This window comes from Rhododendron vialii, chromosome 8a (genome assembly GCF_030253575.1).
Source record: "Rhododendron vialii isolate Sample 1 chromosome 8a, ASM3025357v1".
NCBI lineage: Eukaryota > Viridiplantae > Streptophyta > Magnoliopsida > Ericales > Ericaceae > Rhododendron > Rhododendron vialii.
In genome coordinates, this window is record NC_080564.1 from 2311338 (window position 1) to 2449513 (window position 138176).

At 37.7% G+C, this 138176-nt stretch overlaps 13 protein-coding genes and 1 non-coding gene across 28 annotated transcripts; 6 read left to right on the top strand and 8 right to left on the bottom strand.

The window, feature by feature from the left end:
- Window positions 1–2558: 2558 nt before the first annotated feature.
- TRNAS-AGA (transfer RNA serine (anticodon AGA)) lies at window positions 2559–2640 on the top strand. Its single transcript has one exon. It is a non-coding gene; the product is annotated as a tRNA-Ser (tRNA).
- A 1780-nt stretch (window positions 2641–4420) lies between these two features.
- LOC131298336 (uncharacterized) lies at window positions 4421–12069 on the bottom strand. Of its 3 annotated transcripts, XM_058323735.1 has the most exons (10): window positions 11578–12049; window positions 9625–10185; window positions 8674–8955; window positions 7477–8631; window positions 6823–7147; window positions 6427–6688; window positions 5887–6103; window positions 5051–5412; window positions 4816–4959; window positions 4421–4734 (listed from the first exon to the last, which is right to left on the bottom strand). In XM_058323735.1, exons 1-10 carry the CDS (start codon window positions 11683–11685, stop codon window positions 4671–4673), a joined length of 3480 nt encoding a protein of 1159 aa, XP_058179718.1. In that variant the 5' UTR covers window positions 11686–12049; the 3' UTR covers window positions 4421–4670. The 3 variants fall into 3 exon arrangements, with proteins under 3 accessions (XP_058179718.1, XP_058179716.1, XP_058179717.1); XM_058323733.1 differs by having other exon boundaries at window positions 7477–8955; window positions 11578–12069; XM_058323734.1 differs by having other exon boundaries at window positions 4421–4725; window positions 7477–8955.
- Window positions 12070–13692: 1623 nt separating this feature from the next.
- On the bottom strand, window positions 13693–38050 carry LOC131298335 (uncharacterized). Of its 3 annotated transcripts, none has more exons than XM_058323731.1 (10): window positions 37862–38050; window positions 37610–37779; window positions 34557–35105; window positions 18038–19483; window positions 17100–17424; window positions 16720–16981; window positions 16171–16387; window positions 15361–15728; window positions 14154–14297; window positions 13693–14063 (listed from the first exon to the last, which is right to left on the bottom strand). In XM_058323731.1, the coding sequence occupies exons 2-10, from the start codon at window positions 37718–37720 to the stop codon at window positions 13961–13963; spliced, it is 3525 nt and encodes a 1174-aa protein (XP_058179714.1). In that variant the 5' UTR covers window positions 37721–37779; window positions 37862–38050; the 3' UTR covers window positions 13693–13960. The 3 variants fall into 3 exon arrangements, with proteins under 3 accessions (XP_058179714.1, XP_058179713.1, XP_058179715.1); XM_058323732.1 differs by lacking the exons at window positions 13693–14063; window positions 14154–14297; window positions 15361–15728; ... (2 more) ...; window positions 17100–17424; window positions 18038–19483 and adding exons at window positions 24685–25211; window positions 25302–25445; window positions 26527–26894; ... (2 more) ...; window positions 31694–32018; window positions 32455–33855; XM_058323730.1 differs by lacking the exons at window positions 34557–35105; window positions 37610–37779; window positions 37862–38050 and adding exons at window positions 20214–20768; window positions 21827–22323.
- A 4831-nt stretch (window positions 38051–42881) lies between these two features.
- LOC131298338 (helicase sen1-like) lies at window positions 42882–49749 on the bottom strand. Its single transcript, XM_058323736.1, has 7 exons — window positions 49701–49749; window positions 49332–49468; window positions 46525–47085; window positions 44455–45843; window positions 43891–44212; window positions 43517–43778; window positions 42882–43114 (listed from the first exon to the last, which is right to left on the bottom strand). Exons 2-7 carry the CDS (start codon window positions 49446–49448, stop codon window positions 42883–42885), a joined length of 2883 nt encoding a protein of 960 aa, XP_058179719.1. The 5' UTR covers window positions 49449–49468; window positions 49701–49749; the 3' UTR covers window position 42882.
- Window positions 49750–52563: 2814 nt separating this feature from the next.
- Window positions 52564–64888, bottom strand: LOC131298334 (uncharacterized). 5 transcript variants are annotated; one of them, XM_058323726.1, is made up of 14 exons: window positions 64600–64888; window positions 64214–64410; window positions 61798–62358; window positions 60198–61574; window positions 59455–59779; window positions 59084–59345; window positions 58481–58694; window positions 57175–57372; window positions 56590–56687; window positions 55910–55997; window positions 55486–55833; window positions 55118–55360; window positions 53843–53905; window positions 52564–53149 (listed from the first exon to the last, which is right to left on the bottom strand). In XM_058323726.1, the coding sequence occupies exons 2-14, from the start codon at window positions 64316–64318 to the stop codon at window positions 52847–52849; spliced, it is 4185 nt and encodes a 1394-aa protein (XP_058179709.1). In that variant the 5' UTR covers window positions 64319–64410; window positions 64600–64888; the 3' UTR covers window positions 52564–52846. The 5 variants fall into 5 exon arrangements, with proteins under 5 accessions (XP_058179709.1, XP_058179708.1, XP_058179710.1 ...); XM_058323725.1 differs by having other exon boundaries at window positions 64507–64713; XM_058323727.1 differs by lacking the exon at window positions 53843–53905.
- An 8799-nt stretch (window positions 64889–73687) lies between these two features.
- On the bottom strand, window positions 73688–81179 carry LOC131298339 (helicase SEN1-like). Of its 5 annotated transcripts, XM_058323737.1 has the most exons (11): window positions 80718–81179; window positions 79979–80300; window positions 79608–79869; window positions 79005–79221; window positions 78179–78379; window positions 77690–77787; window positions 77003–77087; window positions 76579–76926; window positions 76212–76454; window positions 74843–74905; window positions 73688–74284 (listed from the first exon to the last, which is right to left on the bottom strand). In XM_058323737.1, exons 1-11 carry the CDS (start codon window positions 81177–81179, stop codon window positions 74126–74128), a joined length of 2460 nt encoding a protein of 819 aa, XP_058179720.1. In that variant the 3' UTR covers window positions 73688–74125. The 5 variants fall into 5 exon arrangements, with proteins under 5 accessions (XP_058179720.1, XP_058179723.1, XP_058179722.1 ...); XM_058323740.1 differs by lacking the exon at window positions 74843–74905 and having other exon boundaries at window positions 73688–74281; XM_058323739.1 differs by lacking the exon at window positions 74843–74905.
- On the bottom strand, window positions 81027–86578 carry LOC131298340 (uncharacterized). The gene is made up of 3 exons (XM_058323743.1): window positions 86375–86578; window positions 82304–82864; window positions 81027–82123 (listed from the first exon to the last, which is right to left on the bottom strand). The coding sequence occupies exons 1-3, from the start codon at window positions 86486–86488 to the stop codon at window positions 81260–81262; spliced, it is 1539 nt and encodes a 512-aa protein (XP_058179726.1). The 5' UTR covers window positions 86489–86578; the 3' UTR covers window positions 81027–81259.
- Window positions 86579–94390: 7812 nt separating this feature from the next.
- On the bottom strand, window positions 94391–102617 carry LOC131336460 (uncharacterized). 2 transcript variants are annotated; one of them, XR_009202831.1, is made up of 9 exons: window positions 102292–102616; window positions 100312–100869; window positions 98769–100115; window positions 98356–98680; window positions 97803–98064; window positions 97477–97693; window positions 96114–96478; window positions 95456–95604; window positions 94391–94905 (listed from the first exon to the last, which is right to left on the bottom strand). XR_009202831.1 is itself a non-coding variant. In XM_058372317.1 (8 exons), the coding sequence occupies exons 1-8, from the start codon at window positions 102415–102417 to the stop codon at window positions 95511–95513; spliced, it is 3294 nt and encodes a 1097-aa protein (XP_058228300.1). In that variant the 5' UTR covers window positions 102418–102617; the 3' UTR covers window positions 94847–95510. The 2 variants fall into 2 exon arrangements, 1 of the variants encoding a protein (XP_058228300.1); XM_058372317.1 differs by having other exon boundaries at window positions 94847–95604; window positions 102292–102617.
- A 7739-nt stretch (window positions 102618–110356) lies between these two features.
- Window positions 110357–111614, top strand: LOC131336413 (uncharacterized). The gene is made up of 4 exons (XM_058372244.1): window positions 110357–110666; window positions 110913–110988; window positions 111093–111265; window positions 111392–111614. The coding sequence occupies exons 1-4, from the start codon at window positions 110554–110556 to the stop codon at window positions 111465–111467; spliced, it is 438 nt and encodes a 145-aa protein (XP_058228227.1). The 5' UTR covers window positions 110357–110553; the 3' UTR covers window positions 111468–111614.
- A 2329-nt stretch (window positions 111615–113943) lies between these two features.
- LOC131299026 (uncharacterized) lies at window positions 113944–116681 on the top strand. Its single transcript, XM_058324562.1, has 4 exons — window positions 113944–114538; window positions 115275–115350; window positions 115468–115640; window positions 116405–116681. Exons 1-4 carry the CDS (start codon window positions 114423–114425, stop codon window positions 116493–116495), a joined length of 456 nt encoding a protein of 151 aa, XP_058180545.1. The 5' UTR covers window positions 113944–114422; the 3' UTR covers window positions 116496–116681.
- A 753-nt stretch (window positions 116682–117434) lies between these two features.
- Window positions 117435–119964, top strand: LOC131299027 (uncharacterized). The gene is made up of 4 exons (XM_058324563.1): window positions 117435–117697; window positions 118539–118614; window positions 118734–118906; window positions 119666–119964. Exons 1-4 carry the CDS (start codon window positions 117582–117584, stop codon window positions 119778–119780), a joined length of 480 nt encoding a protein of 159 aa, XP_058180546.1. The 5' UTR covers window positions 117435–117581; the 3' UTR covers window positions 119781–119964.
- Window positions 119965–121826: 1862 nt separating this feature from the next.
- Window positions 121827–125148, top strand: LOC131299028 (sm-like protein LSM8). 2 transcript variants are annotated; one of them, XM_058324564.1, is made up of 7 exons: window positions 121827–121977; window positions 122096–122238; window positions 123485–123589; window positions 123785–123825; window positions 123907–123981; window positions 124765–124817; window positions 124920–125148. In XM_058324564.1, exons 3-7 carry the CDS (start codon window positions 123553–123555, stop codon window positions 125008–125010), a joined length of 297 nt encoding a protein of 98 aa, XP_058180547.1. In that variant the 5' UTR covers window positions 121827–121977; window positions 122096–122238; window positions 123485–123552; the 3' UTR covers window positions 125011–125148. The 2 variants fall into 2 exon arrangements, with proteins under 2 accessions (XP_058180547.1, XP_058180548.1); XM_058324565.1 differs by lacking the exon at window positions 122096–122238 and having other exon boundaries at window positions 121833–121977.
- A 2348-nt stretch (window positions 125149–127496) lies between these two features.
- On the top strand, window positions 127497–128066 carry LOC131336241 (uncharacterized). The gene has a single exon (XM_058372024.1). The coding sequence runs from the start codon at window positions 127497–127499 to the stop codon at window positions 128064–128066; it is 570 nt and encodes a 189-aa protein (XP_058228007.1).
- Window positions 128067–130048: 1982 nt separating this feature from the next.
- Window positions 130049–131965, bottom strand: LOC131299029 (pentatricopeptide repeat-containing protein At5g66520-like). The gene has a single exon (XM_058324566.1). The coding sequence runs from the start codon at window positions 131839–131841 to the stop codon at window positions 130222–130224; it is 1620 nt and encodes a 539-aa protein (XP_058180549.1). The 5' UTR covers window positions 131842–131965; the 3' UTR covers window positions 130049–130221.
- Between the last annotated feature and the right edge of the window lie 6211 nt (window positions 131966–138176).

Genomic DNA, 138176 nt, shown 5'->3' on the forward strand with positions numbered 1-138176 from the left:
TTCTCTCTCAAGCTTTCCCTCCAAAAACCAACCAATCCAACCAGCCATTACTTGGCTGGTTACACCCCTCTCTCCTCTATATATACTCCCCCCTCACACTCTTGCAAAGGGTTACCAAGTTCACAAAAGGGTTGGCCTCATTAAGAAGAAAAGTTCTCTCTTCTTCCTCCTTTCTTGCTTTCTCTCTTCTTCTTCCATTGAAAGAGAAAGGAAAGAAGCCCACTTCCACATACCTCCACTGATATCCAGTCACCATACAACATCCATCTTCAACCTCTAGGCTCTAAACCACCTTCAAACTTCAACACCCAAAAGGTATACCACCTTTGCATTCCTTTCTGTTTTCGGCCCCTGAGGGGAACCAGCAAGGCCCAGGCTGGTAAACAATACTAGTCCTGGCCTTGAACTGGTAAAAATACAACAATCGTATGCGACGATACTTGGCGCACGCCAGTTCCTACATGCCGTACGCCAGTCATGGCAGTATGAGCACAACTGGCGTGGGGATCATGGATCGTCATTCCTTTTGTTTTATCTTTCTGTCGATCACCTTAGCATGCTAATAACCGGTTTACTGCTTTCCATATTTAGAACTGTTTAGTGGTACTATCCTATCTTTTTCATCTCTGTCATGTAAAGGCCTCTGGGATCCTTCTGGTCATGTTCCAGAACCCAGATGATGCAAAGCCAAACACTGGAATCAAAAGCAAAGTGGCGTACGGCAGTAATATACTGGCGTACGGCAGTAGGCTTCTGGGTCCAGTGACTGGCCCTTGCATCTGAAGCGAAAGCTAGGCCTATCTTTTGTCCCACACTGTTTTGGGGTGTTCTGCTTTCTTTCATGGCCTAAAGCCATTCGTTTTGCCTGTGACTGTGTATATTCTGCTATATTAAACTGCGTGGTTTGCCCTGGGTGTGCGCTGGTCCTTTTCCAGAGCCCAGAGGGTTGCAAACAAAGACTGAGAGATCCAACAAGTGGAGTACGCCAGTTTATATGTGGCGTGCGCAGGTTGTATCACCATGCAGTGGCTCGACCAGTGCATGCTGGCAGAATCTGCTCACGTCACCTTGTGACAGCGTACTGCAGTTTGCTCGGGATGCTCAGTGCTTGTTCTCAATCTATACTTAGCATCGCAATCAAATCATTCATAAGCATTTTGTCACATAAACTGCAATTTGTTACCGCTTTCGTCCCCATTAACTGTTCCCCCGCCCTAACTGGCTAAAAAAATGATAAAATGAGAGAAAAATGCAAAGGTTTTCATGAAATGCCCGAGTAGAGACCGATCTCCGGATTGGGCGAGAGGGGGTGCCATAAAACCCTTCCCCTCTCGTAACCTGACTCCCGAACCTCAGATATCGAAGGTGACGACGGACCGGTCTACGCCTTTTCAAAATCAAACAAACGTGGCAAAAACGTTTTCGAGTTCGGTTCCTTGGGTGTTCCTACCGCTAAAACCCGAGTGGCGACTCTGAATCGAGGCGTTTCGCCGCGCTTTTTCCAAAATGGGCCGCGCTCAGTCTTTAAAAAGAGAACCCAAAGATCGAGCGATTTTCGGGGCGCGTGCCCACAAGGATGTTTCAACAGATTTTGGTGACGTACTGTCGTTATGCGTTCCATTAGTTTTCAGCTAACTAAACATCAGAATGAGCGTCCGGCTCCCCTCGGTGCAAAATTTTAGCACCGTCATTGCCTCCAACAAACCAAGACAAAAAACCACCATTACTCAAGTAAAATTCCCCAGAACAAAATATCTTCTTACATATGTGATGAACCACCGAGTTGCAATTATCGAATCAACTTAAAAAGTTCTATACAAACTAATCTTCACTCCTTAATCTGCGACACAAACGAAAATGAAGCGAGTCCTCAAAGTGAGTCATGTGGTGGGCCTTTTTAGCTAAATTCTACCCAATCTAACTAGAAAGCATTCATGCCTAACAAAGGCTTTTATGTGCTGACCGCTACCTACTTAATACACAATCATTCTCCTTTATCCGGATTTGGAACCATCTATAAAAAAAAAGCTAAGACTCTACGCATGGCACATGCGGAGTTTACTAAAGAGCTATGAAATCTGAAAATAATATATATTATTAAAAAAGGGAGTCCTAACAAACTTAACCATATAATGGTGTCTACGGCAATAGAAGATTTCTTGTTTGGTAACGCGACTATCACCGATATACTCATCAATATTTAATTGGACCTGGGATGTTGTACTGTACCCCGACACTATAGCATGTAGTCTGGTCGATCCGGCCACCTTTATTTCGGCACAAAAGTCTCAGATTTAATCTGAGCTTCTATTTATTGCTCGGATTAAAATTCGAGCCATCTAATACCGAAATGGGTGGTCAGATCAGCTGCACTACACGCTGGAGGGCGGGGTGTGCAATTGCATCCCTAAATTCTTTTATATATATATATATATATATATATATATATATATATATATATATAACGTTTACATTTCATCCAATCAAGCAATTTCATTTAGTCTTGTGGACCCGGTGGTTAGGTTGAAGAATTTCATTTACAGAAAACTGCACGATAGGTGGACGTGCCGGAGTGGTTATCGGGCATGACTAGAAATCATGTGGGCTCTGCCCGCGCAGGTTCGAATCCTGCCGTCCACGTTTTGACTGAATGGAGTTCTTCAGTTTGTTTTAAGGTATAATTGATTTTCACTCTCTTTTTAGCCACCCACACTCCTTTTTTGTTTGTATCCACTTGAATTTACTATCTTGCTTTTTAGTCAATATATATATTTTTCACACATTCAAGGACAATATTGTAAATTCATGTGAATAAAAACAAAAAAAAAGTGTGAGTTGCTAAAAAAGGAATGTGAAAATCATTTTCCTTATTTTAATTCCCTAATACTGCAGAGAAAACATGAGATTAACTTTTTTCTTGTTATTCCACTTTTAGGAAAGTAAGAATGAATTGGCTTGACTATCAAAAACCCAAAGGAAAGATGAAAAAGAGTGAAAATCTTCGATGCAATTTGATAAAACTGAAAGCGAAAAACAGGAAATTAATTACTGAATGCAGGATTTGTTAAGCTGAAAAAAAGTCAATGCTACAAACATTACAATACGTTAATGTGGCATTACTTTTATTGGGTATTGAACAAGTATCAACCAACCGAGATACCAATGAAACAATGCCGCGCTATCATGTTGAGTACAATACTACTCCGTACAATGTTGTACAAGGTTTTTAGACTTTCCCGTTGAAAAATTATTTAATAAAAAAACGAGAGCTGAATTGATATACTCCTATTTGATTCCATACAATGATTCAAAGCTAAATAAATCTTAATAATATTTTTTTCAATAATTTTCTTTTAATTTTACTAAGTCACCGAGGGGTTGTGGTGGCAGCTGTGGAATGGTGGTGGAGGAGAGTTGGCGGCAGTGGGGGTGGTGCTAGTAACGAGTCATTACCAGCTAGGTTGGGTATATTTTTTAGTGGATGAGTTTGGGTTTAATTTGCCACCCCTAGTAATGACTATGGCGAGTGGTGGTGTAGTCATGTAAATGAAGAGCCGTGGGGTTATAGGAGTGGAAGGTGGAGAAGAGATCAAGACATGGTGTTGGTGGGGTGGCACCAATCAAGATGGCAACAGTTGAGCGGTGGTGGTGGTAGCAATGGTAGAGTAATTGTAGTCGTAGAGCAGTAGTGGTGGCGGCGAATGGCGGTGGAGTACTTGTAGTGGAGTGGTGGCGGCAGCAACGAGGGCGATGAAGTGATGGTGGTGGTGGTACAAGCGACAGCAACAATGGAGTGGTAATAGCGGCAACAGTGGTGAAGTAGTTATGATGGTGGGGATGGTGGTAGACTACTGGTGTCGGCGGCGACAACGACGACAACAATAGAGTGACAGTGGTGAAAAATGGTGCTATTAAAATTTAGAGAGATGCTACATACACTACATAGTTACATTACACGTTACACTACATTTTATGTGGAGCTCATTTCAGGTTTCAAAAAAATCCAGAAAAATATTCACAGATTCTAAAATATTATTTTATGGGGCTCTGTAAAAAATTAGTTTCAACGGATATTGGTAAGTATTATTTATAAATTCATAGTGGCGAAACTGCATAATTAAGCAATTTCACACCTATAAATCCAAAAGTAGTACTTACCGACATTCATTGGAAGGAGTAATTTTTTATAGAACCCCATAAAACAATATTTTAAAATTTATCGGTATTTTTTTGAATTTTTTTGAGACTCAAAATAGGTTCCATATAAGATGTAGTGTAACTATGTAGTGTAAAAAGGTAATGTACCTATCTTTAGTGTAAAATTTATTAAGCGCCACGCTACTTCATTTCTACAAATTTCTTAGCTTACATTTTTTTTTTTTGAGGCACCTAAAATTTAAGTAAATATGACAAAACATGATTTAACAAACCTACTTACCACTTGATAAATCCAATTTTAAGTGCTGAACCAGATCATCCAACACCACCTTACTAAATCTCTTTTTCCCTTCAATATTTCTTTCCCTTCCAGTTTACTTTAAAAAAAAACAAGAAAACTAGTACCATGAACCAAACACGTTAACATCACAAATCCATACTTCAAACAGATTTCCTTGAGCCAAATGTTGTTCTGTTCTCTCTCTACTGCTTCACGAATTGCCAACTCTTCTTCATCCCCTTGGCTTCTGTCTTCTCTGATTGTTCCTTTTGGACTTCACTTGGTTTCTGGAGTCCCTTCACACAGCAGTGGAACAAACAAGTGAAAGTTATAGTATAAAAACTCGGTCCAAATAGCAGTTCGAAACAAATACTCACTTGGTAATCGACGATCCTGGCTCATCCTTCATGGTTAATGAAGCTAATTGGCTTTCTAAGAACCGTACATAATCTGCATTAGCGTGAGAAACCTCCGTACGAGCACTTGAGTTGGTTGGCCATGTCACTGGAACTACTATATTCCTGCCGTAATGAAAAAAACAAACAAACAGAAGAATAAAAGAAAAGTTTTTACTTCTTTCATGAGCAACATTGCAACACTTCTAGAGCATACCCTTCGAAGCTTCTGCATAAGCAGCGGTTCATCTTATTAACTGTATAGTCCCCAAACACGGTGTCTAGATGGTTTGCTAGAACTGGTATCTCAGCCGTAGGCAAAATATCCCAGACCTTTAGAACCTGAATGTCTTTTGAACTTTCGTTGACAACGTCCACACTCCATATAAGATTCAGCAATTCATTGACTGTGTCCAGCTCCAACAGTTGAGAAGAAGCCCCACCCCTATTTGCAACGGTAACCTTTCGGTGCTGATCCCAGCCACTTGAAAGCCTTTGTAAGATGGAAAGCACTTCCTTACGGACACCTATATTCTTGATTCTAGATATGGATTTCCTAAAGTAGTCACTGAAACAAACCTACAAAAAGAAAAGAAAAGAAGATGATCCCTTCCTTATCGTTCCATATAAGAAACGAACCTAGCGCAAAGGGAAAAGGGTTAAACCACTTGGCGTGTCACTATTTAGGAACCAAGTTTTTTGATGTTACCAACCTATGATTTCTAGTTAATTCCATGAATCAGAGACAGCTTTAGTTAGTGAAACACAAAGTGCAGTTTATTTACAAACATGGACTGTCGCCAACAAGGAATGACTACCTACTCGGAAAACATAAATAGTTATAAGCTTTCTCGTAATCTTCCATTTTTATCAGATTTTACAAAGAAACTGATATTCAGTGCTTCTATTTCAGAACCTAGATAAAAAATCTCGGAGAAAATCACTCGCACACAAAATTGTAAATAGTAATACGAGGATGAATGTTAATGTGGAAATCATATAAACAAAATGGTAAACAAACTCCTCTCTGTTTTATGAATAAGGGAAGCATACCTTCCACCTCGTATTACGGAACAACAGTGAATCAGTTCTGAGTACTGTGTCAAGTTGGTTAAGCTCAACTAAGGCGCCTGCAACAGCTTGGGCCAAGTTCTTTTCATCAGTAGCATCATAAAAGCAACTTCGAGCCTTGGCATCGACGACTAGTTTCTTCCAAACAGAGCCGCTGTTAATCAAAGTAGCACCATTGCCCAGTATCCAGAGACAATGCCTATACCATGAAAGCAGAAAAGCACATTACAACCCACTTAGGGCGGAGCCAGGATTTCTAGACAGTATGGTCAAATACCTAGAGTCACTTTTGGCAATGATAGAAGTGAAACTTTTGTTATTTTAATGGGGTCTTTGGGACAATATTTTATTTCCTTGGGCGAAAAGGTGGGAGATAATTGCCGAGCAGAAAAAAAAAAGCGGGAGATAATCAATAAAATTTTAAGTCAGTATGCTTGACTCAACATCGGCATGGTAAAGCTAGTTAGCACAATGTTTTTATCCAAGGACAATGTCCTATGCTCAGATATACAGAAACAATACCTAGCGCGAGTGAGAGCCACATTTGTCCTCTGACGATTGGAAAGAAAGCCCACAGATCCACGCCCATTACACCGCACAGTAGAAATGATTATGAGATCCTCCTCACCACCTTGAAACCCATCAACTGATCTAACATTTACAGAGAAGTCACCGTTTGAATCTGTATTGTATGTTTTCCCAAGTTTTTCTTGGAGTGCAAATACTTGAGCTTTGTATGGCGATATGCAACCAACCCTGACCTTTTGTTTTGATGCCACAGATTCTGCAGTTAGAAGAAAATGCTTTCTTGTTTACCACAATTTAGGCAACAAATCAAACACTTGTAACTTAGAATACCGTATCAGTAGTGTAGAATACTATATCTAGCAAATTTTTTGATGAAAATAGAAAGAGTACCTTTAAAGAGGCTTGCAACAATATCGGAAACCACGGCCACCTCTACCATGTTTTTCCTGCTATGCCTGCTATCAAATTCCTCTTTTCCATGGGTTACGTTGATGAAAGAATAGGATCCGTACATACCTCCTTGAAGAAAACGCCTCTCGTAGGTTCTTTCTTTTACATTAGGACCATCCAAAATCTTGCTGTCGTAGAACTCCCTATTTGGAAACAAGCTTATTGATGGATGCATTCGGTACTGGATGTTAAGAAGGTGCCTCGTATGTCCTAATATTACCAGCCTCTCGAACAAGCTTCTTCCAAATTCAGCCAGCTCGCATAGCTATTATTAATAGATTCACGAAGTCAACTAAAAGAGATGCACCTTACTTCAAATCAAAGAGTAGGCTCCATTTGCTTAGACATTGATTTAAAACGAAAGGGTGAGGTATCAGAAGTAGAGTACCCAAAACATGAAGGAATAAAAACACGACAAGTAAAATACCCAGCCATTTCAAACCCATCACTATAAATAGTTAGAACTCAATATAGAAAGGCCACACGAAAATGATCAAATCTACACTTTAGCTAATTCTCATTGCACAATCATGTCAAGTCCATAATTCCAAATAGAAGGTTTGGTGAGCAGAAAGAATAACGAAAATAACAGACCTTGCTTTGGACCATTGCAGGCAGTTGCCGTTCATCCCCAATGAGTATAGCATGACAGAGGCCAGAGAGCTGCAATGGAATAGTGGATTCACATTCTTTGAGTTGAGCAGCTTCATCGATAACCAACAATTCCAGTGGTCTCATTCCTTCAGTATGCAATTTAGCCGAGCTTGAGGCCGTGCAAAATATCAAGTATGCGTTTTCCAAGCAAAAACTCTGAATTTTATAGCGTTCAGTAAAATTAGGCAGACATAATGCTTCAGAGAGGAACTTTAGTATTTGGAGGCACTCTGTTTTGGAAGAACTCAACTTTCCATAGTGTTTAATCATGTTATCGATGTTGTCAACTCCACTCATGACTTCTATCAAACCCTTATTTACAACAGCACGGGTACACATAGTTCCAATGGATTTTAGCAAATCGAGAGCCTTAATCATCTTCTTTACCACTTCCACCGAAATGAAAGAAGTTGGCATATGTGTGTACAGATTTGTAATACAAAAGATGAGCTGATTTTCGAAAAGTTTAAATCTCTTCATGAAAAATTCCTCAAATGTCATCGGATCTTCATCCTTCTCCACCTTTTCTCCTTTTTCTTTGTTACTTCTAGTTGAGTTGTAGTATTTCCCTTCTCTCTTTGAAGACTCCTTCTTCTTCTTTTCCGTTTTCTTGTTTTCCTTCAAGGTCTGAACAATTTCCCTCCTCCAAATTTCCCTCTTATCCCCATCATTCAAGTCCTTATCGCTATCTTCCTCTTTGTCTTCATTGTTATTTGCCATCTGATTTCCAAAACTTGCCTCTTCCTCCTCCTCCGCCTCCTCATCCTCCTCCTCCTCCTCCTCCTCCTCCTCCTCCTCCTCATCATCATCATCATCCTTATTCTTGTTCTTTTCTTCTCGTTCCAAATACATGCGGTACATCTCTTCAGGGTCTTCGAGTAAACATATCATCGATTCAACATTATGTTTCCACCCAGACCTCGGAGCAAGACAACGGCCAAGAGCATAAACACGGTAATCAAGAAACACATTGAAGAGGTCTTCATGATCGTCAATCTTCATTCTCTCCCCATTACCAAATAAAACTATGTCGCCCAATCCATAAGTATCATACTCAAGTGCACCACTCACCAAACTCATAAGCCGTGAATCATACTCAAGTGCACCACTCACCAAACTCATAAGCCGTGAAGCAACTCCTAAGACTGCAATGTTGGTTGGAGCACATGTCAGTGTTCTGCATTTTATCCTCAATAGAACAAATAGTAATGAAGCCACTGTCTTTGTTTTCCCAGTGCCGGGAGGGCCCCAGATTAGTTTGACAGTATTCTGATGACGACATTGTCTTGTGGCAACACAACTTAACACAGCATCCTGTTGGGAAGCGTCCAATTTAAAGGAGCTGATAGTATTCTTGATGATGGATATGACAGCTAGGTTGCTCTCTTCAGACAAGCACTTGGTACAGCAGTTCTCGATCTGTGAAGGGTTATGACGAGTGAAATGATGCATGTATATCTGTATATGTATCACAATCACAAACCAGACGAAACAATGGCAGTATGTTTTCGAATGGTTACAACAGAAAAAGTAAAATAAAATTGCTGGCAACAAACTTAAAAAAGGTTATAAAAAAAAAAGGGACAAGAAGTCGGAGCCAAAGGAAAACACAACTAAAAAAAGAAGTGAGGAAAAAACTCTACCTATGAATCATAAAAAACAACGAAATCCTTTCAAAATTATGTGAAACCAATCCCCAAGCAAAAGATAAGTCCACATCGTATACCTCAGAGTTTTAATATCAACCGTACAATCAAATTTGTTGTTTACAGAGACAAGTCCGATGGGAGATTTATTGTTAAGAAAGATAAATGAAAACAATACCTATTTGTAACACTTTGTTGTCCATTTGCTCAATAAAACATGGATCGCAATTTCTTGGTGCAAACATTTTCCTTATACTATAATGTGTCACGCAAAGTTGGAAACTATATTTTCTACTAACTCTCTCTTGCAAATCAAACAAGTAGAGAGGGAGTTCGATAGTTATATGCTCTTGTTTTCTTTCTTTTCCTATATTCGTGAGATATTCCTGATAACAAAATTCATATTGTAACAATAAAACAAGTGAAAAGACTGAATTCTTACAGTGGAATCAGTTTGCAGCACTCTTTTAATGATGTTCATGTTTCCCCCTTCCAGCTCTGACTTCAATGCAGTCCATATTCTCAGATTAGTTATCATATTTGTAAGGTGAACAACAAAAAGTCTTCTGTTCTGCTTATTCCCTTGTGTACCTCCATATTCACCGGGCACGATAGGCTTGGAAGCCCGTATTTCAATTTTTCCAGAACCATAATCGTTCACCCTTTGGACTAAAGCAATAAGATAAGGACTTTTAGGCCTGTCTAGATCATCAATACATCTTGGTCTCACCTCTGTAAAGGCGATGAGATCTCCAAACTCAGGCTCGTACATTCCTTCATCATTCGCGGTATCTCTCTTCCTATCCAATGAAATGTTGTAGTACAAGTCCTTGGGAGGTTTGAAGTCTTTGGATATTTTAACTGTCCATATTTCACGGGTTGGAGCACGATTCGCTGTCTCCACGCTTGAGGACAAATCAGCGTGCGTTTCTTCAATGAGGGGGTAGATAAATGAGTTCATATACTCATTGGTTGATGAAAAGGTCTTTGGAATTAGCTGAACCTGTTAAAAGCATAAAGCTGTGAAGATTGAAACTACTTCCAGATATAATCAAACAAAAAGGGTGAATATCCATTAAAGATCTAATGCGAACTACTCAATGAATTCAACAAGGTTTTCCCTCATTTAGAGATGGCATAAAAGGAATATGCATGTGGTGGGGGACTCACCGTTTTCCATTCTATTCTTACCTAATAATGCTAAAGGGTTCCCGTATCGTGTGACGTGTCACATAACAGTAACCGTATTCAATAGACGTGCATGCATATTGGGCCACGTAGTAACGATAGATTTTCTTTAGTATGAATATATTGCTGTGTAACCATAGCAAGTCGTAAAAACACGAACATGTAACACCTCATAATTAAAATTTTAGCATCCTTAATCCGTTTATGAATGTTAATTTTCACAAACAATGTGCATGTTTACAGAGTAAGGCTTCTCTCTCATCCCACCAAATTTTTTTGTGGGCTCATTTTTGGACATTGCTCTTAACCATGCAAAAAAACAATTTGATCGAACATTCTAATCCATATAAGCTAGACAATTTTTTTCGGCTTATTACTTATTAGTCCCAAACAAGTGTCATTCACATCCCCAAACTATCAACTACTCGAACTTGGTACCCACAACTTAAAAAGTGTGACAATGTTGTCCCTCCAACTAACGTAGTTCAAACCTTCCGTCAAATGATGGGCAATGGCATTCATGATAATTTTACGCCTAGAATAATTATGAGCTTATGTCCTGTTTATGTGCATATAGGGTTTTGTGTTTTTCTTTGTGACCAAAAAAAAAAAAAAAAAGAAAAATCACGAAGAAACACAGGTACATAAATAAAGAACTAAAATTCACTACTGTTTTGTGAAAAAAAAAAAATTTACTCGGCAAAAAAGAAGAAGGAATATTTATAACAAGGTAACTAAGGGGCGTTTCCACTAAAAACTTTGGACTATATTTTGTTATATTATTCACACTAGCCCACAACTCCATCCTCTTCATATTTTTCTCTATTTTTTCCCTTTCACTCCTCATATACCAGAAAACAGGGTGCATATGTGTGTTGGGCCGAATCGGCCCTTCATGCTCGGCGATGAATGGATTAGATAAATCTCGGCTGGACATCTGAGATGAGATCAGTTCGAACGGATGAAATCTGAGCTATCTATTGCTCAACATGGACAGATGGATCCCCCCTTTTCCCATCTACGATTTATAGATAAGTGGAAACAACTTGATTTATAGCTAAATAAAAACAATTTGACATTTTTCGGACAACAAGAATTGTTCATAACTTATTGGCCAGTAAGAATTGTTCATAACTTATTGGCCAGTAGATACACCCCTTGTCTATAAGAGAATAGGTAAGGAGAGTATATAGATAGCAAGCCAAACCTTGGCCTTGTAAAGATGTCTGTTGAGCACATCAGAAAGAGACCAGGAGAAGACCAAGTCAATCAACCCTTCACCCTTGGATTCTCCCTTCTTCACATTTGTTCCCATCTTCACCACAAAACTATCGATTCAAATCAAGAAACCCACTTACAAAAATATGATCATTTAGAATACACAGACACACACTATGAGAGAGAGAGAGAGAGAGAGAGAGAGAGAGAGAGAGAGAGGATACATCAATATGTAGCTCCCCATTTCCTAGTTTTCAAAGTTTCAGAAAAGAAAAAGGGAAATGCCGTACAAGTTCGATGTACAAGTTTACCAGCAATAGAAGAAAAGAAAAAGCAAGGGGACTTGCGCAAACATAATTAAAGGAGGAGTAAATTTCTTTTGATGTGGAGCCTTGGCACCGGGCAGCACCAGCCTGCAACGAAAAGGTTGAGAGAGAGAGAGAGAGAGAGAGAGAGAGAGAGAGAACTGTTGCCTGAGAATACAGAAGGGCCGTACGCGGTGGAAGGTCATGAACATGTACGATGACGAGGGGGAGAGAATCTCCAAAGTTGTGGCAACCTATTTTTGCGTTTTCATTTTCGATTTTTTGACTTTTTGAATTATCGCCATAATATATTTTGAATCTAAAAGAGTGTTTGAATAATATACGCAGAATGCATTTTGCAACATGAAAAGTATTTGAAAAATATGTAATGAAAATGAATTATGAGTTAATTTTTTACCCTGTTGTCATTGATTATTCAGTATGAGATATAAATCATATATAATGGGTATAAATAATGGTTCAATCAATTTTGTAAAAATTATATTATGAAAATGTATTATTCTTAGTTAATTAAAAATCTCCAACTAAATTTTAGTTTTTTTGATAATTAAGAAATAATTATAAGTTAAATCCAAGTTATTGCAAAAGAGCATGAACACTTCCCATCATCATTAATCCAAAAAAAAGAAAAATGAACTGTTGTTTTAGCATTATATATATATCACCATTAGGACGGTTGTAGCTTTTGTCAAAGTAAAGCACTGGTGAGGTAGTAGTTCGTAGTCAGTGACAAGGAAATATGAAAAGGTGCTCATGAAAATGTGAAAGGGCGATGAGAGACGACCCAGCGGGGTTTGGTTTTCCAAGGCAGGAAGTTAGCCGCGTAGGGGCAGTGGCATTGGATAGCAGGGCCGACATTGCAGGACGGAGTGGGGGAGCCTGCTATGAGCGTGGGACAGCATTAATGGAGCCGGCCAAGATGGGACCTGTTTAGTCGTACGCGATCCCAACCTTAAAAGTATCATACGATCCTGACCGGGTAATTCATGGGGTTTTTTTTTGTAAATAATACCACAAAAATGATAAACCACACAACAAAAATTCGTAAATAATACCACAAAAACTCTTAACGTTGAGCCGTCTTTTTTTTCAGGTTGTGACATCTTTTTACCACAAAATTCGTAAACACCACCACAAAATTGGTGAAAGTTACCAAAGAAATTCGTAAAAGTTCAATATGAATTAGACCACAAAAATTTATAAAAGGAGATACATAAGTTCGTGGAATAAACTATCACAGACTTTATATCTCGGGCCACAAAAATTCGTAAATGATGTATCATGTATGGTACACACAAAAAAGGGGTGTCTATAGGAGATTTTTCCAAATAATTATGCTTCAATCGAACTTTTGGTGGTGTTTGAGCAAGGAAATGGGAGTTGATGAGCTTACTGCAATAGAAATTTTTTGGTTGATTAATACCACAACTCTCACCGATATTTTCTCTCGCCATTAATTTCATCTGAAAGTAGTATTCTCGACTTGGTAAATTTCTCGAGCAAAAGCCACATAAAATAAGAGCTTTAATGGTTGGTTTGGCTTATTTTTTCGCTTTTATTCAAAAAAGTTCACATTTGCTAGTCTTGCGTCTATTTTTTTTTTTTGGACTATTTGTTCATCTCAACGATATAAATCTTGAAAATGAAAAATTATGATCAAAACTTGAAAAAAGAAATTTTGAAGATAAAAATAAACCTGCAAAACATACAATTTTTTTGAATGATTTTTATCTTTATTGTTTTTTAATATTATTCATATCTTCAAATTTTATGATTCCTCTTGTAGAGATGAAACAATAATATAACTAAAATTGACGCAAAAGTAACAAATGCCAAAAAAATAAAAAAAATCATCCATTGTTAAGACAAACCACTCCTTAAGTTTAACCAATAGATTAACAACAGGTGGACGTGCCTGAGTCGGTATCGAGCATGACTAAAATATCATGTGCGCTCTGCCCGCGTAGGATCAAATCCAAAATAAAGCATCTTCTGTACCCAAAAAACAACAGAAAAGCTAAACTATCTTCCAAATTTCCTCAAAGCTTAAGTCTTGTTCTGTTTTTCCTCCTGTTTCACCACTCGCCAACTCTTATTCATCCCCTTGTCTTTTGCCTCTTTAATCTTCACTTTGGCATTCACATGGTATCTGGTGTCCATTGGTAAAGCATTAAGACGAACACATGAAAACTACATAGAAAAACTCTGTCGAAGTAGCCATTTAAATCCAAGTACTCACCTATTACTTGGCGATCCCGGCTCATCCATTATACTTAATTTAGCTAATCGGCTTTCTAACGGCTGCACATAATCAGAATCAGCCGTAGAAGTCTTCTTACAAGCACCCGAGCCGGCTGGCCATGTCACCGGGACTACTAAATTCCTGCAGCAATCGAAGTAACATGAAAAAAGAAACAAGTAAAGGAAAACTCCTTTTATGAGCAACATATCTAGAGCATTGGTGGTATTTTTTCCTTTCAAGCCTTATGAAGTTACTCTTTTTCTCCACTTATCCTCACCTCTTGGTCCGAAGTAAACCTGATGCACAGAATTACCTCTCAGGAGGCAGGTTGCTTGGAAGAAAAATTCGAAAAACTAACTTTGACAAAAAAAGTTTACTCACTGATGTATCATATAGTAACGGCACTTTGAAACGGGAAACTTGAAATGGATTCTTCTTGAATTTAATGATAAAGCCACCTCAGGTGAGTAGGAGAGATTTTTCACATCTGTTAGTTTGTGTAGCACTACTCTACTTGTAAATGACTGTCTAGAAGCATTGGAAGAAAGAGTTTGTATATCAGCTGATAAGCAACGGGATTTTGGATCTCTTATACCAATACTTAAAACACTGGTTGGAAGCCCAGTGAGTATCAGCTGATATTCAAAACCCAAGGACGGACGGTGAAGTTTGGTTGTCCCAAGGAATTTCTGGTCCGAGGGATAGAGTGTAGTCACACAATGGGAAGAAAGGTTGTAGAGATAATAATAATAATAATGTGTTGGTGACGAAAGAGATCATATGGTTGAGGTAATGGAGATGAATGCAGATAGAAAAACATCGATCTCATTTCATATGCAAGGAGGGGTTGGGTGACAGCTTGGTCTTCCCACCTTAACTCGTCTTCTGTTCATGCTACTCGGTTTTTCCAAGTCATTTCAATTCCTCTTCAAGGTCATATTATCAAGGTAAAGAAAATAGATGTTCAAAAGTATGAATACGTTTTCGTGTCCCCGTGTCTTAGAAGATAGGAATATTTTTCTGTCCCCAATTCAATGCTACATAGCTATATGTCTTCCAATCAATAGGTGTGAAACATTTTTGTATCATTGCTTAATCCAAGAAAGCATCTGATCGGCATTTCATACTTCAAAAAGTATCCTAGATTTGTACGTCAAAATAGACTAGGAGGAAATTATGTCAAAACAAGAAATAGCATGCATACCCTTCAAAGCGTCTGCATTTGCAGCTGTTCATCTTATCAAGCGTATAGTTCCCAAACAAACTGTCTAGATGCTTTGCCAGTTTTGGTATCTTGGCCATAGGCAAAATATCCCAGAACTTTAGAACCTGAAAGTCTTTTGAACCTTCCCTGACAACGTCCACACTCCAAATGAGGCTCAGCCATCCATTGACTGTGTACAGCTCCAACAGCTGAGGAGAAGTCCCACCCTGTTTTTCGAGAATGTTAGCCTTTCGATGCTGATGCCAGCAGCCACTTGAAAGCCTTTGTATGATGCAAAGCACTTGCTTTCGGTCATCTACGTTCTTAATTCTAGAATTGGACTCCACAAAATTGTCACTGAAGCAAGCCTACGAGAGAAGAAAAGAAGATGATCCAGTCATTATCGTTTGGAAAACAATGACCCTTCTGAAGAAAGGAAGTTAGTGTGAATGAAAAAATCGTGAAATCACTTGTCACTGTCACTTTTTAAGGAGCCAAGTTTTTTGGATGTCACACACGGTTGAGTTTGTCAACAACCGTGGATTTCCACCATCAAGGAATCACTACCTACTTGTAAAACATAAATAGTTATCTGGGTTATCATAATCTTCCAAATAAGATTATAATACTTTCTTGGTTTTCACAAAGAAAGTGATATTCGATGTTTCTTATTAAGAATTTAGTAACACGATTCTCAGAGAAAATTACTTGGACAATTCCAAATTGGAATAAAAGGTTTTAACGTAAGCATGGAAATCATTGACACAAAATGGTATTATTAATGCTGTTTTACAAATAAAGGAAGCATACCTTCCACCTTGTATTGCGAAACAGCAGCGAATCAGTTGTGAGTAACGCATCAAGTTGGTTAAGCTCCACCAAGGCACCTGCAACAGCTTGAGCCAAGTTCTTGTCCTCAGTGGCATTGTAAAAGCAACTCCGAGCCTTGGCATCGACAACTAGTTTCTTCCAAACAGAGCCGCTGTTTATCAATGTAGCACCATTGCCCAGTATCCAGAGGCAATGCCTATACCAAGAAAGCATAAATGCACATTACGAAACACACCAGGGCGGAACCAGGATTTCTAGACTGTGTGGACTCACTGTGTTCAAATACCGAGACTCACTCTTGGCAATGGTAAAGGGAAATTTCTGTTATTTTAGTGGGATCTTTGGGACAATTTTTTTATGTCTAGGACGGCAAATGAGGGAGATAATCAACAAAAAGTTGACCTATTATATGATATTTTTTCACTCAGCTTGACTCCACAACGACATTATGACATGGGGTAAAGCTAGCTATCACAATGCTCAGTTATGCAAGGACAATGACCTGTGTTCAGGTATACAGAACAGTACCTTGCACGGGTGAGGGCCACATTTGTTCTCTGACGATTGGAAAGAAAGCCCACAGATCCACTCCCATTACACCTCACAGTAGAAATTATTATGAGATCCTCCTCACCACCTTGAAACCCATCAACAGATCGAACGTTCACAGAGAAGTCACTGTTTGAATCTGTATTGTATGTTTTCCCAAATTTTTCTTGGAGTGCAAATACTTGAGCTTTGTATGGCGATATGCAACCCACCCTAACCTTTTGTTTTGATGCCACAGATTCTGTTGCGAGGAAAATGCTTTCTTATTTACCAATATTGAAGCAGTAAATCAAACACTTGTAAGTTAGAACACTACTCATATTTTACCACATTTTTCATTGAAAAAGGAGAAAAAGTACCTTTAAAGAGCCTTGCAACAATCTCAGAAACCACAGCCACCTCCACCATGTTTTTCCTGCTATGTCTGCTATCAAATTCCTCTTTTCCATGGCTTACGTTGATGAATGAATAGGATCCGTACATACTTCCTCGAAGAAAACACCTATTGTAGGCTTGTTCTTTGACGTTGGGACCATCCAAAATCTTACTCTCATAGAACTCCCTATTTGGAAACAAGCTTATTGATGGATGCATTCTGTACTGGACACTAAGAAGATGTTTCTCATGTCCTAATATTACCAGCCTCTCAAATAAGCTTCTTCCAAATTCAACCCGCTGGCATATCTATTAGTAATAGATTGGCAAAGTCAACAAAAGAGATGTGTTTTACTTCAAATCAAAGAGTACGCTCCATTTGCATAGACATGGATTTCAAACAGAAGGGTTGGGTTTAAGGTTCACTTCAATGGCAAGTGGAGAGGTAGCCAAGTGGTAGGCGATCCCTTGCACTTGACAGGGGTTCAAACCTCACTAACTACAACTAACAATGCTGACTTTCGCCGATTAAAAAAAAGGTTTCACTTTCAATGAAATAAGAAATAGAGCCATAAGTGACTACAAAAATAAAGTGGAAGATGCATCAAAACTTAAAAGTAGGAGAGATGTATATTTTTGATGCCTTGTAATTGTATAACTAAAACATGAAGCAATCAAATCACTAATAGCACGCAGTCATTTCAAACCCACGATGATAAATAAAGCTTTTGAACTCTACATAGAAATCGGATTCAGACAAAAAAGAAAAAAAAACTCTACATAGAAAGGATTTACGAAAACTGTCAAATCTACATTTTAGCTAATTCTCATTGCATAATAATTTCAAGCCCTTCATTTGAAACCTACATTTATCCTAAAATGAAAGCCTCAGTGAATAGAAAGAAAATTGAAAATAACAGACCTTGCTTTGGACCATTGCAGGCAGTTGCCGTTCATCCCCAATGAGTATAGCATGACGGAGACCAGAGAGCTGCAATGGAATAGCGGATTCGCATTCTTTGAGCTGAGCAGCTTCGTCAATGACCAACAGTTCCAGTGGTCTCATTCCCTCTGTATGCAATTTAGCGGAGCTTTTTTTTGGAATGAAATTTTCTTTTGAAACAGGCAATTTAGCGGAGCTTGAAGCAGTGCAAAATATCAAGGACGCGTTTTGCAAGCAAAAACTCCAAATTTGACAGAATCCTGTAAATTCTGGCAAATCTAATGTTTCAGAAACGAATTTGAGTATTTGAATGCACTCTGTCTTGCAACTCAGCTTCCTATAGTGTTTAATCATGTAACCAACCTCGTCAACTCCATTCAAGACTTCTTTCAAACCCTTGTTTGCAACAGCACGGGTATACATAGTTTCAATGGTTTTTAGCAAATCGAGAGCCTTAATCATATTCTTTACCACTTCCAATGAAATGAAAGATGTTGGCATATGTGTGTACAAATTTCTAATACAAAAGCTGAGCTGATTTCCTATACGTTTAAATCTCTTCAGGAAAAACTCCTCAAACGTCATCGGATCTCCATCATTCTTCACATTTCTTTCTTTCTTACTTGGAGTTGAGTTGCCCTTTTCATCTCTTTCATCACCCTTCAATTTCCCTCTTCTCTTCGAAGGCTCCTTTTTCTTCTTCTTTTCTGTTTTCTTGTTTTCCTTCAAGGTTTGAACAATCTCCCTCCTCCAAATTCCCTTTTTATCCACATCATTCAAGTCTTGACCGTAAATATGTGCCCCTTTGTCTTGATTGTTAATAACCATTCTTTTTCCAAAACCAGTCTCCTCCTCCTCCTCCTCCTCTTTCTTCTTCTTTTTCTCTTCTTTCAAATACAAACGGTACATCTTTTCAGCGTTTTTAAGTAAACACATCATCGACTCTACATTATGTTTCCACCCAGAATCTGGAGCAAGACAACTTGAAAGAGCAGCAACACGGTAATCAAGAAACACATCAAAGAGATCTTCATGATCGTCAATCTTCATTCGCTCCCCATTACCAAACAATACTATGTCTCCCAATCCATAAGTATCATACTTGAGTTCACGACTCACCAAACTCATCAGCCGTGAAGTAACTCCCAACACTGCAATGTTGGTTGGGGCACATGTCAGTGTTCTGCATTTTATCCTAAATAGAACAAGCAACAATGAAGCTACTGTCTTTGTTTTCCCAGTTCCGGGAGGGCCCCATATTAGTTTGACAGTATTTTGATGACGACATTGTCTTGTGGCAACACAACTTAACACAGCATCCTGTTGGGAGTTGTCTAACTTAAAGGAGCTTATGGCATTCTTGACAATGGACAAGACAGCTTGGTTACTCTCTTCAGACAAGCACTTGGTACAACTTTCCTCAATCTGTAAAGGGTTACAAAAGGTGAGATGATGCATGAATATGTTTATCTTCACAAACCTTACAAAGCAATGGGTGATTGATGAGGAGTGAAATATGTATTCAAATGGTTACCAATGTACCAATCATAAAAATTGTATAAATTGATTGTCAACATGCGAATATTCAATCGAAAGCCGGAGAAAATGTGCAAAAATAGAAGGGGTACAAGAAGTCCGCCAATGGAAAATAGAACTCATAAAATAAGTAAGGAAGAAATTCTACATATGGATCACACACTGTCTTCCAATCCTAGAGATAAGAACACAATATTAATCCATTTAGATGGATGTGAAACCAATCCCAAACAAAAGATAAATACCACACAGTATTTCTCAGAGAGTTGATATCATTACCAGCAAAATCCCATTTGTTGATTACATTGACAAGCCGGACATGTGAGATTTGTGGACAAGGAAAGGTGAATGAAGATGATACCTGCTTATTTTCCATTTACCTCAAGAAAACACGGATCCCAATTTGTTGGAGGGAACATTTGCCTTATACTACTATGTGGCACGCGAAAGTTGGAAACTAAACTTTCAAAAAACTTTTTCTTGCAAATCATACAAGTCATGGAGGTTTAATACTTGCACGTTTTCGTTTCCTTTCTTTTCCTATACTCGTTGATCTTCCTAATTACAGAATGCATATTGCAACAGTAAACAAGTAAAAAGACGCAACTGTGATTCTTACAGTGGAATCCGGTTGCAGCACTCTTCTAATGATTTTCATGTTCTCCCCTTCTGGATCCGACTTCAAAGCCGTCCATATTCTTAGATTAGTAACCATGTTTGTAAGGTAAACAACAAAGAATCTTTTCTTATTCTCATCACCTCGTCTATCTCCATCTTCACCCAACATGATCGGCTTGGACGCCCGTATATAAATTCTTTCAGAAACATATTCGCCGCTTTGAACCAAAGCAATAAGATAAGGACTTTTAGGCCTGTCTAGATCATCAATACGTTTCGGCCTGACCTCTGTCAATGCGATAAGATCTCCAAACTCGGGCTCATACACTTCACCGTTTGCAGTGTCTCTGTTTCTATTCAATGAAATTTTGTAGTACAATTTCTTGGGAGGTTTGAAGCCTTTGGATATATTAACGGTCCATGTTTCACGGGTAGGAGCACGAGCCACTGTCTCCATGCTTGAGAACAAATCGGCGTGTGTTTCTTCGATGAGGGGGTAGATGAATGAGTTCAGATACTCATTGGTTGATGAAAATGTCTTTGGAATCAGCTTAACCTGTTAAAATGTTCACAGTTGTGAAGATTAAAAGTACTTGGAATTATCATCAAGCAAAGAGCTAATATTCACTAAAGATGCATGACCAAAGTACTCAACGAATTAAACAAAAAGTGTCATGATTTCTTGCAGATGAGATTTTCCCCGTACAATTGGTTTTTAAAAGCAGAGCAAGAAAGAAAATAAAAAGAGTGATTCTTGAATTCCATAGCTCTTATATTTCGAAAAATTTAATCGTGGGTCACTAGAGTCCTCATGCAAATATGTATTTTATCAGAGAGACAGACTAATTAAATTTACACAATTGGCCCCCATGTTCTCATAATGCAATTGCACAATTCATTTGTCATTTTTAATTATTTACCTTGAGAAATAGTTTTGTCTGCAAATTTTAGTTTTAAATAGTATTAATTTTTTGTAGGATAAAATTTTAAAAAATGAGCACGTAAACTTTAAAAATATCATATTGCGGAACTAAGTAAAAAAATTTCTCAAATCCCGGCAATCTTGACTCGGTCCCAATCGGAACTGTTTAAATTTTATATCTAGTTGAGACAGTCGACTATCAAAACTTATACATTGATAAATAGATCCAACGAGTAAAATAATTAATAATACAAAAAAGTATTCATGTTGAGAAAAAACTCTGCTACACTAGATCAAACTCATTTATTTAATAACAAATCTGTAAATTATGCGTTTACCGATATTCGATCAACAAAAAAATAGCACAATCAATATAAGTTTTAAAAAAAAGAAGAGAAAATGACGGCCAATGACGTGTTTTGATAACTAATAGTTGCCAAGGACATGCTGAGAACATTTGTTAATGCTGAAAATATGCTTAGCGGATATTAATTATTAAAACACGTTATTGGCTGCCATTTTTCCAAAAAATAAACTATTCTGATCATTTTAGAGAAAAAAATACTCTCTCTCTGCATGTGGGAACGTACGCACATTAGTTATACGCCACTGTATTGTGGAAGTTATACTAAAGCGTAGTAAAAAGGTGAAGAGAAGGAAGGAGAATGTATTAGCTAGATTGTAATCCAAACCTTGGCCTTGTAAAGATTTTTGTTGAGCACATCAGAGAGAGACCATGAGAATACCAAATCTATCAAGCCTTGTTCATCCTTTGATCCTCCCTTCTTCGCACGAGTGCCTGTGCTTCCCATACTTACTATCTATCTATATATCCCTCAAAATTATCGAAACCCAGTACTTCAGTTTTCAACTGATCAGATGTTCACATGAACAACTTGAAAAATTAACGCTCAGAAATGTTTGAGCTCGATCGATGATTTACCACAAGTCAGTCGCTCCATCCCATTACCTAGCTAGATATAGTTTTTAAGGTTCCAAATGCGCTTTAAGACGTCAAAAAAAGGGAAATGCCGTACAATTTCCACCGGCAACAAAAGAAGAAGAAAAAGCAAAGGCATTAATCTACGCAAACATGATAAGAAAAGAATATCTATGTGGAGCCTGGGCAGGTAGAGAGAGAGAGAGAGAGAGAGAGAGAGAGAGAAGAGTTTTAATTGTGTAGGAAGACAAAAGGACCCTCGTAGAAATAGGTGATGAGAGAATTAAGTGGGAACTGGGAAGGTCGGCCATGAACATGAATGATAACTAGAGTCCAGCTGAGAGACATGTATGTTCCCTCCATTTCCAATAATTATAGTACTAGTAGTACTAGAATTTGGAAAGTAAAAGCAGAGAAACTTTTTTATATCTCAGGTATACAAAGGCTCTTGGTATCCCTTTTCGGTCCGTTTTCAATTTTTAGGTCACTTTCCGAGCACAACTTGATAATCGGCTTCGTTCATTTTGTAGGGCTTGACGAGAACATTAATCATGTCAAAAATTATGATTATCGAACTTTAGTAGATATATGATCGGCAAATGTGAAAAATGCCATAAAACAAAATTTGGGTTCTGACCTAGTGTGTTTTTGGATCCAATTTTTATTTTTTTGCATTTTTTACATGTGCCGATCATGTATCTACTAAAGTCCGATAATCATAATTTTTTGCAAGATTAATGTTCTCGTCGAACTCTACAAAATGAACGAAATCAATTAACAAAGTGTGCTCGGGAAGTGAACTAAAAATTGAAAACGGACCGGAAAGGGATACTAAAGAGCCCTTGTATACCTGGGATATACAAAAGTCAGCAAGGAGGGGTCAAGTGTGAGAAGAATAAGGTAATCATGGAACGAGAATGTGAAAGGACGTGAGACGACCCAAGTGGAAGGGATGGATATTGTTATCATTAACGAACGGGTTTGGTTTTCCAAGAGAGTAAGTTACCCCCGCGCGCGCTGTACAAAGCCAGAGAATCAGAAATGCCTTGCTTGGCCCCTTGCCATGAGATATTCTGGCTAGGGGTTTGTTTTCTTTTAAAGGTCTCATGTTCTCTTTTAGAAGTCTTCGATTCTTCTTATTAATTGTCGGGACAACTCACTCCATGCGTAAGTGTGTAAAACGGCTAGGGATTGTAGAGCTCATCCCATGCGTAAGTGTGTAAAACAGCTGGAGGCCGTAGAGTTCAGTCTAAAGTGCCTGCAGGGTGAACCGAAACATCTTGCATTACGAAAAAAGGAAAAAAGAAAGAAAAAAAAAGGCTGTGCTCACGCCATGGTTCATGAGTCACACCTAGGCCTGTGCAAAAAAACCGCTCACCCGACCCGACCTGAAGGATTTCGGGTGGAGCCGAACATGTAGTTCGGACGGGTACGGGTTCAATTTCTGTTAAAAATCAGATTTCGGTTCAGGGATGGGGGTGCTGTGTTTCTTACCCGACCCGACAAAACTCAACCAATTCACAAAGAGCAACTCGTTTTTTGGTCGGACCTGACCTGACCCGACTAATTGGGTTCGCGGACAGTTTCTACCCCTATTCAGTTCGGTTTACAGATCTAAAACATTTGTTACCTGACATGTCGGGTCGGGTTTGGGGTCAAGCCCGACCCGCCCAACCCGTGCACACCCTTAGTCACAAAGAAATCTAAAGCTTTTTTATTCCAAAAGTGCTACACACACAACGGTTGTGTAAAACACACAACCAATCTCTAGCCGTCCATTGTTGTAATAAATGGTCAGGATTCACTCAAACTCCTTCTCATAAAAATTAATCTTTTCCTTTGAAGAGTTTTTATAAAATCTAGACCGTCCAAATACATCTGAACGGTCTGAATTACATACACAACCAACACAACGGTTGTGCAAGTAGCATTTTTGTTTTTATTCACTATATTTCTCCATTATTTAGTCAGTATCAACGTAGAAGATAGATTGCCCGCCCAACAACTTAAAATGTAAGGAAACTTTAACGACTAGTTAATTATGATTCCCACTTCTGTTCTATTCCTAGTCAAAAATACAGAAGCTGGGACTTTATTCCAACAATGAAAAGTAACGAGTGTCCCAATCAGGGCCCTGGTCCAAAAATTATAGAGAGAAAAATATAGGTCTCTGCATAAAACACTCTCTCAATATAGAAAAATTGTTCCCCCCCCCTCCCAGCGCTATTCAATAGAAAAATCGTTCTTTTCACAAAATTTCTTTGAAATTTGGTTTAGAGTCATTCTTGGGCAGTTTCGGGATTTAAAAGAAGATCGAGTGTTTTGATGGATTGTTAAACCGTTTTCGTTCTATACGAGGAATGATTAAATTATGAAAATGCGTAAATTTTTTTATATATATTTTTGAATGGCAAAAAATTTCATTAATCTTGAAATTGTGAGCTTGCTTCTTCATGCTTTTCCTTCGGATAAAATGCTCAAATGAAAAATCTATGCTTTATTATCTTGTGTTGGGAAGGCCACATGTTAATATATCCTTCTGAATGTGAATGGTACACAATTTTACCATTGCCTTTGATTCCAGGCTAACCAAAGTAACAAATAACTTGCTGCAATTTTGCAAACCATGTGCAAGGCCAAATCATTTAAATGGATTTAAAAATAGTGTACATTACCCAAATATCCAAAGTAACTCCATATTTAAACATAACAAGTACGAACAACAACATATTAACAACACAGAGGCCTACAGGCAGGATTAGTTGAGCATCAACATACATTACCAACAATTACAAAATAATGCCAAAAGTACCACTCTCTTATTCGAAGAGGACGAGCTTCATCCAAACGTATCACTCTGATTCATTTCATAGGGATCATCTGCCTGCATACGACTTCACAAGTCCTCCTCCATTTCTTTCTTGAGCCGTGATGTTTCCCTTTCAATTTCTAGGTCGACAGTTTCATTGCACTCATTGATCAAATCTAAGTGAGGATAACGCTGCAGAGTTCTATAATAATTTCCTCAAAGTCTTTTTTTTTTCCCTGTTTTTTCCTCCTGTTTCATCACTCGCCAACTCTTCTTCATCCCCTAGTCTTATGCCTCTTTAATCGTCACGTTGGCATTCACATGGTATCTGGTGTCCATTGGTAAAGCATTAAGATGAACACATGAAAACTACATAGAAAAACTCTGTCGAAGTAGCCATTTAAATCCAAGTACTCACCTATTACTTGGCGATCCCGGCTCATCCATTATACTTAAGTTAGTTAATCGGCTTTCTAACTGCCGCACATAATCAGAATCAGCTGTAGAAGTCTTCTTAGAAGCACCTGAGCCCGCTGGCCATGTCACCGGGACTACTAAATTCCTGCAGTAATCGAAGGAACACAAAAAAAGAAACAAGTAAAGGAAAACTCCTTTTATGAGCAACATATCTAGAGCATTGGTGGTATTTTTTCCTTTCAAGCCTTATGAAGTTACTCTTTTTCTCCACTTATCCTCACCTCTTGGTCCGAAGTAAACCTGATGCACAGAATTGCCTCTCAGGAGGCAGGTTGCTTGTAAGAAAAATTCGAAAAACTAACAACTTTGACAAAAAAAAGTTTAGTCACTGATGTATCATTAGTAATGGCACTTTGAAACAGGAAACTTGAAATGGATTCTTCTTGAATTTAATGATAAAGCCACCTCAGGTGAGTAGGAGAGATTTTTCACATTTGTTAGTTTGTGTAGCACTACTCTACTTGTAAATGACTGTCTAGAAGCATTGGAAGAAAGATTTTGTATATCAGCTGATAATCAACGGGATTTTGGATCTCTTATACCAATACTTAAAACACTGGTAATTAGAAGCCTAGTGAGTATCAGCTGATATTCAAAACCCAAGGACGGACGGTGACAGTTTGGTTGTCCCAAGGAATTTCTGGTCCGAGGGATAGAGTGTAGTCACACAGTGGGAAGAAGGGTTGTAGAGATAACAATAATAATAATAATGTGTTGGCGACGAAAGAGATCATATGGTTGAGGTAATGGAGATGAATACAGAAAGAGAGGGTCCAACATCGATCTCATTTCATACGCAAGGAGGGGTTGGGTGACAGCTTGGTCTTCCCACCTTAACTCGTCTTTTGTTCATGCTACTCGGTTTTTCCCAGTCATTTCAATTCCTTTTCAAGGTCATATTATCTAGGTAAAAAAAATAGATGTGGAAAACTAGGAATATCTTATTATGTCCCCGGGTCTTAGAAGATAGGAATATTCTTCTGTGTCCCCAATTCAATGGTACATAGCTATATGTCTTCCAATCAATAGGTGTGAAATATTTTTGTATCATTGCTTAATCCAAGAAAACATATGATCGGCATTGCATACTTCAAAAAGTATCCTAGATTCGTACGGCAAAATAGACTAGGAGGAAATTTTGTGAAAACAAGAAATAGCATGCATACCCTTCAAAGCGTCTGCATTTGCAGCGGGTCATCTTATCAACCGTATAGTTCCCAAACAAACTGTCTAGATGCTTTGCCAGTTTTGGTATCTCAGCCTTAGGCAAAATATCCCAGAACTTTAGAACCTGAAAGTCTTTTGAACCTTCCCTGACAACGTCCACACTCCAAATGAGGTTCAGCCATCCATTGACTGTGTACATCTCCAACAGCTGGGAAGAAGTCCCACCCTGTTTTTCCAGAATGTTAGCCTTTTGACGCTGATGCCAGCAGCCACTTGAAAGCCTTTGTATGATGCAAAGCACTTGCTTTCGGACATCTACGTTCTTAATTCTTGAATTGGACTTCACAAAATTGTCACTGAAGCAAGCCTACGAGAGAAGAAATGAAGATGATCCCGTCATTATAGTTTGAAAAGAAACAATGACCCTTCTGAAGAAACGAATTTAGTCGAATGGGAAAAAGGTTAATCACTTGTCAGTGTCACTATTTAGGATCCAAAGATATATATATATATATATTAGTCCGGTTCCCTTGAGGGATCCCGCACGGGCTTACCGTGCGGGACTTCCATTTCCCGATCGAATTGGGACGATCCAAGCCGCTCAAAGTGATTAGAACATGATTTTAAAGGTAGCAGCAAGAAATCAGCAAAAAAAATGAACGGGAAGGGCTTGATCCGAGCAGTTTTTTATTGAACGGTTCAGTAAAAAACTGCTCGGATCAAGCCCTTCCCGATCATTTTTTTTGCTGATTTCTCGCGGGTACCCTTAAAATCACGTTCTGCACACTTTGAGCTGCTCGGATCGTCGCAATTCGATCGGGAAAGGAGAGGTCCGCGCGAGAAATCAGCAAAAAAAATGACCGGGAAGGGCTTCATCCGAGCAGTTTTCATTGAACGGTTCAAAAAAAACTGCTCGGATGAAGCCCTTCCCGGTCATTTTTTTTGCTGATTTCTCGCGGGGACCCTTAAAATCACGTTCTGCACACATTGAACGGTTCGGATTTTCAAATTTTGATCGGGAAATGAAAGTCCCTCATTTTAAAAAAATGAGGGATCCCTCACTTGATAATTTGTGTGTATATATATATATATATATATATATATATATATATATATATATATATATATATATATATGTTACCAACCTAAGACGTTAATTTCTACAATGAAGCAGAGACAGGTTTAGTTTGTGAAACACACGCGGCTCAGTTTGTGAACAGTAGTTGATTTCCACCATCAAGGAATCACTAACTACTTGTAAACACAAATAGTTAAGAGCATCATCCTATTCTTCCAATTTTATCAGACAATAATATTTTCTTAGTTTTCACAATGAAAGTACCATTCAGTGTTTCTAATCAAGAATTTAGTAGCATGATTCTCAAAGACAATTCCAAATGGGAAATTTTCAAAATACCCTTCAAATTCTGACCTCAATGTCTAATAGACACCTAAATTATTGCTCTGTCATTAAATTAACCACCTCCTGTCTCAATCTGTCAAATTACTAACGGATTGAGATGAGTTGGACTAACTTCTCCGTTTCATAACTGAGTGGGATCAGGGTAATTTCATATCTCTCCCTCTCCACACCCTCTTTTCTTCTTCTTCCTCTAATCGCCCCCTCCCCCCTCCCCAAAGCCTAACTCAAATTTAGTGGCAGTGGTGATTGATTGGTCGTTGGGTTGTGATGTTGGTGGAAGGAATGGTTATGAATTGATGGAGTTTTAGTGGTGGATAAAGACAATTCTCTGGAAACTGGTTCCTATCTAATTGGTTATCTCCTTAAGTGAACAAGACCCGTCAAATTTTGTAACGGATTCCACGGAAAAGCACCCTTCATTCTAGAGGTACCCTGTTCACCATATAATGCAACTTACGAGCCAAAACTCGTAAAACTCTTCACCTCCTCATGTTTTCTAAACAGAGCCGTACACTTGCACCCTTGAGATGCACTCATTTTGGAAAACAGGGAGGAATTAGAAGATTTCTCTGTTGTGTTCTTTGTTTCTTCTCACCTGGGTATTTGGAAACCCTTTTGGGAGACTGATCTCGCTCCTCTGCGCACAGAATTGGACTATGAGAGAGATGGGTTTCTCTCTCATGCTCTGTTCTCTTATGTGTGTTTTCGATTGGAGGTTCACTCTCTTCCTCTCTCCTGCTCTGTTCTCTTAAGTCTTAATTAGAAGTGACAAATTGAATCCAAACCCATTAATACATTCATACCCATTAATTAAAAAAATAGACCCAATTCAACTCATTTATTAGTTGGATAAGAATGAGTCCAAACCCAGCTAACCCATTACTAATTGGGTCTTAATTTGACATCAATTTGGTCAACTTAAATGACCTAATGGGTAATAAAAGTAACCCACCAAATTCCGGCCTCTTTACCAATTACCAGGTTTCCCGTCTCTTTTGCAATTGGGAAGCCGAGGAATATGGCCTGCTCCCTCTCTCTTTTATTTAATTGTTCTGTGCTAAATCACACACATCCAAAAATATTTTGGATGGTCCGGATTAAAAATCAATTGTGACCGGTAATAATTATTTTGATCAGTCAAAATTGAAAACACATCTCATCCATTGATTGCGCGAATGGACTGGTGAAATTGTGCTCCACTGTGAATAAATTTCTCTCATGGTAGTCCCGCATAGGATTTGGATTAAAAAATTGACTTGTTTTTTTGTCCTTGTTCAAATTTTTTTTGCATTTTTTTTGTTTTGTGTCAAACTTTTGTGACTTATTGAGTTGTTTCGTTGAGAGGAATCAGAAAAGTAAAAAATTTGATCGAAACTTATAACTTTTTGAATAAAGACAAAAATAAATCAATAAGACAAAAAATTTTACTTATTCTTGTCTTTTTGAAAAAAATTATGAGTTTCGATCATAATTTTTTTTTACCTTTCTGATTTTTCGATCATAAATTTTAGTATATATGTAATTGGATTAATGGGCAGGTCGGGTTTGCTTTAAAATAAATGGATCGGGTTGTGTATGGATAATTAAACTCATAGTTAATAGGTCAATGACCTATTAAAGACTCAACTTACCCAATTTAGCCCAAACCTGCCCGTTTGCCACCCCTAGTCTTAATCACAATTGAAGGGAGTAAGGGAGAGATGAGAGGAAATTAAGGGAGGGAAGGGGAGTTGAGACATGTGTCATATTTCAAATAGGATGTGATTCCACGTTAGCATATTTAATAGAGCTCTACGTCTGACTCAACAAAAACCGTTGGCAATTTGACGGATTGAGACGGCAGGTGGTTAATTGAATGACGGGCAATAGTTTAGGTTGAAAATTGAAGTTCACGAAAATTTGGGTGTCTATTAGCATTGAGGTCTTTGGGGGTATTTTGAAATTTTCGCATTCCAAATTGGAATACAAGGTTTTACGTGTAAACATGGAAATCATTGTCACGAAATGGTAAACAAAAATGAGTAGGGAATTAATTTTCATACTACTTTTTTGGATATTCACACTCTTTTTTGTTTTTTTTTTTTGTTTTTTAGTGTTGAAAGTGTGTATATTTTTTTGCTAAAAGACAAAAAATAAAATGTGTATATGAAAAATGGGAGTGTAAAAATCAATTCCCTAATTAATACTTTATTGTTTACAAATAAAGGAAGCATACCTTCCACCTTGTATTGCAAAACAGCAGCGAATCAATTGCGAGTAACACATCAGGTTGGTTAAGCTCCACCAAGGCACCTGCAACAGCTTGAGCCAAGTTCTTGTCATCACTAGCATCAAAAAAGCAACTCCGAGCCTGGGCATCGACGACTAGTTTCTTCCAGACGGAGCCGCTGTTTATCAAAGTAGCACCGTTGCCCAGTATCCAGAGGCAATGCCTATACCAAGAAAGTAGAAATGCACTTTATGAAACATACCAGGGCGGAACCAGGATTTCTAGAAGGTGTGGGCTCGCTGATGTAGGACGGTTTTAGGACACTCAAAATATTGCCGCCAACAATAAGAATCGTGGTGGTTTTGGGTGGGGAAATAAGAATATTGCTTGAATAAGTGCGCAAAGTAGAAGAAATGAGAGAATAGAAGAAGTCGAGAGAGAAAGAGAGATAGAGGTACTTTACCCTTGCAAGGATTAGGTGATTTCTGCAAGGAAGGACCACAGGCCAAACCCAATTACAATGGCCTTAGCCTTGTAAAACTCAATTCATTAATCAACTCTATTCCAAATGAAAGATTACATCTAAATTTATAATCCATGGGAAAGACTCTTCTAATTCCTACAACTCCAAAAGAAATGAACCTAATTAATAAATACATCCAGAAAGATATGTGAATGAACCTAGATATCAATGCATACATTGTACGTGTTTAATGCATCCAGATGAATATTAATGCAAGCACTAAATTAATGATGACCCTTTAACTACCAAACTACTATGAATGACCCTTGATCTACCAATCCTTGTTCGAACCATGCAGCTCTTGATTAGAGTCTCTGCAACTACCAAAATACCCTCATCTAGTAATTTATTAGTTTTTGTTGTCCTCATCACTCGCTGTGTTCAAATACCGAGGGTAACTTTTGGCAATGGCGAAGGGAAATTTTTGTTATCTTAGCGGGGTCTTTGGGACAATTTTTTATGTCTATGGTGGCGAATGTGGGAGATAATCAATAAATTGACCTATTATAAGGTTTTTTATTTTTTTTCCCACTCAGTTCGACTCCACAACGACATTGCAACATATGGTAGAGCTAGCTATCACTTTGTTCAATCATGCAAGGACAATGTCCTATGTTCAGCTATGCAGAAACAATACCTTGCGCGAGTGAGAGCCACATTAGTTCTTTGCCGATTGGAAAGGAAACCCACAGAGCCACGCCCATTACATCGAACAGTGGAGATAATTATGAGATCCTCCTCACCACCTTGAAACCCATCAACAGAACGAACGTTCACCGAGAAGCCACTGTTTGAATCTGTATTGTATGTTTTCCCAAGTTTTTGTTGGATTGCAAATACTTGAGCTTTATATGGCGATATGCAACCAATCCTGACCTTTTGTTTTGATGCCACTGATTCTGTAACAAGGAAAATGCATGCTTATTTACCACAATTTAGGCAGCAAATCAAATACTTGTAATTTATAATACTAAATCTTACCACATTTTTCTTTGAAAATAGAAGAAGTACCTTTAAAGAGTCTTGCAACAATCTCGGAAACCACAGCCACCTCCACCATGTTTTTCGTGCTATATCTGCTATCGAATTCCTCTTTTCCATGGCTTACATTAATGAAAGAGTAGGATCCATACATACTTCCTCGAAGAAAATGCCTCTCGTAGGTTTGTTCTTTGACATTAGGACCATCCAAAATCTTACTTTCGTAGAACTCCTTATTTGGAAACAAGCTTATCGATGGATGCATTCTGAACTGGACGTTTAGAAGGAGCCTCTTATGTCCTAATATTACCAGCCTCTCAAATAAGCTTCTTCCAAATTCAGCCGGCTGGCATATCTATTAGTAATAGATTCACAAAGTCAGCAAAAACGGAGGTGTTTTACTTCAAATCAAGAATAGGCTCTGTATCCATAGGCGCGGATTTCAATCGATAGGTTGGGGTTTAAGGTTTGCTTTCGATGGAATAATAAGAGGAATAGCCGGTAGCCCTAATTAGCTAGTACAACTAGAGTGGAATACGCATCAGAAGTAGAAGAGATATCAAACTCATCACGATAAAGCTTGCGAACTCAATATTGAAAGCCATATGAAAACTATCATATATCTATATTTTAGCTGATTCTAAATAGTCAATACCAAACCAAACCATGCCTTGAGTCCCAATCATTTGCTAATTCTCATTGCAAGATAACTTCAAGTCCCTTCATTTCAAATCCACATTTATCCTAAAATGAAACCTTGGTGAATAGAAAGTAGAAAGAAAACAACAAACCTTGCTCTGGACCATTGCAGGCAGCTGCCGCTCATCCCCGATGAGTATAGCATGACGGAGACCCGGCAGCTTCAATGGAATAGTGGATTCACATTCTTTGAGCTGAGCAGCTTCGTCGATGACCAACAGTTCCAGTGGTCTCATTTCTTCTGTATCCAATTTAACCGAGCTTGAGGCCGTGCAAAATATCAAGCATGCATTTTGCAAGCAAAAATCTTTAATTGCAATGCGTCCAGTTATACAAGGCACATGTACGGATTCGGATTCAGAGAGGAACTTTAGTATTTGAACGCACTCTGTCTTGGAGGAACTCAAGTTTCTAAAGTGTTTAATCATGTTACCAACCTCGTCAACTCCACTCAAGACTTCTTTCAGAACCTTATTTGCAACAGCTCGGGTATACATAGTTCCAATGGATTCTAGCAAATCGAGAGCCTTAACCATCTTCTTTACTGCATCCAATGAAACAAAAGAAGTTGGCATATGTGTGTACAAATCTGTAGTACACATGATGAGCTGCTTTCCAATAAATTTGAATCTCTTCATGAAAAATTCCTCAAATGTCATCGGATCTTCATCCTTCTCCACCTTTTCTCCTTTTCCTTTGTTACTTTGAGTTGAATTGTCCTTTTCCACTCTTTCATCACACTTCAGTTTCCCTTTTCTCTTCTTCGTCTTTTCCATTTTCCTGTTTTCCTTCAAGGTTTGAACAATTTTCCTCCTCCAAATTCCCTTTTTGTTCACATCATTTACGGCTTGATCATAAATATCTGCCTCTTTTTCTTTGTTGTTAATAACCACCTCATTTCCGAAACCAGTCTCCTCCTGCTGCTGCTCCTCATTATCCTCATTCTTCTTTTCTTGTTCTAAATACAAACGGTACATCTCTTCAGGGTCTTCAAGTAAACATATCATCGATGCTACGTTATGTTTCCACCCAGACTTTGGAGCAAGACAACTAGAAAGAGCTTCAACACGGTGATCCATAAATACATCAAAAAGATCTTCGTGATCATCAATCTTCATCCTCTCCCCATTACCAAACAATACTATATCTCCCAATCCATAAGTATCATACTCAAGTGCATGACTCACCAAACTCATAAGCCGTGAAGTAACTTCTAACACCGCAATGTTGGTTGGGGCACATGTCAATGTTCTGCATTTTATCCTCAATAGAACAAATAGTAAGGAAGCGACTGTCTTTGTTTTCCCAGTTCCGGGAGGACCCCATATTAGTTTGACAGTATTCTGATGACAACATTGTCTTGTGGCAACACAACTTAACACAGCATCCAGTTGGGAAGTGTCCAACTTAAAGGAGCTGATAGCATTCTTGACAATGGATACGACAGCTCGGTTGCTCTCCTCAGACAAGCACTGGGTACAACTTTCCTCAATCTGTAAAGGATTACGACAATTGAAAAGATGCATGTAAATATGCTCATGTTCGCAAGCCGTACAAACAGTGGGATGATTGACAAGGAGTGAAATAGGTATTCGAATGGTTAGGATAGTGAAAAGAAAGCGAAATTGCTCGGCGAGAAGCTAAAATTGCAATAGAAACCGGAGAAAAGGTATAACAAAGGGGGACAAGAAGACAGCCACTGGAAGATACAACTCAGAAAACAAGCAAAGAAGAAACTCCACCTATGAATCACACGCTGCCTTCCAATCCCCAGAGATAAAAGACAACCTTGTCATTTTAAAAGGAGGAGAAACCGACCCCCAAACAATACCACACCATATCCCTGAAGGAGTCAATGTCATCAACCGTAAAATCCATCATGTTGTTTACATGTACAAGCACAACAGGTGAGATTTACAGTCAAGGAAAGGAAATGGGAAGACGACACCTGTTTGTTTTTCATTTAGCTCAACAAAACATGGATCCCAATTTCTTGGAGGAAACATTTTCCTTATACTACAATGTGTCATGCGAAGTTGGAAACTAAATTTTCTAATTTTTTTTTTCTTGCAAATCAAATTAGTAATTGATATCTAATACATGTTTTTGTTTCCTTTCTTTCCCTATACTCGTATGATCTTCCTAATAACAGAATGAATATTGTAACAATAAAATGAGTAAACTGGGATCTTACAGTGGAATCCGGTTGCAGCACTCTTTTAATGATGTTCATGTTCAGCTGAGAGTTCAACGCCGTCCATATTCTTAGATTAGTTACCATGTTTGTCAGGTAAACAGCCAAAAGACTTGGCTTCCTCTTATCCCCTCGTCCATCTCCATCTTCACCCAACACGATGGGCTTGGACGCCAGTATTACAATATTTTCAGGATATTCTTCGTCCACCCATTTGACTAAAGCAATAAGATACGGACTTTTAGGCCTGTCTAGATCATCAATACATTTCGGTCTCACCTCTGTCAAGGCCATAAGATCTCCAAACTCGGGCTCATACACTTCACCATTTGCATTGTATGTGTTTTCATTCAATAAAATGTCGTAGTACAAGTCCTTGGGAGGTTTGAAGTGTCTGGACTTTGTAACGCTCCATATTTCGCGGGAGGGAGCACGAGGCACTGTCTCCATGCTTGAGAACAAATCGGCATGTGTTTCTTCGATAAGGGGGTAAATAAATGAGTTCAAATACTCACTGGTTGATGAAAATGTCTTTGGAATTAGCTTAACCTGTTAAAAAGTTCGCAATTGTGAAGATTGAAAGTACGTGCAATTATAATCAAACAAAGAGTTTCTGATATATCCACTAAACATGAAATCATGAAATGCAAGCTACTCAACGAATAAAACAAGCATTTTTTTTTTCCCTCCGTTGGTTGATTTTGTTCAAAGATGGCAGGTAAGAGATAATTGCGCGGAAACAAAAATCAAGTGTCATGACGTCTTACAGATGGGATTTACCCCTTACAATTAGTTTTTAAAAACCAAACAAGAAAGAAAATAAAAGAGTGATTCTTGAATTCCATGGCTCCTATAGTGCCAAAAATTTAATCATGGGTCACTAGAGTCCTCATGCTAATATGTATTTTATCTCAAAACTCTTAAAATTTACATGACTGGCCTCCCTGGTTCAGGCCCGGCCCTTGAGACTTTAGAGGCCCCAAGCGAGACATGAAAATGGGGCCTCTCATATTTTTCTATCTAAGTTAGTTGTTCAATATGAGAAGCAAAATTGCCTTGTGTCTTAGTGGCATGCTACTTTGAGCATGTTTTTGGTATCTTAGATCGCGAGTTCGATTCTCGCTGCCATCAATTTGAATGATTTTTTTTGCACAATTTTAAAAAATATGCAAAAAAAAATAGGACTCGATGGATTGAAAACGCAACCTCAAAGTTGCAGGACAAAGATCTTACTGCCACATAATTCTCCCTCAATTCTAAAATATTTGACATACATAATATTTAACAAATTCTGCTATTTTGGGTCCGATTGGAGGCCCTAGGCAGTCACTTGGTGGACCCATGCCTAGGGCGGGCCAGTTTTATACATAGTTAAAGTTTCCCGAATTATATGGAGTACGTTGAGACAGTAGACACGTCAAAAGTAATTATATTTTGATCGATTAATTAATGAGTAATATATTTGCTGAAAGTATTTTTGTTGAGAAAAAACTCTGCCACACTAGATCAAACTCATTTATTTATTTATTAAAAATAAATCTGTAAATTATGTGTTGATCGATAATTAGCACAATTAATAGTAGTTTCAAAAACATAAACGATTGGCACACCAGAGAAATCTAGAGAAAATCTCTCTCTCACAGAGAAATCTAGAGAAAATCTCTCTCTCTCTCTCTCTCTCTCTCTCTCTCTCTCTCTCTCTCTCTCTCTCTCTCTCTCTCTCTCTCTCTCTCTCTATGTGTGTGTGCATGTGGGAACGTACATATGTATATTATTCATCAATAATGCTACATACACGATAATTCAAACACAACACCATTCACAACCTCTCGCATACTTGTGGGGTCCACACGCACCACATACATGTGAGGGGTTGTGAATGGTGACGGTCCCACATATATATGAGGGGTTGTGGATGTTGTTGTGTTTGGTGCGTGTGGGCCGGGGCCCACATGTACGTGTGGGATTGTCGATGGTGTTGTTGTGTTTGGGTTGCGTGGGGACCCCACATTTAAGTGTGGGGTTGTGGATGGTATTGTATTTAGTTTGTTGTGGGCCCCACATATATGTAAGGAATTGTAGATAGTGTTGTGTTTGAATTATTGTGTAGCTAGACTTTTTGATTATTTATACACAGTGGCGGAGCCACTTGAGGACGAGCAGGGGCACGCGCCCCCACTGAATACTCTTTTTTCTTTTTTCTTTTTTCTTTTTTTCAGATTTTGTATTTTTTTTTGTAATTGGCTTCTTAAATTGTTCTTTGTTTAATCACTTTAATATATTTTGTATATATTTCATTCTCAACTTTTTGTTTCCAATATTACAACAATTCCACTACACTTGCAAAGTGAGATTTTTAATGAATAAAAAGAGAGTCATCACTCATCATTTGAAACTCCTCAATACATAATGTCCAAATTTGTAAGTGGCTAAACCATGGGTTATATGCATTATTCTTCATTAATTATTCACAATTTTAAAAGTAATCTTGTTATTGTCGATAGAACTCACAACGCGTGACGAAATAGAGGTTTAAGCATAAAATTTGAAAAGAAAAGCAAATTTTTCTGACTGGATCAAGATTGCTGAATATTAACATTTTAATTATTGTGTATCTAACTGTTATTAGATTTGGTCCATTGAGACAATTCAGACAATTGATTTGTTTTGATAGTTTATGAAATTACTACATTCCTTAGTAAATGTGTTAGCTTTTTTTTAAAATTATTTTTATCATAAGCATTCTTTTATTATTTTGGTGTTGCTAATTTGATATTTTTTTTTGAAGTATGTTTAAAAAGTGCCCCCACTATCGGTAATTCTTGGCTACGCCACTGTTTATACAGCAATAAAGTATAGTAACATGCAAGGTAAACAGAAGGGAGCTGATCAAAAATAAGAAATAATAAAATGAAAAAAGGGAAAGAGAAGGGAAGGAGAATATATATATATATATATATATATATATATATATATATATATATATATATATATATAGAGAGAGAGAGAGAGAGAGAGAGAGAGAGAGAGAGAGAGATTGTAATATTTTAAACCTTGGCCTTGTAAAGATCTTTGTTGAACACATCAGAAAGAGACCAAGAGAATACCAAATCTAGCAAGCCTTGTTCTTCCTTTGATCCTCCCTTCTTTACATCACTTCCCATGCTTAATACTTATGAAACCCACTTCTTCGATCAGTTTCAACTCAGATGTTCACAATAACCTGAAAAAAAAAAAAACACAGAGAGAAATGAGCTCATGATCATTTACACAAGGAAGATACGTATATATGTTGCTCCCATTACCTAGCTAGCTTTTAAAGGGAAATGCCGTACGATTCCAAGCAGCAAACAAAAGAAGAAAGAAGAAGAAGAAAAGCAAAGGCATTTATGCAAACACGAAAAGAAAAGAATTTCTGCGTGGAGCCTGGGCAGGAAGAGAGAGAGAGAGAGAGAGAGAGAGAGAGAGAGAAGAGTTTAGTTGTGTAGGAAGACAAAAGGACCGTGTAGACTCGTAGAAAGAAATATAGGTGATGAGTGAAGTGGGGAGGTCGGCCATGAACATGAATGATGGATGACTAGAGACTAGAGAGATTATTTCCAATTATCTGCGTTATTGTAAACTTATACTAGTATATAATTTTTTGTTTAGTTTTTTATCGTATTTTTTTGATTAATCGTTTATCTCGACATAACAAATAAAAAAAGTATAAAAATATGGTCCGATTTTGAATAAATTTAAATAAGACGGTACTTTAGAAAAATAAAATATTCGTTTAATACTTTTTTCGTCCCGTGAACTTTTTTTTTTTTTCAATCATACTCCCTCCGTCCCTTTTTTAGAGTCCAGTATTTCATTTTGGACTGTCCCTCAATAAGTGTCTATTTTGTAAAGTTAGTGGGTAAAAATTTGTAAAATTTTCATTTTGTCTCTAAAAGTAGATTCCTTTTTGAAAAGTTAGTGAGTAAAAATGTAATGATGATGTCTCCATAGATGGTAAAGAGGGAAAGTGAAGGTAAAAGTTGATGTGAAATGTGTAATGATGATGTCTTTTTAATAAGTTGGAGTTACGAAGCGGGACACTTAAAAAGGGACGGAGGGAGTAAATTTTTACTCCCCCATCCCATTTTCATTGTCTATTTTTGAATTGCGAGTCATTTTTTAATTATTTATATCTTTTAATCTATAATATTTTCCATAATTTTGAAAAGTTTGTATTATAGAACTAATCGAGATCTATCAAATAAGATTCATACTAAAAAGGATATAAACAAAAGACATAAAAAAGACAAATAGAATAATGGACAATGAAAATGGGACAGAATGAGTAACTTTTTTTTTTGATAATGAATGAGACGGGTGATTAATTCAAAAAATATGATACGAATCTAACAAAAATTTAGAAAAGACAAACAGACCACACAAAACGAAAAAGTTTTTTTTTTTTTTTACAATAATGGAGCCACATGTGAGAAGAAAAGGTGTTCACACGAGAACGAGAAAGGAAGATGAGACGACCCAATGGAAGGGATGGAAGGATAGCATTAAGCCATTAACGGGTTTGGTTTTCCGATAAAGTAAATTAAGTTACCCGCGCTGTGGGTGGATGTATAGCAGCTGGACTTCTGCAGTACAAAGCCAGATAATCAATCAAAGAAATGCCTTGCTGCTGACCCCCTGCCATGAGATAGTGGTTTGTTCTACTTTACTAAAAGTGAAAATTGATTTTCGCGTTTTATTTTTATACGCAGGCGCTCCATTTTGTACATTAAAGTTATTAGTAACTTCACGTTAAAAGTGGAGCACCTGCGTACGAAACGCCAAAACCAGCATCCTTTAAAAGTCTTGTGTTTGATTTTTCTTGTTAACTGTTGGGTTGGCTCATTCCCCCGCGTAAATGTGTGAAACGGCTGGGGATGTAAAAATTGGTTTGAAGTGCACATAAACTAGACAAAAACATCTTGCGTTACAAAAAAGAAGAAGAAATGATGTGTTCACGTCAAGGTTCATGGGTTACTCCCTTAAAATCTAAGCTATTTTATTCAGTATATTTTCTCCATTATCTAGTCAATATCAACAAAGAAGATACAGTAGATTGCCCAGCAACTTAAAATGTAAGGAAACTGTAACGACTAAAGTCAATTATGATTCCCACTTTAGTCCGATTCCTAGTCAAAATACATAAGCTGGGACTTTATTCCAACAATAAAAGCAAGGAGGGTCCTAATGGTAAGAAAGAAGCTCTTACCAAACTCTCTCTCTCTAATATTTTCTATAAAAAAAAAAAAAAATTGGGTGTTTTGCGATACATGTAAAAGTATCTTCATGATGTTGTGGGTTTTTTTTCTTTTCTTTTTCTTTTTAGTTTTTTCACTTGGATTGCCATCGGAGCTTATGGACGATCTTTACTTTAAATCTATCCCTTCCCTAAGGGACTTAATTTTAGTGTCTTTTATCTCTAACTCCACTATTGCCGCACTTGTTTCGGTTTGCTTATTTGCAACATGTGAAGAGAGTCTGAGACTCGTGTCTAGCTATTAGACACAAGTTTTCCTTTTCTTTTATTGTAACTACGGCTGCAAACGAGCTGAATTGAGCGAGCTTTAGAATGCCCAACAAGTACGTTACATTAGTTTTAGACAGATCGCATGAGTTGACGAATGGGCAGACAAGAAATTGGCTTAAACAGAAGAGAAATTGGGGGGTTTTGCGCGACATTTGATGCGGTGATGAATGAATTGGACCTCTATATTTTGAAATTCTAGTCATAATACACGCGATAAATGGGTTTTGAAGCAGAGCCCAGTACGGAGCATTTCAGACCATCGCTTCACGAGGTGGCTCGGTGAGACAAAGGCCAAAGAATGAAAAATGAGGGATGAGTCTCGAAATATAATCAAGCTTAACGGGAAAATGTTGGATATTACAGTTGATTAAGCGGCGGGGTTGAATGCTTTCGGGGAGTACTTGAGAATTAGCAAAGGGGTGCAGTTAGGTGCTAGAAGTTAAGGATATCAAAATTTCAACTCTTTTAAGGTGTCAATCTAACTATTCTAACAAGAGTAACTTTCGCCGACCAAAAAAAAAGGTGTTTCTGTAGCTCTTTTTACCCCTCAAAAAGTGACAATATCTTGGGTGGCTTTACAGGCTAGACCTCCTGAGGCGGACTTTATTCGGCGGGTGTTATCCTGGGCAGATTACAACCGGAAATCGTTTGATGGCTTGAGGGGTCACAAATGATGGAAGAGATGTGTTTTGTGTCGTGGAGGCATATATTTAGTCTCATGATCACTTGTTTTTTGGTTGCCAGTATTCAGCAATGGTTTGGGAATCTGTCAAATGCAAATGTGGTGTTTATTCTCCTATATATCGTGGACCTAGCTTCTGAAATCAGATGGGGCATTCCAGATTGTTTAGGGGAGTCCTGTACGGGCTAGTATCTTCAACCATAGTCTTGATGCTTCAATATGTTATATTTAGAGGGAAAGGATTTTCCAACAGATTCGTCGAGATTCTGGGACTGTTGGGACGAAGATCGTGGAGGCAGTGGTGGTTTGTGGTTGTTCTTGGCGAAATGTTCCTCAGTCTGTTGAGAATCAAGGCTATCCCCTTGATTCTTTTGGGCTTGGTCCTTTCATAAAACATCTTGTTCCAAAAAAAAACTACTGTGAGCCAAATACGGTACTATAACAAATTCATACTTCAATGTAAGATGATAAAAAGGAAAAATTAGCACAAAAAGATTATATAAAGAACACCAACCATATTGATGTAGCATATCGAGTTTAAAAGAAGAAACATGATGCACAAAGAGAAAATAGAGACAGTTCATAAGGCTTGAAGGCGGCCATCAAAATGCACTCCAAATAAGGCTTAAGCCATAAGCATAAAGCTGCACCATCTTCTGTACCCCCACCCAAAAGAAAAGAAAAATGAATTTTTTTTAAATAATCTACCAGATTTCCTCGAAGACAAATATTGCTCTGTTCTGTCTACTGCTTCATCACTTGCCAACTCCAGGAAAACTGTAGGAAAAAAAACTGTGTCCGAGTAGCCATTTAAAACCCGGTACTCACATATTACTTGACGATCCTGGCTCATCCATTATACTTAGTGAAGCCAAACGTCTTCCTATATAATCCGAATCAGCTGTAGAAGTCTTCTTACCAGCACTTGAATCGGCTGCCATGCCACCGGTACTACTAAATTCCTGCAGTAATTGAAGCAACATATAAAAGAAAAGCCCCTTTTATAAGCAACATATCTAGAGCTTTGGTGGTATTTGTTGCTTTCAAGCCATAAAGTTGCTCCTTTTCCCCTTATCCTCCCCTCTTGGTCCAAAATAGACCTGATGTACAGAATTGCCTCTCAGGAGGCAGGTTTCTTTATACTTGCTTATAAGAAAAATTCAAAAACTAACTACTTTGACAAATGTTTTTACTCACTGAGGGATCATGTAGTAATTGCACTTTGAAACTTGAAATGGATTCCTCTTGAATTTAATGATGAGGCCACCTCAGGTAAGTTGGAGAGATTTTTCACATTTGTTAGTATGTATGGCATTACTCCAGTTGTAAATGACTATCCAAAAGCATTGGAAGCAAGATTTTGTATATGAGCTAATAAGCACTGGGATTTTCGATCTCTTAAACAGATACTTAAAACACTGGTTGGAAGCCAATGAATTTGTAGAGTCTACTGAAGTGCACTCTACTAACTCACCCTTCAAACTAGAAAGGCAGCAAAATACAGTTTTGAAGCTAACTTTTGTAAATTCTGCTAGAGATGCTCTAAACCTCCTATTGGGCTTAATATGTAAGTATTTTAAAGAGTGAGTTCAATATGTTCATAATTCTTTATCCGGCATCATTGCTGTACTATCTGTTAAGGACTGCAATTTTTGCACGCATGATTTCGTGTATTTCGATTTCTGAGAGATTTTAAAATAGTAAATCATATTTCAATTCTTGTCAATTGCCACTTATAACCCCAGAGAGACTCAAATCACTTGTCAGTTGTCACTAATAAGAACCAAATTTTTTTATGTTGCAGACCGAAGAATTTAATCACTTGTCAGGTGTTTCATGGAAAGTGGAAACATATAGTCGGGGAACAAGGTAATAGCTTAGACTTGCAAAACAAATTGCCTAATGCAGAGTTCATAGCCTGCAAAGATAGTAATACTTAATGTTTCTTTTAACAATGACTAAGGCAATTCTCTTGGAAAATATTTACACACAATTCTAAATAAAAATACCAAGATTTACGTAAACATGGAAATCATTGACAAGAAATAATCATTGACAAGAAATGCCAAAATGGGAAATTAAGGAAAGCATACCTTCCATCTAGTATTACGAAACCGTGGTGAATCAGTTATGGATAGTGTGCGAAGTTGGTTAGGCTCAACTAAGGCACATGCAACAGCTTGAGCCAAGTTCTTGTCATCATTAGCATCATAAAAGCAACTCCGAGCCTTGGCATTGATGACAAGTTCCCTCCAAACAGAGCCGCTGTTAATCAAAGTAGAACAATTTCCCAGTATCCAGAGGCAATGCCTATACCATGAAAGCAGAAATGCAAATTACAACACACGATTCGACCAACTTTTGGATAACAAGAAGGCGAACTGATCTGCTTTGCTCAAGGAAACAACCCTTGGGGTGTAGCCAAGATTTCTAGACCATACGGTCAAATACCTAGAGCCACTTTTGGCAACGGTAAAAGAGGAAGTTTCATTATTTTAGAGGGGTCTTTGGGACAATTTTTTCCATATCTGTGGGGGCAAATGTGGGTTGATAAATTAGATAATCAATCAAGTTTGACCTATTATAGGTTTTTTTCCTACTCAGTAGGGTCGCTTGACTCCACATTGCCATTGCAAAACATGGTAAAGCTAGTTATCACAATGCTCATTTATGCAAGGACAATGGCATATGTTCAGCTATACAAAACAGTACCTTGCGCGAGTGAGAGCCACATTTGTTCTTTGACGATTGGAAAGAAAGCCAACCTCTCCTTTTGCATTACATCGCACGGTGGAGATAATTATGAGATCCTCCTCACCACCTTGAAACCCATCAACAGATCGGACGTCAACCGAGAAGTCAGGGTATGAATCTGTATTGTATATTTTCCCAAGTTTTTTTTGGAGTGCAAATACTTGAGCTTTATAAGGCGATATGCAACCAACCCGGAGCTTCTGTTTTGATGCCACAGATTCTGTAGCGAGGTAAATGCATTCTTGTTTACCACAATTTAGGCAGTAACAAACACTAGCAATTTAGAATACTAGTAAATCTTACCACATTCATCATTGAAAAGAGAAAAGTACCTTTAAAGAGGCTTGCGACAATCTCAGAAACCACCTCCACCTCCACCATGTTTTTCGTGCTATGCCTATCTAACTCCTCCTTTCCCTGGCTTATGTTAATGAAAGAATAGGATCCATACATACTTCCTCGAAGAAGACGCCTCTCGTAGGCTTGTTCTTTGACATTCGGACCATCCAAAATCCTACTTTCGTAGAACTCCCTATTTGGAAACAAGCTTATTGATGGATGCATTCTGTACTGGACGTTAAGAAGATGCTTCTTGTGTCCTAATGTCACCAGCCTCTCAAATAAGCTTCTTCCAAATTCAGCCGGCTGGCATATCTGTTAGTAACAGATTCACAAAGTCAACAAGAATGTGTTTTACTTCAAATAAAAAAAAAAAAAATAGGCTCCATTTACAGAGACGTGGATTTCAAAACAAAAGGGTTTGGTTTGAGGTTCAGTTTCAATGAATAATAAGAGGTGTAGCCCTAACTGACTTATTGCACAATAATGTTAAGTCCCTTCATTTGAAATCCAATCATAAAAATGGTGAATAGAAAGAAAAATGAAAAACAACAGACCTTGCTTTGAACCACTGCAGGCAGTTGCCGTTCATCCCCAATGAGTATAGCATGACGGAGTCCAGAGAGCTGCAAAGGAATAGTGGATTCACATTCTTTGAGCTGAGCAGCTTCGTCAATAACCAACAGTTCCAGTGGTCCCATCCCTTCTGTATGCAATGTAGCCGAGCTTGAAGCAGTGCAAAATATCAAGCACGCGTTTTGCAAGCAAAAACTCCGAATTTCATAGTGTTCAGTGAATTTTGGCAAATTTATTGTGTCAGAAAGGAATCTAAGTATTTGAACACACTCTGTATTGGAAGAACTAGTGTTCCCAAACTTGTCAACTCCATTCCAGACTTCTTTCAAACCCTTATTTGCAACAGCATGAGTACACATAGCTCCAATGGATTTTAGCAAATCGCGAGCTTTCATCATCTTCTTTGCCACTTTCAATGAAATGAAAGAAGTTGGCATATGTGTGTACAAATTTGTGATACAAAATATGAGCTTATTTCCGATAAGTTTAAATCTCTTGATGAAAAACTCCTCAAATGTAAATGGATCCTCATCCTTCTCCGCTTTTTCTCCTTTTTCTTTGTTACTTCGAGTCGAGTTGTCCTTTTCCTCTCTTTTATTGCACTTCAAATTTCCTTCTCTCTTTGAAGGCTCCTCCTCCTTCTTCTTTTCCTTTTTCTTGTTTTCCTTCAAGATCTGAACAATTTTCCTCCTCCAAATTTCCCTCTCATCCCCATCATTTGAGTCTTGATCGATATCTTCCTCTTCGTCTTCGTTGTTATTTACCATCTGATTTTCAAAATTTGTCTCCTCCTCCTCTCCCTTATCATCGTCCTCATTCTTCTTCTTTTCTTGTTCCAAATACAAACGGTACATCTTTTCAGCGTCTTCGAGAAAACATATCATCGACTCCACATTATGTTTCCACCCAGACAATGGAGAAAGACAACTGGAAAGAGCAACAACGCGGTAATCAAGAAATACATCTAAAATGTCTTCATGATTATCAATCTTCATTCTTTCTCCATTGCCAAATAAAACTATATCTCCCAGCCCGTAAGTATCATACTCAAGTGCATGACTCACCAAACTCATAAGTCTTGAAGTAACACCTAAAACTGCAATATTGGTTGGGGCACATGTCAGTGTTCTGCATTTTATCCTCAACAGAACAAATAGTAATGAAGCCACTGTCTTTGTTTTCCCAGTTCCGGGAGGGCCCCATATTAGTTTGACAGTATTTTGATGATGACATTTTCCCGTAGCAACACAACTTAACACAGCACCCTGTTGGGAGTCGTCTAACTTAAAGGTACTGGTGGCATTCCTCACTTCGTATTCGACATCTCGGTCAATCTCTTCCAACGAGCAATTTGTACAATTTTCCCCAATCTGTAAAGGATTACAGGAAATGAAAATCACACATGTAAGTACATTTACGCATGCAAACCGAATGAAAAAGTAAGATGATTGATGATGTGCGAAATATGTATTCAACTGGTTATGAGCATACAACTTTGGAAAGAAAAAACTGATTGCCTAATCGAAAATAACCAAAAGTTATATGAAGTTCGGGGAAAAGGTACAAGATAAGGGACATGAAGTCTGCCGAAGAAAATACTATTCAAAAACAAGTGAGGCAAAAACTCTTAAAAATGAATCACACCGCCTTTCTAATGCATAGAGTTTTTTTTTTTGTTTTTTTGTTTTTTTATTTTTTTTTTAACATGGAAACCCATCAATCCGAGGAGAAACCGATTTCTAAAAGAAGATATAAAACACACTCCCTGCGATAGAGAGGCAATGTCATCAGCCGTAAAATCCCATGTGTTGTTTACATGGACAAGCCCGGCAGGTGAGATTTGTTGTCAAGGAAAGGTAAACTTCTTGAAGGAAACATTTCCCTGCACAAATTTGTTTTCTCAAAAAGTTTTCTTGGAAATCAAAGTTCTAATTGAAATCTTTCTTCTCCTCTCTTCTCCATCACTTAAATTCTCCGGAATTACTTTCCCTATGTGATGAATACAAAAGTGACAATAAAACTAGAAAAAAAAACTGAATTGCGATACTTACAGTGGAATCCGGTTGCAGCACTCTCTTAATGACGTTCATGTTCCCCCCTTCGAGCTCTGACTTCAATGCCGTCCATATTCTTATGTTAGTTATCATGTTTGCAAGGTAAACAACAAAAAGACTTCGCTTATTTTTATCCTCTCGTCGATCTCCATATACACCCAACACGATGGGCTTGGACGCCCGTATTTCAATTTTTTCAGAACCATATTCTCCCATCCTTTGAACCACAGCAATAACATAAGGACTTTTAGGCCTGTCAAGATCAGCAATACATTTCGGTCTGACCTCTGTCAAGGCGATAAGATCTCCAAATTCGGGCTCGTACATTCCTTGAAAACTTGAAGCGCCTCTGCTTCTATTCAATGAAATGTTGTAGTACAAGTCCTTGGGAGGTTTAAAGTCCTTGGATATGTTAACGGTCCATATTTCACTCGTAGGAGCTCGATGCACTGTCTGAATGCTTGAGAACAAGCCACTGTGTGTCTCTTCTATGAGGGGGTCTATAAATGAGTTCATATACTCATTGGTTGATGAAAAGGTCTCTGGAATTGGCTTAACCTGGCAAAAGTTCACAATTGTGAAGATTAAAAATACTTCCAAATATTCAAACACATAAAGTACATTCACTAAAGATAAATCGCGAACTAGTCGACGGATTCAACAAGCTTTTTTCTCAGTTAGTTGATATCGGCTGGATGGATCCATTTCTTTGAATTGATCTCGTTCAAAGATGGAATGTAAAAATATTGCACAAAAACGAAAAAGTGCTATGATTCCTTAGAGATGGGATTTTCACTTACAAAAATCAATTTTCAGAACCAAAACAAGAAAGGAACGAAAGGAGTGATTCCTGAACTTCATAACTCATGTGTGTGTGTGTGTGTGTATATATATATATATTATTATGGTTCACCCCCAAATGAGGTAATAAGATGAACTTTAAATCCTACTGCGGCGTGTATTAAGATAAACTATATAGGATAGAAGTGATATTAGTATCAAGTTATCCATTCTGTTCCTAGCACAATAATTCTAGAGGGGTTTCATTGTGATTTCAAATAGACGTATCGGGTCACGTACCAATTCCAGAGAAACTCGGCCGAACTGCTATCGTTTCAAGAGTTCGTGAGGAACACAGTAAACAACATTGGACGCAGCTAGCAAATCAAAAAAAAAAGTTGTGTCAATATTTGTTTGAGGTTTATTTGACAACACTTCGAGAATGTTTGTTTCATAATGATGTTTACTGGTAGGAAATGATGCCTTGAGCATGGAATAATCTCTCCCCTAATCCTTGCCCATTTTGATGTAAGGAAAACTGATTTCCTCTGGTTTTCTCATTTGAACGCCATTTTCGTTTGTGCCTGACGGCGTGAAATATCTGATGGCGTTGGAGGCCCGGACGGCGTTTCCCACCGAGCTTCACTGTTGGGTGACTCGGGTCTCGCCTAACCGTTTGGTTGAGCTGACGGCGTTGGAGGCCCGGACGACGTTTGTCTCCCACCGAGCTTCACTGTTGGGTGACTCGGATCTCACCTAACCGTTTGGTTGAGCTTCCGCGGTAGTTTTTGGGGTTTTGTGCATCGGTTTTCGACAGGGGTGTCAAATGGGCGGGTTTGGGTCAAAATGGGTAAGTTATAAGTGGGTTGGGTCTTTATTGGGTCATTGACCCATTTAGATCCATTAATTATGAGTCTAATTACCCATACCCAATCCAACCCATTTATTTAAAAGCACACCCGATCCGCCCATTAACCCAATTACATACTATATACTAAAATGACTAAAATACATATGTACACTAAAATGACTATATTACCCCTGTAAATTTATAAAGAACTAAAATACCATGTACATTAAGAACTAAAACTTTTCGTATCTACTCCACTGATCCATCTAATTTTAGATCTGGTCGAGCCGATCGAATAAGAATGAATGATTAATATTGGAGGCTCCAAAAAGTCGAACTCCCTTAGTTTGGAAATTCTATTGACAATCACACATTTATTTGATTTTATAAGAGATGATGAAAAAGTGGTCAGGGAAATATCGTTACATGAACTATTCATCTTGATTTTATTTTTTTTTGGTCGCACTGGACTCCTATTTCGTTTATATCAAGATTAATCTGTACAAATACTGTGATGATTGATATTTTTTTTTATCTGCGTGAGGATTGATATTCATATTTTTTATCGCCATTATATGTATATACAGAAAGTACATGCATTATCCCTCTTTTGTCCAAATAAATCAGGAAAATGCTTAAAACATTCGTCAACGTTAAAAAATACATTGTGCCCCCCAACTTTTCAACTTATTACACCCTCCCTTAAATGGGAATAACTTGGCTCAGTTAGATCCACTCCGTTAGTCTTTTGTTAGATTTTTGGATTCACCTAAAAAAAAAAAAAACTGTGTAACTTCTATTTTGCCCTTAAATTTTCTTAGGAAAATCCATAACAAGGAATTAAGAATTTTAGGAAATAAACTAGTTCAAGTTGGAGAGTAAATTGAATTTTTTTTTTTTAAAGTTCATTAACCCGAAATTCGCAAATCTAGCGGAATACTATCATCGGAGTGGATCTAACTGAGCTAAGTTATTCCCACTCGAGAGAAGCCGGTGTAATAACTTGTTTGGGACTTGGGAGTGCAGTATATTGTCAAAAACCTCACGGAGTTCGATGTAAATTACCCTAAAAAAATTGGAGTAACATGTACAAAAAATGTGTGAAATGTCTTCAAGGAGTATACTGTTATAGAAAGAAGAAGGAAGGAGAGTAATATATTGTAATATTCCAAACCTTGGCCTTGTAAAGATCTCTGTTGAGCACACCAGAGAGAGACCAGGAAAAGACCAAGTCAATCAGCCCTTCACCCTTGGATTCTCCCTTCTTCGCATGAGTGCCTGTGCTTCCCATACTTGACTCCTAGCCTCTATCTATCCCTCAAAATTATCAAAACCCAGTACTTGAGTTTCAACTCAGAAGTGTATAAATATATAACCTGAAAAATACATGCACAGAGAAGGGAGATAAATAGGTCGCCTCCGTTAACTAGCTTTTACTAAAGGTTTCCATGAGCTTACGACGTCAGGAAAAGGAAATGCCGTACAGTTTATTTTTGACCGGCAACAAAAGAAAGAGGAAAAAAGGCACTGGAATTTACCCTACGTTGTTAGAAACGAATTTTAATGTGGAGCCCTGGGCAGCACCGGCCAGCAACAAAAAAGAGCTTCAGAGAGAGAGAGCTTTTTAATTTGTGTAGGTAGACTAAAGGAACGTATATATAGACTCGTAGAAACAGGTGACGAGATGGGAAAGTTCATTAACATGAATGGTGAGGAGAGAGAAACGGAGAGAGTTTCTTCGTTTCCAAGTTTACAGCGAAAAAGTGCCAGTAATTGGTTGGTACTCTCCCAGAGTATCACGTGATATTCTCGTGTGGTACTTGTGCAAATAAAAGATAGTCATCATACAACGTGGGTCGTTTATTGTCTCTCAATTACTCAACAAAAATGAACGTTAGCGTTTCTACAATCCTACCGCATGATTTGTGCTTACGTAAATGGTTAGGACTTAGGAGTACCACCTCGGAAATGCTGAATAATTACTCGAATGAAAAAGTAGGTAAAAGCATGGAGGGGTCCAGTTTGAGAACGAAAATAAGGCGTTCACATCACATGAGAATGTGAAAGGGCGATGAGTTGACGAGACGACGACCCAAACGAAGCTGGCTTTGGTTTTCCGAGGAAGTAATTACCCGGGCGCAGTACAAAGGACAGGGAATCCAAGAAGGGCATGGCTTATGCCACAATAACTTATGTTCATGCCACGAATATTGCATTGATTTGTCATTTTTACCCGCGAACTTTGGTTGCCTCTCTCTCTCTCTCTCTCACACACACGAATATTGCATTGATTTGTCATTTTTACCCTCGAACTTTGGTTGCTTCTCTCTCTCTGTATTGACCCGAAAACCCCGTATTAAACCAAGCAGTAGAAGCATGGACGGCTTGGCTTGAAGTTGATGCCCTAATTACAACAATCAGCCACACACCGCCATAGTTGGATCATCACCATCGACGACTCAAACCTTACAGGATCCATGCTTTTTCCCAAATCCTACATTGTTTTCCTAATTTATTTATTTTGAAATCGACAATTTCAGAGAAAATATGTCAAATCTCTAACGTCCCTTGCTTTTGTTCTCTATTTCGCCTATGTAATTGGTTCCATTTTCTAAACAAAGGCTAGAAATTTTCTTCGTAGATCAATTGTATGTGGGGTGGTGATGTCAGGAAACCCTAATTTTTTTCTTTTTTCTAGAAGATAGATTGGAACCCAAAAACAGGTCCCTATTGTATTAATTAGTGTCCTAGAAATGGAAATCCAAATCCAAGCGGACGGGTCAAGATTGTTCTATGATGGAAGCTGATGCCGAAAATGGATGAGAGATAGGAACTAGGAGAGACGATGAACAAGGAACAAGGAAAAGACGATGAACAGAGGGAAGGAAATACTGGGAGTCGTACACGTGTGGACAGGGGTAAAGTTGTCACAATAGCATATGCGATCGTGTCACCAACAAAAGTTGTCGTGGGTTTATCGCCACCCATCAAAAAATGTCTTTGCTCACATCAAGGTTCATGCGTCACCCCTTAAGAGTTAAGCCACGTAATGTGCGTGTTTTTCTCATATCAAGAGCCCGAAGGCATTACAGATTTCATCACAAGATACAGAAGTAAATCCAAAACGACCAAAACCTAGACACAAGCATGCACCTATTCAAAGCATGCTAACGAGAATGTCAGACATAGAACCAACAATAGAAACATTTGTGAGAGCGAGAGCGTGACGATGTCTTTCAAACACATTTATAGCTGCCTGTTAAATTTCTTGGATATATGGCTTCAAGGCAACTTCACCATATAATTAGGAGTTCCAACGAACCCACTAGGTTCAAAATATATACTAGAATTTTGTATTTGTTTATGTACTATTTGATTTTCCTTTAATTACTGTTGTCGGTTCTGGGAACTGAATCTTACACAACCAAAGTGAACGAAAATTCACTATAAAAAAGAAAAGAAAAGAATAGATTACCAACAACTTACAATGCAAGAAATGAAAATGTAACGCGTATAGTTCCAGCTTTTTGGGCTTTAATTACCTTGGATATTCCTAAAATATTTCAGTAAAAGTAATAATTTTTTACTATTCCGATCCTCTCGTTGAGACGAATCAATAATCCATGAAAGTTTAACGCAAAATTAACAAATGTGAAAAAAATTCGAATAAAAACAAAAAACCCCGAAAAAACTAGTACTATATTTGAAATAAGGCCTAAAACTAGTTTCCCCCAAATCAAATTTAAGGCTGGATTTAACTTCTAGAATTCCTGGAACTCCAAAATCTATTGGTCAAAAAGTTTGGATAAACATTTCTGAACGATTTTTAAAATTATAATCTCAAAGTCTACTATTGAAATTTTTCGCAAATACCTACTTAGCAATTATTCAATGGTCCTAAGACACTACCCTTCTCCACCGAATTGGAGACGATGTTGTAAAGTGGTGTGCGCAGCACCGCGCTGCGTACTTCCGAGCCGTCAGATCGTGCATCCAACGGCTCGGATCTCATCTCGGCAATGAACAGCTCTCGATCATTGGTTCCCGAGATGAGGTTCGAACCGTCAGATGCACAATCCGACAGCTCAGAGGTGCGCAGTACAGTACTATGCACCTCACTATACAGTACCAACCCGAAGTCGTCCTTCCCCACCAGACATTCAGATGGAATCTATATACTCAATCCATCTCAAAAACTAATATTGAAATTTATCGTAGACAAGCACCATGGAACTACTATGGATCGAGAATTGTTTGATCCAAATAGTTTTTTATAAGTTTGACAGGAACTATTTTATGGACCTCATGTTCAGATCAAACACCTGATTATATTTTGAGCTAATTTCTAACGAGTACCCTTTGATTCCAGGCAAACCAAAGTACTCCTAACAAATAACTTGCTGCAATTTTGCAAACCCATGTGCAAGGCCAAATCATTTAAATGGATTTAAAAATAGAGTACATCACCAAAATATCCAAAGTAACTGCATATTTAAACCTAACAAGTTCGAAGAACAGCATATTAACAACACATAGGCTACAGGCAGGATTAGTAGAGCATCAATATACGTTACCAACAATTACAACATAATGCCAAAAGTACCACTCTCTCTTATTCGAAGAGGACGAGCTTCATCCACACGTATCACTCTCATTCATTTCATAGGGATCATCTGCCCGCATAGGACTTCACAAATCCTCCTCCATTTCTTTTTCGAGCCGTGATGTTTCCCTTCCAATTTCTTGGTCGACAATTTCATTGCACTCATTGATCAAATCCAAGTGAGGATAACGCTGCAGAGTTCTTTTAATCGGCAGCCACATTTCAGAATCCTTTTTCATACAACGTATGAAATCAACTACTTGTTCCCGATAGCTATTAACTGAAGCACCCGACTTCTCCCTACTGAGCCCACAACTGATAGCCGAACACTCGTCATGAACAAGGCTTCCCTTTCCCTTTCCTTCATAGCGAGGCCATGAATTTGCCTTCTTTACACCCAAACACAAGCAAAAGACCGGTCAAAATTACAAGGAGCAATTAACAACCAGAATGAACACTGAAGATTCTTCAAAAAATATGCACACTATGCATTGTCATCTAAATCTGAATCTAGGAAAATGAGCATGGAGGTGTAAGTTGACCAATTTCTTGTTTGCTTTCACTGTTTTTACGATTAGGAATCCAAAGTTTCCCAAGCAAAAGGTGTTCGCTCTAATTGCTTGCTGTTCATAAGCACTGCATCAGACATAAACGCAACATTGCCGGCCGAAATCAGTCCAAATGCTGGGGAAGGGGATTTTTTTTTCAATTTAGCAAGGCTGTTTAAAGTGATTATGATTATTATTACTACCCACAGCGTACATTGCAAAACAGAGAAGGAGGCGAGCACTGGTAGAACTGGTAAGTCCTATTTTCTGAAACAGACGAGAAAGCAGAGACCAATGACCGATGCACCACCAAGAAAACATGAACCACTGAAAAGGCACGAAGACTTAGGTATGTTATCCCCAAACAAAGAGATCGAGAAACCCTTCATGCAAGTAAAACAGCATGCATCTACAAGCACAGGGTAAAAAGGCAAACACCCAAAACCATGACTGCCCGCCCGCCCCAAAAAAGCACACCAATACCAGACAACCCCAACACAATTTGAGAACTGGAAACTAATTAAAAAAACTTACTTCACAAGGCAGGGAATCATAAGAAGAGGGAGGGAGATTCAGAGCGAGTTTGCGATCCAAATCCTGAGATCACAAACAGAAGCAGAAAATTTCGAGAGAGATTTGTACCTGTGTAATGCAAGACTTCATGTTGAAGCAGAGAGAGGAAGATTTAGAGCGAGGGCCGAAAGATTTCGAGAGAGATTTGTATCCGTGTAATGCAAGATTTGATGCTGATTCTGATTCTCATTCTTGGGGAGGCAAATTTTCGAAGGACTCTAATGCACTATAGGGGCAGCCTAATAGTAAGGTAGGGAAGAGGAAGCCAATGTGCAATACTATGGGTTTACCCAAAAAGCCCCTCCAAACCACAACAGAACACAAACACATTCATAGGACACAAACGGAGAATCTGAAAAGTTTGATAAGGGCGATATACTAATCCAGATATACGACAAAATTACTCAATCAACCCTCAACCATCCACTGAAGACAAACCACCAAAGGCTAGAGGCAGAGGGGAATTTTCGGTGGAACATGCACAAAATGGCCCAACGCACCTTTAAGACAAGGGTGTGGAAACCGATGCACTTTTGCACAATAATTGGTACATGATAGTTGCATCTAATTTCTAATAGGACGTGTTTACAATTGTGATTCACTTCTCTATAGCAGTTATTTGTCAACTTCATCTTTTAAATTCTCTATTGTAATTTTGTAGGACCGGGAAGGGAGTTTCTAGTTGATGCAATTTGGGAACGCTTATGTTGTTACGTTACTAGTTACAACACTGCCGCCCTGATACATCTGGAAGAAAAATGAGGTGGCTGTAAAGAAGTATGACGAAGATGTATCACGAAGTACGAGGTGGTTAGCAAAAGTTCCCTGAAAAAATTGGGTAGTAAGGTGTGAAACGTGGCCCATGACTTATTTTGGCATTTTCTTCTTCACCATAATAACAGCTCAGTTGGCTGTCATGGAGAAGCATTCCCATGACAGAGATCTGTAAGGAGTGGAGCATTCCAGAGATGGTGTTTTGGGCTTCTTAGGCTGCTATGGTTTCAACCTGGTGATTAGAGTCCTGAGTATTGCTTTGTGTTCATTCACTCTGTATTGTATTGTTTCTCTGTTTTTGTAATGGTTAGTTTTCTCTCAAGGCCATCTGTTTGAGGTTTTGGGGAGCAGTCGCTTTATAAAATTATACAGTTCCAAAGGAATAAAAAAAAAAAACCTCAGCTGGCTGTCATTAGCATGACCCAACATCACAACAGCAATGGATGAGCAATGCATCATTACCTCTTCGTGCCTGGGAATCCAATTACTTGCACGGAGATCAATAACATCACGAACCATGGACCTTACTTGTGGAGCCAGCTGGGGATTTTCTGACAGTTCTTTCAATCGGCTAAAGTAGATGTCAATGTAATGCCGCAACGCAGGGGTCTCATCAAGTTTTTTACCGATAGTGTTGAACAACTGACATACGACCTCTACATTTTCCTCCTCAGGACAGGTCTTAGTATCATGCCCCAAAAGCTTCTGTATCACATGACAAACAAGGATAAGACAATTTTTCTATTTGGGGGAAAAGCAAATCCGAAATGAATTCCAACAGGGCAAGCTAAAAACACAAAAAGGACTAAAGAGGGAGCTCAAGACAGAACCTGAATTATTTCATGAACAATCCTATCTGTCAACATCTTTTGCTTCCAAAGCTCCCCAATTAGGCAGATATTTCCAAGAGTGCGAATCTTAATCATTCTATCGTTATCTCTACGTTCCAACTCTTGCTCAGAAGCAGTTATCTGTGTTAATTCTTTCCTAATTTTATCAATGCCTTCAAATGCCTGTTGGCAATTATTCAAAAGGAGTCTCTTAAACGTGATTTTCAAACCAAGTTCATCAGATGGGAAAGATGGGAGCCTTTCACCAAGATGCGAACACAGCTGGGCATACAAGGGACAAACCGTTGGATCCAGTACGGCCTTATCATAAATCAAGGAGGTAACCTCCTGCATTGCAATGAGAATACTCAGTAGACTTAACAATTACACCGAAAACAAAACTACAAGGGGAAAAAGGACGAACCTGCAGAATATCAGCAGTTCTGATCCCAGAATCAATTAACTGACCCTTGAGAAGATCAAAATTCTCTGGGGTCAGCTCATTCAGAATCCTACACAGCAAAACCATAGACTTTATTCAATATGCATGATAGTATGAATCACATTTCATTCTTGTTGACATAATACTATTTTCCTAAGTGCCAATTTTTGAAACAACGATATTAATCAACCCTCAAGCTGCAAGCTCCAGTCAACTTAAATTATTTTATGTAGGTTTCCAAATTCAGTGAACTTCATCAATCGGTTACTGGCCCAGAAGAACACACGAATATGCCTGAGTAACCAAGATCAATTTTGTTAACTGTGTCGAAACCCTACTACTTGCTTCCAAACACTCTGTCTCCCAACAACTATGAACGGGTACAAGAATGTTTCATAAGCATAAAACTAAGTGAACCTTAACTAAACAGCAGCAGTATGACTAAGGTGTCAAAATGGACACCTCATTTAGAAGCATCATTGTAATCTTGCTATCCGTATGTTATGATTCATCTAAAACCAACATAAGCAACCACTATAAACTGTTCCGATACCCTAATTTTTGAAAACCTACTCAAAGATAACAAACCAGAAGAATGGTTCATTTTTTGTTTCGGGGACAATTTTGTGGAAATCACACAATATAATCTGCAGAGTAAGTACCCTTCCACTGTCTTCAAGACATGCTCCTTCTCAGACAGAGTCCCCTCTCGAGTTGACCATGGCACCTCAGCCTTCATTAGAGCAGCAGCAGCACTGACCTGTTTCATTCACAGGACATCTTCTATATTCATTCCAAACAAGTATTTATCAACAGAAAAAAAAAAAAAGGATCATAAACATCAAAAGCCAAGGTTACTTAGATTCAGATGTGAATGCAGCACATAGTTTGCATCTATACCTCATCACATGTGTTGAATAAGTAACAATCTTTAAGAAACTGTGTAGCAATAGGGTAAAGGAAATAATTTTTCCCACTCTCTCCACGTGTAATAGACTCGCATAGTGGGTCTCATCCCCGTGTCATTTTTAAAGTCATCACATTTTCAACCACGTCCCTCAGAAGCCATTTACAATAAGGTTCATTTTGTTCCAAGAGAGCAGGATACTATTTTTCATACTAAACCCCGTAAGAACACAATACAAACTACAAAGTATAGGGACAACAAAAGAACTAAATAAGAGTTGTTCTAAACATATGCATGGCGTGTAGAAATCAATCAAATTATCCCAACAAAGATTAATTACCCCTTGGTTAAAAGATATTTGTGCCCTTGCAAACTGCGAGTTGAGTTGGTCTTGGCGATTAAACAGGCAACCCGGCTCTCTTTTCTCTCGAATGGTTTCCCAGGGTCGCTCGTCTCTAGATGTAGGAAATGGAACAGACCGACTACGCCAATCACGGTTGTCTGACTCAGAATAACGCATCTGACATGGATTTTGCGGCTGCAGGAATGAAAATTATGTCACAATAAGTGAGCTAGCAAAATCAAAATTAGTGAAACAAATAACCTTGTGCAAATTTCACATCAGAACTCAATAATGGCAATAAAACTTTCACTGCATCAAATTAACCACCGAGGAGCTCTTGATGCAAGAAAAGAGTAGGGCATTAAACTAAAAAGAAAGTAGTTAAATGCTACGGGGAATAAATGCCAACATTGAAATGTTATTTATCACTTTAGTGAGCTTGATCAAGGGCAAGCTCTTCCGGTTGATTATGCCGTTAAAGGCAACCATTACGTCTTACCTAGCTGATGGTATATATCCACAGGGAAGCATTCTCTTAAATTGCACTAGCCTTGGGCAAAACTATACAACTCAAATTCAATCACAATGACCCTTGTAGAAAATAACAGCAACTCCAATCAACACTATCAATCCTGTACTATTTGTAAGGACCGCAATTTTTGCATGCATTTTAATTCGCGTATTTCGATTTCCGAGGATTAACAATAGTAATCATATTTCAAATCTTGTCAATTGTCACTTATAACTCCAGAGAGATTATCACTTACCAAGAACCAAAAAATTTTATGTTGTGAACTGAAGAATTTAATTTCTATAGTGAAGTAGAGACGGCTTCTTTTTTTTGTGATACACAGTTCAGTTTTTCCAGAAACATAGATTGGCACCATCAAGGAATGATTACCTACTTGAAAACTCAAATAGCTAGGTATTAGTGTTATCGTACTCTTCCCATTTTATCAGATTACGACATCTCCCTGGTTTTTGTGATCCCATTTTATCAGATTACGACATCTCCCTGGTTTTTGTGATCAAAGTGACAAGATCAAACATGGAAACAAGGAAACATAGAAACATTGAAAGTGGAAGCACGGTCGGGGAACAAGGTAGTTGCTTAGACTTGCGAACTAAATTTCCTAATGCAGAGTTCGTAGCTTGCAAAGAAAGTAGTAATACTTAATATTTCTTCTAAGGCAATCCTCGTGGAAAATATTTATACACAATTCTAAATAGAAATACGAAGATTTATGTAAACATTGAAATCATTGACAAGAAATGCCAAAATGGGAAATTAAAGGAAGCATACCTTCCATCTAGTATTAGGATACCTCTGTGAATCAGTGCGTAACGCATCAAGTTCGTTAAGCTCAGCTAAGGCACCTGCAATAGCTTGAGCCAAGTTCTTGTCATCATTAGCATCATAAAAGCAACCCCGAGCCTTGGCATCGACGACAAGTTCCTTCCAAACAGAGCCGCTGGTAATCAAAGTAGCACCATTGCCCAGTATCCAAAGGCAATGCCTACACCATGAAAGCACAAATGCAAATTACAACACACGATTCAACCGACTTTTGGATAACAAAAAGGCGAGCTGATCTGCTTTGCTCAGGGAAACAACCCTTGAGGTGGAGCCAAGATTTCTAGACAGTGCGGTCAAATACCTAGAGTTACTTTTGGCAACGGTAAGAAAGTTTCATTATATTAATGGGGTTATTATTTTTTTTTTTTTTTGTATCTGTGGGGGCAAATGTGGGAGATTATCAAGAAAATTTGACCTATTATATGTTATTTTTCCAACTCAGTTGGGTCACTTGACTCCACATTGCAATTGCAACCCATGGTAAAGCTAGTTATCACAATGTTCATTACGCAAGGAGAATGACATATGTTAAGCTGTACAGAACAGTACCTTGCGCGAGTGAGAGCCACATTTGTTCTTTGACGATTGGAAAGAAATCCAACAGATCCTTGCGCATTATATCGCACAGTAGAGATAATTATGAGATCCTCCTCACCACCTTTAAACTCATCAACCGATTGGATGTCTACCGTGAAGTCAGGGTATGAATCTGTATTGTATGTTTCCCCTAGTCTATTCCGGAGAGCACTTACTTGAGCTTGATATGGCGACAAGCACCCAACCCTCAGCTTCTGTTTTGCTGCCACACATTCTGTAGCAAGGAAAATGCATTCTTATTTACCACAATTTAGGTAGCAACAAACACTAGCAATTTAGAATACTAAATCTTACCACATTCTTCATTGAAAACAGAAAAGTACCTTTAGAGAGGCTTGCAACAATCTCGGAAACCACAGCCACCTCCACCATGTTTTTCATGCTATAACTTTCATCACACTCCTCCTTACCCTGGCTTACGTTAATGAAAGAATAGGACCCATACATACTTCCTCGAAGAAGACGCCTCTCGTAGGCTCGTTCTTTGACATTCGGACCATCCAAAATCCTACTTTCGTAGAACGCCCTATTTGGAAACAAGCTTATTGATGGATGCATTCTGTACTGGACGTTAAGAAGATGCTTCTTGTGTCCTAATATTACCAGCCTCTCAAATAAGCTTCTTTCAAATTCAGCCGGCTGGCATATCTGTTAGTAACAGATTCACAAAGTCAACAAAAAGAAATGTGTTTTACTTCAAATAAAAAAACTAGGCTTCATTTACGTAGTCGTGGATTTCAAACAAAAGGGTTTGGTTTAAGGTTCAGTTTCAATGAATAATAAGAGGTGTGGCCCTGACTGACTTATTGGGCTTGGCCCTTTAGGTGTGGGCATGTCCCATTGGGTGTTTCCTTGGTTAGCTTCTTGCGAACCCCGGGATTGGGTCTCGGATGGACGCAGGATTGTACTTAGCTTAGCTTAGCTTAGGATATGATGCGATCATTTCCTTTTTCCTTTTAGTCTTTGTACCAACTTCAAAGATTAATAAAATTTCTTTTGCCTTTCAAAAAAAAAAGAAATCCAATCATGCAAATGGTAAATAGAAAAAAAAATGAAAACAACAGACCTTGTAATGAACTTTTTCAGGTAGTTGCTGTTCATCCCCAATGAGTATAGCATGACGGAGACCAGAGAGTTGCAAAGGAATAGTGGATTCACATTCTTTGAGCTGAGCAGCATCGTCAATAACCAACAGTTCCAGTGGTCCCATCCCTTCTGTATGCAATGTAGCCGAGCTTGAAGCAGTGCAAAATATCAACCACGCGTTTTGCAAGCAAAAACTCCGAATTTCATGGTGTTCAGTGAAACTTGGAAGATTTAATGTTTCAGAAAGGAATCTAAGTACTTGAACACACTCTCTATTGGAAGACATCGTGTTCCCAAACTCGTCAACTCTGTTCGAGACTTCTTTCAAACCCTCATTTGCATCAGCATGGTTACACATTGACATAGCTCCAATGGATTTTAGCAAATCAAGAACTTTCATCATCTTCTTTACCTCTTCCAATGGAATGAAAGAAGTTGGCATATGTGTGTACAATTTTTTGATACAAAAGATGAGCTTTTTTGAGATAAGTTTAAATCTCTTGATGAAAAACTCCTCAAATGTCAATGGACCTTCATCCTTTTCTTCTTTTTCTTTGTTACTTAGAGTCGAGTTTTCCTTCTCTTCTCTTTTACTATCAAACTTCAATTTCTCTTCTCTCTTTGAAGGCTCCTCTTCCTCCTCCATCTTCTTCTTATCCCCATCATTTAAGTCTTCACCGATAACTTCCTCTTCGTCTTCGTTGCTATTTACTGTCTGATTTTCAAAACTTGACTCCTCCTCCTCCTCTTCTCCCTTATCATCGTCCTCATTCTTCTTTTTTTCTTGTTCCAAATACAAACGGTACATCTCTTCAGGGTCTTCGAGTAAACATATCATAGACTGCACATTATGTTTCCACCCAGACAATGGAGAAAGACAACGAGAAAGATCATAAACCCGGCAATCAAGAAGTACATCCCAAATGTCTTCATGATCATCAGTATTCATTTCTGAATCAAGAAGTACACCATCATTCTGCATTCTTTCTCCAATGCCAAATAAAACTATATCTCCCAACCCGTAAGTATCATACTCAAGTGCATGACTCACCAAACTCATAAGTCGTGAAGCAACACCAAAAACTGCAATATTGGTTGGGGCACATGTCAGTGTTCTGCATTTTATCTTCAGCAGAACAAATAGTAATGAAGCCACTGTCTTTGTTTTCCCAGTTCCGGGAGGGCCCCATATTAGTTTGACAGTATTTTGGTGACAACATCGTCCTGTAGCAACACAACTTAACACAGCATCCTGTTGGGAGTCGTCCAACTTAAAGGTACTGGTGGCATTCTGCACTTCGGATTCAACATCTCGGTTACTCTCTTCGAACGAGCAACTGGTACAATTTTCCCCAATCTGTAAATGATTACAGCAAGTGAAAATCACCCATGTAAGCACATTTATGCACGCAAACCGAATGAAACGGTAAGATGAAAACTTGAGAATATGAAATCTAGTACTTATATGCTTTCCTCTCCTCTCTTCTCCATCACTTAAATTCTCCGGAATTACTTTCCCTATGTGATGAATGCACAAGTGACAATAAAACAAGAAAAAATAACTGAATTGCAATACATACAGTGGAATCCGGTTGCAGCACTCTCTTAATGATGTTCACGTTCCCCCCTTCCAGCTCTGACATCAATGCTGCCCATATTCGTATCTCAGTTATTAAGTTTCCAAGGTAAACAACAAAAAGACTTCGCTTATTCTTATCCTCTTGTCGATCTCCATATTCACCCGACACGATGGGCTTGGATGCCAGTATTTCAATTTTTTCAGAACCATAATCCCCCACCCTTTGAACCACAGCAACAAGATAAGGACTTTTAGGCCTGTCAAGATCACGAATACATTTCGGTCTGACCTCTGTCAAGACGATAAGATCTCCAAACTCGGGCTCATACATTCCTTGAAAATTTGAAGCGTCACTGTTTCTATTCATTGAAATGTTGTAGTACAAGTCCTTGGGAGGTTTAAAGTCTTTGGATATGTTAACAGTCCATATTTCTCGCGCACGGGCATGATGCACAGCCTTTATGCTTTCTGACAAACCACAGTGTGTCTCTTCAATGAGGGGGTAGATAAATGAGTCCATATAGTCCTTGGTTGATGAAAAGGTCTCTGGAATTGGCTTAACCTGGTAAAAGTTCACAATTGTGAAGATTGAAGTACTTCAAAATTTAGTCATACAAAAAAAGTTACTAATATTCACTAAAGATGAAACGCGAACTAGTCAACAGATTTAACAAGCTTTTTTCGTTGTGCAAATCTTTTTTCTTTGTATAACTATCACTATCGATCTTCAGTCAAGTTAATACCACGTATATCATACATACAAACTCTGAAAAAGAACAATTTCAATCATTGTTGAGGCCAAGTAAGAGCTCTCACAAAGCCCAAACTGGACCGGACATTAAGGAAGCTTGATCCTCACTTTGGGCGTACCTCGATGATTTGAACCCTTCTCCCTAAGGAGTCCCCGGAGTTGGTCAATCGCACACTAAGTAGTCTAAGTCACGTAATGCGCGTGCACATGTGGGAGTCCGAATGTGAATGTGAAATCATCTCTCAAAACACTAAGGTGGGCCCTCCATGGTCAAAACCCATTGTCTATGAAAAATCAATCGGTGCCCTAAAGCACCACCACTTAGCCGCCTAGACCCGTTTTCCACCACATTGATTTGGAGTATAAGACAAAGGTAAAGGTCTCATCCACAACCCATCCAATATGTGGTGAAAATGGCAGTCTAGGGCACGAGAGACATTGAATAGTCTCTTAGATCTTGTTCGTTTTGGATTTTGAAGGAGATTTTTGAAAGTAATAAGTGAAAAGAGATAGATAGAGGAAATTTATTGAAGATTGTGCCCAGGAGTTTTAAATACCCAAAAAGAACTAGCCCTTATTGTCTAGGTCCTTACCTCCGGAAAATTATTCCATTCCGAGCTCTCCAAAATCACGGTTATCACTGTACAAAAGTGTGAGTTCCACCAAAAAAAATGTGTAGATCCCACACCGATTTGTGGTAGGAAATGCCTTGAGCATGGAATAATCTCTCCCTTCCCATTTATGATGCAAGAAGAAAATGATTTTTCTCTGTCTCATTTGAAGGGCATTTTCATATCCACCTTCAATGATCCCCTAGAATTTTAGATGTAATTGAGCCATCAATATGGCAAAAATCATTCGTTGCTATTCGTTCAATCAAACAACAGCGAATGATTCATATTATAGGCTTAAAAAGGTCGAGCTTTCTTTTGGTTGACAATTCTTTTGACAGTCTACGCATTAGTATATGGTTTTACGCGAGATAATGGAAATCAGTCAGTAAATATCTTTACGAAAAGTATTCACCATGAATTTTTTTTTTGGGGTCACACTGGACTCCTTTTTCATTTATATCAAGAGAGATAAATCGTACAAATATTGTGATGATTGATATCCGATAGAATATAAATTTGGAAAGATTGATCAGGGATCTAAAATTGAACAATTCGAGATCTGATCGTGGTTCGTTTTCGGGCCTAGAAATAGGCAAGACTAGAGACTAGAGAGGAATCAACTAACTTTATGTACAACCCATGTATATACGGGAAGTACAAACATTATCAACCACGTTTGTCGAAAGAAATCAGGAAAATGATGTGTAATAAGTATATAAAAGTGTGTGAAATGTTAGAATTGTGTTGTCTTTTTTGGACCCGGATCCTGTCAATTTGCTTCGGACCAGTTTGGTCCATTTTGGTGCATCTCAGCCATTCAAAAGTGTTTTGGACGATTCAGATTTAAAGATGGTGTTTTTGATTTATTTTGGACGGCTCGAATGCATCAAATTAACTGAACTGGTCAAGAGCAAGTGAACGGAATCCGCCCCTGTTTTCCCCATTTTTAGCTTATGGAACTGAACAGAGAGACCAAATAATTTACCATAGAACAAGGCAAAACGAAGAAGGAAGGAAGGAGAATAGTATAGGAGTATATTTGTTATACAAACCTTGGTCTTGTAAAGATCTTTGTGGAGCACATCAGCAAGAGACCAAGAGAAGATCAAGTCAACTAAGCCTTCACCCTTCTTTAGTTCATCACTTCTCGATCCCATACTTACTTAATAAAACCCAAAGCAAATAATGAAAACCAGGCCACTTCGATATGATCTTCAGTTTCAACTGATCATGAGACGTTCACAATAACCTGAAAACACACACACTAGCTGTCACAGAAATGCGTTCATGTTTTATTTGTCGGCGAAAGTCCTATTGTGATTTTGTTATAAATGTGTTCACTCACCAACCAACACAGAGAGGGAGAAGGAATTTCCAACGTACGGAAGAGAGAAAGAGAGAGAGAGAGAGAGAGAGAGAGATGGGTTGCTCCCATTACCTAGATTTCAATGCGCTTAAGACGTCAAAAAGGGAAATGCCGTACAAATTCTCACCAGCAACAAAAGGAGGAGGAAAAAGCACGGGAATTGTAACGAGAAAAGAATGATATGTGGAGCCCTGGGCAGCACCGGCTACCGACAAAAAAGCTTCTGAGAGAGAGAGAGAGAGTGAGACTGTGAGAGAGTGCTTTTGTGTAGGAAAGAATCGTATAGACTCGCAGAAATAGGTGACGAGAAGTGGGAACTTGGAAGGAATTCAAGGTCATGGACGTGAATGATGAGAAGAGAGAAACAGAGTTTCTTCTTTTCCAAGTTTACAGCGAAAAAGCTATCCCTTGAATACCACGTGGCATTATCATCTTACGGTATTTTTCACAAATAAAAAATCGCCATCATCAATGCGAGTCATTCTTTGTTTTTCAACCGGCAACCATCCAAAAAAGTGAATGATATTTGTACGGTATGATTAGTCGCTTCGTAAATGGTTAAGGAGAGAGTATCACTATCAATCAAGTAGCTAGGCAACAAGAAGTAGTGATAGTAGTTGGACGAATGCTGAATAATTAGTCGGGGAAAAAATAAAGTAAAGTAAAAGCAGGGAGGGGTCAAGTGCATGTGAGAAGGAAATTAATGTGATAGACATGATCGAGAAAGTGAAAAAGGCGATGAGACAGACGACTGACGACCCAAACGAAGCGGGTTTCGGTTTTCCAAGGGAGAAAAGTTACCCAGCCGGGCGCAGTGTGCGGATGCACAATATTTGCTTTTAAAAAGTGCTTATATTAGAATAACAAAATTAGGGATATTTTAGTAACTTCTTGATAACAAATTAAAATTTAGTCTTTGGATAAACAAAATTAATAAAAAAATTTCAATAATCAAACTTAGTGGACCACACATTTTAATTTCCAATCAAGTGTACTCATCATTATACAAAAAAAAACATCTCTAATTCATTTTCTCTCTCTCTCTCTCTTTCTTAATCAACCATATTGTCAAAATTTTATTTTAAAAATAGTTTTTTTTAAAATTACACAAAAACTATTCTTTTGAAAAAAAATTACACAAAACTGTTTTTTCAAAAAAAAGTTTTTTATTTTCAAAAACTGTTTTTTTTTTTTTTAAAAAAACTTTTTTTTCAAAAAATTGTTTTGGAAAATTAATTTTGTATTTCTACCAAACAATTTTTATTAGTTTGAAAATTATTAAAAAAAGGCTTTCCATATTGATAGTTTTTTTACTTTTTGTAATTTGAAAAAAGTAATGTGGCAAGTTTTGGTTATCCAATTTTAATTACACTATTGTGGATCTCTACATTACTAATACTAGCAAAGCCTTAAATGAATAATAAAAAAATGAGACAACTTTTGATTATCCAATTTTAATTAATTCACTATGAATGCTCTAATTAAAGTTTTCCATATATGTTTCACGAAACTAAAAAAAAATATTAATCCAAAATATTTGGTTTCGACAACACTCTAAAACTAGTTTCTCCCACATCAAATTTTAGGCAAGTCGTACAACTATTTAACTTCTAGAATTCCTGGAACTCCAAAATCTAAATACTCCTAATAAAAAGGTTCCGACAAACAGTAGCAATTGATTTTTTAAAATTAAAATCTCAAAATCAACAATTGAAATTTGGCGTACACACCTAGAGCGATTATTCAGTGGTCCTTTCCCCACCACATATTCAGATGGAATCTATGCACTTAATCCATCTAAAAACCTACTATTGAAATTTATCGTAAAGTATGCTATAAAAGATTGTCAATTTTGCTCGAGCAATCATTCAAGGTCTTAGGCTCCGTTTGATAAGGGTATTAGTTCTTAGGATTGGACTACTAATTTCAAGGGATTAAGAGCTTTTGCAATGGTAATAATCAAAATTAATAATCAAAATATGTCACGTCAGCATTTAATTATCCATTTAGTTCATAATTAAACTTAACAAGCTCTACATCCACATTGGTTTTTTTTGCATTCCTAATCAAAAAAAAAAACACAATACACAATGCATATTTGTCCAATCGCAAGCAAATTTCAATCAAGTATCCGACCACACCAAATTATTCATCTCAATGAGATGATTTCAATGTGAGACGTTTTTGAGTGTTGAGTTTGGTTATTGAATTTTGTTTATTGGTAAAAGTTGTTAAGTTTGGTTATGGAATTGGTGGAATTTGGTTATTTGCTAAAAAACTTGCAACTTTGCTTATTACAATGTATGATATTTTTTTTTTGCATTGTATAAAAGATCTAGATGACATCTTTCAAACAATAAAGATTTTTTTGAGGTTAAAATTATCTTCTTAAAAAATAAAATTTTTTTTTGCGTCGTGGAACGAGCTCTTATTACAATAGAAATAGAGATACTACAAAGGAACGTATGTATAGACTCGTGTACGGAAAAGGTGACAGAGAAGTGGGAACTGGAAAGGTCATTATCATGAATGATGAGGAGAGAGAGAGAGACGTTTCTTCGTTTCCTAGCTTTTGTGTGGGAAGACAAAGGATCGTAATCGTATAGACTCGCAGAAATAGGTGACGAGGAGTGGGAACTGGAGAGTTCATGAACATGAATGACGAGGAGGGAGAAACAGTTGTTTCTTCGTTTCCTAGCGTATGGGAATAAAAGGTGTAAATTGCTAATGCCCCTGACACACACACACACCCCCGGCCCCACATCTGTTTTCCCGAACTACCCTCCCCCCGGCCCCACATCTGTTTTCCCGAACTACCCTCCCTCTCTCTCTCTCTCTCTCTCTCTCTCTCTCTCTCTTTTCTTTCTTTCTTTCTTTCCTTACCGTTTCCTTTTTTTTTTTCTTTTTTCTTTTCAGTTTGGTTTTTTTTTTTCATTTTATTTCCTTTTATTTTTTTTTGGTTTGAATTTTTTTTTCTCTTTAATAATAGGTTCAAATCTAATTCTAGTCTTTGTAAAGTAATTAAGAGAAAAAAAGTATTTCAATTGATCATATTTATACGACTGTTTTATTTTTCTTTTTTTGTCTTTTATAGATTAAAAAATATAGTTACGAAAATAAGTGTTTCAATTTTCAATTCGTTTGAACCAGTGCAAAGATGTTATTTTTTTGATCATTTTATCCTAAATGGTTGTAATAAATTTTTGGGTTCAAGGCCTTTCAATGGACACCCTAAGAGAGTCTTGAAACTAAATAATGAATCTTAGAGTGTTTGTTGAAAGGCCTTAAACCAAAAAATTCATTATGACCATTTAAAATAAAATAATAAAAAAACGATCTTTGCTCTGATTTAACTGAATTGAAAATTAAAGCACTTAATTCTTGAATTATATTTTTAAATATACAAAGGGTGTATTTATAGAAATTAAATAAATAAGATATAAGTAATTAAATAAAAAAATAAATTAAAAATTAGGGGGGACCCGAGGGCTCTGCTGTTTCCATTGGCACAGTAGCCCCTACGAAGCCCCTGAAACATTTCCGTTTTAGTTTTAAAAAAAATAGAAACTAACCATTTGCAATCCTATGGAGTAGAAACGTGATTTGAAGAAATATACTACTGAATCAGTTAAGAGGATCTATGCTAAATAATGGTTAACAAATTTATTAAATTGTACTATAGTTAAAAAAAAGTAATCCTAAATATAACATTTGTATTCTGGATTAGTACGTCGTTTGCAAAATACATTTCGTAATTAGTTTCCGAACACTAATTGTAATCTTAATGAATTTTTTGCTTCACGGCCTTTCAACGAACACCCTAAAACTCATTATTTAGTTTCAGGACTCTCTTAGGATTAGGGTGTTCATTGAAAGGCCTTGGAGCCAAAAATTTATTACGACCATTTAGAATGAAATGATCAGAAAAATAACATCTTTGCACTGATTCAAACGGATTGAAAATTGAAACACTTATTTTCGTAACTATATTTTTTAATCTATAAAGTACAAAAAAAGAAAAATAAAACAGTCGTATAAACATGATCAATTGAAACACTTTTTTTTCTCTCAATTACTTTACAAAGCCTAGAATTAGACTTGAACCTATTAAAGAGGAAAAAAAATTCAAACTAAAAAGAAAGAAGAAGAAATAAAATGAAAAAAAAAATCAAACTGGAGATAAAAGGAAAAAAAAAGAAAGAAAGAAGGAAACTGTAAAAAAAGAAAAAAAGAAAAGGAAGAGAGAGAGAGAGAGAGAGAGAGAGAAAGAGAGGCGGGGGGTAATTCCGGGAAAGGGCAGGTGGGGTGTGTGTGTGTGTGTCAGGGGGAATAGCAGCTCTCCCAATTACTAATTGGGTACTCTTTACGAATAAAATATTGTTGTCACTTTTAGTCTTTCAATCGCTCGATAAAAGTGAGTGACAAATGTTTCTACCATATGATTTGTAGACACGTGTAAATGATTAGGTCTCGTTCCGTTAAAATTCTTATTTTTCAAGTATTCATTTTTCGTTTTACGAGACGGCTCATTCTCTTATAATACATTATCTTTAATTTCAAAAATAAGTATTTATTCAAATAACTACCTACTTCAATTAGTTGGTGGAACGAAGCCTAAGACTATCATGTAACTAGGCAATGACACGTGATACTTTGGGAACATTGAGGCCTTGTTCTCTCCTAAGAGCTTTTGGGCTTTTTGAGTTTTGTATTTATTCAAAAAAAATTGCAGTTGTTGCAGTTTTGTGCCAAATTTTTGTGATTATTGATTTGTCTTGAAAAGAGCAATATAAAAGTAAAAAAAAATACTTTTACCTAAGAATTTTTTAAAATATCCAAGATAAAGCTTAAAAAGCCAGCTTTTGAGACTTTGTCGGATATTTTCAAAAATATTAGGGTAAAAGTCACAATTTTTCACTTTTTCGATTCGTCTCAACAAGGAAAAATAATAATTCACAAAAATTTAACGCAAAATTATCAAACGGAGAAAAAATTTAGATAGAGACAAAACTCAAAAATATAAAAAGAAACTTCTTTAGAGAAAGAGGCCTGAATAATTACTTGATGAATAGTAGGGTTTGGTTTCCCAAGGGAGTTAGTTACCACGTACAGTGTGAGGATGCGCAGTACAAAGACCAGAGCGCGGGCAATGAAATGTCTTGCTCACGTCAGGGCTCATGCGTCACGCCTTAAGAGTTAAGCCACGTCACGTGTGTGCGCGCACAAGCGTGTATGAGAGCGATGGCACGATCATTAGCGTGAAGATGTCTTCCAAAAACACCAGTATCTATTTGTAAGATTTCTTAGAGAGTTTCAATTTAAAATTAATCAATAATAGCTACCATATTTCATGCGGTCGAATTCTTGCTCAAGTCAACTCCCTCGCATTCTCAATCAATGCTTTCACGTGCTACCCGGTTACACATGAGGGGAGTGTTAGACTTCATCTTATGTCGCTCAAACTAAGCTGCTCAAACTTGATTAACATAATCAAGATGACACTTCACTTATTGGTATTTGGTTTTTGGTGGAAAGTTGAAACATTTCAAAAAATCTAAGCCCACCCCCATCAAAATAAACGAGAGCAAAAATTGAGAACGCTGGTCTAGAAGACTAGAACGAGAATGAAGAGTCCTATCGAAAGAAATTCACATTTAGCTAAGCTTTTCTATTCAGCCAACTTCCTCCTTCGAGAAATTTAGTGAAGATCGGAGATAGATTGCCGACAACTTACAACGTAAGCAACTTCAGAGTTAAGAGTTAAGAGCCACATTGAACAGAAGCTAGGACTTCATTTCAACAGAGAAAATTAGAGGTGGCAAATGGGCTGGTTTATATGTGGGTTAAAACGGATTATGAGTCAAATATGGATGGATCGAATATGGATCAAATAGTAAATAAGTTGGAATGGGTCGGGTTGAATATAGGTCAAGCCAAATCCACCCGACCCGTTTTCCCTTCTTCTTTGTCTTATTTCCTTCTTTCCCTTCCTCTTTTCCCCCTTCCTTCTTTTCCTTCTCTTTTCTCTTCCACCTGTATGGGTTGAATATGAGTCCACTTTGTAGATGCTTCAAAAAGCAATACAGATCATAGTTCTGAATACCATTTCGGACAGGGTACCGGTTTTTTCACTGGTACGGTACGTACCGGTACCGGTCAGGTACCGGGTACCGTTTCGGGTTTACCGCAACTACAATATATATAATAATAATATATAATTATAATTCAAAAAAATCTCTCATACCATACAATTCATCATAAAATACCTCTAGCCCCACATTGCTTAGTTACAAAACTCTTTTCCACTTTAAATGACTTTGCACACTAGTAAATTTGTGAATGAGGACCTAATGAGAGGTCTCGCGCGCTTGGAAAAATGTGTCGTGGCCGAAGGCAATTTGTAAAAATTGATTCGGAAACCAATTAACCGGGTGCGCGCAGGGGGGGTGCAAATCCGGGATCTGAACCTCACACACGTACTATGGTTAAGCCCACGTTTTGCTAAAATTTTGAAAAACGTTTTTTAATTTTTTTGGAGAGATAACCCAGGAAAAAAAATCTTCTTGAAACGTTTTTTTTTTTTTTTGGGACCAGATTAACGTAAAAAAAAAACGCTGCAAAATTTCGGATATCCCGAAAAGTCCAGTACCGACCGGTAAGGACCGGTATTGGGACCGGAACGGAATTGGGGGGTTAGGGTACCGGCCGGTACGGAACGGTATCAATAACTATGATACAGATAACAAATAGCAATGAGCCGATAAAAAAAAATACAAATAACAATGACATAAATTAGAACTTCAATTGTATTATTCTAGGCCCCTCCACAACATGCAAAACGAATTATTATCAGTTCTTTTTCTTTTAAGTTGTTCGGATCAATTTATGTGTTCCATGACTAATTTTTAAGGAATCAATTTTGCCGTCCGCTAACGAAGAGTTAAAATGAAACGGGGATGATAATCCACATGAATTTAGTCTGGTCAGAAGAAAAGGGTGCAAGACCGGAGTGGGCCGGAAAACCCGGGACAGCAGAACGCTGCTGCCCCCTTGGGGCAGCAGCCCCCCGCCTCCGTGGGATGTGGTCTTTCCAAATGGATGAAAAGGCTTGAAAAATGAAATGGATAAATAAATTAGAGAAAAGGTGACTGTGGCACCTGAACGTCTATCATCACCTGATAAAAGTTAGAGCAGAGGTGCTACAATTCCGGACGGGAGGGATTCCGACTGGATTTCTGACGGTGCGCCGGACTCACTCCGGCCACCGGACGTTTAATCCGAGCTTTTCAAAAATTCTAAAAAAAAAAACTGAGTGGGCCACTCAAGAATAAACGGAATCCAACATGTGTAGGTGGCCGATCCAAACACTTTATTTTTTTGTGTATATATACACACACAAAAAATAGAGTATTTTGGATCGGTTACCTACACAGGTCGGATGCCGTTGATTCTCGCGTAAGTCCACTCGGTTTTTTTTTTAGAATTTTTGGACGGCTCGGATTAGCCGTCTGGTGGCCAAAAAACCGAGTGGACCACGCAAAAATCAACGGCATCCGACATGTGTAGGTGGCCGATCCAAACACTTCATTTTTTTTGTATATATACACACACAAAAATGGAGTGTTTGGATTGACTACCTACACACGTCGTCGGATGCCGTTGATTCTCACGAAGGATCAGTCGATTTTTTTTTTAAAATTTTTGAACGGCTCAGATCAGCCGTTCGGTTGCTGGGGTGGACCCGACGTGCCGTCGGAAATCCAGTCAGATACCTCCGTCAGGAACCTTAGACTTTCTGAAGAGAGAGAGAGAGAGAGAGAGAGAGAGAGAGGAGCATATGTGTTTGACCTGTATTTTGTTTCACGAGTCATCTTTTACTAGGCTAGCTCTGTTACTTCTGTAACTACTACCTTTCCTTTTGCTAATGTCATTATTTTTTTTATCTTGATTAGATGATTTGTTTTATGAGAGAAGTAGAATAGCATTAATAAAACATGAAGTGGCAAAATCAATTCCCTTTTACAATTAGCTTCACGTTTTCTTCCGTGTTTGGTGTCTCTCATGTGTTTTATAATAGGCTATGAATCTTTTAGTTTAAACTCATATTAAACCCATTTTTAACTCATCTATATGGATTTATATGGGTTTACCCATAATAAAATATGGGTGGATTGGGTTGAGTTATAAGTGGGCGGATTTGAACGGATTAAAAAATATGGGTTGAAAACTAATGGCAAAAAATAATAATAATAAGTTAGGTTGTGCTTAACTTCTAGAATTCCTGGAACTTCAAAATCTATTGCAAAAAAGATTCGACAAACACTACCGACTGATTTTAAAAAAAATAAAACCCAAAAATCTACTATTGAAATTTTCCCTAAACACCTGCCCGAGCAATTATTCAGTGGGTCATAGGGCACCACCCTTTTCCACCACACATTCAGGAGGGAAGTTATACTCTCTTTTGTGCTAGAAGATGTAATGTTAATTAGTAGCAGTTGTTGTTAGTATAAGCCTAGTTAGATTACTACGAGGACCAATTTTCTATCCACAAGAGTCGAATTCTAGATCTCACGCTGTAATGAAGCGCCACACAATCATTGGGCCCAATCCAAAGGCTGGAATCTTATTCTATCTCAAGACCCACTATTGAAATTTATCGTAAACACGCCCATAGAGATTGAAATTTATCGTAAACACGCCCATAGAGATTGTCACTTATGCTCGAGCAATCATTCAAAAGTCCTAGGACACCACTCTTCTCCACCACACATTAATTCAGGTAAAATCTATACATTTAATCCTGAACCCCGCATTCAAAAGTTGCGAAGAAAGATGTCTGAGTAACACACGGAGTGCTTCAAGAGCACTCAAATAATTCCCTAATCATTGACCACAACAGATATACCAAATGCACCCTACATTTTGAGTGAATAACTACAAAATATCATGGGTGCACTTAAAAGCTAGAAGAAATAAGGTCAAGAGTTCAACTACTATATTCGTATATTCCACAAAGGAAGAAATAAGGTCAAGAGTTCAACTACTATATTCGCATTACACCTTTGTGGAGCTTCCTATTTGTTCCATTGCCTTAATTTGATTCCAGGCAAACCAAAGTACCCCTAACAAATAACTTGCTGCATTTTTCCAAACCATGTGCAAGGCCAAATCATTTAAGTGGATTTAAAATAGTGTGCATCACCAAAATATCCAAAGTAACTGCATATTTAAACATAACAAGTTTGAAGAACAGCATATTAACAACACAGAGGCCTACAGGCAGAATTAGTTGAGCATCAACATACATTACCAACAATTAAAACATAATGCCAAAAGTACCACTCTCTCTTATTCAAAGAGGACGAGCTTCATCCAAATGTATCGCTCTCATTCATTTCATAGGGATCATCTGCCCGCATACAACTTCACAAATCCTCCTCCATTTCTTTCCCGAGCCGTGATGTTTCCCTTTCAATTTCTTGGTTGACAATTTCATTGCACTCATGGATCAAATCCAAGTGAGGATAATGCTGCAGAGTTCTATTAATCGGCAGCCACATTTCAGAATCTTTTTTCATACAACGTATGAAATCAACTACTTGTTCTTCAGCTTCTCAAATGAACCTGCCAGATAGCTATTAACTGAAGCACTCGACTTCTCCTTACCGAGCCCACAACTGATAGCCGAACACTCTTCATTAACAACAAGGCTTCCCTTTCCCTTTCCTTCATAGCAAGGCCATGAATTTACCTTCTTTACACCCAAACACAAGCGAAAGACCAGTCAAAATTACAAGGAGCAATTAACAACCAGAATGAACACTGAAGATTCTTTCAAAAATATGCACACTATATGCATTGTCATCTGAATCTAAATCTAAATCTAGGAAAATAAAAATGGAGGTGTAAGTTGACCAGTTTCTTGTTTGCTTTCACTGTTTTTACAATCAGGAATCCGAAGTTTCCCAAGCTAAAGGTGTTGGCTCTGATTGCTTACTGTTCATAAGCATTGCATCAGATATAAACGCAACATTGCCAACCGAAATCAGTCCTCCAAATGCAGGGGAAGGGGATTTTTTCAATTTAGCAAGGCTGTTTAAAGTGATTATGATTATTATTACTACCCACAGCGTACATAGCAAAACAGAGAAGGAGGCAAGCACTGGTAGAACTGGTGAGTTTTGTTTTCTGAAACAGACAGGAAAACAGAGACCAATGATCGATGCACCATCAAGAAAACATAAACCAATACCAGACAACACACTCGGAACACAACACAATTTGACAACTGGGAACTAATCAAACAACTTACTTCACAAGGCGGGGAATCATAAGAAGAGAGAGGGAGATTCAGAGCAAGTTTGTGATCCAAATCCTGAGATCACAAACAGAAGCAGAAAAATTTTGAGAGAGATTTGTACCTGTGTAATGCAAGACTTGATGTTGTGGAGGATCAAAAGCAGAGAGAGGAAGATTTAGAGCGAGGGCCGAAGGATTTCGAGAGAGATTTGTATCCGTGTAATGCAAGATTTGATGCTGATTCTGATTCTGATTCTTTTTTTTTTTTATCAGAATTCTGATTCTGATTCTTGGGGAGGCAAATTTTCAAAGGACTCTAATGCACTATGGGGGCAGCCTAAGAGTAGGTTAGGGAAGAGGAAGCCAACGTCCGTCATGTGCAATATTATGGGTTTACCCAAAAGGCCCCACCAAACCACAACAGAACAAAGACACATTCATAGGACACAAACGGAAAATCTAAAAAGTCTGATAAGGGCAATATCGTAATCCGGAAATGCAACAAAATTACTCAATCAACCCTCAACCATCCACTGAAGACAAACCACCAAAGGCTAGAGGCAGATGGCCATTTTCGGGGGAACACGCACAAAATGGTTCTTCATCGCTTACATGCACAAAATGGCCCAGCGCACCTTTAAGACAAGGGTGTGGAAACTGATGCACTTTTGTACAATAATTGGTACATGATAGTTACATCTAATTTCTAATAGGATGTGTTTACAATTGTGATTCACTTCTCTATAGCAGCTATTTTGTCAACTTCATCTTTTAAATTCTCTATTGTAATTTTGTAGGACCGGGAAGGGAATTACTAGTTGATGCAATTTGGGAACGCTTATGTTGTTATGTTACAAGTTACAACATTGCCGCCTTGATACATCTGCAAGAAATATGAGGTGGTTGTAAAAAAAGTATGACGAAGATGTATCACGAAGTATGAGGTGGTTGGCAAAAGTTCCTTCAAAAAATTGGGTAGTAAGGTGTGAAAAGTGGCCCATGACTTATTTTGAAATTTTCTTCACCTTAATAACAGCTCAGCTGGCTGTTATGGAGAAGGATTCCCAGGACCCCTGGCAATATCAGAATCTGTAAGCAGTGGGGCATTCCAGAGATGGTTTTTTGGGCTTCCGAGGCCTTGCTATGGTTTCAACCTGGTGATTAGAGTCCTGTGTATTGTGTTGTGTTGATTCACTCTGTATTGTATTGTTTCTCTGTTTTTGTATGGTTAGTTTTCTCTCAAGGCCATCTCCTTGAGGTTTTGGGGCGCGATCCCTTTATAAAATTATCCAGTTCCAAAAAATAAAAAATAAAGAACCTCAGCTGGTTGTCATTAGCATGACCCACAAAACAACAGCAATGGATGAGTAATGCATCGTTACCTCTTCGCGCTTGGGAATCCAACTACTTGCACGGAGATCAATAACATCATGAACCATGGACCTTACTTGTGGAGCCAGCTGGGGATTTGTTGACAGTTCTTTCAATCGGCTAAAGTAGATGTCATTTGTATGCCGCGACGTAGGGGTGTCATCAAGTTTTTTACCGATAGTGTTGAAGAATTCACATATGACCTCTACATTTTCCTCCTCAGGACAGGTCTTAGTATCATGCCCCAAAAGTTTCTGTATCACATGACAAACTAGGATAAGACAATTTTTCTATTAGGGGGAAAAGCAAATCCGAAACAAATTCCAACAAGGCAAGCTAAAAACACAAAAGGACTAAAGAGGGAGCTCAAGACAAAACCCAAATTATTTCATGACCAATCCTATCTGTCAACATCTTTTGCTTCCAAAGCTCCCCAATTAGACGGATATTTCCAAGAGTGCGAATCTTCATCATTCTATCGTTATCTCTACGTTCCAACTCTTGCTCAGAAGCAGTCGTCTGTGTTAATTCTTCCCGAATTTTATCTGTGCCTTCAAATGCCTCTTGGCAATTATTCAAAAGGACATGCTTAAACGTGATTTTCCCACCAGGTTCATCAGATGGGAAAGGTGGGAGCTTTTTATCAAGATGCGAACACAGCTGGGCATACAAGGGACCAACCGTTGGATTCAGGACAGCCTTATCATAAATCAAGGAGGTAACCTCCTGCATTGCAACGAGAATACTCAGTAGACTTCACAATTACGCAGAAAACAAAACTACAAGAGGAAAAAGGAGGAACCTTCAGAATATCAGTTGTGATCCCAGAATCAATTAGCTGACCCTTGAGAAGATCAAATTTCTCCGGGGTCAGCTCATTCAGTATCCTACACAGCAAAACAAAAGACTACATTCAGGAATCAGTACGTATGATGGTATGACTCGCATTTCCTTCTGGTTGACATAATAATATTATCCAAAGTGCCAAATTTTGAAATAACAATATTAATCAACTCTCCAGCTGCAAGCTCCAGTCAACTTAAATTATTTTATATGTAAGTTTCCAAATTTGGTAAACTTCATCAATTGGTTACTGGATGATACTGGCGCAGAAGAACACACAAATATGCCTGAGTAACCAAGTTCAATTTTTGTAACTGTGTCGAAACCCTACTACTTGCTTCCAAACACTCCCAACAACTACAAATGGGTGCAAGAATGTTTCATAAGCATAACTAAGTGAACCTTAACTAAAAAGCAGCAATATGACTAAGGTGTCAAAATGGACACCTCATTTGGAAGCATCATTGTAATCTTGCAATCCGTATGTTATATTCATCTAAAACCAACATAAGTAACCACTATAAACTGTTCCAATACCCTAATTTTTGAAAACCTACTCAAAGATAACGAACCAAAAGAATGGTTCATTTTTGGTTTCTGGAACAATTTTGTGGAAATCACACAATATAATCTGCAGAGTAAGTACCCTTCCACTGTCTTTAAGACATGCTCCTTCTCAGACAGAGTCCCCTTTCGAGTTGACCATGGCATCTCAGCCTTGATTAGAGCAGCAGCAGCACCGACCTGTTTCATTCACAGGACATCTTCTATATATTCATTCCAAACAAGTATTTATCAACAGAAGAAAAAAAAAGGATCATAAACATCAAAAGCCAATAGGGGAAAGGAAATAATTTTTCCCACTCTCTCCATGTGTAATAGACTCGCATGGTGGGTCTCATCTCTGTGTCCTTTCTAAAGTCATCACATTTTCAACCCACGTCCCTCCGAAGCCATTTACAATAAGGTTCATTTTGTTCCAAGAGAGCAGGATACTACTTTTCATATTAAACCCCGTAAGAACACAATACAAACTACAAAGTACAAGGACAACAAAAGAACTAAATAAGAGTTGCTCTAAACATATGCATGGCGTGTAGAAATCAATTAAATTATCCCAACAAAGATTAATTACCCCTTGTTTAGAAGATATTTGTGCCCTTGGAAACTGCGAGTTGAGTTGGTCTTGGTGATTAAACAGGCAACCCAACTCTCTTTTCTCTCGAATGTTGGTTTCCCAGGATCGCTCCCCTCCAGATGTAGGAAATGGAGCAGACCGACGACGCCAATCACGGTTGTCTGGCTCAGAATAACGCATCTGAAATGGATTTTGCTGTTGCAGAAATGAAAATTATGTCAAAATAACTGAGCTAGCAAAATCAAAATGAGTGAAACAAATAACCAGAGAGATTATCACTTTTCGGTTATCACTTATAAGAACCAAATTTTGCACACATTTTAATTCGCGTATTTCGATTTCCGAGGATTAATCATATTTCAAATCTTGTCAATTGTCACTTATAACTCCAGAGAGATTATCACTTTTCAGTTAATACTTATAAGTACCAAATTTTTTTATAGTGAAGTAGAGACGGCTTCTTTTTTGTGATACTCAAATAGCTAGGAATTAGTGTTATCGTACTCTTCCCATTTTATCAGATTACGACATTTCCCTGGTTTTTGTGATCGAAGTGGCAAGAGCAAACATGGAAACAAGGAAACATAGAAACATTGAAAGTGGAAGCACAGTCGGGGAAAAAGGTAATTGCTTGGACTTGCGAACTAAATTTCCTAATGCAGAGTTCGTAGCCTGCAAAGAAAGTAGTAATACTTAATATTTCTTCTTGGGCAATCCTCGTGGAAAATATTTATACACAATTCTAAATAGAAATACTAAAATTTATGTAAACACGGAAATCATTGACAAGAAATGCCAAAATGGGAAATTAAAGGAAGCATACCTTCCATCTAGTATTAGGATACCTCTGTGAATCAGTTATGCGTAACGCGTCAAGTTCGTTAAGCTCAACCAAGGCACCTTCAACAGCTTGAGCCAAGTTCTTGTCATCATTAGCATCATAAAAGCAACCCCGAGCCTTGGCATCGACGACAAGTTCCTTCCAAACAGAGCCGCTGGTAATCAAAGTAGCACCATTGCCCACTATCCAGAGGCAATGCCTACACCATGAAAGCACAAATGCAAATTAAAACACACAATTCAACCGACTTTTGGATAACAAAAAGGCAAGCTGATCTGCTTTGCTCAAGGAAACAACCCTTGAGGTGGAGCCAAGATTTCTAGACAGTGCGGTCAAATACCTAGAGTCGCTTTCAGCAACGGTAGAAAAGTTTCATTATATTAATGGGGTTTTTGGGATTTTTTTCTTATCTGTGGGGGCAAATGTGGGAGATTATCAATAAAATTTGACCTATTATATGTTATTTTTCCAACTCAGTAGGGTCACTTGACTCCACATTTCAATTGCAACACATGGTAAAGCTAGTTATCACAATGTTCATTTATAAAAGGAGAATGACATCTGTTCAGCTATACAGAAAAGTACCTTGCGCGAGTGAGAGCCACATTTGTTCTTCGACGATTGGAAAGAAATCCAACAGATCCTTGCCCATTACATCTCACGGTAGAGATAATTATGAGATCCTCCTCACCACCTTTAAACTCATCAACCGATTGGACGTATACCGTGAAGTCAGGGTATGAATCTGTATTGTATGTTTCCCCTAGTTTTTTTCGGAGAGCAAGTACTTGAGCTTGATATGGCGATAAGCAACCAACCCTGAGCTTCTGTTTTGCTGCCACACATTCTGTAGCGAGGTAAATGCATTCTTATTTACCACAATTTAGGAAGCAACAAACACTAGCAATTTAGAATACTAAATCTTACCACATTCTTCATTGAAAACAGAAAAGTACCTTTAGAGAGGCTTGCAACAATCTCGGAAACCACAGCCACCTCCACCATATTTTTCATGCTTTGCTTCTCATACTCCTCCATTCCCTGGCTTACGTTAATGAAAGAATAGGTTCCATACATACTTCCTTGAAGAAGACGCCTCTCGTACGCTTGTTCTTTGACATTTGGACCATCCAAAATCCTACTTTCGTAGAACTCCCTATTTGGAAACAAGCTTATTGATGGATGCATTCTGTACTGGACGTTAAGAAGATGCTTCTTGTGCCCTAATATCACCAGCCTCTCGAATAAGCTTCTTTCAAATTCAGCCGGCTGGCATATCTGTTAGTAACAGATTCACAACGTCAACAAAAAGAAATGTGTTTTACTTCAAATAAAAAAACTAGGCTCCATTTACATAGTCGTGGATTTCAAACAAAAGGGTTTGGTTTAAGGTTCAGTTTGAATGAATAATAAGAGGTGTAGCCCTGACTGACTTATTGGGCTTGGCCCTTTAGGTGTGGGCATGTCCCATTGGGTGTTTCCTTGGTTAGCTTCTTGCGAACCTCAGGATTGGGTCTCGCATGGATGCAAGATTGTACTTAGCTTAGCTTAGGATATGATGCCATCATTTCCTTTTTCCTTTTAGTCTTTGTACCAACTTCAAAGATTAATAAAATTTCTTTTGCCTTTCAGAAAAAAAAAAAAGAAATCCAATCATGCAAATGGTAAATAGAAAGAAAAATGAAAACAACAGACCCTGTATTGAACATTTGCAGGTAGTTGCCGTTCATCCCCAATGAGTATAGCATGACGGAGACCAGAGAGCTGCAAAGGAATAGTGGATTCACATTCTTTGAGCTGAGCAGCATCGTCAATAACCAACAATTCCAGTGGTCCCATCCCTTCTGTATGCAATGTAGCCGAGCTTGAAGCAGTGCAAAATATCAAGCACGTGTTTTGCAAGCAAAAACTCCGAATTTCATGGGGTTCAGTGAAATTTGGAAGATTTAATGTTTCAAAAAGGAATCTAAGTACTTGAACACACTCTCTATTGGAAGACATCGTGTTCCCAAACTCGTCAACTCTATTCGAGACTTCTTTCAAACCCTCATTTGCAACAGCATGGTTACACATTGACATAGCTCCAATGGATTTTAGCAAATCAAGAACTTTCATCATCTTCTTTACCGCTTCCAATGGAATGAAAGAAGTTGGCATATGTGTGTACAATTTTTTGAAACAAAAGATGAGCTTTTTTGAGACAAGTTTAAATCTCTTGATGTAAAACTCCTCAAATGTCAATGGACCTTCATCCTTCTCCACCTTTCTCTTTTTTCTTTGTTACTTTGAGTCGAGTTTTCTTTCTCCTCTCTTTTACTATCAAACTTCAATTTCTCTTCTCTCTTTGAAGGCTCCTCTTCTTCCTCCTCCTTCTTCTTATCCCCATCATTTAAGTCTTGACCGATATCTTCCTCTTCGTCTTCGTTGCTATTTACTGTCTGATTTTCAAAACTTGAGTCCTCCTCCTCCTCTTCTTCCTTGTCATCGTCCTCATTCTTCTTTTTTTCTTGTTCCAAATACAAACGGTACATCTCTTCAGGGTCTTCAAGTAAACATAGCATCGACTGCACATTATGTTTCCACCCAGACAATGGAGAAAGACAAGAGGAAAGAGCATAAACCCGGTAATCAAGAAGTACATCCAAAATGTCTTCATGATCATCATCAATCTTCATTCTGGAATTAAGAAATATACCCAAAGTGTTGTCATGATCGTCAATCTTCATTCTTTCTCCAATGCCAAATAAAACTATATCTCCCAACCCGTAAGTATCATACTCAAGTGTACGACTCACCAAACTCATAAGTCGTGAAGCGACACCAAAAACTGCAATATTAGTTGGCGCACATGTCAGTGTTCTGCATTTTATCCTCAGCAGAACAAATAGTAACGAAGCCGCTGTCTTTGTTTTCCCAGTTCCGGGAGGGCCCCATATTAGTTTGACAGTATTTTGGTGATGACATCGTCCTGTAGCAACACAACTTAACACAGCATCCTGTTGGGAGTCGTTCAACTTGAAGGTACTGGTGGCATTCCGCACTTCGGATTTGACATCTCGGTTACTCTCTTCGAACGAGCAACTGGTACAATTTTCCCCAATCTGTAAAGGATTACAGCAAGATGATTGATGATATGTGAAATATGAAATCTAGTACTTATATGCTTTCCTCTCCTCTCTTCTCTTCTCCATCACTTAAATTCTCCGGAATTACTTTCCCTATGTGATGAATGCACAAGTGACAAGAAAACAAGAAAAAACAAACTGAATTGAGATACTTACAGTGGAATCCGGTTGCAACACTCTCTTAATGATGTTCATGCTCCCCCCTTCCAGCTCTGACTTCAATGCCGTCCATATTCGTATCTCAGTTATAAAGTTTCCAAGGTAAACAACAAAAAGACTTCGCTTATTCTTATCCTCTCGTTGATCTCCATATTCACCCAACACGATGGTCTTGGACGCACGTATTTCAATTTTTTCAGAACCATATTCCCCCATCCCTTGAACCACAGCAATAACATAAGGACTTTTAGGCCTGTCAAGATCACGAATCCATTTCGGTCTGACCTCTGTCAAGGCAATAAGATCTCCAAACTTGGGCTTGTACATTACTTTACCATTTGCAATGTCTCTCTTTTTATTCAACGAAATGTTGTAGTACAAGGCGTTGGGAGGTTCAAAGTCTTTGGATATGTTAACGGTCCATATTTCTCGCATAGGAGCATGATGCACTGCCTGTATGTTTTCTGACAAACCAGAGTGTATCTCTTCAATGAGGGGGTAGATAAATGAGTCCATATACTCCTTGTTTGATGAAAAGGTCTCTGGAATTGGCTTAACCTGGCAAAAGTTCACAATTGCGTGGATTGAAGTCCTTCAAAATATAGTCAAACAAAAAAAGTTACTAGTATTCAATAAAGATGAAATGCAAACTAGTCAACGGATTTAACAAGCTTTTTTCGTTGCGAAAATCATTTTTCTTCATATAATTATCTCTATTGATCTTTGGTCAAGTTAATACTATTAGATTTCTTTGAGGGTTCCAACCTAAAACCAATTGACAATAGGTGGAGTAGCCTCTAGATTTTATTAACCAAGTTTGGGTGGCTTAGATGAGCGATGTGGGACAAGTCTAACACTCCCCGACCTAGCTCTGATACCATATTAGATTTCTTGGAGGGTTCTAACATAAAACCAATTAGCAATAGGTGGAGTAGCCTCTAGATTTTATTAACCAAGTTTGGGTGGCTTAGATGAGCGATGTGGGACAAGTCTAACAAATACCACGTATATCATACTCAACAAGCTCCGAAAAAGAACAATTTCAATCATTGTTGAGGCCAAGAGCTCTCACAAGCCCAAACTGGACCTGGACATTAAGGAAGCTTGATCCTCACTTTGGGTGTATCTCGATGGTTTGAGCCCTTCTCCCTATGGAGTCCCCTGAGTTTGGTCAATCGCACACTAAGTCACGTAATTCGCATGCACATGCGGGGGCACGAATGTGAATGTGAAATCATCTCTCAAAACACTAAGGTGGGCCCTCCATGGTCAAAACCCATTGTCTACAAAAAAATCAATCAGGGCCCTAAAGCACCACCACTTAGCCGCCAAGACCCATTTTCCACCACACATTGATTTGGAGTATAAGACAAAGTGTATAAGTTTCATCCACAACCCATCCAATATGTTGTGAAAATGGGAGCCTAGACGAGAGTCTCTTAGACCCTATTCGTTTTGGGTTCGTTGTAAGGGAGGTTTTTAACAATAATGAGTGAAGAAAGATAGATAGAGAAAATTTATAAGAAATTGTGCGCAAAAGTTTTAAATATCCAAAACGAACAAGCCCTTATTGTCTAAGTCCTTACCTCGGAAAATTATTCCATGCCTAGCTCTCCAAAACCACGGTCATGAGTCATGACTATACAAATTAAGTGTGAGTTCCACGAGAAAAATGTGTAAATCCCACACCAATTTGTGCGTGGTAGAAATGTCATGAGCATGGAATAATCTCTCCCTTCCCATTTATGATGTAAGGAAAAAATGATTTTCTCTGTATCATTTGAAGGTCAATTTCATATCCCCTTCAACGATCCCCTCGAATTTTAGATCTAATTGAGCCGCCAATATGGAAAAAATCATTCGTTGTTATTCTCTTGATCGAATAACAACGAATGATTAATATTACAGGCCTAAAAAAGTCAAACTTTCTTTTGATTGGCAATTCTATGGACAATCTACACATTTGTATATGGTTTTACGAGAGATAATGAAAATCAGTTAGATAAATATTTTTACGGAAAGTATTCACCTTGATTGTACAAATAAATTGTACAAACATTGTGATGATTGATATCCGATGAATAGACCATTTACCAACATATCTTTCTCTCTCTAAACTTGAGAGCTTCTCTCTCCTTCTAGAGTTTTCTTGGTTTGGGGTTGGGGTGGCCGCCATTCCTCACCTCTACCTCCCCCTTTCCTTCGGCCTCCCTCTTTTTCACCTCCTAGTCTCGTCGTGTTCCACCTGTGCCTCCCCTCCCCCTCCACCCTCCGCCTCCATCTTCCCCCCTCCGCCTCCTTCCTTTGTCCGCTTGTCCGGGCTTGTTAGGGCCAATTTAGTGAAGATTTGAAGATAGGATAGTTTGGCTTTACTCATCCGGCGAATAAGCTGACGGATCCGGTGCGGCGGCTTCCGGCAACAGCATCCTCGGTCAGGGTTTTTTTTTATTTTCCGTCTGTTTTTGGTTTTGTTTGTTTTGAGTTTTGTTGGTTTGGTTCTCTCTCTTTAATATGAGTTTTTCCTCCCCGATGTGGGGTTTCTGGTGTTGTTTTGGTTGTTTTTGCCGCAGTTGAGAGTGTGTTGTTCTCTCTGTTTGGATGTCAGTCATGACCGATTAGCTGGCAAATTAAACCCGGTTGTGAAGCTAGATGTATTCAGTTGTTTTCTAATTATAATTACAACTCCTTCCATTTTGGAAGAAAAAAAAAAAGATATCCGATGAAAATAAATTTTGAAGACAGATCAGACATCTAAAAATGAACAATTCTAGAACTGATCGTCGTTCGTTTTCAGGCCTAGAAATAGGCAAAACTAAAGACTATAGAGGAGTCAATAAGGGGGCGTTTCCATTGAGTAATAAGTTGTAGGATCACAATTTTTTGGTTTTGCCTTTTTTCTAATTTTTTTTTGCATATGATAATTTTTTGTCAAATGTGTTATGCGTTCGTCTCAACAAGAGAAATTGCAAAAGTAAGAAATGATGACTTTTCCGCAAGCATATTGTGAAATACTCTCTTTGTCCCAATTTAAGTGTCCATGTTTCTATTTTGGGAGGATGTCCCAAAATAAGTGTTCACTTTCTAAAAATAACCATCAAAAAAAATATGCCAAACTTTCACTTTTACCCCTAAAAAATACACATTGAATTGACTGTTTTTTATATTCGTGTCATTTTTAAATTGACAATATCTTTTAATTTATAATATTTTTAATGATTTTGAAAACTTTGAATAATAAAACTAATTGAGATCTATTAAACAAGATTCATATTATATATTTTTTGAGATCCATATTAAAAGAAACGAGTGATTTTCATACGTATAATTAACTTCATAATTTTTAAAGTTAATTTTAAAAATTTAGAGTAAAAATTTAAACTTCTTAAACTGCACGATTTCCCGTAGAAAACACTTGAAATTGAGACGGAGGGAATATTGCTTTGCGGAAACGCCTCCTAACTTTATGTAGAACCCATGTCCATACGGAAAACGATGTATACTAAAGTGTGAAATGTATTGAAAAAAGTGTATTAGAATTGTGGTTCTTTTTTTTTTGAGTCTTGCTAGCCGTACCAACCAAAGCCCACCGAAATCGTATCGACGGCCGTCTCCAGCCATTGGACGGCCGATCCGAGCCATTCAAAAATTCTATAAAAAAAAATCGAGGGGGCTTGCGAAAATCAATGGCATCCGATGTGTGTATGGTGGTTGGATCAAGCACCCAATTTTTCATGTATTCGTGTATATACATATATACAAGAGAAATTGGGTCTTGATCCAACCACCATACACACATCGGATGCCATTGATTCTCGCATAGCTCCCCTCGGTTTTTTTTTTTAGAATCTTTGGACGGATCGGATCGGCCGTCCGGTGGCCGGAGACGGCCTGGCGGTGGCCATCGGTACGATTTCGGTGGGCTTTGGTCGGTCCTCATAGGATTTCTGTTTTTTTTTTTTTCCCTCCCTTTTTTTAGCTGATTGAACTAAACAGAAGGACCAAATAATTGAATAGAACAAGGTAAAACGAAGATGGAAGGAGAATTAACAGTATATTTGTTATAGAAACCTGGGTCTTGTAAAGATCTTTGTTGAGAACATCAGCAAGAGACCAAGAGAAGACCAAGTCAACTAACCCTTCACCCTTCGATTCTCCCTTCTTTGCACGATCACTACTTCCCATACTTTAATATTCCAAAGCTAAATTATGAAATCCACTTCTTCAGTTTCAACTCAGATGTTGAAGAGAGAGAGAGAAAGAGAGAGATATAGTAAATAGCCCGTCGCTCCCATTACCTAGCTTTTGAAGGTTTCAGGCCCGTTCCACTTTTTTTTTAAATCTTCTTTTTCAAAAAAGGGTAATTTCAAATTCAAATATAACGAAAATGAGAAATAATTTTTTTAATTTTTTTTACACCGTTTAAAAGATCTCAATGAGATCTATCAAATAAGATCTATATTAATAGAAAAATTATTTGCATAAATACAAAAAATTTTAACTTGAAATTACATTCATTTTTTAAAAGTTCATTTTCTTAAAAAGTGGAACATCGCAGTGCGCTTTTTGAGGGAGGGCAGGGTAATTTCACCTATCAAACTCATTTAGGAACTAGGAAGAGGTAGAGTGAACCCTTTTAAACATATACACACAAACTCAAACTCCCGATATGGAAGTCAGCTCAAATGCAGCAGGCCGAAGAGAATGCCGTACCATTTTCACCAGCAACAAATAGAAGTGGAAAAAGTAACAAAAAGGAGGAGGGAAATGCCGTACAATTTTCACCAGTACCGAGAAACAAAAATGATACTCACACAACAATTTAAACACAACAACTTACACAACCTCTCATATACATGTGGGCTCCACACACACTACTATGTGTGAGTCCGATATGTATGTAAAAAGTTATATAAATTATTATGTTTGGATCATTATGTAAGTAGCCTTGTTGACCAAGAAATTAAAGAATTTTGTACGTGGATTGTGGAGCCCTGTGTTGCACCGGCCACCAACAAAAGAGCTTCTTAGAGAGAGACTGAGAGAGCGTGTAGGAAGTGGAACAAAAGAGCTTCTTCGATCCTACTAGGAAGGGATCGCACAAATAGGTGACGAGAAGTGGGGACTACTATGACCGAAGGTCATGAACTGATGGGACACATGAATGATGAGGAGAGAAAAGCAGAGTTTCTTCGTTTACAAGTTTACAGGAAAGAGGTATTCTCGGAATGAGCCCTGCTACCAGTATATACATACGTAGTATATACACGAAAAATATAGTGTTTAGATCAACTATCTTACACACGTCGGATGCCGTTGATTCTCGCATGAATCCTCTCTTTTTTTTTTTAGAACTTTTGGATAGTTCGGATCGGCCGTCCGATGGCCGGGGACGGCCCTACACGGCCGTCGGTACAATTTCAGTAGGTTTCCGGTCGGTAACAATAGGTTTTCTGTTCTCAGAATACCATGTGACATTATTATGTTGTATTTTTCAAAATAAGAGTATTCACTGTCACGTAGCCAGGCAACGACAAGTGATATTTGGAGAATAATTGAGAATAATTATGCTTATCTTTATTTAAAGAAAGTGAACATTATTCTATCTGTGATTAGTCGAAATTGTGTAGGTTCTACAACAAACTAATTGCATTATTATCAACAAGTACATTGATTTCGTGGACTGTATACAATTTTCACCAATTATGAGGAGGTCAATGTTCATCCTCTCTAGAGATGAACAAAATTATTCTCTGAATGTGGATCCTATACAATTATTCTCTGAATAATTAGTCGGGGAAAAAAGTAGGTAAGAGTAAGGAGGGGTAAAGTGAGAAGGAAATTATGTGATCCCATGAGAATGTGAAAAAGGCGATGAGACGAACCCAATGGGAATCCTGCGGTGCAATTCCATGTAGTGAACCCTGCAGAGCATATTTAGATCGTCTATCTCGGCAATCAATAGTTCAGGTATGTTTGTTAATTTTGACCGGTAAAATAATCAATGGTTCATATATGTTTTTACCGGTCAAAATTAACAAATATACCTGAACCATTGATTGTTAAGATAGAAGATCAAGATTTGCTGTGCAAGCCCTGTAGCCTGTAGGGCTGGCCACCCTACAGCATCCCCGGAACCCCCAAACGAAGTGGGTTTTGGTTTTCCAAATGAAGTTGGTTTTGGTTTTCGAAGAAATGTCGCGCTCACATCAAGGCTCATGCGTAGAGCGGAAGCACAATAATTTTTTATTGTTTTTTATCCGAAACATATCTCATTAAAAGTCATAAAAGGCAATTACAACGATTCCATCCGAATACAAAGGAAGGGGAACCTACAAACAAGTCATCACATATAGAAAACAACATGAAAAACTAGTGATAAGATCCTAGGCACCTCTCACCGCCTCAAAAAGTCGGGTCATAAGGGGCAAGCAATCTACCAATTTAGCCACCCCAGTCGGGTGCATGATCCCAAACAGAGACAAAAATATAGAACCGATGGAACCAGGGGTAATTACAAACAAAGAAGAAAACACGGCCACCGTGGAAGGACTCCACTGAGCACGCCAGCCAAACTCCAGCCGAGAGAAAACCACCCGATGCCGACGATGGAGGCACTGATTGGATCTCGAACCGAAGCAATGGAGAATCTTCTCCGGCAAGCCTCCGTTGACACAAGCAGGCTCCAAGCACGGAGATCGAAGTAGAAATTCGCCTGGGCTAAAACTCTAAATCTTCTAAACTTAACTTATTTTTTTGTTCTGTGTATTTTGTTCGTTTTTTTGAATTTTTGTTAGATCCACGTGAATTTTTTTGAATTAACCATCCGTCTTGACAAGAGTTTAAAAAGTGCAAAATTATGCCCAAAAGCAAAAAAAAATGGTCCACTAAAAACCAAAAAAAGTATCAAATAGCTGTCTTTTGGAGTTTAAGTGCCGTTTTATTTGAATTTTTTGACATCAGTCTATATTTTTATACTTTTCCGATTCTACTCGTCGAGACGAATGATTATCCCCTAAAATTACGTCGAAAAGCTAAACAAAAAGCTACGAAAAATTTAAAAAAAAATCGAAATAAGGTCCAAACTTTTAAGTTTACGAGAAGACAGCCTTAGCATGAAGATGTCTTTCAAAAGCAATTATGATAAGTTGTAACAAAAGTTTTCCATATATGTTTCACAAAAATAAAAATAAAAAATTTAACTTGTTTGCCGTTCAAAAGATCTCATCGAGATCTATCAAACAAAATCTATATTAAACAAAACAAAAATTCAATTAAGTCCATTATATTTAAGCTTAAAAATTGCGAATAGGTAATTATTTTTTAAAAACCCTTAGCAGCCTTACAGTCCAAAAGATTTTCGACGAGACCTGCTATTCCCTCCCCCCGGCCCCACCTCCCTTTCTCAGATTACCCCTCTCTCTCTCTCTCTTTTTTTCTTTCTTTTTTTACAGTTTGTTCTTTTCTTTTCTTTTTCCTTTTATTTCCGGTTTGGTTTTTTTTTTTTTCATTTTATTTCCTTTTCTTTCTTTCTAGTTTGAATTTTTTTTTTCTCTTTAATAATAGGTTCAAGTCTAATTCTAGACTTTGTAAAGTAATTGAGGGAAAAAAAAAGTGTTTCAATTGATTATGTTTATCTGACTATTTTCTTTTTCTTTTTTTGTCCTTTATAGATTAAAAAATATAGTTACGAAAATAAGTGTTTCAATTTTCAATCCGTTTGAACCAGTGCAAAGATGTTATTTTTCTGATCATTTCATCCTAAATGGTCGTAATAAATTTTTGGCTTCAATACCTTTCAATGGACACCCTAAGAGAATCTTGAAACTAAATAATGAGTTTTAGGGTGTTTGTTGAAAGGCCTTAAACCAAAAAATTCATTATAACCATTTAAAATAAAATAATAATAAAAAACGATCTTTGCTCTGATTTAACTGAATTGAAAATTAAAGCACTTAATTCTTGAATTATATTTTTAAATATACAAATGGTGTATTTATAGAAATTAAATAAATAAGATATAAGTAATTAAATAAATTAAAATTTAAAAAGTAGGGGGTCCCGAGGGCTCTGCTGTCCCCATTGGCACAGTAGCCCCTGCGAAGCTCCTAAAACGTTTCCGTTTTAGTTTTAAAAAAAATAGAAACCAGCCATTTGCAATCATATGGAGTAGAAACGTGATTTGAATCAACATACTACTGAATCAGTTAAGAGGATCTATGTTAAATAATGGTTAACAAATTTATTAAATTGTACTATAGTTAAAAAAAAGTAATCCTAAATATAACATTTGTATTCTGGATTAGTATGTCGTTTGCAAAATACATTTCGTAATTAGTTCCCGAACACTAATTGTAATCTTGATTAATTTTTTGCTTTACGGCCTTTCAACGAGCACCCTAAGACTCATTATTTAGTTTAAGGACTCTCTTAGGGTGTTCATTGAAAGGCCTTGGAGCCAAAAATTTATTACTACCATTTAGGATGAAATGATCAGAAAAATAATATCTTTGCATTGGTTCAAACGGATTGAAAATTGAAACACTTATTTTTGTAACTATATTTTTTAATCTATAAAGGACAAAAAAATAAAAATAAAACAGTCGGATAAATATAATCAATTGAAACATTTTTTTTTCTCTCAATTACTTTACAAAGTCTAGAATTAGATTTGAACCCATTATTAAAGAGAGAGAAAAATTCAAACTGAAAAGAAAGAAAAGGAAATAAAATGAAAAAAAAAAACCAAATTGGAAATAAAAGGAAAAAAAGAAAAGAACAAAACAAACGGTAAAAAAAGAAAGAAAAGGGAGAGAGAGAGAGCGAGGGGGGGGGGGGGGGGGGGGGGGTTGTTATGAGGGCTGTTACCTGCACCCCCCGTGTCAGGCCCCCCTGACACGGGCCCTCTTCAATTTCCCGTTTTACCCCGACTCTCCATGTGCTTTCTTTCTCTCCCTCTCCGCTGTCTCTCTCTTTTATTTTATTTTTTGTTATAAAATTTTAAATGTTAATAACTTTTTTTTCACGTATTTTTTTAAAATAAATTTTATATTTTTAAAATTTACTCAACGAAATCTATCAAACGAGCCTAATATTGATGGTGAAATAATGTAAAACGGAAAAATTATATTTTTTGGTAGTTTAGACTATCTAAAGAGGTTGAAAAATTGAGTGTCCTAATTTCAATCCGTTTGAATCAAATATCTCTTAGGGTTAATCAACGAGATCGTAGAGTCAAAATTTAATTATGACCATTTAGGATAAAATGATCAGAAAATTAAAATCTTTCCACCGGTTCAAAAGGATTAAAATTTAAAATACTTAATTTTTTAACTATATTTTTTAATATATAAATTGTCTAAAGATGTTTAAATCACATATTTTTTTAAAATAAATTATATATTTTTGAAATCTACTCAACGAAACCTATCAAACAAGTCAAATATTGAATATGAAATAATGTGTTTAAATTAAATGATTTTTTTGGGCCCAGTATAATATCTCTTTATTTTTATTTTTTGTCCTTTGTTTTTTTTTCCGTCCCGGCGGTTCTATCCCCATTACTTCATACCACAATTGGAGGCGTGCTTCATAAGGATGAGTCCATCTGTGTGCTTCATTTGATACATTTCGCCTCCACCATATGAAAATGGGTGGTACAGGAGGATAATGATGGTATAGGAAAATTTGCACGAAGTGATTTCCATTAACATGGCCAATAGCTATATGTTTGCGCGTTGCGAATGGAACTGGATGGGAGCTCAACGGCAAGTGAGTGAGATAACTCGAAGCCAATCATATTGAATGCATGTAGTACAACGTTGTACCTTGATACGGACAAGTCCCAACGTTATAAAATCCATCCAATGATCCTCTGGTGCCGATGGTTGGAAGCAAATTTTTTATTTTATTTTAATGTCTTTATTCAAATTTTTTTCGCATTTGTTAGTTTTTGGTCAATTTTTTGAAGATTATTGCTTTTTCATAATAAGAGGAATCTAAAAAGTAAAAAATTACAATCGAAATCCATTTTTTTTAAATAAAGACGAAAAAATTAGCTTATTGGCTTATTTTTGTCTTTATTCAAAAAAATTAGGTTTGGATCGTAATTTTTTACTTTTTAGATTCCTCTTATCATGACGAAGCAATAATTTTCAAAAAATTGACTAAAAACTAACAAATGCAAAAAAAATTTGAATAAATACAAAAAAATAAGCCAAGTGGCTTATTTAGCCGAACGTCCCCTTAATATTAAACTACCACAAAAATATAATTTTTCCGTTTTACATTATTACACTATCAATATTAGGCTCGTTTGATAGGTTTCGTTGAGTAAATTTCAAAAATATATAATTTATTAAAAAAATACTTGAAAAAAATTTATTAGTATTTAAAATTTTACAAAAAAAAGAGAGAAAGAGAGAGAGGGGGTGCAGTGAGAGAGAGAGAAAGGGGTAGGGGTAAAAGGGGAAAAGGGAAGCCGTGTCAGGAGGGGGGCGATTAGTAATCTCCGTTGTTATTTGGGAAAGGAAGGTGGGGCCGGGGGGGGGGGGGGTGGGGGTGTGGTGTCAGGGGGGAATTGACATGTTCGACTGACACTCTAAAACTAGTTTCTCCCTGACATCAAATTATAGGCAGTACTTAGCTTCTAGAATTCCTGGAACTCCAAAATCTAATTCAATAGTACTAATAAAAAGGTTTCGACAAACATTAGCAATCGCCGATCAAAAAACAAAACAAACAGTGGCAATCATTTTAAAAATTAAAATCTCAAAATCTACAATTGAAATTTCGCACACACATCTGGAGCAATTAGTCAGTGGTCTGAGAGCACCACCTTTCCCCATCACGCATTCAAATAGAATCTATACACTTAGGCGTCGTTTGATAAGTGAGATAGAAGTAGTGGAATTGATAATGACATGGAATTGAGATTGAGATTACTAATGAGATGAGATTTCTAGTGAAAAGGTCAATCCTTTCTTCATGTTTGTTTTGCACGGGATTAGAAAAGAAGATTGTTATTTACATGTTTGTTTTTCATTGGATAGGATTGGATTGAAAGTATTCATTTCCGTTTTTACCCTTGTACAAATAAGGGTTATAAAAAAATGCCCTAGGGTAATAAAAATGCTCCATCTTGAATAAAACATGGACAAACAAAAAAAGAATAAAATCTAAAAATCATTAACCCAATGCATAATTTTTAAATTATTTTTGTTTCCTACAAAAATAATTAAATTAAATGGTCGAATAGAATTGCCTAAATTTTTTATATATTGGACAAAAGGTGATGACAAACAAAGACAAATGGTACTTCAGTCAATCCACCCAAACTCGGCACATGCTTCACTGCTTCAGTGGTGCACTAGTGGGTATCGCCTCCCACAAAATCGTCAAATCACAAGTACTGTATGAACAAGGATACTCTCACAATTTATTGAAGATATCATGAGCATTGAGGTAATTGCATGTGAGATGGCTTGGGATGGGATTAGTAATGCATGGTCCCAGATGGTATTTACCAATCCCACAAAAAAGGGGTATTACTAATCCCTTGTTACTAATAGTCCCACCCTATTTTGTGCAATCAAACAAAGAATTAGAGGGCGCACGGGATTGATAATCCTATCCCAAGCCATAACTCACTTATCAAACACAGGAAATCCATCTAAAAATCTACTATTAAAATTTACCGTAAATACACACTATAAAAAGATTGTCACTTATGCTCGAGCAATCATTCAAAAGTCCCAGGGCACAACCCTTCTCCGCCACACATTCATGTGGATAATCCTGAACCCCAAGTTAACAAGTGGTGGGGTAAGGATGTTTGAGCAATTCGTGAAGTGCTTCAAGAGCCCCCAATAATTTTCTATTCATTGCACCCCAACATACCAACCAAAGTTGGCAGTATGAACCAGTTGGTTGTGTAGTCCCCTTTGGGAGTGAGAGGTCGCAAGTTCGATTCCTATGAATAGAAGATCAACCCTTTGAGGTAATACTAACTTCTAACACCCCCGCTGATATATACAATGTTGACAAATAATAATAATAATAATAATAATAATAATAAGGGAATTGGGAAGTGATAAGGTACACCACGCAAATGGCGCCTGGAATTGCAAATGTCTCAGCATCCATGCATTATCAATATGAACCTAAAGATTTCAACATTACATGTTGGAGAGTACTTGAATCCCATTTTTTACATCTTATGGAAGAAGGTGACTCTCATTTCAATCTCCATCTATACAAAAAACAAAATGCAGAGTTGAATTTTGTTCACCGTTCACTTAAGAGGGTGAACATTACCCTCATTTCTATTGGTTGAAATGTTGTGGATCCCACTACAAAGTGATGTCATACTTACCAAAAAGTGTATTGCAGGGACGAGACCTACACCATTTCAACCAGTAAGAGGGAGGGTAATGTTCACCCTCTTTTAAGGAGAGTGAACAAAATTGCACTCCAGAATGCACCCTTCATTTCTAGTAAATAACTACAATATATCCACTCTATTGTAAAAGTTGGACAAGGGGATGGCAAAAAATCTGAAACTATACATCCATTCATGAGTTTCAGTAACAAAAGCTTGACACCTGCATTTAGAAGTCCAAAAGGAAGGGTGTAAGATCTCTAGTGCAAATAACAAACTTATGGATGTAAGAACTTGCCGAGACTGATGATTTTCACGCTCCACTTTTTTCTGGAAATACACTCATTTTTTTTCCCCTTGGTCAGACAAAGTTAATAAAATACCCGTCTAATTAATTTTGTAATTTGGTTTTCCTTGAGTGCCTTACCTTTGTGGAAGCGTATTTTTTGTAACCTTGTACAAAGAAGAAACAAAAGGAGCAATTTGAAGCATCACCCTTTATAAATGACCCAACAAAGATTTGTGAGAGAGAGATGCTTTCAAGAAATGGTTTCTCAGAGTTGGAATAGAAAAGTCATAGTGGTACAGACCACAAAAATATTTACCCCTCACTCAATACTGTACAGTTTTAGGAGGAATCACCAAGATAGGACACACTCTATATCAGTTGTTTTGATAGATAGGCCCAACATGCCCATCTAGGAACTGTCCCAGTAAATATGCCGCAAGCGTAGGTGAACAAAAGAGGAAATTCTAAAGCCCAAGAAATGTACCGTATGATGCTTCCGAATATGTACAATCTTCTTATATTGAACTAGTAGCTAATCCTCAGAAGTCATCCTGTAAACTGAGTCCAGCAAATTGAATTGACAAGAGCTGCATATAATCTGATTTCTGTACCTCTACCGGAAAAATGAAATTCCTGTAACAAATGATAACAAGCAGCGGTTACCCTCTTATTTCTTCATGCAATAACTCGATACATACATGTTCTTTTCGACTTTTTCTCCGCTCAAACATGAAACAGTCCATTTTTCCCATTTTTACTTTCCCCATACCCTTCATGCCTAAGCATGCACAGACCACCTTAGTTGATTGGGTTAGTCTTAACACCAACGGTCACTTTCAATACACTACTACAATATGCAAATTTAAAGTTTGAAAATATGCAAGGATACTTAATGGAGGTGCAACACAGTAACAAGGGGAATTACTAGTATGTCTGATAAGGATTTATCACAAAATGAAGAAAAAATTGCATATACATAATTAAGACTCGCACAGACTTACTAACAAGCACAAAAAAGGTTTCCCAAAGCTCTCTGTTGAACAAGACTCACTATTTTTTAGTTTAAAATAACAGACACTAGCTTAAAACAGAATTTAAACAAGTAAATCTACATAAAGAACAAGTAAAGACATAATGCATACCCCTCGAAACGTTTGTATCTGCATAGGCTCATGACGTCTAATGGGTAACTCCGGAAAAAGTTGTCGAGCTTCTTTGCCACCTCTGCAATATCAGACAATGCTGATATATCCCAAACCACTAAAACTTGTTTATAATCGTGTTTCTCTTCATGGATAACAACTGTCCAAACAAGATTTAGCCGCTCGTTGACCTTGTAATACTCCAAGAACCGAGTAGATATCCCACTCAGAGAAATGAGGTTTGCTTCCTTGTGGGGCCGACGCCAACCGCATGAAATCTTTGTCAACAGAGAAAGAGCCTCCTTGCGGATCTCAATGTCCTTAACCTTTTCCATTGATTTCCAAAATGTATCATCAATACAAACCTGCAACCCAAATTCAGCAAAGTGTTATTTGGCTAATAGAGTAATAGGCGAACAAAAATAGAATATGCCATCAATTTAAGCAGACAGGAGCATACTACATAAAAGGAAATAAAAGCTCATGCCCATAATATTTGACTAACGATCCTGCTATTAACCATCCACTGGGCTCTGAATAAGGTAAAGAAATGACAAAACAATGGGATTTCTCATGCGCACTTCAATGCACTTTCACATGTAACTACATACTTTTTAAATCTGAGCTGTTTTTAGCGTTTTCCAATGTCCTAACATGAACCTCTTGATTCTAGAATAGGCACATATATAACCCCTGGTCTGCGTCAATATTAAATAAACCCTTTTCGGCCTGATAACTTGCACTACCTCCTTTTCGTATCACAAGCTCGCAAGGACTAAAAGGCCGCAGCAGTCTTTTAACCATCATTATTCCAATACTGATCAAACATACCAAACTTACACTAGTCTCAAAATTTGTCATTGTCCGAGGAGGAGAAAACTAGCCAAGAGGGAAAGAAAGGAGACCACATAAAAAATTATAACAAAGGTCAGTGTTAGAGCTTGTCCATTGGTTAAATATAACCTCCAAACCTAATATATGAGCCTGAGCAGCATCTCCATTCATTGTCAATTGGTTTTGAGTTGGATGCTTTAAGAGTCATTAATTGGTTTTACGAGGCAATTTGTCACGTAATAAAGGAATAGGGATCCCAGACTTGCACATAACAGCAGCACAAACGATGGACATGACTAAGCTTCAAAAAAAATATATAAAAATAATAAACAAGAGTTCGACTGCTTTTGACAAACAGAAAACCGCATTATGTGTAGTTAAAGAAGAAAATCTATCTTAGCAAACACTTGAAAAAACAATAAAACATAATCAAGGGGAATCATTGAACACACAAAAAATGATGCTCCATGAAAAGATTCAGAGACTGCACAACCATAAAGTTAGTAATTGTAATAGCAAAGTAGCATACCTTCCACCTGGCTCCACTGAATAGTAGAGGCTCGACATGGAGTCGAATATCTAGTTGGTCCACGTCAACCAAAGCAGCTATAATAGCTACAGACAGGTTCCTGTCCTCATCAGCATGGTGAAAAAAACCCCGATTCTTGGCATCAGCAACTATTTTCTTCCAAACAGACCCACTGTTCTTTAAAGTTGTCCCATTGCCCAATATCCATAGGCAATACCTACACAAAGGAAGCACTCCTCGTGTTTTTCCCAAAATGTCATGAAAACTACACCAAAAAGACTCAACGATGGTTATACTTGACTACTTTTTCGGATAAGGGAAAATACCTTGCTCTGGTGAGAGCCACATTGACTCTTCGATTATTCGAAAGAAAACCCACTGACCCAATTCCATTACTTCTGACTGTGGATATTATTATCACGTCCTCCTCGCCACCCTGAAAACCATCAACTGTGCGAACTCTCACAGAGAAGTCACTTTTTGGATCTGAACCATATGTCGATCCAAGCTTTTCTTGAATTGCAGAAACCTGAGCCTTGTATGGTGCTATCACACCAATGCCAATCCTCTTTTTTAAGGCAACAGATTCTGTAATGGGAAAGATTCCATTTAGAAATATTTAGTCAAAAATCAAATCAAAACCAAAGATACTGGTATTGCGAGCATTGCAACAAAATAATGAAGTCAGTCAACCAATAAAGATTGATCTGAAAGCTGCTTCAATTCTAATGTAGAGATAGGGGTAGATAACAAATGCGTACTGTAATCTCCTACCACTCTTTTAATTCAAATTCTGGTTTCCTATTCACGTTTTCTCTTCTTTTTGCCCATTTTTAAACCCAAACTTGATGTTATCTTTTGCATACAACAAGAACATACCTTTAAATAGTCTTGAAATTATATCACAGACAGCCGCGACCTCCACCATATTTCTGAGGCTATGCCCATCATTCATGTCTTCACTTCCAAATGCTATGTTAATAAAAGAATAAGAACCATACAAATTGCCCTGTAGAAAACTCCTGTGATAGCTTTTCTCTTTGACATTTTGAGCATCTAAAATCTGTCTTTTATAGAATTCCTGATTCGGAAATAAGCTTATTGACGGATGCATTCTATATTGGACATTGAGAAGGTGCTTCCTATGGCCCAATAATACCAGCCTCTCAAATAAACTTCTACCAAAGTCAGCCTCCTCACAAATCTAATTGAAGGAAAAAATCCAACAGTCAACACAAAAGTATTTCTACGATTTAAAGAGATGGAGAAACTAATACAATAGGATTCAGAACCTTGCTTTTAACCAAAGCGGGTAGTTGTTGCTCATCTCCTATAAGCATGGCATGGCGTAGACCAGGAAGTTGTAGAGGAATTGCTGATTCACATTCTTTAAGCTGAGCCGCTTCATCAACAACCAACAGCTCCACTGGTGTTCTTCCTTGAATGTGCAATCTAACAGAACTTGAAGCAGTGCAGAAAAGCAGGCATGCATTATCCAAACAAAATGCTCTGATTGATGATTTTAAGGCGTCTGGGGGAAAGAATGCCTCAGGAAGAGATCTTAGCATTTGAAGACAATTCCTTTTTGACACACTTAGCTCAGATGAGCCACTAACATATCCTCTCCCATCTTCCGTTATATTGAGGATTTCCTCATCAGAAACCATAGAAGCACTGCATAATAAAGTTCCATGGTGATCAAGAAAATCTAAAGCTTGAAACATGTTTTCTACCACTTCCAATGAAATAAAACAAGTTGGCAAGTGTATGCACAAATTAACAATGAAATACTTCATTTCCTTTTGTATATATTTGAATTCCTTCTTCACGAATTCCCCGAAATTAAATCTTCTCTTGTTTCCGATTCTATAATTTCCATTGTTTGCTTTCCCATCACGTGAACGGTTCTTCTGCACAAGCACCTCATTCCCTTTCTTCCTTTCCTTATTGTCTCTCAAGGTTTGAGCAATAATCTTCATCCATGATTTCTTATTCTTCACAATTCTGAAATTTTGAGCATATAGTTCTTTTTTGTCTCGACCAAATTCCAGCATCTCCTCATCTTCCATATCATCATCACTCTCATCGTTTCTCTCCCTTTTATCATTTAAGTACAAATGGTACTGGTGTCCTGGATCTTCAAGTAAAGATATTATCAGCCGTAAATAATGTCTCCACCCAGATTTTGGAGCAAAGCACTTACCAAGAATTTTTGCACGATTATCAAGAAAAACATTAGAAAGGTCGTCATGAGCATCAATCTGCATTCGCTCCCTATTTCCAAATAAGACTACATCTCCTAACCCATAAATCCCACAATCAACTGACTCCATCACCATTCTCAACAGCCGCCTTGTAACTTCCAAAACTGCAAGGTTAGTTGGGGCACAAGTAAGTGTCCTACATTTCATCTGCCGAAGCACACATAACAACGCTCCAATTGTCTTTGTTTTCCCTGTCCCAGGTGGACCCCAAATCAGCCTAACTGTACTGTCATGGACGCATACCCTTGTTGCAATGCACTTTAGGACTGCTGCTTCTTGGGAGTCATTCAGACCAGAAGAGTAAAGGACATTGTGGGAATTTGTCCTTGCTTTTGCGTATTTATCAAACGAGCAAAGACTACAACCGTCCCTAACCTGTAAGATTTAATCGCATAACAACATGCAAATGAATGCAAATAAGATTATTTATTTCGAATAACAAACAAAAAAGGCGCACCCAATGGCAACAGCTACTTTTAATTGCTCTAAATATTGTATATCAGTATTAAAAGTTTAACAGAGGATATTGTAAACCTAGAATAACATGATAGAAATAAACCCCAATACTCACAAAAGAATCAGGCTGTAGCACTTTCCCAATGATACTCAAGTTACTTGAACCCAGTTCCAAGTTCAGTGCTCTCCATATCCGAATGTGTGTTGTCATATTCACAAGAAAAACACCAAAAAAGGTTCCTATCTTCTCATCCATTTGCATGTCTTGATCAAGCACCATGGGCATTGATGTCAAGATTTGGAGTTTTAAAAAATCCTTTTCTTCTTTTACCTGTTGAACTAAAGCAATAAGATAGCCACTTTTTGGCCTGCTCAAATCATCGATGCATCTTGGCCTTATATCAGTGAGGGCAAAGAGGTCTCCTGTCTCCAGTTCACATTTATCTCCCGCATTCTTAGTGTTTGTCGTTCTTTCGATTACAATATCATATAAAAGGTCCTTGGGAGGACGATACTCTTTCGACCTCTCCACGGATGATATTTCATAGGTCGATGCATCCGCCAATTTTTCCATGCCTGAACACAAGTCTGCATGTGTTTCCTCAATGAGAGGGAAGATAAATGATTTCAAATAACAAGAAGTTGATGGGAATGTTGTAGGGATCTGCTGCACCTGTAAAAGGACAAACTTAATATCACTGCTAGAGTTTGAACAATCATAGGCCAACTTCATCTCAAGTAACGTGAACCCTAATTGGTGGTCATAGACGGAAACATAATACTTATTTCCATTATGTAGTTTCTACGAATAACAAAGTAAATATAGAATAAATTACTTATACATGGACATGGTGATAGTTGTTACAGGTAAACTACATAACAAGTTACCATCAGCCCCTCAATGCTCTCATTTCTAGAGCCCTTCCCAACAAAGAGAAATTCCATTCACGCTTCAGTTCTCAACAAGTTGCTCTGTTCACTTCATGTTCATCACAGAAGTAACAAAAATTTGTAACGGCCTTAGATGTTTTACTTCCATCAAGGAAAAAAGCCTTTTGGTGTACGATATGAGAAGAAAATGCATATTTTCCTGCCATTCATTAGGTCCACCTCCATTAACTCAATTCTATCACTACACCATGTTCAACTCACTCCCTAATCTCTATGTAAAACAAAACCCATCAGTAGCCCTACCTTTATCATTGCCATCAACATAACATGTGGCCAACACCAGTCCTACTGATGGTTTCTCTGTGGAAAGTGAGTAGAGGTAAGAGTACTAATGGGTTTTGTTCATTAAGGAAGTAGTAGTGGTGATTTTGCAGCAGGACAGAAAACTGATCAGGGCCAACTCCCACTCTATTGTAGTTCTAATCAATAGAAGATCATGGGAATCCTCCTTTCGAACTTCCAAGCCAGCTTTCAATGAGTTCTACCCAACAAGGTTCATTTGTTTTAGTTGGGGGTCTTACCCTATGGTTTGTTTGGGAGGCATGAGGGATTATGAGATTTGATGCACAATTTCTATGTCTACTCTTACTCGAACTTCGAGGATGTGGGGAGATATTATTTTAAGAAATCAATAAACCAGATAATCTCTACACGCCGATTAGTCGGCCTAGGCGCTCTCTTCCTCCCGATTAACGCCTAGCGATTTTTAGAACATTGACGTAAAACAGAACCCATCATTAGCACTACCTTTACCATGCCATCAACAAAACATGTGACCAACGCCATTTCTACTAACTGTTTCTCTTTGTGGAAACTGAGTTGAGGTGAGAGTACTAAATTAATAATGGGTTTAGTTCATGAATGAAGTAGCAGTGGTGATTTTGCAGTAGGACAGAAACCTAATCAGGACCCACTCCCATTCTATACTACTTCTACCCAAGGTGTTTTTTTTTTTTTTTTTTTTTTTTTTTTTAGGGGTTTTACACTAGGGTTTGAGACAGTAATAAAAAACTTGACTATGAGATTGGAAGCACAATCTCTGTGTCTACCCAACAATATCAAACACTCCATAAGTAACAAAAATGAAACCCACAAATATTAGGGTGTGGGGGATGAGAGAGAAGGGGCAAAATAAGGCAAAAACCTTGTCCTTGTAAAGGTCTTTGTTGAGAACATCATGAATAGACCAAGAGAAGACCAAATCTACCAAACTTTGGGCACCCTTTGGAGGGGAAACTTCGGCCTCATCATCCTCCTCCATTGAAGTCATTTCTTTTCTTCTCCGAACCAATCAAAACAACTTCAGTTCGTCGTTATGCAAGTTTGTGTTGTTGGCCGTGGCGCTCATCAAATTTCTTTTTTGATCAAATTTGACAGGGAAAAAAATGGGGTATAACTTCTTTTGTCGTTGGGTCATTTAAAGCATTGACAGCTCTCAAAATCTTTGGGGAGATTTTTTTTTGGGAAATCCCACACGTAATTGATTTTCACGCTGCCATTTTATATTAACGACGCTTTTTTTTTCTTTAGTGATAAATAATTATAAAATTAACCTTTTATTTATATATATATTTTTATAATTTGAATGACAATAATGTAAATTCACACCACAAGAAAATAAAAAATGGAGTGCGGTTATAAAATAAAGGAGAGTGTGAAAATCACTACCCATCCCGAAATAGTAGATACTGTTATCAACTTTTTCAATATATATATATATTTCAAACTCCAAAATTTACCATATGCACGCCAAAAGTAAAGTGCAAAAAATGAATTACGGGATTGATTTTCGCACTCTGCTTTTAGAGTGCAGATAGCAAATTTTTGGGACTGCGAAAATCACTTTCGTTTGACAAAATGAATAAGAGCTTAAATTATTGCAAAAATTAAATGGTAATCGCGCCAACAAGAATTTTCGCCTTTCCTGTTTACAAAGCAAAAATTAAATGGTAATTACGTACTTCCACCTTCTGTCAAACAATGGTGCTACCATCACACGTAAACACACAAACACTTTATACACACTCACAATAGTCTAATTACAAAGGGGAAAAAATTGAAATAGTCCCTATAGTTAAATGTTTGTGTCAATTTGGTCCATGTAGTTATAATTGACTCGATTTACACTTTGTACTTCCCATTTTGTTCCAATTTGGTCCAATTACTAACTTCCGTTAGTTTTTTAAACAATGGCCCCCTTTTTTGGGTTAAAACAGACCCGTTCCGCTAAATAAGCCAACTGGCTTCTTTTTTTTTATTCTTATTCAAAAAAAATTCGTATTTGTTAGTTTTTTGGGGGTTATTGCATCGTCATGACGAGAGAAATCTAAAAAGTAAAAAATTATGATCAAAATTCAATTTTTTTTGAATAAAGACGAAAAAATTGACTTATTGGCTTATTTTTGTGTTTATTCAAAAAAATTAGGTTTCTATCATAATTTTTTATTTTTTAGATTCCTTTTGCCATGATGATGTAATAATCCTCAAAAAAAAATGACGAAAAACTAATAAATACGAAAAATATTTGAATAAAGACAAAAAAATAAGCCAGTTAGCTTATTTAGTTGAACAGGGTTACTCATTCCCCTCTTGCCCTAACATACCTCTAAACCAAAACACAGTTCATTCTTCCATTCTCCATTGATAAGGATGCATCTGAGAAGAAATTTGGTTATAGTTTTCTGCAAAAAATTGCCCTCAAATTCATCATTTTCATGATCAGCCATGAGGTATCATAATTAACCACTGGTATTGTCTACCTGTTTAACTTGTGGACAAATACTAAGATGCCTTATTTTTCTGCATAGTACTAAAAATGCATATAGAACCATGTCTAAAAGTCACAACATGATATAGATCCAAAAGTCAGAATATGATAAAGAACCATGTACAAAAGTCAGAATATTACATAAACTCAGTTCCAAATTTAGCAAGTCATAACCTAATACATAGACATAACAAACCACTCAACTAGATTACAATAACCTAACTTAACCGCCCAAGTGGTTACAAAAAATAGGGCCATGTCATTCCATTCATTTTCCTACATTTGGCCCATGCACTGATTCTTGATTAGGAATGTTGAAAAATAAATCTAAGCCCATTTTTTCGTCTTTATTTAAAAAAAACTGAATTTCGATCATAATTTTTTACTTTTTAGATTTCTCTAGTATGATGATGTAATAACCCCCAAAAAATTGACGAAAAACTAAAAAATACGAAAAAAATTTGAATAAGAATAAAAAAATAAGCCAGTTGGCGTATTAGCCGAACGGGTCTATTTTAACCACCAAAAAAGGGGGCCATATGATTTTTCTGTTTAAAGGACTAAAGGCGGACTAACGGAAGTTAGTAATTGGACCAAATTGGAACAAAATGGAAAGTACAGAGTGTAAATCGAGCAAATTACAACTATAGGGACCAAATTGACACAAACACTTAACTACATGGACTATTTCAGTTTTTTCCCCAATTGCAAAACAAGGAACTCGATGGTGTCAACGGGGTTAAGGAGGACTGGAATAGTCGGAGAGAAAACAATATACTATATGGTATTGTGTGTTTTAAAAGAGAGTTATTTGTTCTCCAACTACTTCATGCTCAGCTTGCATGTGCCCGTACGGCCTCCATAAGTACTTCATGCATGACGTTTTCAAAAAAAAAAAAACACGTCCACCTTTGTCATGTGGCCAAGTTGTGCCACTTAGGCATCCATGTGGCGCCAGATAGACCAACTACGGGTAACGGGTGTTGACTAGAGGATGAGTTAACGTTGAAGACCAATGGGGCTGTGTGGCTCTCTACTCAGCCATCTGTTGGTGCAAAAATTGGAACCTTCAAAATCTGGAGCCTTTTGAAACTTGAACAAACTGATGGAAACCGCTTCGAGTCACGTTACGTCGTCGCTTTCCGAAAACAGTATTCGCCCCCACCAATTGGTGTGCACCGGGTTACAGCGAATCTGTTCTGAGGATAAAACGAAGCCCGATCAATGATCTTCTGCCTGCGTCCGCACAAACGAAGGACAGACAGAATACCGAGCCTATGAGAATCAATTGAACCAAGGACTGTTAATTCCGTTTCTGCAGAATAACGGAATAACAGTATAGAAAACAACGAGACAGAGAAGCAGGAGAGTTTCTGGATATTTTTTTGGTGTGTCAAATGAATTAACCAATGGCCTATTTATAGACTTATAGGCACCCTTACGTGAAAGGTTGTGTCTTTTGTAAACACACATTAAAAAGGGTATGTCTTTTGAAGACAATTAATTATGAGAAAGGATCATGCCTTTTAGTAGGCACCCTTTCATGCCAATAATTAATTAGGAAGAGTCATGCCTCTTAGAGGCACCTCCATGTATCACATCCCTTCCTAATAATCACACATCATTCTAATAGTCACACCCTAAGTTAATAGGTGTAATAACTATTCACGTAAAGTCATACCCCATGTGAAAAGGTGTCGCACATTTTCACGAATAACCTCCCGCAACCTTTTATTTTGAAAACCTCCAACACCATCTGCCAGGGTCCTCTCTCAACCAGAAGGAGTTATAGCTGTTAGATATTTTGGCTATACATTGTGTGCTCTACCTTTGAAACTTGCATCAGATAATCAACATACACGAGAGATTGTAGGAAATTACTTGTGTCTGTGTGTGTTTGGTGTGCTTTTAGGGGTGAATGAAACTCGGTCGGTTCGGGGTAATGTAGCCGGGAACTGACTCCAACCGAAAAAAAACAATGGACCGAAATCGATTCGGGATGGTTCGGTTCGGTCGGCTTTTCGGTTTTTTCGGTCCGGCGTTAAAATTGAAATAGACGGTTGAGATTTTTTTTTTTTTTTTTGGGGGTTGTGGGGGGGGGGGGGGGGTTGGTTTAAGATGGACGGTTTTGATTGATCGGTCCAAACCGGTCCAAGTCGGTGTGATTTTGGGGTATATTGGTTCGGTTCGGTTTTTGGTTCAACTATCTCATTACAAATGAAAGTCGTTGAGATATTATTTATGTAATCCAAACCATTTACTTTCTCCATCACTTTTTAAGTGTCCTGTTTCGTAATTCCAACTTATTAAAAAGATATCATTATTATACCTTTCACATTAACTTTTTCCTCCAATTTTCCTACTTATCCATCATCATTACACTTTTAGTCACTTACTTTTCAAAATGAAATATATTTTTTAGGGACAAAATAGACAATGTACCAACTTTTACCCATTAACTTTACAAAATGGACATTTATTAAGGGACAGCTCCAAATGGAATACTGGACTCTAAATAAGGGACGGAGGGAATAGTATTATTTGAAGGTGAAAGTACATAATTAAACACCCCCTCAACTATCATTTTTTTCTCATAAACACCCCCTCACATTTAAAAGTGCTCATGGAGACCCCCTCAACTATTGGAAACAAAATAAAGACAAACTCCATTAACGGAATGGATAAATTGACGAATATACCCTTATTATATTATACTCTTACATGATCATTTCAAAAAAAAACCTGAAATTATTTACCCCACCTCTCCCTAGTTCTGGTTCGGAGAGAGAGAGAGAGGAGGAGGAGGAGGAGGATGAGGAGGAAAGTGATCGGCGACCACCACCACCGCCACTGGCAGCCCCTACCAAATAACGGTCTCAACATCAACATAAATGGGTGTTTTGAAGATTAACACAAAATGGCAACAAATTGATTAGCTTTGCTCAGTAAAACAGTAGTTACAAATTTAAAACAAATTTTAACCGGTGGAAACCAAATAGGTGTCCTAGAAACTAATAACCAATAATAGATTTCAGAACAATAGATTTTGGACCAGAAAAGGAAATAAATCAATGGCACAAACCTTTCATCGCCCCAAATAACATTGACTTGCAAATTAGGAACAACAAGAGCAGCCCCCAAAATTCTTGCAATGACCACGGCATCGACAATCTGATTCCTTTGTTGATTCATCCCACCCGTGACCACAACCATCAAATACCTAGTCCTATCTTCTGCATTCTCCCTACTCCATTTATTGTACTCCCTGCTGAAATCCAAACACGGCCTATACCCCAATCCATTAGGTTGTTTCCAAAACTCACTCTGTTCTTAATTTTCTCCAACTTTCTTCAAAAACCCAACATTATTCTCAATGTTTGACACAAACCCATTCGTAAAAGATGATTCTTGATGAAGAAAAGCACATGGGTTCGGCGAGAATGAGACCAATGGGTCGAGATTGAACCCAATCTTTAGGGAAAATTTCAAAATAGTACCCGACCTTTCACACAAATTGCACACAGGCACCTGACCTTTTAAAATTATCAAAAAAACACCTGACCTATTTAAAAACTCATCAATTTTCCACCCGCCATTAACTTCCCATCCAAAACAGATGGAAATGTTGAAAATGTGCATTTTGGCACGAATATTGGCAAAACAAGATTAAGGCTCATTTTGGCAAAACACAATATTATACTCATAAACAAGATTAAGGCTAGATTTGGCTTTAAAAGTCAATTAATAACTTAATTTTTGTTTTTATTCAAAAGAAAAAAAGCGCAATTGTTAGTTTTGGGTTAAGACGAATCAATAAGTCACAAAAATTACTTAACTTTTCAATCCAAACCCACCCTAAATAAGGAATCAAGCTTAATTTAGTAATTAAATATCCATAACTATGTAGCCAAATAAGATTACTCTGTATTAAACAAAGGAAAAGGCAAAAACAAAAAACATAGAATAGTCATGGGTGGGTAGAAAAGTGACTGAGTTAAGTAATTTTTGTGACTTATTGATTCGTTTTGACTCAAAACTAACAAATGCATTTTTTTTAATAAAGAAATACACAAATTAAGTTATTAATTGACTTTTAAAGCTAAATTGAGCCTTAATCTTGTTTATGAGTATAATATTGTGTTTTGCTAAAATTAGCCTTAATCTTGTTTTGCCAATATTCGTGCCAAAATGCAAATTTTCAACATTTCCATCTATTTTGGATGGAAAGTTAACGGCGGGTGAAAAATTGATGGGTTTTTAAATAGGTCAGGTGTTTTTTTGATAATTTTAAAAGGTCAGGTGTCTGTGTGTGATTTGTGTGAAAGGTCAGGTGCTATTTTGAAATTTTCTCCAATCTTTAATATTACAAGAAAAAAACAGAGGAAGAAACAAAGGAACCAGAACATTGGGCGTTTCCACAGGGGCTTCTTCTTCTTGGCTGATTTTTTTGGAGAGAGAAACAGAGATTGGAGGAAAGAAGAAGAGAGAGAGCTGATTATTTGAACCGGAACTGATTTTGCCATGTCAACAGAGACAAAGAAACAGAGAGAGGGCATTTTTGTCCAAAACAAGCCCAAATTACTGACATGTGACCTTCTAGCAAACGGTTCTAAGACGGAAGAGTGTCACTTGAGTAACGGGAGTAGTTGAGGGAGGGAGAATCCTATACGTACCGACCAAAAATATAGGGAAATCGTACCGACGGCCGCGCGTAGCCTTCTCCGGCCACCGGACGGCCGATCTGAGCCGTCAAAAAATTTAAAAAAAAAAAGCCGAGGGGCCCGGCGCAGGAATCAACGGCATCCGATGTGTATAGGGCCCCTCGGTTTTTTTTTAAAAAATTTTTGGACGGCTCTGATCGGCCGTCCGGTGGCCGGAGACGGCCGCGCGCGGCCGTCGATATACCGTCGGTCGGAAACAGTCGGTGCAAATAGCACCACTCGTTGAGGGAGTCTCCATGGGCGCTTTTAAATGTGAGGGAGTGTTTACGAGAAAAAGTGATAGTTGAAAGGGTATTTATGTACTTTCATCTTATTTAAATTTCTAGTTTTTCATTGTTCGTGTGGAAATTCAAGTTGTTTGAGTCCCAATAAGTACCAAATCCACTTCCATATAAGTATCCATATACCTCCGCCACTTATGGGCTTGCTCTTACTTTTAGCCAAGGTGTAGCTTGTTCTGTCCATTACAATATAGCCTTTCAACTACTCTTTCCCGTTCAGCTATAATTTACAGGAATGAGGAGTTGACACTCGATTGGTCGGACATCACCTTCTCTCGGTACCTTGAGCGTCCAAGAAATCAACACGAAAAGTACTTTATTCTTATTCTTGTTCAGACTAAAACTTCGTTGCGAAGCAATTCGTAATTGGACCGTAAATAAATTTTACGGCGTTCAATCGCAAAAATATTTTGAATGATCCAGATTTTTAAAAAAAAACTATTCATACAAATAGTTAAAACTTTTTTAGCAAATAGTTTTTTTTAAATCCAAACCATTGCTCGCCTAAACGGATGGCTGCGATTGCACGGCCTCATAAATAGGTTGTTTGCAGTAGTTCCGTAAATAAGTTTCTCTCCTTCGTGGGATGGGAGAGTAGAAATTCTGCACATGAAAGTACATACAATGCCTCATAACCACAATTTGTCTTCTCTTTTTTTTATATATATCAACAAAAATCGGTATTATTAGAATAGTTAAATAAGCATTTTGAAAGCTTGACCTTCTTGTACCCGGCGCCTACATACATTATTGATGTCGTTGGGTCAAAAGCCTCTTAGTTGTTCAATTTGTCTTGGTATTGCATTGCATCTTTTGGTTTTCTCGTATTTCATGTTTTCACAAACTTGATATATGATCAAAATATAAAGTACTCCCTCCGTTTCCAAATGAGAGCCCATGTTACTATTTCGGACACTTCAAAAAACTGTTTATATCTTACAATTGATACTGCTAAAAATATTCAATGTGAATCTTGTTTGATAGATCTCAATTAATTTGATTAAACAAAATTTTTAAAATCATCAAAAATATTATAAATTAAAAAATATACACAAAATAAAAATAACTGAGAAAAATGAAAGTGAACTCTCATATAGAAACGGAAAGAGTAAGATGAATTTTAATCTTGTAATCATCCCAGTAGCATATCTTTATGTTAATTATGAAATTGTATAGCGTCACTGCTTACGCCTGGACCCCAAAATATTTATGGCTTTCCCTGATAAAATATAGTATAAAATACATGCATTCAGTCTTGGGGTGAAAGAAAGAAGAACCCAATATTATACTCCTCCGTCCCAATTTAAATATTTCTTATAGGAATTTTGACCTTAAAAACTAAAATACTTTTAATTTTTTTTTAATTTTGTTTTGTATAGTTCAAAAGATCTCGATGAGTACTTTAAAACAGTGCAATAAAGTTTCAAAAAAAGATTATGAAAAATGCGATTTTTTTGAAAGTTAAAATGACACGACTTTACATAAGGAGCATTTAAAATGGGACGGAGGGAGTAATAATTGCACGAATGTATTATTTCATATATATAATAAATGGACATACAATTGCAAAGAGTTGATGAACTACAGGCTCTAAAATTGAGTTGAAACGAGTCAACGGTTTATCGGAATCGGAAAAGATGGCCGGAGTGGAGTTGATTCCTAGAGAATACGGATACGTGATCCTTGCCCTCGTCCTCTACTGCTTCCTCAACGTCTGGATGGCCGAACAAGTCCTCAAAGCCCGCAAAAAGTATGCAATTTTCTCAATCCAAATCATATCCAGCAGTTTTGATTCGACAATCGATTGTAGTCATTTGATTAATTAACCCATTCGACATTCGTTGCTCTATAAGGTATTTCAACGTTGGTTCTACTCTTTCATTCTCCCCGTTGTGCGTGCTGCGTCGAACTCAAAATAAAAATATGGATCAAGTCGCCAATTCTTTGAGAATCTCTGTATTCTATTGTGCATCAATTCAATTTTGTGATTTTGAAGGTACAATGTTCATTATCCGACACTGTATGCCTCAGAATCTGAAAGCAAGGATGCCAAGCTCTTCAACTGTGTCCAGGTTTTTTGCCTTTTTTCTACCTATTCGATTTCTTTCTTTGCTGCTTCGGATTTTTTAAGATATCGTTAACGGAAACGAAGAATGATTCCGGTGGGTGATGGCAGAGAGGGCACCAGAACTCACTGGAATTGATGCCTATGTTCTTCATGCTGATGATTGTGGGTGGAATTAAGCACCCCTTGATCTGCGCCTCGCTTGGACTAGTTTACATCATGGGCCGCTATTTGTACTTCACCGGATACGCCACCGGGAATCCCAAAAACCGTAACAGTCGCTGGTAACTATTCATGCCCCCATCCTCCTCTTATACATTCGAGCAAACCTTTTTTTTTTGAGAACTAATTTTCCTCTGTAAACTGATTTGTTGTGGATTCTAACAACAAAATTCCTACTCTGTGTGCAGGAAATTAAGTCTTTTTGCATTACTTGGGCTAACGATCGCCACAATTTCTTGCGGGATTGAAGTACTGATTGCGTAAAAAGCAAACGCCTGATTTAAGCAGTTTGCATTTGGCTCGCATCCTCGGTCAAATTTGTATTTTGCTACCATGTTGTATTTCTGTTTTCTAATGTGGAGTTGACCTACGGATAATACATGAACCTTTTGTGGTGTGGATTGTGTTTTTTACACCTGTGTTTTACTTGAGAAAATTGGGATTCGGTCCCAGGATTAATTGAGATACGCGTAAACTGGCCCGAACGCCTGAGTTAAAAACCTAAAAATGAGAAAACACGCATGTGGGTTGGAGAGGAATCCAGAACATACTTGTCCACGTTCCAGAAGTCCTTTGGCCAGAATTCTTAGGTGTCCAGGCCTCGACTAATCCGGGGTCCAATTCCACCGATACTTCCATTTAGATCTCATACGAAAGAGTAAATAAAGCTTCTTCTTTTTTCTCCCCTTTTAAGCCCTTGCTTAGAATTAATACGAATTTCAAGTGAAGTAGTGGGTGTTTACGATTTTTTTTTCTGCTGATTTTGAGAATTTAGCTTTTCAAAATCAGTTTGGAGTGTTTACCAAAACAAAAGTGCTACATACACAACGGTTGTGTAAAACACAACACACAATCAATCTCTAGCCGTCCATTGCTGTAATAAATGGTCAGGATTCGCTCAAACTCTTTCCCATAAAAGTTGAACTTTTCCTTGGAAGAGTTTTTATAAAATCTAGACCATCAAAATATATCTGGATGGTCAGAATTACGCACACAACCAACACAACGATTGTGCAAGTAGTATTTTTGTTACCAAAAAATCTAGATAATAAATTTTTGGATTCTATAGATTTAGAAAACCTAAAAAAGGAATGAAATTTCCGGTTAAGATGGTTTTAAGTTTTATAAATGCTGATTTTTAGCGTTTTGAAGAAAATAGTACCAGCTTTAACTGCAACTTAGTCATAATTTTACAGCTATGAAAAACATATTTATTTGCTTTTACTAAAATCTAAAATTTAAAGCTAGATTTTAAAATCTGTATCCACGGTTATCGCAAAACACTTCAGTAGTAGCTGCCTTCGGAAATTGGGTAGAGCATGATGGGAGCTTCTTCTGGCTGCACATGCACCAAATCCATCTCAACACACCAACAAAAGAAATCAAGTTCCTATTACCATTATAACCTTTGATGACGAAATTACCTTTAAGGCCAAAAAACTAAAGTTGGAACTCAGTTTTCCTGGAATTTTCAAACAGTTCCCCGAAATACGGTTTCTAACTAGCCAGTAAAACATTTCCAGTGGAACCATGAGGTCATTTTCATTGATGATCCATCTCTCCCCGAAACATCACTTTTCGGGGTCCACCTATGGGTATCGCAAACAATCTTTGGACTCTCCACTTATTCGTTGGTTCTTTACGGATCTACTTTGATGATGGAGACCGTGTATTAATTTTTAAATATTTTATGAACATTAGTCGCGTTAAAATTTATGTTAATTGAATCAAATTACTCCATTTGATATGTTTACAAAACGCATGTTCATTGAAAAATGAGTTATGATCCATCGTTGTAATATTTTTTCTGATCATATCGGAATTATATCAAACAATATCCTGTCAATATAATTTTTGAAAAAGCTGAAATTTTAGGCGAAGTATATAATGAACGGGGTCGGACCCCAATCAATAAATTGAGTGCAAGTGAAGTGACGTGCAGTTAGTGCCTCCTTTATACTCCTATGCATATGGGCAGCGTTCGATTCCCGTAAGTACCCATCACCCTCTCCAAGTCCCCTAAGATAGAGTAGATTAGGTTTAACGAATGAAAGGACGGGAGTTGGGAGAGGATTCAAGTCCCTGGTAATGAAATTCCCAGTTGTCATTTGGAAATGTACAGCAAGAAGATAAATTTTAGTCTAGAAGAATGTTCTCCACATACATCTGATCGATGTATTCTACTAGTAGAGAGAAACTTATTCACGAAGCCGTTGCAAAATAGCTCTTTACGGAGTTGAGCGGTCTCAGTCGTCCGTTTCGGCAATCAATGGTTCGGATTTAAAAAAAACTATTCATGCAAATAGTTTTTTTTTTTTAAATCCATACCATCCAAAACATTTTTGATTGGCCGAGATTGAACTTCATAGACACTTGTTTACAACTGCTCCCTAAACAAGATTTTCTTATTCTAGTATATTACAATATACACTGAGATGATTCAAAAACTCAATAGAATAATTAGTAGTATATATATGAAGTTCTCTCTGTTTTCTTTGCGTAACTAGAACATCAATAATGTACTTGTTTTTTGTTTTTTTTTTTTTATACATGAGGGCATTTAAGAAAATCATATATGATGAGGGATAATAACTTGAATTTTGACTAGAATATTGTAAGAAACCAATGATATCGAACATACTCAAAGTTTACCTGATCATATCAATTAAAAATAATAAATTTTAGTCCTATCGGTCCCTCTATAGCTCCCCCTCTAGGCTCTAATTGTCATAGTATTTGCATCAAGACAGATTGTGCAGTGTTTGTCCAAGGGCTTGTAGATCGGCAGAGTGCCCCTTATGATGTTCAAATGGTTCTTTCTGATTTCTGTTCTTTGTGTTCTAAGTTTAGTGTTGTAAAAGTTGTTAAAGTTTCTAGACTGGACGTTAAAGCTGCCCATGTTAAAGCTAGGATAGCATTAATGTGTTTGTAAGATTATTTTTCGTCTATATGCAATTTATCTTTGGTCAAAAAAAAAATTGTCATAGTATTAAATTGCTGTGCAAGTCTCAATTTTGATGCGAAGAGCCAAGTCAAAATCTTGCCTGCCTTGGAAAGAAAGACAGGAAGATGCTATATAAACCTAGCACAGCTCCGGCCATGCACATTATAATGACATACAATCACAATTGAGGAGAGAGAGAGAGAGAGAGAGAGAGAGAGAGAGAGAGAGAGAGAGAGGAAAAGGTGAGGGTTTTCTTCGATCAGAACAGGAAAAAAATGGGCGGATTAGAGTACTTGGTGTTGAAAGGATACGGATACGTGGTCCTTACCCTCGTCTTCTACTGCTTCTTCAATTTCTGGATGGCTTTCCAAGTCGAGAAAGCCCGCAAGAAGTAAGCATATTCTTTCAATTGTCTTAACTTATTTTATCTTGATTCGTCATTTTTAACATACTAATTTCAAGTTTTTGTGGGGTTCCTCCCGAATCCAAAAAAAAAAAAAAAATGATCGAAATAGTTAATTTTGTTGAACTCATCGAGAAGAACATATGTGCCAAAAATCGATTCAATTAGACATGGTTCGTTATATGAACAAATGGCGTTTGTGCAAGGAAAAAAAATAGAAGGTTTCAAACCTGCAAATTTGACTTCCCATTTTTTTTTAAAATAGAAACGATTTCTAATTCCCAATTCTCCACGTTGTCTAGACGATAATTTTTTTTTTTTTTCCAGAAATAAGCAAATCATAATTATAATTTTTTTTTCTTTCTAGTTTTCTGTTGTAATGTCCTGCTTGTGGGTGTTTCTCAATTCTCCCCTTCGGAGGTCTTCCTAACCCTTTTGGGTGTAGTGTGTTTTTTTTTTTTTGATGTCGGTGGTGTGAGTTTTGTGTGAGGTATTGTACCTCGGTAGTCTTTGTAAGAAGTTTGGGGTGTAAGTCGGAGCCTATCCGCCTGGTTGGCTATTCTCTCATTCTTCGAGGAAGAATATGCTTTTTGATGTTCTCTCTTGGTTATCAAACGGATTTTTGGCACAAATGCTATTCTAGAGAATCTTATAGAAGGAACAATTCCGATGTCGTCTGATTCTCCATTTGACCAAATCATTAATTTGGTCAATTTTATTAAAGGTACAATGTTTCCTATCCGACGCTCTATGCCTCAGAATCAGAAAACAAGGATGCCAAGCTCTTCAACTGCGTCCAGGTTTTTGCCTCTTCTCTAGCCTGTTCGATTTTCTTGCTTTGCTACTTTGTTTTTTTTTGTTTTTTTTGTTTTCAATCTTGCTAACTAAAAGGAAGAGATTTTGGTGGGCGATTACAGAGAGGGCACCAGAACTCGCTAGAAACGATGCCCATTTTCTTCATGTTGATGAATTTGGGTGGAATTAAGCATCCATTCATCTGCGCTTCGCTCGGACTACTTTATACCATGGGCCGCTATTTCTACTTCACTGGATATGCCACTGGCAATCCCCAAAATCGCCTTAGCCTTGGGTAACTATTCATAACCCCATCTTCCTCGTATATACTTACTTAAGTACTCCGTTTGTATATTGTTGTCAAGAAAAAATCAAACATTTTTTATTTGGATTCATCTTGTCAAAAATGCGTTATTCTAGACTTTTTGTTTTGTGTGCTAGGGTAATTTTTTTGGGACCGAGGTAGTAAAACTTTTTCGTGCACGGCTTTTCGATGCAAATGCATACACAATTCTATGAGAGCATACCGGTATACGATCCTATTGTTGGACGAGCCCCTAGGGCAAAAGTGTGTTATTGGAACTGGTCCATGTTATAACGTCAACACCAAGATAATAGGATCTTATTGAATTACTTTTTCAGAAAATTCATGCATAATTTTTTTTGCATAGATTCAGACACAAATATGTTTCTGAACTGTCTGATACACACGAGATTCTCACAAAATAATGAGGGGCCTACATACATTAGAAGAAATGTGCCCGGATTATGCAAATTATACCACAAAAATATAAAGGGGGAAAAAATATAAAGGAAAAAAACAGAGGGAGATTAGTACAAATTAAATGAATAAAGTTAATCAACATCGGTTCCTTCTTTTTTTCTTTTTCAATGTAATCCTTCTACAAATCATTTCTCTAATCTCCCTTAAAAAAGGTTCATCCCCATGGTAAGCTTCATTTATTCTCCTAATTAGTTGATTTCACACAATCAAACAAGAATCAGTTGTATATAACTTATTTGTTGCGGATTCCAACAAAATTTCTTCTCTGTGCGCAGGAGATTCAGCTTCCTTGCTTTACTCGGGCTTATGATCACCACAATTTCTTGCGGGATTAAACTGATCGTTTCGCAAAAATGGAACGCCTGATTTCAGCAGCGTGCACTTAGCTTGCATCCTCTGTCGAACTTGTCTTTTGCTGCTTGTTTTTCTACAGCTCATGTATTTTGTAACCCTTAATTTTGTGGTGTAGGTTGTGTTTCACTTTGTAATAATTGGAAACATGGGATGTTTTTGGACATGGTTTGAAAAGACTTAATGTTGGTTATTGGAAAATGAGTGCTGATCTTCGTGAGGGGGGGGGGGGGGGGGAGGAACATGTGTTCAAATGAATGGTTATTTGGAAACATCATCAACCGAGTTTATATCAAGTTGATCACGAGTAACTTCAATTTCTTAAATATCATAAGTTGAACGAGCCGAGAATAGCTTGTCTATTCAAGTTTGTATAGCAAACAGATCTCGAATGAGTTTTAACGAGTGAAAACAAACTCGAACTCAAGTAGCCCATCTAATTTCTCAACCACTAAAATAACATGGATCACACAAAAAGGGATGATTTATAGCCGCTCTGTAAACAAGATTTTCTCATTCTAGTATATTACAATATACACTGAGATGATTCAAAAACCCAATAGAATAATTTTAGTATATATATAAAGGTTTCTCTGTTTTCTTTGCGTAACTAGAACATCAATAATGTACTTGTTTTTTGTTTTTTTTTACATGAGGGCACTTAAGAAAACCATATATGACGAGGGACAATCACCTGAATTTTGACTAGAATATTGTAAGAAACCAATGATATCGAACATACACAAAGTTTACCTGATCATATCAATTAAAAATAATAAATTTTAGTCCTATTGGTCCCTCTATAGCTCCTCCTCTAGGCTAGCTCTAATCGTCATAGTATTAAATTGTTGTGCAAGTCTCAATTTTGATGCGAAGAGCCAAGTCAAAATCTTGCCTGCCTTGGAAAGAAAGACAGGAAGATGCTATATAAACCTAGCACAGCTCCGGCCATGCACATTATAATGACATACAATCACAATTGAAGGAAGGGAGAGAGAGAGAGAGAGAGAGAGAGAGAGAGAGAGAGAGAGAGAGAGAGAGAGAGAGAGAGAGAGAGAGAGAGAGAGAGAGAGGGTTTTCTTCGATCAGAACAGGAAAAAAATGGGCGGATTAGAGTACTTGGTGTTGGAAGGATATGGATACGTGGTCCTTACCCTCGTCTTCTACTGCTTCTTCAATTTCTGGATGGCTTTCCAAGTCGGGAAAGCCCGCAAGAAGTAAGCATATTCTTTCAATTGTCTTAACTTATTTTAACATCATTTGTCATTTTTAACATACTAATTTCAAGTTTTTGTGGGGTTCCTCCCGAATCCAAAAAAAAAAATGATCGAAATAGTTAATTTTGTTGAACTCGTTAAGAAGAACATATGTGCCAAAAATCGATTCAATTAGACACGGTTCGTTATATGAACAAATGGCGTTTGTGCAAGGAAAAAAATAGAAGGCTTCAAACCTGCAAATTTGACTTCCCATTTTTTAAATAGAAACGATTTCTAATTCCCAATTCTTCACGATGTCTAGACGATAATTTTTTTTTCTCTAGAAATAAGCAAATCATAATCATAATTTTTTTTTTATAGTTTTCTGCTGTAATGTCCTGCTTGCGGGTGTTTCTCAATTCTCCCCTTTGGGGGTCTTCCTGACCCTTTTGGGTGCACTGTGTTTTTCTTTCTTTGATGTCGGTGATGTGAGTTTTGTGTGAGGTATTGTACCTTGGCGGCCTTTGTAAGAAGTTTGAGATGTAGGTCTTTCCTCGTCGGAGCCTATCCGCCTGGTTGGCTATTCTCTCCTTCTTCAAGGAAGAATATGCCCTTTGATGTTCTCTTGGTTATCAATAAACTTTCTAAATTTTTGCCAAAAAAAAAAAACGAGCTCAATTCGATTATTCCTTCTTTTCTTACACAGACGTGATTCGCTAATATAAACACCGATGTCTTATCAAACGAATTTTTGGCACAAATGCTATTCTAGAGAATCTTATATAGATAGAAGGAACAATTCCGATGTCTTCTGATTCTCCATTTGACCAAATCATTAATTTGGTCAATTTTATTAAAGGTACAATGTTTCCTATCCGACACTGTATGCCTCAGAATCAGAAAACAAGGATGCCAAGCTCTTCAACTGCGTCCAGGTTTTTTGCTTCTTCTCTAGCCTGTTCGATTTTCTTGCTTTGCTACTTCTTCTTTTTTGTTTTGTTTTGTTTTTCAATCTTGCTAACTGAAACGAAGAGATTTTGGTGGGCGATGACAGAGAGGGCACCAGAACTCGCTAGAAACGATGCCCATTTTCTTCATGTTGATGATTTTGGGTGGAATTAAGCATCCATTCATCTGCGCTTTGCTCGGACTACTTTATACCATGGGCCGCTATTTCTACTTCACTGGATATGCCACTGGCAATCCCCAAAATCGCCTTAGCCTTGGGTAACTATTCATAACCCCATCTTCCTCGTATATACTTAAGTACTCCGTTTGTATATTGTTGTCAAGAAAAAATCAAACATTTTTTATTTGAATTCATCTTGTCAAAAATGCATTATTCTAGACTTTTCGTTTTGTGTGCTAGGGTAATTTTTTTGGGACTGAGGTAGTAAAACTTTTTCGTGCATGGCTTTTTGATGCAAATACATACACAATTCTATTGGAGCATACCGGTATACGATCCTATTGTTGGACGAGCCCCTAGGGCAAAAGTGTGTTATTGGAACTGGTCCATGTTATAACGTCAACACCAAAATAATAGGATTTTATTGAATTACTTTTTCAGAAAATTCGTGCATAATTTTTTTTTCACAGATTCAGACACAAATATGTTTGGAACTGTCTGATACACACGAGATTCTCACAAAATAATGAGGGGTCTACATACATAGACGAAATGTGCCCGGATTATGCAAATTATACAACAAAAATATAAAGGGGGAAAAAATATAAAGGAAAAAAACAGAGGGAGATTAGTACAAATTAAATGAACAAAGTTAATCAACATCGGTTCCTTCTTGTTTTCTTTTTCAATGTAAATCCTTCTACAAATCAGTTCTCTAATCTCCCTTAAAAAAGATTCATCCCCATGGTAAACTTTATTTATTCTCCTAATTAGTTGATTTCACACAATCAAACAAGAATCAGTTGTATATAACTTATTTGTTGCGGATTCTAACAAAATTTCTTCTCTGTGCGCAGGAGATTCAGCTTCCTTGCTTTACTCGGGCTTATGATCACCACAATTTCTTGCGGGATTAAACTGATCGTTTCGCAAAAATGGAACGCCGAATTTCAGCAGCGCATTTTTGCTTGATTTCAGCAGCGTGCACTTAGCTTGCATCGTCTGTCGAACTTGTCTTTTGCTGCTTGTTTGTCTACAGCTCATGTATTTTGTAACCCTTAATTTGTGGTGTAGGTTGTGTTTCACTTTGTAATAATTGGAAACATGGGATGTTTTTGGACATGGTTTGAAAAGACTAATGTTGGTTATTGGAAAAGGAGTGCTGATCTTCGTGAGGGGGGAAACATGTCTTCAAATGAATGGTTATTTGGAAACATCATCAACCGAGTTTACATCAAGTTGATCACAAGTAACTTCAATTTCTCAAATATCATAAGTTGAACGAGACGGGAATAGCTTGTCTATTCAAGTTTGTATAGCAAACAGATCTCGAATGAGTTTTAACGAGTGAAAACAAACTCGAACTCAAGTAGCCCATCTAATTTCTCAACCACTTAAAGAACATGGATCACACAAAAGGGGTTGAAAATCCACTATTTATTTATTTCCTAGAAAACTTTGATATCGTGAAGTGATTGCATCTTTTATACGGCATCACAGAATTTCCCACTTTACGTAGATAGACGAGAGAAGTAAACGAAAATTGAATTTCTTGACCAATTTCGGAACATCATTACGGGCCAATTATATCATAGTTTCTTAACCAATTAGAGAACATCGTCATCTGGCTACCTATTTGATCATGTAATCTTGTTACCAAAGAAGGGCAGGTCGAATCCATTGTTTGGTGGGTGTTTAGTGCTGATTAATTTTAAGTGATTCTGGATGCCAGAATCTACTTAAATAATCAGCGCTAAACACCCTCTTATTAATTTCTTGAAAAGCTTTGACGTGGTAGCATCTTTTATTTTGTATTAATGAGTACAAGAATTTCCCACTTTGTTGTTAATTGGTCATTGTTTTTCCTTCTTGACTTTGCTCAGCAATTTATAGGTCTAAAGTAGATAGATGACAAAATAAGCGAAAATAACTGAACGTTAAAAGTACTTTACTTCTGTAGATATGTGGAACTTGTAACTCAAATATTGTAAATAACGTTTGATACGACATGATATACAAATATAAAAATTGCAATAAATGTGAAGGTTGGATTCAATACTTCGTGTGCGTCACCTCGGGACACTTTTAAATGGGATGTTAGGATGTCGATCTTTTCCAAATTAGAGATTGATTATTTCTTATCCTGAATGGGGCTTCTTTGTTCACTTATTTGTCTGTTTGGGCTTAAGGTAATTATAAATTTATATATTGATGTAATTGATCAAATACTTGTATTTTTCTACCACTTATAATATAAAAAAAAAGAAAGATTTGTAATTACTTCAGCAGAAGTGATTACTACTAGAATAACTCTATTATTATTGAATAAACATCTTAAAGCTCGTTTGACGGGCGGATAAGGTTTTTGGAGTAAAGAAGAATGGTGTATAAGAGGGATGATGCTTACCATTATGAACATAACTAAAACCCATTACAAGCATAACATAACCCAAACAAGGCATAACCAAAGAATATCCAAAAAACCAACCAAAGCATAACCAAACCTAACCAAGGCATAACAAACAAGTTATGCCTTGTTATGGTTCTGTTATGCTCATAATGGTTTTGGTTATGCTCATAATAGATTTTAGTTATGCTCATAGTGGTTTTGTTATGCCAAAAGTTACGGTGTCCCCAAAATGACCGGTGACACCGAAGTCATTCCCGTATAAGAGATGGACATGTTATAAGCGGAAATCAATTAAAGAGACAGAAAAACTAAGGTTGTTTGATAGTTGAAATGGTGGATAAATAAAAAAATGTTAGAGTTCATTAATTCCTCATGAGAATACAAAAAGGTTTGGACAGGTTTGAGACCTAAGGGGCACATCAGTAATTACATCCACCCGAATAAAGCTTATCTTGGAGTGAGGTGGGTTTCGCTAAAATTCCTGTGAAAGGGAGAGGAGAACAAATACCGAATAGGAGTGAGCCCGGATTAACTTATCTTCCAAACACCTTATCCCCTCCCTGCCCCGCCCGCCAAACGGGCCGCTAGAGAGGGGGAAATTACTAATGAGGCCATTAATTTGTAACAGGGTTTAAAAGCTAGGGTTTTCTACGTAGTTGTCCGAAGAATGTATGTGTACCAGCCCTAATTTTCAATTCGATCACAATCAGAACCAGCCCAAAATCTGAGCGAACAAAGCTCCGGCAACGACGAGAACAGGTACCCTTTCTCTCTCTCTCTCTCTGGTCGTCTATTTCTCTCTTCTTCTTTTTTACTTCACACTTCATACCCAAATCCAAAACTGCAGCCCTCTTCTCTCTCTCTCTCTCTCTACCAGGAACACATCGCCGGAAAACAAAGCTGAAGATTGATCATCAAGGTCGATTGACTTCATCTCTGAAGACCGATAGACTTCATCTGTCTTGCACGCGCCCTTGTAGCTCGAGGATCTCCATCTGTTTGTTTCTCGAGCACCATAAGGTCTCAAATTTTGGGGGTTTTGCTTCTTTTTTTCTCACGAATTTTACAGATTTGTTTCTGTGTATGATGTTTTTGTATAATATCTGTATATGTCTCAGTTATTTGAGTTGTTCGAATAAAACCGAAATGACCGACTAAAACCGAATAAACCGATCGTGGGACTACTTGGTCGGTTCGGTGTCGGTTACTAGACTTGGAAAACCGAAGTAGTCGGTTCGGTTGTAAAAATCCTGAATAACAGAACCGACCGAACCAAAATTACTCCTACTTGTCCATTTGGATTTTGAAATCCACGGAACTAAAGATATACAATGAGGCTCGATACATGCCCTAACGGGCTGACGAAATGATGGCAGAGCATGCTGCCCAAACAAGGAAAACATCTTAAAAGTCTAGTTTAAACAAGATAAAATCTCGAAAGGCCTGAGAGGATAGGAAAGAGGACGACGGAAAATAGCCCGAGAAGATAAAACCCAACATCACGTTCTATGATATAGAAGACTTCCAGCCAGACTTCTTAGGCTTGCTGTTTACTCTCTCTCTAGGAAGCTTAAGATGGTCAATTTTCTCTGTGTTCTCACCTTTTGAAGATGGGTGCTTTCATCGGCCAATAAAATCTACATCTGAAATGGTCTTTGGAGGCCTTCTAGGATGTGTAGCTCAGTGTAGAGCTAACTCAGGCCTTCTAGGATGTGTAGCTCCCACCCTTTGTTGCCAATAGGGGATACCATATACTTGCAAATGACTCTAGGGGATGCCATAGCTTGCTCTTGCAAACTTCTTGCTGCACATGAGCGGTTATTTTTACAACTGCCAGATTAGTGTCTATGTTCCTGCATTTCTGTTGGAGGAGGGAAGTGAGGCAATACGTCTTGTAATGTTATTTATCTGCCCAAAAAATGCAAGTTTATGCATCCAAAGTCCAATATAATGGAACAGGAAACCGCATTTTTTCTTTTTCATTAGGATTTTCTTGATTCACTTTATGTTATCTACTTATCTTAATTAAACAAACAACAAATGTGTTTCGTGGAATGAGTGCATGTAAACATAAATTAGGCAAAGCATGAATGAGCTAAAAAACGAGCTTCCAGTGAAAATCATATCGGGATTTTTATTATTCATTAATGTTATGTTTGCGTATTATAAGGTATTTCAATGTTTGTTTTTCATCATGTTAATATTTGCCATTCAGCAAGTTGTCTTGGAAAATTTACGGTTTGATTGTTTTATCCTTGTGTGACAGACATTTCAAATTTCTGATCGTCTGTGCAGTGAAGCATCGACTAGTAGTCCCTAACAGGAGTTCGCAAAATGTCAAGTGGGACTGGGCTCGAAAATCTAGTAGATCGTAATGCAATCTCATACCTGTTTTAACATATACTCTTCTAAATTTACAATCTTATCTCTTGTTTTCATTCTATCTCCATTCAAGTAGCTTTCCTACTCTGCAAGTCAATTGCATGTGGTTTGAATGATTGAACTAGCAGATATATGTGTTGTATTTTTATTAGGTTGCTGAAACGTTTTTGTTTTTGTTTTGTAGAAACAATTTCTGTGATAACAAATGACGGGCGCAACATAGTGGTGAGTGCTGTATTTTGTGCCTTGCAACAAAATTTCCAAGAAAGAAAAATGTTTGCTAACTATTACTTTTTTTCTCTTCAGGGCGTGTTAAAAGGTTTTGACCAGGCTACGAACATAATTCTTGATGAATCTCATGAACGCGTTTACTCAACCAAGGTTTGATCAGTTTCTGTAAATAGCAGAATCCATCCTTTTAAAAATAGTTTCCATTTTTCTTTCCTTGTGCTAGTGTGTACTTCCTGGTTTCTTCCAGTTCCAATACTGGAAACTGTTTCAATGTCTATTTATTTACTCAAAGCCTTTTATAGGCATACTTTGGTCTCTGGTAGTTGGGCAGGGGTTTGACTTTCCTCTTCTTCTCAAAACAGTTTGTTCTTCCTTTATTTTTTGTTACTAAACTCACTATCTAATGAAATGGTGAAACGCAAGATATCCCAAAACCCAAGTTTTAAGTTTTGTCACTGCCGCAATCATGTTTCGGCTTGCTACGGTGCCCTTTTACCAATTAAATCAATCACAACCATTATATTACTTAACCATCTCTTGGATATTTTTGCCTCACAGATACCGAAATAGCTCCTTTATGCATTGGTGGTGTAGACCTAATGACTTTGCTAGTTTTGAGGCCAAAGTTGGCTCTCAAATAATGGATGGCTAGAAATTGGGCAAGCCATTGGGTAGCAAGTTTTGTTTGCCCTTGCTCTTGCCTCATGAATCATGAGATGAGACAACAGAAAATTCTAGTCTCGTACTAGTTTTTCTTCATTTCTTGTTTATGTGACCTGGTTTTGTGGTGTGGGTATGGAAATTAATGATTAGAATCGCAGTTATTGATGGTAGGTGTCCCATGATATCATATTTTGATTTTTAGCATCCAGAAATTCATCCATCCCTCTACAAAGTAACTTGAAAATTGTTGACATGTACTATATTTTGCAGGAAGGTGTCCAGCAACTTGTGTTAGGTCTTTACATCATCAGAGGGGACAACATGTACGTAATCTTATAACTCGCGTATCTGATTATAATTAGCAAGCATGCATTTCTCTTTTTCCGCAAACTGTGTTTCATTATTTCTACCTTATCCATTCGCAGAAGCATTATGGGGGAGATTGATGAAGAACTGGATGCCGGCCTTGATTTGTCGAAACTGAGAGCTCATCCTCTAAAGCCTGTTATCCATTGACGGGCAGTTATTTGCTGTGTAAAGACTGTATGTACTTGAATTGGATTTAGATGAGTAAGATTGGTTTGGATGTTGTATGAGGCACTAAATGCACTTAAAAACATGCAATGCACTTCTTACAAAGAGGGGTTTTTGATATTTTGTTTTCCATATTTATGTGGTGTTTAAGTTGTTTCCCCGAAAGGAAAGGGAAAAAGTGGAATGGTTGTCTTTGAATTGACAAAATTCTGACAATTAAATTGTAAATCCATTCGAGCAGCCGAAGGTAGCCCTTGTTCCTTTTACTAGGATGTATTGAACTGGTAATCTGCTAAGCAACCAGTGAGTAGCTAAATGCTAATGGTACCAAAGATTGCCATTGTTACCTATTACCCCATGCCAAGCCATTAGCAGTTGATGCTTGAGCCAAATCAGAAAGAACAATTTTCCAATATCAACGCAAACCTGACAAAAGCATTGCACATGCTCTAATTGAACTACAGCAAAAGATTATGAAACAGTCTCAACGTACATTCCTTGGTGCTCTGGTGTCTCCCTCTTAGTTTGTTTTTGGCTATTACAAAGTGCCGGGGTATGCTCCCTGGATCACCACCTCCATTCTTCAAGCCGTGGAGAAATGGTCTATTGGGTGGGGAGGGGGGTTGAACTTCTCGGTAAACCATCTTCTTCAAAGCAAAGTTGTTACATATCGAAGCTTAAACGGAGCGCAAAATTAGGCGATCCATACCGCTTGGAATATTGGGTTGTTCCGGGCAATACCGGCTATACCAGACAGTACTGGAATGTTCCGGTACAAAATGACACTTGGTTTTTATTTTTTGATTTTGCTAACCTCTGTCTAGTGGACGGAGGTTAATATACACATAATTTTAAATAAATTCGAATATCAATTCACCTTCCTCAAATATTAATGTATTTTTTTTTATCTATTATCCTATGCCCTTTGAATAGATGTTAGAAAACCTTTATTTTTTCCCATGGTGCAGCCCTAGAAATAATGGTAGGAAACAGACTAGTTGGAAAAAAGAGAACTACTACATACCGGCTGGCCCTTGATCCTAATCTAACGGTAGGAAAAAGGACAACAAAAGCCCTCTTGTCATAGGCTCAGAGCCTTGGAATGTGGAAACGTAAGAATTGGAATTTCCGTTTGACCAAAAAAAAAATAAGAAAAAACGTACTCCGTAAGAATTTGTCCGGGATTACACATTACAACTACAATTTCTCCTTTATTACATAAGAACCCCAAACAACATTTGAATATTGTTTCTATATGATTTGTTTGAATATTGTTGTTCCGAATACTAATATTTTGTCCAATATTTTTTATTTAATAACATTTTATTATGCTCCATGTAACAATTTAGTTCTATATGCATTCATGTTAACTCTACTTTAATTTGTAAACGTAATACATAAAAATATTAGAAGTATATAAAATTATGAACACATATATTGTGGTAAATCCGAAATGGCACTTAGATATGCACTGGTCCCGGTACGTACCATCCCAGCAGAGAAAGTGGTACGCTGACCGGTACGGAATTGATAACTTTGCTTCCAAGTCAATGGTAAAAGACCTGGAAAAGGAATTTTATTATGCTCCATATAACATTTTAGTTCTATATGTATGCATATTAACTCTACTTTAATTTGTACACGTAATACATAAAAATATTAGAAGTATGTAAAATTATGAACAAATATATTGCGGTAAATTCGAAACGGCACCGAGATATGCACCGGTATTGATACATACCATCCCAGTAGAGAAAATGGAACGCTGATCAGTACGGAATTGATAACTTTGCTTCCAAGTCAATGGTAAAAGACCTGGAAAAGGAAAAGGTCATCGGATCATCGCAACAATCGCTCCTCTCTACTACATTGTTGCACCAACTATCGTGATAGATAAAGCTTAAAACAACTTAATGGACCTCCGTTAGGGTGCCTTTTTTAGGTTGGGCTTGGCCTGTTAGGTGTTTTCTGGGTTCTTTTTTAGGATGGGCCCGTTAGGGTATTGTTGGTCTATTGACAACTGGGATATTCGGCTATTTGATGTTTAATATTCTTTCTTTTGCTGTACATATTAAAATGTGAGGCAACAAGACAATTTAGGTTTCTGCGAGCTCTAGATGTAGGAGGGTTTTGGTTCCTTCAAGACTATCTCAATGCGGGACCTCTCTTGTTGTATTTCTACAAGTTTTTTTATGATCTTAATGATTTGGAAACCTTTTTTGGCCGATAAAAAAAGAAAAGAAAAGAAAAAGGGGGTCAACTACCAGAGATGATAATCACAATCCAATTAGAAGGAACTGTCTATAATTTTCAAAAATCACAAAGTCCAAATGTAATCAGTCAAAAATTTCAGGGACAATAACTGTAATTTACAAACCACAAAGGTCGTCTTCTCTTCAAGGTCTTCAGGTCTTCACAGCCACAAGCCCACAAACCACGAAAGATTTCTCTCTCTCTCTCTCTCATCAATGGCGTCCCCGGCCCACCCTCTCCTCCTTCTCCTCCTCCTCACCTTCCTCGCCGTCACAGCCACCGCAAGACCCGGCCCCTGCCATACCCTAATCTTCTTCTCCACCTCCTCCTCCCACCCCCTCCCTCGAAACCCTAACCCTAATTTCTTCCCTGCCCCAAATCCAATCCTCCCCTTCCCCACCCGCCGATCCGTCACCTTCTTCTTCGCCCGACCCATAAACGCCCACCCCAAGCCCCAGATCATCGTCGATCGCGCAACCCTCAAGGAGGAGAATCATCCCCTGCCCTTCGGATTCTACTCCTCCTCGTTCCGCGATCGCACCAAGGATATCCTCAGCGTCGTTGGATCGCTCCTGTTGGGCATCGGTTGCGGTGGGCTCACCGCGGCCACGCTGTACCTGATCTGGTCTCTTTTTGCTCCCAACAGATTTGATTTCCGTGGTTACGGTGATGATGAGGATGAGTCTGATGATGATGATGCGGGGCCGAAGAAGATGGGATACATCGCGATCCCTGCCGCGGTGAAGGATGTGGGTGTTGTTGCTCCTGCGAAGGGAGTGGTTTGAGAGGAGAGAGGGGGGGTATTTTGGGGTATGGATTTGTGGAAGTTTATTAACGTAGGTGTGGGTTATTAAGAAGTTGGTACTAAGGTCTCTATCTATTAACATATATGTGTATGACTGCTGGTTGGTATTGTAATCGAACGACAATGAATCGATTTGTCTACTTTTGTTATGACTTATTTATTGTCTTTCGGATTTATGAGTTGTTAGGTTTATGTGAATGATGCTCTTGATGAATCTTGTTTTCATGTGTTGAATTGTTCTTGATGAATCGAATGTTTGTGAAAACGCGCTTGCTGTTGGCGAGGCGAAAAGGGTAAGAATAAGAGTCGAGGAGAACATACGCATCATTCACCATGTTACAAAATGATATCTATAACTATAGAGCCCTCCACCTTAGTTGCCTATTCCTCATGCCTCCGCTTTCACCTTCGGCGTTGCCACTCGCGGTTATGTTGCCGCTCGCGGTTACTATTGTCATGTGTAAGTCCACCACTATCTTTATGAATAGCCACATATTCCCAAACATACGAGTACGTTGCTGTGGACAATGCCGCCTCAACCACTGTGGCCTTATAGGTGCTATAAACATGCTTTCTCACCTCAACACAATGTCCTCTTGAGTATACAAAGAATCGTCTACATAGAGTATTTAATTGATCTCCAATCGCCAAAAAGGTTCCAGGATTCTACCCACGTCGATTCGAAACTATTGCAGGAGTGAGGAGTCTTGAGAGTTTTTGAACTAATGATTCTTAGGCAAGCCTCAGAATTCAGATACTTGATAACTAAGGCATCCCTGAATGAGGATCACAAGACAAGAGAGAGAGAAGGCAGCATCCCTGAAGAGGTAGATAATGGACTGATGACCAGCATGCGAACTTCAACTTTCCAGTCCCACCCCAGAAACAAAGGTTGGTTTGGGCAGGCAAATCTGTTGACTTGTGATGAATGACATAACATAACCACATACAAGATTCATTTGAAAGACAACCTGGGAACTCAGTTCTTGGTAAGAGTGTTTTTGGTGTTGTGCTTGTTGTTCCTTTGGATTGTCAAGCTGTTGCTTTTGGGTTCCAACACATGTTCATTGTTAAGCTTGGTTTTTTTTTAATCGGCATTGTTAAGCATGGTTATTGCCTGCAGTATGTGCTGAATGAAATTTGAATCACTTCTGCTGCTGCTAATTCTGTGTGGCGGTTGAGATATTTGAAAGGGCATGAAACCTGTATAAGTTGTTGCCTCTTTTCACCTGCAGCAAACATGCCCGGTAGGTCTGACTTGTGTTTCATTACCTCGTAAGGTTGGACTAATATTGTGTCACCTTCATGAGAAGGTTCCGGCAGATCGAATACATCAGGAAGTGAGTTGATAGCCAGTGTTCCTCTGATCCACACTAGGCACTTGCACCACAGCTATCATCTACATGGGAACAATGACCATATTACTAACCATGACAATGAAACTAGCTACTCCCTAAGATGCATTTTTTTCCGTAAAAAGAATCAAAAATTTTTTTTCCCACAAATCAATAGATATCAATGAGTTCTTTTAAGTTGTGATTTTTTTTTTTGAATCTTTTAACGAAAAAATACATATTTTTAAAGGCTTAGGTTTGCGTGTCAGACATTTATTTAGGGACAGAGGGAGTATCATTCATTACGCAAAAGGAAAATTAAATTCTCGAGACAGGCATGCCACCTTTCATGAAATGGCTGCTTGGGCGCTCAAGAATGGTTTCTCTGGCAACTTGGAATCTGACCAACTCTCATTCTTGGTTCGCAGTGTGGTTGAGATAGAGTCCGCTGAAAATAGCCTTTTTCCCTTGTTTTTGTTTCTTTTTATGTCTGCTGTCTTTCTTTTTCCTTTCCTCTTGTATCAGCTTAGCAAAAAAAAAAAAGGCATACCACCTTTCAGGAAATAAACAGGTATCCAAGATAAGAACTACTGAATTAGGATAAACAACTGCCAGTACTCAGTAGGGATGGTTTAGGAATAGTGCAGTAAATTTAACCTTGAAAACTTTCATGGTATGTTTCTTCAACAGAAAACAGCTCCATGGGCTGTGATCCTCAATTTTTATCATTTTTAGCTTCTCATGTTAATGAGCTATGCTACCAATCAACTAACCAGTCTAGTTACAAAAGGCCACTCAAGGCTACAAGTTGACTTGGACAGAAATGATTTCATCGTCATCAATCCAATGAGATTTCAAGTGCTTATCGGTAACCATTGACAAAAATGTTATCTCCTCCATAAGCACATGAGACCTATCTCCAGCAACGAATTCACAAACCACACCATCCACTTCAATTACACTACACCCAGGCACTTTTTTCACCTTCTTCTCGTCCATCCCCTTCCGTACCTTCTCCACTTCACGCCATTGGTCAGCTGAGGCATAAATGTTCGAAAGGAGAACATGAACACCCCCATGGTCAAGACTTCGCTCCACCAATCCATCAACCATTTCCTCACCCAGCTTGACATCACCGTGGACGCTACAAGCATTGAGTAGTGCACCCAATACGTAAGAATCTGGTTCCATTGGCATTTCTCTTACTACCTTCTTTGCCTGCTCTAGCATCCCTACTCTACCCAAAAGATCAACCAAACAGCCATAGTGCTGGACCCCTGGCTCAATTCCATAAACACTACTCATACTCTCAAAGATTTCTAACCCTTCTTCCACCAACCCCATTCTACTGCACGCGCTTAGTAAACAAATAAAGGTAACGTTGTTTGGTTTAACACCTTCGTCCTTCATACTTGAGAGTAACTCAATAGCACTAGAACTCTGGCCGTGATTTGCGAGACCTGAGATCAAACAAGTAAAAGCATAGACATCTCGATTTGGCATCTCATCAAATACATGGCGAGCTGCTTCCATACATCCACACTTCGCATACATATCTACAAGAGCAGTCCCCAAAACTCTATCTAGTTCCATTCTGCGTTTACCGATGTATGCATGTATCCATCTACCCTGATCCAATGCACCGAGAAAAGCACAAGCCGATAAGGCACCCACGATCCCAGCATGATCAGGTTGAACCCCAGCTAACTGCATATCATTAAAAAGCTCTAAAGACTCTTTAAAAGACCCAAGTTGAACATATCCAGCAATCATCGCGCCCCAAGAAACCTCATTCTTCACCGGCATTCCATCAAACAACTCACGTGCAACCCCAATTTCCCTGCTTTTTACATACCCATTAACCATAGCTGTCCAAGTAACTACGTCGCGATTCAAACCGGTGTCAAACAATTTGCGAGCAGATTCCATACATCCACAACTAGCGTACAAATGTACCAACCCGTTTTGCACAAAATCATATCTTTCCCAACCTAATTCAATCGATTGCGCGTGGTACACCAAACCCAATGAAAATTCAGAGAGCTCAACACAAGCTCTCAGAACAAACGAGAAAGTATAATTGTTGGGTGAAAACCCACTATGTACCATCTGTTTATAAAGAGAGAGAGCTTTTGTATCTTGTTTTTTCTCTACAAAGCCTCTGATCATTGTGTTCCACAAGAATGTGGAGCGATTGGGCAAGTGGCGAAAGAGAGTGTGGGCGTGGGAGAGGTCGCCGCGGGGGGAAATGGCGCAGAAGGCGACGAGTTTTCCGGCTGCGAAAGGGTCGGAAATGGAGCCGGAGAGGGTGAGGTGGGATTGGATTTGCTTGATGTGGCGCATTGTGAGGCATGGCTGGTCCAAGAGGGAGAGAACCTTGTGGGTTGATTTCAAATATTTGGAGGCAAAAGCAACCACCATACCATAACGGCTGCAAGAACATCCACTAGAAGTGCAACTGTGCAAGCTTTATATAGTAGGTATATAAAATTCAGGGGGTTACTCCTGTCCATCCCAAGGTTTGGGTTCCTCCCAGGCACACGTAAATTGGCTTTGAATACTTGATTTTTAGGTCATTCTAAATGAAAAAGACAGACTTTTGAGAGAAATTTTTCAGGGGCACTGGCCATGTGGTGCCTAGCACGCATCTCGACCGTCTAGACGTGTTTTGGACGGTCCAGATCTGTTTGGACTTCAAGTGGTGTTTTGGTAATTTTACACTAAAAAATTACCCAAACAGATTTGGGCCGTCCAAAACATGTTTGGACGGCCGAGATTGTGCTCAACACCACGTGGCACTGAAAAACTTCTCGACTTTTGAGGTCTTTTTGTAGTCATATATGGAAAAAAAAAAATTTAAAACTTTGGTCTATACGTATTTTTTAGACATTTTTTATTTGTTTTGAGCGAAATCATATGATTTATAATTTTAACTTAAGCAATAACAAGAAAAATCAAAAAAAAAAAGACCGCATCAAAAAATTCGACAAAAGTTAGCCCAAGGGGGCTGGTAGACTCTAATGCACACATCGGAATTGGAAGGGAGCTTGTCAATTAGTTGGCCACCTTCTTAACAAAAATGCTAGGCAACATCTAAGTTTATGTCAATTTTTACCTCATCTTCCACAAGTGATGGTCCAAAGTGATTTAGACTCCATTTCACTAAGATTCTTATTTTTTATTCGGTATATACTTTGATATATTCCTACCATTGATCGTTTAGGCACCAATCTACTGAGCTGGGTTGGATTGAGCTATGCTTCAAAGAAGTCCTCACGGATCCAAGCCTATGGCCTTGCCTGCTATGGCCTCAGGTTCAGACCCTTTTCACGTGCCTTTTCACGTGCCTGTACGTGGAGAAGGAGTCTACTAGACGCAACTTTCTTTTTGGGCGTGATTATATGGCAAACCCATGGCGGATCCCGGATGAGATCAACGAGCCGTTACTGTCTGTTTACCAACATTTTTTTTCTCCGGAGCAAATCGACAGAGAACGAAAACAAAGCAACAAGCCAACAACAAAAAGAAAAGGGTGAATGTGGCTTGTCTCCAAAGGTGGACCCGTCGGAAGAGGAATGGCGGTCGAGTCAAACGTGAAATTGATGATAAGAAAGAAGAAGGATGAAAGAAATTCTTCCATCAATCTTCAACGATCGATCTATCGCCGTGACCTATACATCGAAGATCCTTAGATAAACTTAGAATATGAAATCCTACTCATACTCCTAATTATAACCCGAATGGGTTAGTAGTGCCAAAAATTAAGAACAAAATAAAGACTTTGATTTGTTGTGGAGAGTTATAATAAAGCCAAAATAGGCTATTTATAGAAAAACAAAATGTATAAATAACTTATTAACTTCTAACTACTCTTCATTCTTCTAATTATCTTCCAAGTGTCCAAATAACTTCCCACAAACTTCAAAGTGTGCAGGAGCATGCCACTTGTCCAAATAACTTCTCTTCAACTTCAAAGTGTGTAGGACGATGACTAGTGTCATTTTAACTTCCAAATGTGTAAGAGCATACCAAGTGTCCTGCACATTATTAAAATACAAACAAATAAAGAAAATAAAAACTAGTTATATTATTAATACGAAATAATAAAATAGGAAGCATTCTCATAATTGTCACCTTTCGGTCAATCATCTACAGGTAGTGAAATATGGCGTAAATAATGCGCCCCTATTTACCATAGTTAATGATTAACTTTGATAAATATTTCTCTTAGTTTTAAATCACTCCTCTGTCGATATCGACAGGTGATAACTTTTACGGTGTATAACATTTATGTCCCCACCTCTCGAAGAGTTTTAGATAAATTTTACACCAGTCTTTTCACTTTTCGACTGGTACAATAAACCCTTCGAGGCTAACCGCACACGGTGTCAAGCCTCTGTCGATAATTTCCCTTAAGCTTTGATTCCTAGATAATTTCCCTTAAGCTTTGATTCCTAGTGAAAGGAAACCGGAAACATCGAAACGTGGTCAGTCAATCAGAGCACTATACATATGCCATGACCCTTGCCCACAATAATGAACTTCAAAGCATAATGACAGCCAATTAACCACCTTCGTAGGCATTAATTTGGCTTCTAAGATGAATTTTGCCCCCCAAATTCATTTGGCTAAACCAAATAAAACAGGCAACCATCAATTTTCACACACACACACACACACACATATACGGGGCGGTTCCGGGGACCCCTAAAAAGACCCCCATAAACACGACTAAAGTTTGTAATCAAGGCCAATATTTGCCAGCAAAGCCTCATCCAGTATCGACACAAACATATGTGCAATCAACAGGAACATGGCTTAAAATAGACAGAAATATCCTATTATCGACAGGAACATTTGGCCACTAGTATTAGTATCCAACAGAGAAATCTTTTGTCATAAGACTGTATTTGTAACTACCCAAGAGTGGCCAAAACAATTAGCAAATCAAACAAAACCAAACAAATGGCTTTGGAAATCCTTCCAAATAATGTCGATAAAAACTTCAATTGAACAAATGGTTGTTCATAATTCATACAACCATGTTTGGCGTGAGCATATACTCCATGGTTAAGTTCTCACCATTACTCTTGGGTTTCTTAACCAGTATGGATGGAGTGGATATATCATTTTATTTCGACCATTCATGGTCTAAATTAAAAACTCTAGATAATTCGACTCGCTTTGAGTTTCAAACTTTCGAGCCATTTAAGTTTTATAGTTGGCTTTTCTAAATATGAATTTTTGCCCCCCAAATTCCTTGTTGAAAAGGGGTCTGTTTTTCATCCATAATTTGGCAAAAAACTTGACAAGGATATTGATGCCAACAAGACTTATCAAAACACAAGTGGCACCAAAAATCATAAGCCTTGCATGTCCACTATCGACTCAAGAATGTTCAAATAGACAAGACAAAATGGTCTATTCTCAAGACAAACCAAAAAGGGCTGTCGAGTAAGCCAATAATTTTGCCCCCATGCAAACTCGACATCAAAAGATGGCTATTTCTCAAATCATAATTTGCCAAAGCAAGAACTCATTCCTTCCAAAGTCTGATTAAGAATGGCTGGTGTATTTATTTTTAGCCTTTGCTCAAAGATGAACTTAAAGAATGTTGATAGGCTTTGTTCTTGAGCCCCTTTCAAAGATAAAGCAGTCAAAACCAGCGTTATGGTTTTTTATTTTATCACTCACGGCCTTAAAAGCCCATTCCTCCTGGAAAAGTACATCCTTTGTGTTGAATTTTGACAAATGTCCACAGTTTGCTCCTTAATGGCCAACCTTTATAAAGACATGTGTTAGCAAGAGGCAAAGACAAAATTGATTACTCTGTGAAGTAACCATACACAATGCCTCTGTCGAATATTTTTTGTTTTTGTCAGAGGCAAAGACATTGCCCAAACCTTCAATGCAACATTGGAAACAGTTTTGGTTCTTCTCTGATGTAAAACACTGAGAATTACTCCGAAAATTAGCCAATGAATGGCTTTCTTTGCATGAATAAATTGTCAAGCCTTGCAAGGCTTTTATTAACATTTGATCATGCTTCTTCCAGAAATCATCCATATATGCAAACAGAGTCGAGAATTGGCCATTATTTAATCAAGCCATTATCCATTTCTGTTGGTTCTTTTCTTTTTCCAGAACGATTCAAGAGTTGGCCAATAAATGGCCGCTATTCCATTTCCTCAAATTGTTCAAGCCTTACATGCAAGGCCATCATTTTTGTTGGAAATATGCCTTGAATTTGGGATGGTCGAAAAGATATTTGACTTCTTAAAAGATTTGTTTCCTTGTTAGTTTAGACTTTGGGTGCAAGGAATTTTGTTTGGGCAACTATTGATTTTAGGAAGGACTCTGTGACTATAAATATAGCCTTATTCTCTTAATTAGGTTTTGGACTTCTTGAGTGAATCCCTTTGGAGAGGCCCCCAGGGGGTCTCTCATGCATGTTGAAGATTAGATATTAGGGTTTTAGTTTATGCTCTATTGGGTTCCACCTAGGGTTTCAGTATCCCTATCGGGTTCCGCCAGAGATTTGTCCCTAGATATCTGTAATTGAATGCTTTAACGAGAGTTATGAGTATAGTCGGCTCTGTGTGTTATCTCCCCGTTTATAGTGGATCCTCTTGCTCTTCTCCCGTGGACGTACCCAGTTTGGGGAACCACGTAAATCTTGTGTTCTTGATTTTCGCTTGTTGTTTTGTTTATATTCTCAATTTCGTTTTCGGCACAACAATTTTCACAATTAATCTTTGCCATTACTTCCGATTTAGTAATGATAGCCCTCCTTAGCGCCAAAATTGTTTATCGATATTTTCTTTCTCCAGCGAATCGACAGAGAACGAAAATAAAAGCAACAAGCCAACAACAAAAAGAAAAGGGTGAATGCGGCTTGTGTCCAAAGGTGGACCCGTGGTTCCACGCCGTATTTCAGGACTTCACCGGAAGAAGAATGGCAGTCGAGTCAAATGTGAATTGATGATAAGAAAGAAGAAGGATGAAAGAGATTCTTTCATCAATCTTCAATGATCGATCTATCGCCATGAGCGACACATCAAAGATCCTAAGTTAAGCTTAGAATATAAAATCCTACTCGTACTCCTAATTATAACCCGAATGGGTTAGTAGTGCCAAAAATTAAGAATAAAGTAAAGACATTTGATTTGTTGGAGAGAGTATACAATAAAGCCAAAAGAGGCTATTTATAGAAAAACAAAATGTGTAGGAAATAATTTCTTAACTTCTCACTACTCTTCATTCTTCTAATTATCTTTCAAGTATTCAAATAACTTCCCACAAACTTCAAAGTGTGTAGGAGCATGCCATTTGTCCAAAAAACTTCTCTTCAACTTCAAAATGTATAGGACGATGACAAGTGCCCTTTTAACTTCCAAATGTGTAAGAGCATGTCAAGTGTCTTGCACATTATTAAAATACAAACAAATAAAAGAAATAAAAACTAGTTATATTATTAATACAAAATAATAAAATAGGAAGAATTCTCATAATTGACATTTTTTGGTCAATCATCGACAGGTGGTGAAATATGGTGTAAACACTGTCCCACCCGAGGGGAGCTGAATAGAGAGAGAGAGAGAGAAAAGTAGACAAAATATTGGAGTAAAAGGCAACGAAGTTAAAGCAAATAAATTCAGAACTTTCCTCTCTGTTTCCAAAATCTCTCTAATGTAAATTCATGGTTCAAACTTCGAGAAAATAGCAGTTCAATAATGTAAAAGCAAAGCTAAATCCTCCCCGATTTGATTAAGCGAACTCAAATTAGCACTGAGGGACCAATCCCAGCCACTGTCGTGAGTGGCAAGTGTTTTTTTTTTTTACCAATATTATATACATTAGTGAGAGTTAGTGAAGTGTTAGAATTAACACAAGAGAATCTAAAGTCTATCCATAGCCTTAACCTTCTAAAATCCGTCCTTGGTTAAGCTCGAAATGATGCCTCTAGGAATGGAAAAAAATGAGACAACCGACTGCACAAGCAGTGGTTTCTCGTGAGTGGCAAGTTAACCGGGTGTTTGGTTGTGGAATATTACGTCAACATCCTTTACCCTCGGGACAAAATGCAGTCTATGCAGAGACCCACAAGTTTGTGTGGTTTACAAGGGCATTGGGACCGACCAAAGACACCTAGGAGTACCATAGTACCAAACCATTTTCCTATATAGATCTTAAACATCTATCTAGATTTTCAGCTTTGGCCTGTATCTATAGTTAGATAGCTTTCAATAATATCTTCTAGTACAATATCAATGGCATAAAACACAGCTAGTATTGAGCAACTGACAAGCTAGCCAATGTTGACGCACCTAGGCTGCTAACTTGTACCTACAAGTGAGAGTCCAATAGTTACCATTGTATTCTTGAATTGAATTTGATCCTGTAACGTTCATAATTTGATTAGACGAGACAGTTCAAATATGCATCATTCAATGTTGCAATCAAAACGATGCATAATTATAACTATTCGGAACATATAGTCAAACTTTATGTACTTGTAAAAAACTTGAAGATGCTACCATGATAACTATTTTCCCATAACTTTGGGAGTTTGCTCTATGTAGTAGTACAATTTAAGTGACTTAGGTTAGAAATAGAATGAGTGAAGGAAAATCCTTCAATAACTCACTTTAAAGAAAGGTCTGCTTTATCTCAAATTACGATTTAAGTCAGTAATAATAATGTCATTATACATCAACGTTGTGAATTATTTTAGTCAGTTTGTTGCCGAACCGAAA

Excerpts from the sequence above, each read along its gene's own strand:
- LOC131298336 (XM_058323733.1), bottom strand. The coding sequence starts at position 11,685 with ATGGGAACAAATGTGAAGAAGGGAGAATCCAAGGGTGAAGGGTTGATT. Across the intron at positions 6,104-6,426 it reads GTGGCTCTCACTCGCGCTAG|GCATTGTCTCTGGATACTGG; the intron begins GTATTGTTTCTG and ends TTCATGGTATAG. Across the intron at positions 4,735-4,815 it reads CCAGGATCGTCGATTACCAA|GGACTCCAGAAACCAAGTGA; the intron begins GTGAGTATTTGT and ends TGCTGTGTGAAG.
- LOC131298335 (XM_058323730.1), bottom strand. The coding sequence starts at position 21,946 with ATGGGAAGCACAGGCACTCGTGCGAAGAAGGGAGGATCAAAGGATGAA. Across the intron at positions 20,769-21,826 it reads AAAATCTTTACAAGGCCAAG|GTTAAGCTGATTCCAAAGAC; the intron begins GTTTGGATTACA and ends ACATTTTAACAG. Across the intron at positions 16,982-17,099 it reads TGTTGCAAGGCTCTTTAAAG|AATCTGTGGCATCAAAACAA; the intron begins GTACTTTTTCTC and ends TCCTCGCAACAG.
- LOC131298338 (XM_058323736.1), bottom strand. The coding sequence starts at position 49,448 with ATGGGAAGCACAGGCACTCATGCGAAGAAGGGAGAATCCAAGGGTGAA. Across the intron at positions 47,086-49,331 it reads GAGATCTTTACAAGGCCAAG|GTTAAGCCAATTCCAGAGAC; the intron begins GTTTGGAATATT and ends AACTTTTGCCAG. Across the intron at positions 45,844-46,524 it reads TGCTGCAACCGGATTCCACT|ATTGGGGAAAATTGTACAAA; the intron begins GTAAGTATCGCA and ends AATCCTTTACAG.
- LOC131298334 (XM_058323726.1), bottom strand. The coding sequence starts at position 64,318 with ATGGGATCGAGAAGTGATGAACTAAAGAAGGGTGAAGGCTTAGTTGAC. Across the intron at positions 56,688-57,174 it reads AAATATCTTTTAACCAAGGG|GTCAGTGCTGCTGCTGCTCT; the intron begins GTAATTAATCTT and ends TGAATGAAACAG. Across the intron at positions 53,150-53,842 it reads ATGATTCCCTGCCTTGTGAA|AAGGCAAATTCATGGCCTCG; the intron begins GTAAGTTTTTTT and ends TTGGGTGTAAAG.
- LOC131298339 (XM_058323737.1), bottom strand. The coding sequence starts at position 81,179 with ATGCCAACTTCTTTCATTCCATTGGAAGCGGTAAAGAAGATGATGAAA. Across the intron at positions 79,870-79,978 it reads TGTTGCAAGCCTCTCTAAAG|AATGTGTGGCAGCAAAACAG; the intron begins GTACTTTTCTGT and ends ACCTCGCTACAG. Across the intron at positions 77,788-78,178 it reads AAATATCTTCTAAACAAGGG|GTCGGTGCTGCTGCTGCTCT; the intron begins GTAATTAATCTT and ends TGAATGAAACAG.
- LOC131298340 (XM_058323743.1), bottom strand. The coding sequence starts at position 86,488 with ATGGGAAGTAGTGATCGTGCAAAGAAGGGAGAATCGAAGGGTGAAGGG. Across the intron at positions 82,865-86,374 it reads AAGATCTTTACAAGACCCAG|GTTAAGCCAATTCCAGAGAC; the intron begins GTTTCTATAACA and ends AACTTTTGCCAG. Across the intron at positions 82,124-82,303 it reads TGTTGCAACCGGATTCCACT|ATTGGGGAAAATTGTACCAG; the intron begins GTAAGTATCTCA and ends AATCCTTTACAG.
- LOC131336460 (XM_058372317.1), bottom strand. The coding sequence starts at position 102,417 with ATGACTTCAATGGAGGAGGATGATGAGGCCGAAGTTTCCCCTCCAAAG. Across the intron at positions 98,681-98,768 it reads CCGCTTTGGTTAAAAGCAAG|ATTTGTGAGGAGGCTGACTT; the intron begins GTTCTGAATCCT and ends TCCTTCAATTAG. Across the intron at positions 96,479-97,476 it reads TCAGTGGAGCCAGGTGGAAG|GTTTGTATTGATGATACATT; the intron begins GTATGCTACTTT and ends TTTGGGTTGCAG.
- LOC131336413 (XM_058372244.1), top strand. The coding sequence starts at position 110,554 with ATGGCCGGAGTGGAGTTGATTCCTAGAGAATACGGATACGTGATCCTT. Across the intron at positions 110,989-111,092 it reads AGCTCTTCAACTGTGTCCAG|AGAGGGCACCAGAACTCACT; the intron begins GTTTTTTGCCTT and ends GGGTGATGGCAG. Across the intron at positions 111,266-111,391 it reads AAAAACCGTAACAGTCGCTG|GAAATTAAGTCTTTTTGCAT; the intron begins GTAACTATTCAT and ends CTCTGTGTGCAG.
- LOC131299026 (XM_058324562.1), top strand. The coding sequence starts at position 114,423 with ATGGGCGGATTAGAGTACTTGGTGTTGAAAGGATACGGATACGTGGTC. Across the intron at positions 114,539-115,274 it reads GTCGAGAAAGCCCGCAAGAA|GTACAATGTTTCCTATCCGA; the intron begins GTAAGCATATTC and ends ATTTTATTAAAG. Across the intron at positions 115,641-116,404 it reads CAAAATCGCCTTAGCCTTGG|GAGATTCAGCTTCCTTGCTT; the intron begins GTAACTATTCAT and ends CTCTGTGCGCAG.
- LOC131299027 (XM_058324563.1), top strand. The coding sequence starts at position 117,582 with ATGGGCGGATTAGAGTACTTGGTGTTGGAAGGATATGGATACGTGGTC. Across the intron at positions 118,615-118,733 it reads AGCTCTTCAACTGCGTCCAG|AGAGGGCACCAGAACTCGCT; the intron begins GTTTTTTGCTTC and ends GGGCGATGACAG. Across the intron at positions 118,907-119,665 it reads CAAAATCGCCTTAGCCTTGG|GAGATTCAGCTTCCTTGCTT; the intron begins GTAACTATTCAT and ends CTCTGTGCGCAG.
- LOC131299028 (XM_058324564.1), top strand. The coding sequence starts at position 123,553 with ATGTCAAGTGGGACTGGGCTCGAAAATCTAGTAGATC. Across the intron at positions 123,590-123,784 it reads GCTCGAAAATCTAGTAGATC|AAACAATTTCTGTGATAACA; the intron begins GTAATGCAATCT and ends TTTGTTTTGTAG. Across the intron at positions 123,982-124,764 it reads AACGCGTTTACTCAACCAAG|GAAGGTGTCCAGCAACTTGT; the intron begins GTTTGATCAGTT and ends TATATTTTGCAG.
- LOC131336241 (XM_058372024.1), top strand. The coding sequence starts at position 127,497 with ATGGCGTCCCCGGCCCACCCTCTCCTCCTTCTCCTCCTCCTCACCTTC.
- LOC131299029 (XM_058324566.1), bottom strand. The coding sequence starts at position 131,841 with ATGGTGGTTGCTTTTGCCTCCAAATATTTGAAATCAACCCACAAGGTT.